This window comes from Oncorhynchus tshawytscha, unplaced genomic scaffold, assembly GCF_018296145.1.
Source record: "Oncorhynchus tshawytscha isolate Ot180627B unplaced genomic scaffold, Otsh_v2.0 Un_contig_3682_pilon_pilon, whole genome shotgun sequence".
Taxonomy (NCBI): Eukaryota; Metazoa; Chordata; class Actinopteri; order Salmoniformes; family Salmonidae; genus Oncorhynchus; species Oncorhynchus tshawytscha.
The window spans coordinates 82501-185977 of NW_024609475.1; the positions used below are offsets into that span (position 1 = coordinate 82501).

At 47.6% G+C, this 103477-nt stretch overlaps 3 protein-coding genes across 7 annotated transcripts; 1 reads left to right on the forward strand and 2 right to left on the reverse strand.

Annotated features, from left to right (window-relative positions):
• Positions 1-8992: 8992 nt before the first annotated feature.
• On the reverse strand, positions 8993-14775 carry LOC112237772 (potassium voltage-gated channel subfamily S member 2-like). 2 transcript variants are annotated; one of them, XR_006082231.1, is made up of 3 exons: positions 13979-14775; positions 10674-13051; positions 8993-10541 (listed from the first exon to the last, which is right to left on the reverse strand). XR_006082231.1 is itself a non-coding variant. In XM_024406377.2 (2 exons), the coding sequence occupies exon 2, from the start codon at positions 13009-13011 to the stop codon at positions 11572-11574; it is 1440 nt and encodes a 479-aa protein (XP_024262145.1). In that variant the 5' UTR covers positions 13012-13051; positions 13979-14775; the 3' UTR covers positions 8993-11571. The 2 variants fall into 2 exon arrangements, 1 of the variants encoding a protein (XP_024262145.1); XM_024406377.2 differs by having other exon boundaries at positions 8993-13051.
• An 11777-nt stretch (positions 14776-26552) lies between these two features.
• Positions 26553-73235, forward strand: LOC112241099 (NIPA-like protein 2). 4 transcript variants are annotated; one of them, XM_042315472.1, is made up of 11 exons: positions 26554-26878; positions 50241-50309; positions 51429-51600; positions 57095-57154; positions 57894-58015; positions 60422-60518; positions 60618-60753; positions 61851-61939; positions 67832-67895; positions 68981-69078; positions 72022-72419. In XM_042315472.1, exons 1-11 carry the CDS (start codon positions 26777-26779, stop codon positions 72066-72068), a joined length of 1056 nt encoding a protein of 351 aa, XP_042171406.1. In that variant the 5' UTR covers positions 26554-26776; the 3' UTR covers positions 72069-72419. The 4 variants fall into 4 exon arrangements, 3 of the variants coding, with proteins under 3 accessions (XP_042171406.1, XP_042171405.1, XP_042171407.1); XM_042315471.1 differs by lacking the exon at positions 72022-72419 and adding an exon at positions 72672-73235 and having other exon boundaries at positions 26558-26878; XM_042315473.1 differs by lacking the exons at positions 26554-26878; positions 72022-72419 and adding exons at positions 27126-27332; positions 72672-73235.
• A 3663-nt stretch (positions 73236-76898) lies between these two features.
• On the reverse strand, positions 76899-81407 carry LOC121844944 (ribonucleases P/MRP protein subunit POP1-like). The gene is made up of 3 exons (XM_042315474.1): positions 81186-81407; positions 77478-78294; positions 76899-77317 (listed from the first exon to the last, which is right to left on the reverse strand). The coding sequence occupies exons 1-2, from the start codon at positions 81230-81232 to the stop codon at positions 77541-77543; spliced, it is 801 nt and encodes a 266-aa protein (XP_042171408.1). The 5' UTR covers positions 81233-81407; the 3' UTR covers positions 76899-77317; positions 77478-77540.
• Between the last annotated feature and the right edge of the window lie 22070 nt (positions 81408-103477).

Consider the following 103477-nt stretch of genomic DNA (forward strand, 5'->3'; position numbering starts at 1 on the left):
CTTGGCCTATAGAGTCTCTTCTTCTGCCTTTGGTCCTTTATAAGGCCTATAGAGTCTCTTCTCCTGCCTTGGCCTATAGAGTCTCTCCTCCTGCCTTGGCCTATAGAGTCTCTTCTTCTGCCTGGACGTGAATGTGATGTGGGGTCAACTGACTGATGTGTGGAATTGTGTTTAACACCATGAAACCTCTTCTGCTGTCGAAACTGGAAGACAAGTGTTGATTATAGAAATGTAGCATCTCTCTCTCTCTTTCTCTCTGTCTCTCTCTGTCTGTCTGCCCGTCTGTCTGTCTCTCTGTCTCTCTCTCTGTCTCTCTCGCTCTCTCTCTCTCTCTCTCTCTCTCTCACTCTCTCTCACTCTCTCTGTCTGTATGCCTCTCTCTCTCTCTCTCTCGATTTGATTTGATTTTGACACACACACCGAAAACACTAAACAGCCTGGAGACGAAACAATGACAATGATGCTGCAAGCTTGAATAGTCTCATCGTTAGCTACACTGTCATTTTAGGGCCATAAATACAAGACTCAGGAACATTTGGTACAATGTCTGCCTGCCTTATTACCTTACTGCCTTACTGCCTTATTACCTTACTGCCTCACTGCCTTACTGCCTTATTACCTTACTGCCTTACTGCCTTATTACCTTACTGCCTTACTGCCTTATTACCTTACTGCCTTATTACCTTACTGCCTTGCTGCCTTATTACCTTACTGCCTTACTGCCTTACTGCCTTATTGCCTTACTGCCTTATTACCTTACTGCCTTACTGCCTTATTACCTTACTGCCTTATTACCTTACTGCCTTACTGCATCATTACCTTACTACCTTATTGCCTTACTGCCTTAATGCCTTACTGCCTTACTGCCTTGTTACCTTACTGCCTTAAGGCCTTACTGCCTTAATGCCTTACTGCCTTAATGCCTTACTGTCTTACTGCCTTACTGCCTTACTTCCTTACTGCCTTAATGCCTTACTGCCTTACTGTCTTATTACCTTACTGCCTTAAGGCCTTACTGCCTTAATGCCTTACTGCCTTAATGCCTTACTGCCTTACTGCCTTATTGCCTTAATGCCTTAACGCCTTACTGCCTTCTGCCTCATTTCCTTACTGCCTTACTGCATCATTACCTTACTGGCTTACTGTGTTAATGCCTTACTGCCTCATTACCTTACTGCCTTACCGCCTTAATGCCTTACCACCTTATTGCCTTATTGCCTTACTGCCTTAATGCCTTACTGCCTTATTGCCTTATCGCCTTACTGCCTTACTGCCTTATTGCCTTACTGCCTTAATGCCTTAATGCCTTAATGCCTTATTGCCTTATTGCCGTAATGTCTTACCGCCTTACTGCCTTATTGCCTTACTGCCATAATGCCTTAATGCGTTACTGCCTTATTACCTTACTGCTTTACTGCCTTAATAGCTTACTGCCTTATACCTTACTGCCTTATTACATTAATGCCTTACTGCCTTATTGCCCTAATGCCGTAATGCCTTACTCCCTTATTACCTTACTGCCTTATTGCCCTATTACCTTACTGCCTTATTACCTTACTGCCTTATACCTTACTGCCTCATTACCTTACTGCCTTATTACCTTACTGCCTTATTACCTTACTGCCTCATTACCTTACTGCCTTATTACCTTACTGCCGTATTACCTTCCTGCCTTATTACCTTACTGCCTTATTACCTTACTGCCTCATTACCTTACTGCCTTATTACCTTACTGCCTTAATACCTTACTGTCTCATTAACTTACTGCCTTATTACCTTACTGCCTTATTACCTTACTGCCTTATTACCTTATTACCTTATTGCCTTATTGCCGTAATGCCTTACTCCCTTATTACCTTAATGCCTTACTGCCCTAATACCTTACTGCCTTAATACCTTACTGCCTTATTACCTTACTGCCTTATTATTTTTCTGCCTTATTGCCCTATTACCTTACTGGCTTATTACCTTACTGCCTTACTACCTTATTACCTTACTGCCTTATTACCTTAATGCCTTACTGCCTTATTACCTTACTGCCTCACTGCCTTACTGCCTTACTACCTTATTACCTTATTACCTTACTGCCTTATTACCTTACTGCCTTATTACCTTACTGCCTCTTTACCTTACTGCCTTACTGCCTCAATACCTTACTGCCTTATTACCTTACTGCCTTACTGCCTTATTACCTTACTACCTCATTACCTTACTGCCTTACTGCCTCATTACCTTACTGCCTTATTACCTTACTGCCTTATTACCTTACTGCCTCTTTACCTTACTGCCTTACTGCCTCAATACCTTACTGCCTTATTACCTTACTGCCTTACTGCCTTATTACCTTACTACCTCATTACCTTACTGCCTTACTGCCTCAATACCTTACTGCCTTATTACCTTACTGCCTTACTGCCTTATTACCTTACTGCCTTACTGCCTTATTACCTTACTGCCTTATTACCTTAACTCCTTACTGCCTTATTACCTTACTGCCAAACTGGGTAATAAGTGCTATCATATGTAGAGGAAACCAATATTTCCTTCAAACAATCCCTGTATGATTATGAGGAGCCACTCATTGTTATATAGCGTCTCCTCTAGTTCTAATCCTCCTGCTACGTGGTTGTTGTTGTTGTTCTGGGAAACAGTCATTTATCAGAACTACCTCTCCTAATGACTTCTCTAACCATCTGTTGTGCCGTGCTGCACGCCAGAGAAACAAACCACACGCTCTCATCCATCTACTCAGACTGTTGCTAATGATACAGGTGCTGGGAGACAGGGAATGCAGGGAGGGAGGGAGACAGGGAACACAGGTAGGGAGGTAGAGAGACAAGGAACACAGGGAGGGAGGTAGGGAGACAGGAGACAGGGAACGCAGGGAGGGAGGTAGGGAGACAGGGAACACAGGGAGGGAGGTAGGGAGGCAGGGAACACAGGGAACGCAGGGAGGGAGGTAAGGAGACAGGGAGGGAGGTAGGGAGACAGGAGACAGGGAACACAGGGAGGGAGGTAGGGAGACAGGGAACACAGGGAGGGAGGGAGGGAGACAGGGAGGGAGGTAGGGAGACAGGAGACAGGGAACACAGGGAGGGAGGTAGGGAGACAGGGAACACAGGGTGGGAGGGAGGGAGGTAGGGAGACAGGGAACACAGGGAGGGAGGTAGGGAGGGAGGGAGGTAGGGAGACAGGAGACAGGGAACACAGGGAGGGAGGTAGGGAGACAGGGAACACAGGGAGACAGGAGGTAGGGAGACAGGGAACACAGGGAGACAGGAGGTAGGGAGACAGGAGGTAGGGATACAGGAGGGAGGGAGGAATTGAGGGAGGGAGTAGAAGACAGGAGGGAGGAAGGGAGACAGGGAGGGAGATGGTGAGACAGGGACCATTCCTTCGACCTCATGGCTTGGTTTTTACTCTGACATGCACTGTCAACTGTGGGACCTTATATAGACAGGTGTGTGCCTTTCCAAATCATGTCCAATCGATTGAATTTACCACAGGTGGACTCCAATCAAGTTGTAGAAACATCTCGAGGAGGATCAATGGAAACAGGATGCACCTGAGCTCAATTTCGAGTTTCATAGCAAAGGGTCTGAATACTTATGTAAATAAGGTCATTCTGGGTTTGTTTTATTTTTAAATGTGCTAAAATGTCTAAAAACCTGTTTTTTCTTCAGAATCTTTTTGTATTGTGATGTCATTATGGTGTATTGTGATGACATTATGGTGTATTGTGATGTCATTATGGTGTATTGTGATGTCATTATGGTGTATTGTGATGTCATTATGGTGTATTGTGATGTCATTATGGTGTATTGTGTGTAGATTAATAAGAAAAAACCTATTTAATCCATTTTAGAATAAGGCTGTAATGTAACAAAATGTGGAATAAGTCAAGGGGTCTGAATACTTTCCGAATGTACTGTAAGCTGTCCCCTCTCCCTGGAGAATGTACTGTAAGCTGTCCCCTCTCCCTGGAGAATGTACTGTAAGCTGTCCCCTCTCCCTGGAGAATGTACTGTAAGCTGTCCCCTCTCCCTGGAGAATGTACTGTAAGCTGTCCCCTCTCCCTGGAGAATGTACTGTAAGCTGTCCCCTCTCCCTGGAGTGTGTACTGTAAGCTGTCCCCTCTTCCTGGAGTGTGTACTGTAAGCTGTCCCCTCTCCCTGGAGAATGTACTGTAAGCTGTCCCCTCTCCCTGGAGAACACACTGTAAGCTGTCCCCTCTCCCTGGAGAATGTACTGTAAGCTGTCCCCTCTCCCTGGAGAACACACTGTAAGCTGTCCCCTCTCCCTGGAGAATGTACTGTAAGCTGTCCCCTCTCCCTGGAGAACACACTGTAAGCTGTCCCCTCTCCCTGGGGAATGTGCTGAAAGCTGTCCCCTCTCCCTGGGGAATGTGCTGTAAGCTGTCCCCTCTCACTGGGGAATGTACTGTAAGCTGTCCCCTCTCCCTGGAGTGTGTACTGTAAGTTGTCCCCTCTCCCTGGAGTGTGTATTTTAAGCTGTCCCCTCTTCCTGGAGTGTGTACTGTAAGCTGTCCCCTCTCCCTGGAGTGTGTACTGTAAGCTGTCCCCTCTCCCTGGAGAATGTGTACTGAAAGCTGTCCCCTCTTCCTGGATGTACTGTAAGCTGTCCCTCTCCCTGGAGTACTGTGTACTGTAAGCTGTCCCCTCTCCCTGGAGAATGTACTGTAAGCTGTCCCCTCTCCCTGGAGAATGTGCTGAAAGCTGTCCCCTCTCCCTGGGGAATGTACTGTAAGCTGTCCCCTCTCCCTGGGGAATGTACTGTAAGCTGTCCCCTCTCCCTGGAGAATGTGTTGTAAGCTGTACTGTAAGCCCTCTCCCTGGGGAATGTACTGTAAGCTGTCCCCTCTCCCTGGAGAATGTACTGTAAGCTGTCCCCTCTCCCTGGAGAATGTACTGAAAGCTGTCCCCTCTTCCTGGAGAATGTACTTAAAGCTGTCCCCTCTTCCTGGAGTGTGTACTGTAAGCTGTCCCCTCTCCCTGGAGTGTGTACTGTAAGATGTCCCCTCTCCTTGGAGTGTGTACTGTAAGATGTCCCCTCTCCCTGGAGTGTGTACTTGCACACTCCCCCTGATGTATTTCATTCCTTGTCCACGGTATTTGCAATTCCCTCCCTGGCACCCTAGGACTTTATGTGCGAAGCCAGCAACTATACAATACTTTATATGCTAATAATATATGCTAATATAGACAGATATTTTTATTTATTCAAACTGTACTGTCTAATGTGTTTTGGGGCATTTATCATGCCTGTTCATGCTTATTATGTGTACCCTAGAATCATATTATTCAATATTTTCACTCAGATATAGAAGGTGTGAATATATTAATGTTTTAAACATTCATGTGGAAGTTGTGATGAAATGTGTGCCTTAAAGTGTGTTCTCTAGTGTTGTTTATTGTGTATTTAATAGAAAGCTGTGCCTGAAATTAGACACATGGTATGAAGCAGATAGTCTAAGAGGATGGACAGAGGGCTTCACAGAGCTAAAATTATTTTGAATCTCAGGGGATCCTTGACTAATGGTTTTTAATCTTCCCAAGTTCTTCAGGTAATATGGTAAAAGAAAAAATGTCACCAACTGTCACCTTGATCAATTGTTGTTTTCTGAGGTAATGTTTAGAAACCCTGTTGTATTCTGAGGTAATGTTTAGAAACCCTGTTGTTTTCTGAGGTTTAGAAACCCTGTTGTTTTCTGAGGTTTAGAAACCCTGTTGTTTTCTGTTGGTATTGTTGGTTTCTGGGGTCATGTTTAGAAACCCTGTTGTTTTCTGAGGTAATGTTTAGAAACCCCTGATGTTTTCTGAGGTAATGTTTAGAACCCCTGTTGTTTTCTGAGGTAATGTTTAGAAACCCTGTTGTTTTCTGAGGTAATGTTTAGAAACCCTGTTGTTTTCTGAGGTAATGTTTAGAAACCCTGATGTTTTCTGAGGTAATGTTTAGAACCCCTGTTGTTTTCTGAGGTAATGTTTAGAAACCCTGTTGTTTTCTGAGGTAATGTTTAGAAACCCTGTTGTATTCTGTTTGTTTTCTGAGGTAATGTTTAGAAACCCTGTTGTATTCTGTTTGTTTTCTAAGGTAATGTTTAGAAACCCTGTTGTATTCTGTTTGTTTTCTAAGGTAATGTTTAGAACCCCTGTTGTTTTCTGTTTGTATTGTTGTTTTCTGAGGTAATGTTTAGAGCCCCTGTTGTTTTCTGAGGTAATGTTTAGAAACCCTGTTGTTTTCTGTTTGTATTGTTGTTTTCTGAGGTAATGTTTAGAAACCCTGTTGTTTTCTGAGGTAATGTTTAGAAACCCTGTTGTTTTCTGAGGTAATGTTTAGAAACCCTGTTGTTTTCTGTTTGTATTGTTGTATTCTGAGGTAATGTTTAGAAACCCTGTTGTATTCTGTTTGTTTTCTGAGGTAATGTTTAGAAACCCTGTTGTTTTCTGAGGTAATGTTTAGAAACCCTGTTGTTTTCTGAGGTAATGTTTAGAAACCCTGTTGTTTTCTGAGGTAATGTTTAGAAACCCTGTTGTTTTCTGAGGTAATGTTTAGAAACCCTGTTGTATTCTGTTTGTTCTGTAGCATCTATTCCCTGAAGTCAGTAAACAACATAAACTAATTCAATTGGCTGAAGACAGGGATGGTACTTTGCAGGGAATTATCGTGCGATCACTCTCCCTGCAATCAACCAATCAGCATCCAGGATCCAAACAACCCGTTTTCTAATTCTTGTCATCTTCCAGGAGCTTCCAGGAAAGCCTTGTGTGGAATAAGAGCTCTGGGCGTCTGTGGTAAGGAAGCAGAGTTTCTTATGGACCTGTTTCTATCCAGATCTTGTGTAGTTCGTCTTAAGGGAATTAGTGATGGCCACTGTAGATAGTCAAATCAAAGAGGAACACTTTAAAAAAAAAAAGTTATATTGTCAGGATTCAGTGTCTTTGTTTTGTCTTCTGTCAAACACGATGAGTGATATTTCTGCTCAGGCAAATCCACTGGTCAGACTGTGTTGCTGTGGAAACGGATATGACAAGTGAGCACGAGCTAGACATATTTACAGCAGCAAGCTCAGTGAACGTCATGTGGCTTGGAGTACGCATAGCCTTCATTACAAAATTCACCCGTTTTCAGGAGCTTTTCCAGTAGCTACGTTCTCTGAAACAAAGCTGTCTGAGAGAAGAGAAAGAAGTCGACACTGAAACCTTGAATTCTGATGGGAAGAGTCCCCGTGATATGAAATGATCGCCCCTCTGTAAACTCCTCCTGTATACTGTGCTGTAAGGTGTGGATATCTGACAGCAACGAGCATCGGTCGCGTCACCGTGATCCATTGAAGAGGATTGTTTTGATAGCTGATAGTTTATTGAGGCTATGAGTCACGTGTGTCAGCTGCCCTGTGATGTGGAAACAACAGAAAAACAACATCAGTGGAACTCAATGGATTATGATGGCTGGTTACCATGGCGCCTTCCCAAATGGCACCCTATTCCCGTTGTAGTGCACTACTTTTGACTAGGGTGCCATAGGGAATAGGGCGCCAGAGCCCATAGGGTTCTGATCAAAAGTAGTGCACTATAAAGGGAATAGGTTGCCATTTGGGACTCATGATGTGTCTGAAAGGAAGAAGTAGCACTACTACAAAGAATGACAGATGAACGATGAGGAGTTCCTATAGGCTGATACACTGACCGGACAGAATATTAGGAACACCTGCTCTTTCCATGATAGGCTGACCAGGTCAATGAGGAGTTCCTATAGGCTGATACACTGACTGGACAGATCATTAGGAACACCTATTCTTTCCATGATAGGCTGACCAGGTCAATGAGGAGTTCCTATAGGCCGATACACTGACTGGACAGAATATTAGGAACACCTGCTCTTTCCATGACAGGCTGACCAGGTGAATCCAAGTGAAAGCTGCGATCCCTGATTGATGTCACTTGTTAAATCCACTTCACTCAGTGTAGATGAAGGGGAGGAGACGGGTTAAAGAAGGATTTTTAAGCCTTGAGACATGGATTGTGTACGTGTCATTCAGAGGGTGACTGGGCAAGTGTCCAGTGGTAGTAGGTGCCAGGCGCACCGGTTTGAGTTGGTCAAGAACTGTAACGCTGCTGGGTTTTTCACGCTCAACAGTTTCCTGTGTGTATCCAGAATGGTCCACCACCCAAAGGACATCCAGCCAACTTGACACAACTGTGGGAAGCATTGGAGTCAACAGGGACCAGCATCGCTGTGGAACGCTTTCTACACCTTGTAGACTCCATGCCCCGACGAATGGAGGCTGTTCTGAGGGCAAAAGGGGATACAACTCAATATGAGGAAGGTGTTCTTAATGTTAAAAAAAAAAAAAAAAAAAATGAATTCAATATTTCTATCTAAAAGAGAATCCTCTCTCACTTTGGTCTTGAATGAAACGGATATTTTTGGGTCATTGCTGTGGAACAAAACCACTTACTGTTTCTTTATTATGGGATTCTAGACATCTGAGGTATCAATATGTATTGATCTTTAATATGGATTCTAGACATCTGAGGTATCAATATGTATTGATCTTTAATATGGGATTCTAGACATCTGAAGGCATCAATATGTATTGATCTTTAATATGGGTTTCGAGACATCTGAGGTATCAATATGTATTGATCTTTAATATGGGATTTGAGACATCTGAGGTATCAACATGTATTGATCTTTAATATGGGATTCGAGACATCTGAGGTATCAATATGTATTGATCTTTAATATGGGATTCTAGACATCTGAGGTATCAATATGTATTGATCTTTAATATGGGATTCTAGACATCTGAGGTATCAATATGTATTGATCTTTAATATGGGATTCTAGACATCTGAGGTATCAATATGTATTGATCTTTGATATGGGATTCTAGACATCTGAGGTATCAATATGTATTGATCTTTAATATGGGATTCTAGACATCTGGTATCAATATGTATTGATCTTTAATATGGGATTCTAGACATCTGAGGTATCAATATGTATTGATCTTTAATATGGGATTCTAGACATCTGAGGTATCAATATGTATTGATCTTTAATATGGGATTCTAGACATCTGAGGTATCAATATGTATTGATCTTTAATATGGGATTCTAGACATCTGAAGGCATCAATATGTATTGATCTTTAATATGGGATTCGAGACATCTGAGGTATCAATATGTATTGATCTTTAATATGGGTTTCGAGACATCTGAGGTATCAATATGTATTGATCTTTAATATGGGATTTGAGACATCTGAGGTATCAATATGTATTGATCTTTAATATGGGATTCGAGACATCTGAGGTATCAATATGTATTGATCTTTAATATGGGATTCTAGACATCTGAGGTATCAATATGTATTGATCTTTAATATGGGATTCTAGACATCTGAGGTATCAATATGTATTGATCTTTAATATGGGATTCTAGACATCTGAGGTATCAATATGTATTGATCTTTAATATGGGATTCTAGACATCTGAGGTATCAATATGTATTGATCTTTAATATGGGATTCTAGACATCTGAAGGCATCAATATGTATTGATCTTTAATATGGGATTCGAGACATCTGAGGTATCAATATGTATTGATCTTTAATATGGGTTTCGAGACATCTGAGGTATCAATATGTATTGATCTTTAATATGGGATTTGAGACATCTGAGGTATCAATATGTATTGATCTTTAATATGGGATTCGAGACATCTGAGGTATCAATATGTATTGATCTTTAATATGGGATTCTAGACATCTGAGGTATCAATATGTATTGATCTTTAATATGGGATTCTAGACATCTGAGGTATCAATATGTATTGATCTTTAATATGGGATTCTAGACATCTGAGGTATCAATATGTATTGATCTTTAATATGGGATTCTAGACATCTGAAGGCATCAATATGTATTGATCTTTAATATGGGATTCTAGACATCTGAGGTATCAATATGTATTGATCTTTAATATGGGTTTCGAGACATCTGAGGTATCAATATGTATTGATCTTTAATATGGGATTTGAGACATCTGAGGTATCAACATGTATTGATCTTTAATATGGGATTCGAGACATCTGAGGTATCAATATGTATTGATCTTGTATTGATCATCTCATTGCAGTACAACAGTTACACATCAACAGTACCTCATAACAGGAGAACATGAGAAAAGCTCTACTTTGGACAAAATCACAATGACTAAACTTTAGAGGACACTTAGTGACTAGTGATGAAGTCCATATGACCTAGGGTTGACCCCTAGTGATGAAGTCCATGACCTAGGGTTGACCCCTAGTGATGAACCCCATGTCCTAGGGTTGACCCCTAGTGACTAGTGATGAAGTCCATGACCTAGGGTTGACCCCTAGTGATGAAGTCCATGTCCTAGGGTTGACCCCTAGTGATGAACCCCATGTCCTAGGGTTGACCCCTAGTGACTAGTGATGAAGTCCATGTCCTAAGGTTGATCCCTAGTGACTAGTGATGAAGTCCATGACCTAGGGTTGACCCCTAGTGATGAACCCCATGTCCTAGGGTTGACCCCTAGTGATGAACCCCATGTCCTAGGGTTGACCCCTAGTGATGAACCCCATGTCCTAGGGTTGACCCCTAGTGATGAACCCCATGACCTAGGGTTGACCCCTAGTGATGAACCCCATGTCCTAGGGTTGACCCCTAGTGACTAGTGATGAACCCCATGACCTAGGGTTGACCCCTAGTGATGAACCCCATGTCCTAGGGTTGACCCCTAGTGATGAACCCCATGGTCTAGGCTTGACCCCTAGTGATGAACCCCATGTCCTAGGGTTGACCCCTAGTGATGAAGCCCATGTCCTAGGGTTGACCCCTAGTGATGAACCCCATGGCCTAGGGTTGACCCCTAGTGATGAAGTCCATGACCTAGAGTTGACCCCTAGTGATGAACCCCATGGTCTAGGGTTGACCCCTAGTGATGAACCCCATGTCCTAGGGTTGTGACTTGTCCTGCACTGTGTCTTTTATTGAAGACTTTTTAATGGCCGTCGTAATGAATAGACCCCAACACACACCACAGCAGTAGATTATGTTGTCAGACTATCGGCTCCTCTTCTGTCTGATGATGAACCACACTGTTAAAACACTTGAGGTGAATGAAAATGTGGAAGAGGAATCATTGGGAGAATCTCCATTGTTTTTCTTTGATTCCTTGTGTCCTCTCTCCTCGAAAAGCCTTCTCAAAAACCCATTGGATTAGAAAGGTCAGAGGGGAAGGACCTCTGGCCTTCTCATCCAATAGAATTTGAGAAGAATGTAAAGGAGAGAGAGAGGATTCGATGAGATTCTCCCAATAGAAAGGTTGTGATGTTGGTTGGCCCGCCCACGCCCTCGCCTGTCAGTCAAACTAAACTTCAGCTTCCCGTGTAGCTCTATTCAACAACAAGAGCTACACAGAAACAGCACTACCTCTTGCACCATGTTTCTCTTCTCCTTCAGTCACGTCCTTCCTTATAAGGCCAGCAGGGGGGGCAGTCTGTTGATCCACAGATCTTAATGTATTGACATCTCGTTCAGACTGTGTTCACTGGGCAAGCTCCGGTTGATATTGGACAGACTGGCCATGAGAGATTTCACCTTGTGTGCATAGTAGTTCCTCAGATTGACAGAGGGAAGGTTTTCTTTGATCTCCTGGTCGAAGTCACAGCTGCGCATAGCGATCTCTAACTGTTTCTGTTTCTTGTAGAAGAGGGAAAACTTGTTGAATATGAGTGTGATGGGAAGCACAACCACCAGGATACCTGCCAGGATACAGGCCGAGGCCGTCATCTTGCCGGCTATAGACACCGGGACCACGTCTCCGTACCCCACCGTGGTCATGCTCACCGTGGCCCACCACCAGCATGCTGGGACGGTAGAGAAGTCCTCGCTGTCCTTCTCCACGGTGTAGGCCATGACAGAGAAGAAAGACACGCCCACCGCCAGGTAGAGCAGGAGCAACCCCACCTCCTTGTAGCTGTTTCTCAGCGTGGCGCCCAGAGAGCGCAGCCCCGTGGAGTGACGAGCCAGCTTCAGGATACGGAAGATCCTCATCAGCCGTAGCACCTGTGCCACGCGCCCCAGATTGGCCAGCGCCGGGCTGCTCTCGGCCACCAGGTCGATGACGAGCGTCAGGTAGAACGGTAATATCGACACGAGGTCTATTAAGTTCAACGGATGCTTGAAGAAATGGATAAGATCTGGGGCGACTGTGAACCGGGCCACCAGCTCCAAGGTGAACCAGCCGATACCAAACCGCTCCACCGTTTCAAACCTGGGGTCCTCGTGAGGCGTCCCCTCCCTGTCCACCAGGGTAAACTCAGCCATACTGTTCATGCACATGGTGGTTATGGAACCCAACACGACCAGGATAGAGAGGATACTGATGACTCGGCTGGCGACGGAGTACCCCGGGTTATCCAGGATCAACCAGATCCGCCTCCGGACGCTCCCCAGCGGCTGCTTACCGAACTTAGTGGCGTCGTTATAGAACTCTAGAATCTCGTCGAACGATGACGTGGTGCTGCCCTCGTCGCTCCGGCAGTCGTCCCAGTCCTCCCCGCGGTGAGGATCCATCTTCCGGCAGTGGTAGGCGCCCCTGCAACACGAGTCGATGAAGAATTCATTGATGCCCCAGTACTCGATCTCCTGACTGAAGGAGAAGATGCACAACTCTGCCATGACGTGGAGCTTCCCGGTGTTGTAGAAATTCAACACGTAAGGGAAGAGAGCCGGGTTCCTATCGAAATAAAACTCATTTTCCGTGTCGTCGTAGTCGTCGCAGAGTTCTAGTATCGACTCTTTTGATTGGCACTGTAGCAGCCGAGCCAGACGGGTCTCCGGGAAGCGAGACAGAGTGTTGGAGAACAGCCTCTTCTTGAACCCTCCCACATTGATGCGCACGGTGTGATCCTCATAGGCTGCTGTCAGCTCCTCCAGGCTCTGACCCGTCATGTCTGGCGAGGGGTGAAGGGACTGGGGAGTGGAGAAGTACCTGCACACAGAGAGAGAGAGAGAGAGAGAGAGAGAGAGAGAGAGAGAGAGAGAGAGAGAGAGAGAGAGAGAGAGAGAGAGAGACACAGAGAGAAGAGAGAGAGAGAGAGAGAGAGAGAGAGAGAGACACAGAGAGAGAGACAGAGAGAGAGAGAGAGAGACAGAGAGAGAGAGAGAGAGAGACAGAGACAGAGAGAGAGACAGAGAGAAGAGAGAGAGAGAGACACAGAGAGAGAGAGAGACAGAGAGAGAGAGAGACAGAGAGAGAATGAGAGAGAGAGAGACAGAGAGAGAGAGAGAGAGACACAGAGAGAGAGACAGAGACAGAGAGAGAGACACAGAGAGAATGAGAGAGAGAGAGACACAGAGAGAGAATGAGAGAGAGAGAGACAGAGAGAGAGAGAGAGAGAGAGAGAGAGAGAGAGAGAGAGAGAGAGAGAGAGAGAGACAGAGAGAGAGAGAGAGAGAGAGAGAGAGACAGAGAGAGAGAGAGAGAGAGAGAGAGAGAGCGAGACAGAGAGAGAGAGAGAGAGAGAGAGAGCAGTTTGAATCCTCTCATTTCTAAGAGAGAGAAAACATGGACAGTCAGACATCATAACGGGTTCCTCAATCTATTCCCTTCAGGGGGGGGGGGTTGCTTTATCACATGACACAACAGGTAAATTATACAGTGTCTCTAACACACACTCTGGTCGTTTAGTAACATGTTGCGTCTTTCACATTACAACATCACAACATCACGTTGCATTTCCCTCAAAATCTCACGCCGCGCGCGCTACAATAAAGAAAAATAACTCGAGTCAAACAGTTGTTATTTTTTAATCTTGGCTAGGCTACCTCTATGCATTACATAATACACCAATCAATGCATGTAATACTGTTGCATTATAACGGTACAATATACTACAAAACATCACATATTCCTTACTTTATTCAACGCCCTTTTCCCGAGTCTCCTACACAACGCGTCTGCATATCAGCTCCTACGAGGGCATTGTGCTTCACGGAGCTGCTGAGCAACTTGGATAGACGTAGATAGATGCCTCCTCTCTGTGCCTCCTCCAGCTAGCGTGGAAGACTGAACCAATGCTCTCTCTCTCTCTGTCTGTCTGTCTGTCTTTCGGTCATGCGTTACTGCCCAGGTTAGATAGAGGGGTTTCAACGGAGCCGTCAGCGCGGAACAAGGTTGTCTCTCTCTTCTCCAGACATAAAACGTGTCCGCCCCACAGACAGACTCCCCCATAGACTATTTACACCGTTAAATCATGAGCGCTCGCGCCATACATCTTCATCTCCCGTTGTAACTAACACGCTCCAGATGCTTCCGTTTCCGTAGTGAGGGAATTCCTCGGATGAATCTCCATTGTGACGTCTAGTAGCGGTTAGACCTCAGCTGTGTTGCCGTGCAGTAGCAACCACTTTCTGTAAACTACCGTTCCGCCCTCGCCTTCCCGAGCCAATTCAACACCTCCCTCTTCTCGGAGAAAGGTTCAGAAAGGACCGACTCCTTTACTCTGCTCTCCGCGAGGGAGGAGAAGTCACGAATCATTAAAAGCGTGTGCGCCCGAGCGTTATACAGAGGCCGTCATCTTCAGATGAGGTAACCGTTCACCGTTAACCGGTAGAGAGCTCTCCAGCTGAGCCTTTAGTGAAGACGGATGAGACGTGTAAAGGTTAGGATTGATTCGTGAGGCAGAAAACGTGGGTTTGTTTTTAACTAATCCGTTGTCAAATCAATTGAATGATTAGATATCATGTACTCTGACTGGTTAGAATTTCAGTGTGTCTGAATGATGGATTACTGTTATACGCAGGAATAGGATTATATGAAATCAAAACTACAGTATATATATATATATATATATATATATATATATATATATATATACTGTAGTTTTGATTTCATATATATATATAGATTTCATATATATATATAATCTCCATGGAGGAATGGTTCCTGGGTAAGTGGATGGATCACTTCCAGACGGTGGGGTTAGGATCATATGTATCTACATCCTGAGAGAGAAAACATCCAGTGACTTCCCTCTGGCTCCTCTGAGACATGACGGGTTATCTTGTGCACCAATGGGGACAGGGGATTTAAAAGTCCGATGTCACACCAAGCATACTTCACCCAGCACATCCATATGAACAGTCACAGACCCTTCTAGATGACCTTATTTAACAGTCAGTACAAAATAAAACAGTAATGTCCAAAACATTGTGTGTGCGCTTTGTGTGACCATTGAGTTGGAAATATGTCTTAGCAGAGACACATCTCTTACCTCTTTTCTTGTCTCTCGTCTTGTCTTGTCTCCTGTCTCCTCCCCTCCTGTCCCCTCCTCTCCCCCCTGTCCTCTCCCCTCCTCTGGTCTGCCAGTAGTGCCCTATATATAGGGAATAGGGCCATGGTCTGCAGTAGTGCAGGGAATAGGGCCACTGTCTGCAATAGTGCAGAGAACACATCTCTAGTGCCCTTTTTCTATAGGGAATAGGGCCATGGTCTGCCAGTAGTGCCCTATATATAGGGAATAGGGCCATGGTCTGCCAGTAGTGCCCTATATATAGGGAATAGGGCCACCTGTAGGGAATAGGGCCCGGTCTGCCAGTAGTGCCCTATATAGGGAATAGGGCCACGGTCTGCAGTAGTGCCCTATATATAGGGAATAGGGCCATGGTCTGCAGTAGTGCCCTATATAGGGAATAGGGCCATGGTCTGCAGTAGTGCCCCAGTAGTGCCCTATAGGGAATAGGGCCATGGTCTGCCAGTAGTGCCCTATATATAGGGAATAGGGCCATGGTCTGCCAGTAGTGCCCTATATATATAGGGAATAGGGCCATGGTCTGCCAGTAGTGCCCCTATATAGGGAATAGGGCCACGGTCTGCAATAGTGCCCTATATATAGGGAATAGGGCCATGGTCTGCCAGTAGTGCCCTATATATAGGGAATAGGGCCATGGTCTGCCAGTAGTGCCCTATATATAGGGAATAGGGCCACAGTCTGCAATAGTGCCCTATATATAGGGAATAGGGCCACGGTCTCAGTAGTGCCCTATATATAGGGAATAGGGCCACGGTCTGCAGTAGTGCCCTATATATAGGGAATAGGGCCATGGTCTGCAGTAGTCTATATAGGGAATAGGGCCATGGTCTGCAGTAGTGCCCTATATATAGGGAATAGGGCCATGGTCTGCAGTAGTGCCCTATATATAGGGAATAGGGCCATGGTCTGCCAGTAGTGCCCTATATATAGGGAATAGGGCCATGGTCTGCCAGTAGTGCCCTATATATAGGGAATAGGGCCATGGTCTGCCAGTAGTGCCCTATATATAGGGAATAGGGCCACGGTCTGCAGTAGTGCCCTATATATAGGGAATAGGGCCATGGTCTGCAGTAGTGCCCCATGGTCTCTAGAGCCCTATATATAGGGAATAGGGCCCGGTCTGCAATAGTGCCCTATATATAGGGAATAGGGCCATCGGTCTGCAATAGTGCCCTATATATAGGGAATAGGGCCATGGTCTGCAGTAGTGCCCTATATAGGGAATAGGGCCATGGTCTGCAGTAGTGCCCTATATAGGGAATAGGGCCACAGTCTGCAATAGTGCCCTATACATAGGGAATAGGGCCACGGTCTACAATAGTGCCCATATAGGGAATAGGGCCATGGTCTGCAGTAGTGCCCTATATAGGGAATAGGGCCATGGTCTGCAGTAGTGCCCTATATAGGGAATAGGGCCATGGTCTGCAGTAGTGCCCTATATATAGGGAATAGGGCCGTGGTCTGCAGTAGTGCCCTATATATAGGGAATAGGGCCGTGGTCTGCCAGTAGTGCTCTATAGGGAATAGGGCCACGGTCTGCAATAGTGCCCTATATATAAGGAATAGGGCCATGGTCTGCAGTAGTGCCCTATATATAGAGAATAGGGCCACGGTCTGCAATAGTGCCCTATATATAGGGAATAGGGCCACGGTCTGCAGTAGTGCCCTATATAGGGAATAGGGTCATGGTCTGCACTAGTGCCCTATATAGGGAATAGTATAGGGAATAGGGCCCTGGTCTGCAGTAGTGTACTATATAGCGAATAGGGCTCTGGTCTGCAGTAGTACTATATAGGGAATAGGGGGTCTGCAGTAGTGTACTTATAGGGAATAGGGGGGTTATCCTAGGGTGCCATTTTGGATGCAACTAAGGTCCCATCCCTCCTTAAGTAAATCTCCAGAAGCCTAGTTAAAATGATTTAAGGGGTGTTGAGATGGTGGAGACGTTGAAGAAAGATTTCAGAATGGGGGATTTGTGGGGGGGGTTATCCTCAGTGTGGAGCTCCATCCATCATGCTGTGTCTTTAAGGGTCCTCCTCAGCTGGGGGGTTATCCTCAGTGTGGAGCTCCATCCATCATGCTGTGTCTTTAAGGGTCCTCCTCAGCTGGGGGGGGTATCCTCAGTGTGGAGCTCCATCCATCATGCTGTGTCTTTAAGGGTCCTCCTCAGCTGGGGGGTGGGGGGGGTTATCCTCAGTGTGGAGCTCCATCCATCATGCTGTGTCTTTAAGGGTCCTCTTCAGCTGGGGGGGGGGTATCCTCAGTGTGGAGCTCCATCCATCATGCTGTGTCTTTAAGGGTCCTCCTCAGCTGGGGGGTTATCCTCAGTGTGGAGCTCCATCCATCATGCTGTGTCTTTAAGGGTCCTCCTCAGCTGGGGGGTTATCCTCAGTGTGCAGCTCCATCCATCATGCTGTGTCTTTAAGGGTCCTCTTCAGCTGGGGGGGGTATCCTCAGAGTGGAGCTCCATCCATCATGCTGTGTCTTTAAGGGTCCTTCCCTTATTGGAAGTCCCCCTCCTTAACTTGGCTCTTTATATTCTACAATCATATGGTCCTGGCTGGGAGGAGGTTCATTTGTGAGGCTTCAGATGAGTTTCACCTCGTAACCTGTCAGCTGTACAAAGAGATTGAGGGGAAAAATGGAGAAAGAGAGGGGGAGAGATAGAGAGCGGTGTGAGGGGGTGTCTGCAGTGTGTTAAGGAGTTTTGATGTGGACCTCATCCACTGACTGCTGTTCTCCATCTGCAGTTCCCCGGAATATTTTACCCTCCCTGTCCATCTCTCTCTCTCTCCTCCCTGTCCATCTCTCTACCTCTCTCTCTCTCAACCTCTCTCTCCTCCCTGTCCATCTCTCTCTCTCTCCTCCCTGTCCATCTCTCTCTCTCTCCTTCCCTGCCCATCTCTCTCTCTCTCTACCTCTCTCTCTCCTCCCTGTCCATCTCTCTCTCTCTACCTCTCAAAAATCAAAATCAAATCAAATTTTATTTGTCACATACACATGGTTAGCAGATGTTAATGCGAGTGTAGCGAAATGCTTGTGCTTCTAGTTCCGACAATGCAGTAATAACCAACAAGTAATCTAACTAACAATTCCAAAACTACTGTCTTATACACAGTGTAAGGGGGATAAAGAATATGTACATAAGGATATATGAATGAGTGATGGTACAGAGCAGCATAGGCAAGATACAGTAGATGGTATCGAGTACAGTATATACATATGAGATGAGTATGTAAACAAAGTGGCATAGTTAAAGTGGCTAGTGATACATGTATTACATAAGGATGCAGTCGATGATATAGAGTACAGTATATACGTATGCATATGAGATGAATAATGTAGGGTAAGTAACATTATATAGGGTAGCATTGTTTAAAGTGGCTAGTGATATATTTACATCATTTCCCATCAATTCCCATTATTAAAGTGGCTGGAGTTGAGTCAGTGTCAGTGTCAGTGTGTTGGCAGCAGCCACTCAATGTTAGTGGTGGCTGTTTAACAGTCTGATGGCCTTGAGATAGAAGCTGTTTTTCAGTCTCTCGGTCCCAGCTTTGATGCACCTGTACTGACCTCGCCTTCTGGATGATAGCGGGGTGAACAGGCAGTGGCTCGGGTGGTTGATGTCCTTGATGATCTTTATGGCCTTCCTGTAACATCGGGTGGTGTAGGTGTCCTGGAGGGCAGGTAGTTTGCCCCGGTGATGCGTTGTGCAGACCTCACTACCCTCTGGAGAGCCTTACGGTTGTGGGTGGAGCAGTTGCCGTACCAGGCGGTGATGCAGCCCGCCAGGATGCTCTCGATTGTGCATCTGTAGAAGTTTGTGAGTGCTTTTGGTGACAAGCCGAATTTCTTCAACCTCCTGAGGTTGAAGAGGCGCTGCTGCGCCTTCTTCACGATGCTGTCTGTGTGAGTGGACCAATTCAGTGTGTCTGTGATGTGTATGCCGAGTAACTTAAAACTTGCTACCCTCTCCACTACTGTTCCATCGATGTGGATAGGGGGGTGTTCCATCTGCTGTTTCCTGAAGTCCACAATCATCTCCTTAGTTTTGTTGACGTTGAGTGTGAGGTTATTTTTCTGACACCACACTCCGAGGGCCCTCACCTCCTCCCTGTAGGCCGTCTTGTCGTTGTTGGTAATCAAGCCTACCACTGTTGTGTCGTCCGCAAACTTGATGATTGAGTTGGAGGCGTGCGTGGCCACGCAGTCGTGGGTGAACAGGGAGTACAGGAGAGGGCTCAGAACGCACCCTTGTGGGGCCCCAGTGTTGAGGATCAGCGGGGAGGAGATATTGTTGCCTACCCTCACCACCTGGGGGCGGCCCGTCAGGAAGTCCAGTACCCAGTTGCACAGGGCGGGGTCGAGACCCAGGGTCTCGAGCTTGATGACGAGCTTGGAGGGTACTATGGTGTTGAATGCCGAGCTGTAGTCGATGAACAGCATTCTCACATAGGTATCCTCTTGTCTGTTGGACCTATTTGAGGCGTCTGTAAGCGGTAAAATTGGAGTGGGTCTAGGGTGTCAGGTAGGGTGGAGGTGATATGGTCCTTGACTAGTCTCTCAAAGCACTTCATGATGACGGGGACCTGATGACCTCTCTCTCTCCTCCCTGTCCATCTCTCTCCTCCCTGTCCATCTCTCTACCTCTCTCTCTCTCCTCCCTGTCCATCTCTCTCTCTCTCTACCTCTCTCTCTCCTCCCTGTCCATCTCTCTCTCTCTCTCTCCTCCCTGTCCATCTCTCTCTCCTTCCCCATCTATCTCTCCTCCCTGTCCATCTCTCTCTCCACCTCTCTCTCCTCCCTGTCCATCTCTCTCGCTCTACCTCTCTCTCCTCCCTGTCCATCTCTCTCTCTACCTCTCTTTCTCTCCTCCCTGTCCATCCATCTCTCTCCACCTCTCTCTCCTCCCTGTCCATTCATCTCTCTCTCTACCTCTCTCTCTCTCCTTCCCTGCCCATCTCTCTCTCACTACCTCTCTCTCCTCCCTGTCCATCTCTCTTCTCTCCCTGTCCACCTCCCTGTCCATCTCTCTCCTCCCTGTCCATCTCTCTCTCCCTGTCCATCTCTCTCTCTCCTCCCCCATATGTCTCCTACCCCCTCTCTCTCCTTCCCCATCTATCTTTCCTCCCCATCTCAATCTACCTCTCTCTCCCATCCATCTATCTCTCCTCCCCCTCTCTCTCCTCCCCCCATCTCCCTGTCCTCCCTCTCAGAATAGACCCAGATTAATTGCTGAAGGTCAACAATACACTGACCTCATCTGTGAGCGCAGCTGTCAGATGGCCATTCCAGAACCACTCACATCACAAGGTTCAGATTTAACCCCCAAGACATTGTGGGAGGAATTTTAACTACAGTCAGATTAGGCTGTTAAGGGCCCTGTGGATGATATATGTTGTCAATAAAGTTTTCCATATGTTGTATTCTGAACTGCTGCCAATAGCTCACATCATCATAACCTGAGGCCAGGGATAGAGCTGGGGAGGTGGGGGTGGGGGGCTAGAGCTGGGGAGTGGTGGGGGGTTGGAGCTGGGGAGTGGTGGGGGTGGGGGGCTAGAGCTGGGGAGTGGTGGGGGGGTGGGGGGACTGGAGCTGGGGAGGTGGGGGTGGGGGGCCAGAGCTGGGGAGTGGTGGGGGTGGGGGGACCGGGGGTTGGAGCTGGGGGGTTGGGACTTGGGGGTTGTGGGGGGTTGGGACTGGGTGGGGGGGGTTGGAGGGGGGGTTGAGACTGAACATATGTCTGTGAAATAAAAAGCTGCTCTATGATTCCTTCTCCTCTCCTTCACAGGTAGATAATCACCCCACATTATACCTGATGGTAATGGAGGCTGTCTGAGTGTAATGCAAACTACAAACTGGACACACACATACCAGTCTGGTCTCATAGACTAGACGTAGCATAGTCAACGTAAATCCGGGACACTGAAATTGCTATGACATGTTATGTTTAGTATGGTTACCTAAGACAGAAGGTTACTTAAGGCAAAAACAAAAGTATGGGGGTTGGTCGGGTAGTATAACGCGAACATCTAGGATCCAAACGTTGCGTGTTCAAATCTCACCACGGGCAACTTTACCATTTTAGATCATTAGCTACTTTGCAACTAAGCATGTTAGCTAACCCTTCCCCTAACCCTAGACTTAAAATTTTAACCTAACTCCTAACCGTAGCCTAGCTAACATTAGCCACATAGCTAACATTTGTGTTAGACACCTAGTTAACGTTAGCAAACAACAAATATTAATTCGTAACATATCATACGTTTTGCAAATGCGTAACATATCATACTAAATGGGTGACAGACATCCACAAATGAATACGTACCATACAAAACATATCATACTAATTATGTCATGGAATTACGTTTACTATGTTACGTCTACCCCTGAGTGCAGGTTGCTAAAGGACTGTATTCTATAGGACTGTATTCTATATGACTGTATTCTAAAGGACTGTATTCTATAGGACTGTATTCTATAGTGCTGTATTCTATATGACTGTATTCTATATGACTGTATTCTATATGACTGTATTCTAAAGGACTGTATTCTATAGTGCTGTATTCTATATGACTGTATTCTATATGACTGTATTCTATAGGACTGTATTCTAATGGACTGTATTCTATATGACTGTATTCTATAGGGCTGTATTCTATAGGACTGTATTCTATATGACTGTATTCTATAGGACTGTATTCTAAAGGACTGTATTCTATAGGACTGTATTCTATACTGACTGTATTCTATATGACTGTATTCTATAGGACTGTATTCTATAGGACTGTATTCTATATGACTGTATTCTATATGACTGTATTCTATAGGACTGTATTCTAAAGGACTGTATTCTATATGACTGTATTCTATAGGACTGTATTCTATATGACTGTATTCTATAGGACTGTATTCTAAAGGACTGTATTCTATAGGACTGTATTCTATAGGGCTGTATTCTATATGACTGTATTCTATAGGACTGTATTCTATAGGACTGTATTCTATATGACTGTATTCTATATGACTGTATTCTAAAGGACTGTATTCTATAGTGCTGTATTCTATAGGACTGTATTCTATAGGACTGTATTCTAAAGGACTGTATTCTATAGGGCTGTATTCTATATGACTGTATTCTATATGACTGTATTCTATATGACTGTATTCTAATGGGCTGTATTCTATATGACTGTATTCTATAGGACTGTATTCTATAGGACTGTATTCTATATAGGACTGTGACTGTATTCTATATGACTGTATTCTATATGACTGTATTCTATATGACTGTATTCTATATGACTGTATTCTATATGACTGTATTCTATAGGACTGTATTCTATATGACTGTATTCTATATGGACTGTATTCTATATGACTGTATTCTATAGGACTGACTGTATTCTATAGGACTGTATTCTAAAGGACTGTATTCTATAGGACTGTATTCTATAGGACTGTATTCTATAGGACTGTATTCTATAGGACTGTATTCTATATGACTGTATTCTATATGACTGTATTCTATAGGACTGTATTCTAAAGGACTGTATTCTATATGACTGTATTCTATATGACTGTATTCTATATGACTGTATTCTAAAGGACTGTATTCTATAGGGCTGTATTCTATATGACTGTATTCTATATGACTGTATTCTATATGACTGTATTCTATAGGACTGTATTCTATATGACTGTATTCTATATGGACTGTATTCTATATGACTGTATTCTAATGGGCTGTATTCTATAGTGCTGTATTCTATATGACTGTATTCTAATGGGCTGTATTCTATATGACTGTATTCTAATGGGCTGTATTCTATATGACTGTATTCTATATGACTGTATTCTATATGACTGTATTCTATAGTGCTGTATTCTATATGACTGTATTCTATATGACTGTATTCTATATGACTGTATTCTATATGACTGTATTCTATATGACTGTATTCTATATGACTGTATTCTATATGACTGTATTCTATATGACTGTATTCTAATGGGCTGTATTCTATATGACTGTATTCTAATGGGCTGTATTCTATAGTGCTGTATTCTATATGACTGTATTCTAATGGGCTGTATTCTATATGACTGTATTCTAATGGGCTGTATTCTATAGGACTGTATTCTAAGGACTGTATTCTATAGGACTGTGTTCTATATGACTGTATTCTATATGACTGTATTCTATAGGACTGTGTTCTATATGACTGTATTCTATAGGACTGTATTCTATATGACTGTGTTCTATATGACTGTATTCTATAGGGCTGTATTCTATATGACTATATTCTGCCTATAGGAGACAGATCTACTTATAGTTATGTATTCATATTTCTACTCATCTAAGGTTTTCTCCAGCTGGTTTCTTCAGCCTGGTATTGGTCAGTCAGAGGCCATTCCCTCTGATGTTGCTCAGTATATCCCCAGTATGAGATGGCCGTGGGAATGCTGGGTTTCATTTACTGTTGCTGAGCTCTGTAGCATCCACTCAGTGTTTCCAGTGGAGATGTAATAATCTGATTCCAGAACAGCCTTCCTGAAAGGTTATCTATCATCATTAGTCCTTATTACCACATCATCGTAGTGCGATAAAACCTAACCCCGGCTCTCCACTTATTTAAAACATTACCCTGGATCTCATTTATTTAAAACATTACCCTGGATCTCATTTATTTAAAACATTACCCTGGAACTCATTTATTTGGAACTCATTTATTTAAAACATTACCCTGGCTCTCCATTTATTTAAAACATTACCCTGGATCTCATTTATTTAAAACATTACCCTGTCTCTCCACTTATTTAAAACATTACCCCGGCTCTCCACTTATTTAAAACATTACCCTGTCTCTCCACTTATTTAAAACATTACATTACCTATTTAAAACATTCTCATTTATTTGAAACATTACCCCGGCTCTCCACTTATTTAAAACATTACCCTGGATCTCACTTATTTAAAACATTACCCTGGAACTCATTTATTTAAAACATTACCCTGGAACTCATTTATTTAAAACATTACCCTGGATCTCATTTATTTAAAACATTACCCCGGCTCTCCACTTATTTAAAACATTACCCTGGAACTCATTTATTTAAAACATTACCCCGGCACTCCACTTATTGAAAACATTACCCTGGAACTCATTTATTTAAAACATTACCCTGGATCTCATTTATTTAAAACATTACCCTGGAACTAATTTATTTAAAACATTACCCTGGATCTCATTTATTTAAAACATTACCCCGGCTCTCCAGTTATTTAAAACATTACCCCGGCTCTCCACTTATTTAAAACATTACTCTGGATCTCATTTATTTAAAATATTACCCTGGATCTCATTTATTTAAAACATTACCCCGGCTCTCCACTTATTTAAAACATTACCCTGGATCTCATTTATTTAAAACATTACCCTGGAACTCCATTTATTTAAAACATTACCCTGGATCTCATTTATTTAAAACATTACCCTGGCTCTCCATTTATTTAAAACATTACCCTGGCTCTCCATTTATTTAAAACATTACCCTGGATCTCATTTATTTAAAAAAACAGTTATTTTACCCTGGATCTCACTTATTTAAAACATTACCCCGGCTCTCCAGTTATTTAAAACATTACCCCGGCTCTCCACTTATTTAAAACATTACCCTGTCTCTCCAGTTATTTAAAACATTACCCTTTAGTAGTATCAGGTCAAGACTATACACACTCTATACTGGTGTAGTAGTATCAGACTATACACACTCCATACAGGTGTAGTAGTACAACAGACAGGACAACAGACAGGACACCATACAGGCCAACAGACGGTACAACAGACAGGACACCATACAGGCCAACAGACGGTACAACAGACAGGACAACACACAGTATTGTCAGCACAACAGACAGTATTGTCAGTACAACAGGCAGGACAACAGACAGTATTGTCAGTACAACAGGCAGGACAACAGACAGTATTGTCAGTACAACAGACAGTATTGTCAGTACAACAGGCAGGACAACAGACAGTATTGTCAGTACAACAGACAGCACAACAGACAGGACAACAGACAGTATTGCCAGCACAACATACATGACAACAGACGGTACAACAGACAGGACAACCGACAGTATTGTCAGTACAACAGACATGACAACAGACAGTATTGTCAGTACAACACACAGTATTGTCAGCACAACACAAGTATTGTCAGGACAACACACAGTATTGTCAGGACAACAGGCAGGTCAACAGACAGTATTGTCAGATCAACAGGCAGGACAACAGATAGTATTGTCAGCACAACACACAGTATTGTCAGGACAACAGGCAGGACAACAGACAGTATTGTCAAATCAACAGGCAGGACAACAGACAGTATTGTCAGATCAACAGGCAGGACAACAGACAGTATTGTCAAATCAACAGGCAGGACAACAGACAGTATTGTCAAATCAACAGGCAGGACAACAGACAGTATTGTCAGCACAACACACAGTATTGTGAGGACAACAGACAGTATTGTCAGATCAACAGACAGTATTGTCAGTACAACAGACAGGACAACAGTGCAGAATAGAGGAGTCCTCTGGCCTTTGATCATGGGTACAAGTGACACTTGAATTCTTAACAGATATTATTTGGGTCTATACTGCTATAGATTGTGTCATTCATTCTTGACAGATATTATTTGGGTCTATACTGCTATAGATTGTGTCATTCATTCTTAACAGATATTATTTGGGTCTATACTGCTTTAGATTATGTCATTCATTCTTGACAGATATTATTTGGGTCTATACCACTATAGATTATGTTCACGTTTCTCTAATTGTCCGCCAGATGGCGACTGCTATGATGTTCAATAGCAATCAGTGGCATAATGGCGGATTATGTTGATTTGGTTTATTTATTAATTAAATGATTAATTAATTAATTAAATAAACTTGAAGCATAACTCGCTAAAACATTCCTTAGATGTCAATCTTATTATATTGTAACGATCCTCGCTATATGAGCCACGTTACAATTCCCATCAAGTGGGAAGTCCGCCTTTCACGCCAAAATCCAGTGTTTGCTTCCCGTTCGCCACAATATTATATTATTATTATATTCTAAAAGATTAGATGACATGTATTCTGTGTACAAGTGACAACTGTCTGCCACTGGTCACATCCGGGGAAGTCTGTGCTCTCCAGCTGCATCCCCGCCTCGTTAATTCGTACTGACGTGGTGACGAGCAGACTGACCCTTCTGCCGGTTGACCGGGCAGGAAAGACTCAAACTCACGGGATGTCAAGACTGGAACCGGACAAACATGTGAAAAGGGGAATCTTGAGTTGCGATGAAGTAGCCTAGTTGGAAGGAAAGGCTACGATAGAGGAAAAGATGGCGAACAACTCAACTTTAGACAGCGTGTTTTCTAACAGAACAGGACAGAATTCATCTCGACCGTCTCCGTTCACTGAAATCCGGGAGAATCCGCTGAAGGTAGGCAACTAGTAACTCACTGACTCTTAAAAGTCCGCACAATCCTTGTTCGGCAGGGAAACTTTATTTCTTATTAGTTGAAACAAACATTATTTTGTATTATTATTCGAGATTAAACATTTATCGATTTTTTTTTAAGGGGAAAGATTTATTTTTATTTTTAGGAATTGTCCTAATATTTTCAATATTATTATTATTATTATTATTTCCATGTCCGCTCTGGGACCGGATATGCCCTTGTCTGGGACAAACGATCCCAATTCCGAACTCTCAAAAAAAGTTGACCAATTCTAAAAACGGTCAATAATTAATATTAACTGGGAAATGATCTTGTGAAGTTTCTTGCAATTCCCTCTCTGTGACATTGAAGAATATTTCTCTCAGAACTGTGATTTCCTTACAAAACATGTGTTTAGAGATTTGGACATTAACGTCGGAGTCCTAAATGAATCAGGTGAGCGACACCATAAGGACCTTCATGTTCTCTACTTCTATTTAAACAACCAATATTCAAGTCACCATGATCACAACCATAAACTATCAACTCCATCTACCTGATAGATTAAGATATGATTTTTGGTTCAAATATGTTTATTTTCATTAGGTTTTAGTCATAAATCAACGGAGAAAAAAACTCAAATGTAACTTTGTATACCACTTGAATGGGGGGGAAAAAAAACGTTTTGTTTTTATTGAGGATTTTCTTATTCATAATTTTTCATATTTGTACAAATGTTTGCATTTTAACTTTTAATTTCTATTGGTAAAAAAAACATGTCAGACTACCTGTTAACTCCAGTGGCTTGTCAACTCCATCGCTGATGGCTAACCCTCTTAAAGATGCGTTATTTTTCTGTCATTTATATTCTGGAAAAATATCTGAATCACTGTTCTGCAACGTGCTTAAACTCTTTTAGTGTTGTCTGTACTAAACCTAAGGGATACTGTTTGCTTTATAAATGTGGTTTTATGTTGTAAATCTAGAAAAACATGACAAAAATGCTAACTTGAAATAATCCCTGGAGCATTTATATAGTGCAATAAAACAAAACAAAAAGAGGTTTAGAGATTTGTATTAGTTCATTTAAAATGACCCATGAGCACCAAAGTGAAGTTGATAGAAGCATATTTAAATTGGGGGTCAAATGAAAGCTAGCAGTCTAATATTTTAGAGAAATTAAGGCATAGATAAATATTTCAACCATTTTCTATCCTAAAAATTCAGAAATAAAGCAAAGGCTTTGATTTCTAGACCAACTGATGGAAATGGGTCTTAGGAAACATCTACTATACAGGGTACATCATCAAAACACAGTCATGTTGAAGTCTCCTGCCTTAGGAAACATCTACTATACAGGGTACATCATCAAAACAGTCATGTTGAAGTCTCCTGCCTTAGGAAACATCTACTATACAGGGTACATCAAAACAGTCATGTTGAAGTCTCCTGCCTTAGGAAACATCTACTATACAGGGTACATCAAAACAGTCATGTTGAAGACTCCTGCCTTAGGAAACATCTACTATACAGGGTACATCAAAACAGTCATGTTGAAGACTCCTGCCTTAGGAAACATCTACTATACAGGGTACATCAAAACAGTCATGTTGAAGTCTCCTGCCTTAGGAAACATCTACTATACAGGGTACATCAAAACAGTCAAAGACAGAAACATCTCATGTTGAAGACTCCTGCCTTAGGAAACATCTACTATACAGGGTACATCATCAAAACAGTCATGTTGAAGTCTCCTGCCTCAGGAAACATCTACTATACAGGGTACATCATCAAAACAGTCATGTTGAAGACTCCTGCCTTAGGAAACATCTACTATACAGGGTACATCATCAAAACAGTCATGTTGAAGACTCCTGCCTCAGGAAACATCTACTATACAGGGTACATCAAAACAGTCATGTTGAAGACTCCTGACAATTAAAATCAATACTTAGACATTTTTTTTGCCCCCTGTAAGTTTAAGAAACATTGCCTTGCAGCTTGAAACTCCGTTACCAAACTCCGTTACCGTTACCCCCCCCCCCACATCTTTAAGATATTTACTAATTTCTTTAGAAGGAGGGAGGGAGGGAGGATAATGAAAGTTCACAGAAGTAATAAGTAAAAGTAGACCTAATCAATTATTTATTGAAAAATTTGGATACTGAGGGAGATTTTACAGAAATTCTGTTACCAAACTTCTTCCAGTAAAAAGTGTTTTTGTAAAATGTTCAATATAAATGGTTAAAAGTAGTCCTTGTGTATGTATGGTTGGACTTTTTAAATCAGTGGTTTTTGTTTGGTAAAGAATCTGAGTGTCAGCGCAATTCCGTTGCCGTGGAATTACATATTTGAATAATCTAATGTTTTAATTAATTTTTAATTAATTAATCAATCAAGGTCTTTAAACACATGTAGAAATGAAGAGTCTTTTTATGGTGTGTGTGACAGAGTTGACATAAATCCATTTAGTTGTCTTTTTATGGTGCGTGTGACAGAGTTGACATAAATCCATTTAGTTGTCTTTTATGGTGTGTGTGACAGAGTTGACATAAATCCATTTAGTTGCCTTTTATGGTGTGTGACAGAGTTGACATAAATCCATTTAGTTGTCTTTTTATGGTGTGTGTGACAGAGTTGACATAAATCCATTTAGTTGCCTTTTTATGGTGTGTGACAGAGTTGACAATCCATTTAGTTGTCTTTTTATGGTGTGTGACAGAGTTGACATAAATCCATTTAGTTGTCTTTTTATGGTGCGTGTGACAGAGTTGACATAAATCCATTTAGTTGCCTTGTTATGGTGTGTGTGACAGAGTTGACATAAATCCATTTAGTTGTCTTTTTATGGTGTGTGTGACAGAGTTGACATAAATCCATTTAGTTGTCTTTTTATGGTGTGTGACAGAGTTGACATAAATCCATTTAGTTGCCTTTTTATGGTGCGTGTGACAGAGTTGACATAAATCCATTTAGTTGTCTTTTTATGGTGCGTGTGACAGAGTTGACATAAATCCATTTAGTTGCCTTGTTATGAAAACATGTAAGAATGAGGTTGTTTATTTTAAATGTTGAGAGAGAGATACTTTGTCTATCAAAATATATATTTCGAATGTTAATTTTAAGAAAAATATTTGTGAAAAATCCAAAATGTATATTTTCACTTTTTTTTTTTTTCAAGAATCCCTGATTTAGATAATAAGGCTTTTGGGTTGTGCATTTATTCTTCTTGTTTTCTCAACAAGCTGTGGTTGAATTCTCAGCACGCATGACAAATCCAAACATTGCATTTCATCAAAGTGATTAGTGATGACATATAATTGCTCACAGATGAAGGTTTTTATTTTTGCCAAACCCTCATTACTAAGGTAATGCTAGTAATACTATAGTATCCCTTCACAGTGTCAGGGTAATCTGTCACTAAAGTAAAATGATTTGTGTCAGGGTAAAAATCTGTCAAGTGTTCTGGTCCTTGTCAGGGTAGTAATCTGTCACTATTGTAGTGTTCTGGTCCTTCACAGTGTCAGGGTAGTAATCTGTCACTATTTGTGTTATGGTCCCTTCACAGTGTCAGGGTAGTAATCTTCACTATAGTAGTGTTCTGGTCCTTCACAGTGTCAGGGTAGTAATCTGTCACTATAGTAGTGTTATGGTCCCTTCACAGTGTCAGGGTAGTAATCTGTCACTATTGTAGTGTTCTGGTCCTTCACAGTGTCAGGGTAGTAATCTGTCACTATAGTAGTGTTCTGGTCCCTTCACAGTGTCAGGGTAGTAATCTGTCACTATCTGTCCTTCACAGTGTCAGGGTAGTAATCTGTCACTATTGTAGTGTTCTGGTCCTTCACAGTGTCAGGGTAGTAATCTGTCACTATAGTAGTGTTCTGGTCCTTCACAGTGTCAGGGTAGTAATCTGTCACTATAGTAGTGTTATGGTCCCTTCACAGTGTCAGGGTAGTAATCTGTCACTATAGTAGTGTTCTGGTCCTTCACAGTGTCAGGGTAGTAATCTGTCACTATAGTAGTGTTATGGTCCTTCACAGTGTCAGGGTAGTAATCTGTCACTATAGTAGTGTTCTGGTCCTTCACAGTGTCAGGGTAGTAATCTGTCACTATAGTAGTGTTCTGGTCCTTCACAGTGTCAGGGTAGTAATCTGTCACTATAGTAGTGTTCTGGTCCTTCACAGTGTCAGGGTAGTAATCTGTCACTATAGTAGTGTTATGGTCCTTCACAGTGTCAGGGTAGTAATCTGTCACTATAGTAGTGTTATGGTCCTTCACAGTGTCAGGGTAGTAATCTGTCACTATTGTAGTGTTCTGGTTCTTCACAGTGTCAGGGTAGTAATCTGTCACTATTGTAGTGTTATGGTCCCTTCACAGTGTCAGGGTAGTAATCTGTCACTATTGTAGTGTTATGGTCCCTTCACAGTGTCAGGGTAGTAATCTGTCACTATAGTAGTGTTCTGGTCCTTCACAGTGTCAGGGTAGTAATCTGTCACTATTGTAGTGTTCTGGTCCTTCACAGTGTCAGGGTAGTAATCTGTCACTATTGTAGTGTTCTGGTCCTTCACAGTGTCAGGGTAGTAATCTGTCACTATAGTAGTGTTCTGGTCCTTCACAGTGTCAGGGTAGTAATCTGTCACTATTGTAGTGTTCTGGTCCTTCACAGTGTCAGGGTAGTAATCTGTCACTATAGTAGTGTTATGGTCCTTCACAGTGTCAGGGTAGTAATCTGTCACTATAGTAGTGTTCTGGTCCTTCACAGTGTCAGGTAGTAATCTGTCACTATAGTAGTGTTATGGTCCTTCACAGTGTCAGGGTAGTAATCTGTCACTATAGTAGTGTTCTGGTCCTTCACAGTGTCAGGCTAGTAATCTGTCACTAAAGTAGTGTTCTGGTCCTTCACAGTGTCAGGCTAGTAATCTGTCACTAAAGTAGTGTTATGATCCTTCACAGCATCAGGCTAGTAATCTGTCACTATAGTAGTGTTCTGGTCCTTCACAGTGTCAGGGTAGTAATCTGTCACTATTGTAGTGTTCTGGTTCTTCACAGTGTCAGGGTAGTAATCTGTCACTATTGTAGTGTTATGGTCCCTTCACAGTGTCAGGGTAGTAATCTGTCACTATTGTAGTGTTATGGTCCCTTCACAGTGTCAGGGTAGTAATCTGTCACTATAGTAGTGTTCTGGTCCTTCACAGTGTCAGGGTAGTAATCTGTCACTATTGTAGTGTTCTGGTCCTTCACAGTGTCAGGGTAGTAATCTGTTTACTATAGTAGTGTTCTGGTCCCTTCACAGTGTCAGGGTAGTAATCTGTCACTATAGTAGTGTTATGGTACTTCACAGTGTCAGGGTAGTAATCTGTCACTATAGTAGTGTTATGGTCCTTCACAGTGTCAGGGTAGTAATCTGTCACTATAGTAGTGTTCTGGTCCTTCACAGTGTCAGGGTAGTAATCAGTCACTATAGTAGTGTTATGGTCCTTCACAGTGTCAGGGTAGTAATCTGTCACTATAGTAGTGTTATGGTCCTTCACAGTGTCAGGGTAGTAATCTGTCACTATAGTAGTGTTATGGTCCTTCACAGTGTCAGGTAGTAATCTGTCACTATAGTAGTGTTATGGTCCTTCACAGTGTCAGGGTAGTAATCTGTCACTATTGTAGTGTTATGGTCCTTCACAGTGTCAGGGTAGTAATCTGTCACTATAGTAGTGTTATGGTCCTTCACAGTGTCAGGGTAGTAATCTGTCACTATAGTAGTGTTATGATCCTTCACAGTGTCAGGGTAGTAATCTGTCACTATAGTAGTGTTATGGTCCTTCACAGTGTCAGGGTAGTAATCTGTCACTATTGTAGTGTTATGGTCCTTCACAGTGTCAGGGTAGTAATCTGTCACTATAGTAGTGTTATGGTCCTTCACAGTGTCAGGGTAGTAATCTGTCACTATAGTAGTGTTATGGTCCTTCACAGTGTCAGGGTAGTAATCTGTCACTATAGTAGTGTTATGGTCCTTCACAGTGTCAGGGTAGTAATCTGTCACTATAGTAGTGTTATGGTCCTTCACAGTGTCAGGGTAGTAATCTGTCACTATAGTAGTGTTATGGTCCTTCACAGTGTCAGGGTAGTAATCTGTCACTATAGTAGTGTTATGGTCCTTCACAGCATCAGGGAAAAGGTTTTCACCCCTTGGCCACATTCCTCCCAAGTGTTTTGTGTCTAGTGCAGGAAGTTCAAGTTCATGGCCAGTGAGATCATGTCAGTAGCTAGCTAGCTACTTCCTGGTCATTTACAGTATCTTGGAAGCCAACACACAGTTTGTTTTAGTAATTGGTGCTTTGTGTGGTTTTCTCTGTTGGACCGTGAGGAGTTCTCTAAGCCGCTGTGGTACCTGTTCTCAAGGCTGAGGTTGGAATAAATGAATCGCTATATTGACATGGTTTCTAGTCGTCTTGGAAACCCTAAGTTAAAATGTTGCATATCATTCTATGTTACATGCCTCTGTCCACGAGAGGATATTTCTACAGGTTCCCTCTGAAACCATGTATAGCCTACAGAGTACATGATGGCCTCTTGTCCTCCTATCTCCTCTGCACACAGATACACTTCCTCCTCTGCACACAGATACACTTCCTCCTCTGCACTCAGATACATTTCCTTCTCTGCACACAGATACACTTCCTCCTCTGCACACAGATATACTTCCTCCTCTGCACACAGATACACTTTCTCCTCCTCCTCTGCATCTGTCCCACAGACATTCTGTCAGCCATGTTGTCAGGGGGCCTCCTCTGGTGAATTCTGTCACAGATGTCAGGACTGGGCAGAGATGAGGACTTCAGCCACGTTGTCAGGGGACCTCTGCACACAGGGTGAACTTCCTCCTCTGCACACAGATGATATTCTGTCAGCCACGTTGTCAGGGGGACCTGGGCAGAGATGAGGACTGAGGTGAATTCTGTCAGCCACCTCAGGGGGACCTGGGCAGAGATGAGGACTGAGGTGAATTCTGTCAGCCACGTTGTCAGGGGGACCTGGGCAGAGATGAGGACTGAGGTGAATTCTGTCAGCCACGTTGTCAGGGGACCTGGGCAGAGATGAGGACTGGGGTGAATTCTGTCAGCCACGTTGTCAGGGGGACCTGGGCAGAGATGAGGACTGAGGTGAATTCTGTCAGCCACGTTGTCAGGGGGACCTGGGCAGAGATGAGGACTGAGGTGAATTCTGTCAGCCACGTTGTCAGGGGGACCTGGGCAGAGATGAGGACTGGGGTGAATTCTGTCAGCCACGTTGTCAGGGGACCTGGGCAGAGATGAGGACTGAGGTGAATTCTGTCAGCCACGTTGTCAGGGGACCTGGGCAGAGATGAGGACTGAGGTGAATTCTGTCAGCCACGTTGTCAGGGGGACCTGGGCAGAGATGAGGACTGAGGTGAATTCTGTCAGCCACGTTGTCAGGGGGACCTGGGCAGAGATGAGGACTGAGGTGAATTCTGTCAGCCATGTTGTCAGGGGGGCCTGGGCAGAGATTTTTTATTTATTTTATTTCACCTTTATTTAACCAGGTAGGCAAGTTGAGAACAAGTTCTCATTTACAATTGCGACCTGGCCAAGATAAAGCAAAGCAGTTCGACAGATACAACGACACAGAGTTACACATGGAGTAAAACAAACATACAGTCAATAATACAGTATAAACAAGTCTATATACGATGTGAGCAAATGAGGTGAGAAGGGAGGTAAAGGCAAAAAAGGCCATGGTGGCAAAGTAAATACAATATAGCAAGTAAAACACTGGAATGGTAGTTTTGCAATGGAAGAATGTGCAAAGTAGAAATAAAAATAATGGGGTGCAAAGGAGCAAAATAAATAAATTAAATACAGTAGGGAAAGAGGTAGTTGTTTGGGCTAAATTATAGGTGGGCTATGTGCAGTAATCTGTGAGCTGCTCTGACAGTTGGTGCTTAAAGCTACTGAGGGAGATAAGTGTTTCCAGTTTCAGAGATTTTTGTAGTTCGTTCCAGTCATTTGCAGCAGAGAACTGGAAGGAGAGGCGGCCAAAGAAAGAATTGGTTTTGGGGGTGACTAGAGAGATATACCTGCTGGAGCGTGTGCTACAGGTGGGAGATGCTATGGTGACCAGCGAGCTGAGATGAGGACTGAGGTGAATTCTGTCAACCACGTTGTCAGGGGGCCTGGGCAGAGATGAGGACTGAGGTGAATTCTGTCAACCACGTTGTCAGGGGGCCTGGGCAGAGATGAGGACTGAGGTGAATTCTGTCAACCACGTTGTCAGGGGGCCTGGGCAGAGATGAGGACTGAGTTGAATTCTGTCAACCACGTTGTCAGGGGGGCCTGGGCAGAGATGAGGACTGAGGTGAATTCTGTCAACCACGTTGTCAGGGGGGCCTGGGCAGAGATGAGGTGTGAGGCATATACTGTAGAAATAGGAGAAGAGACTGTTCTGCAGGAGAATGGGTTTACTGTACTATAAGGGTTGAACAGCTGGCAGCTCTGAGATAACTCAATACCCCAGCCTGCTCTCTCCCTTCCCTCCTCCCCTCCCAGGTCAGAGGCCATGGATCAGCCCATCTCTTTACCCCTTCATCCATCCCCAGCCCGTCACAGTTCTCCATTGTCACGTAGCACAAAGAAACACGCTGTCCGCCCCCCTGGACACAGAGAGAGAGAGACAGTGGGGGAGGAGAACATCAGTCTCATTCTGTTTCGTCACCTCTTCAGACCCGGTCAGACCCAGAGAGAGAGTTCTGTTCTGTCACCTCTTCAGACCCAGAGAGAGAGAGAGTTCTGTTCTGTCACCTCTTCAGACCCAGAGAGAGAGAGAGTTCTGTTCTGTCACCTCTTCAGACCCAGAGAGAGAGAGAGAGAGTTCTGTTCTGTCACCTCTTCAGACCCAGAGAGAGAGAGAGTTCTGTTCTGTCACCTCCTCAGACCCAGAGAGAGAGAGAGTTCTGTTCTGTCACCTCCTCAGACCCAGAGAGAGAGAGTTCTGTTCTGTCACCTCCTCAGACCCAGAGAGAGAGAGAGTTCTGTTCTGTCACCTCCTCAGACCCAGAGAGAGAGAGTTCTGTTCTGTCACCTCTTCAGACCCGGTCAGACCCAGAGAGAGAGTTCTGTTCTGTCACCTCTTCAGACCCGGTCAGACCCAGAGAGAGAGTTCTGTTCTGTCACCTCTTCAGACCCAGACCCAGAGAGAGAGTTCTGTTCTGTCACCTCTTCAGACCCAGAGAGAGAGTTCTGTTCTGTTCTTCTTCAGACCCGGTCAGACCCAGAGAGAGGAGTTCTGTTCTGTCACCCCTCAGACCCAGGGTAGAGAGAGTTCTGTTCTGTTAGGCCCTATCAGACCCTGGGGTAGAATGAGGCCCTATAGAGAACACTCTGGGGAGTTCTGTTCTGTCACCTATCAGAGAACACTCTGGGGTAGAATGTTAGGCCCTATAGAGAACACTCTGGGGTAGAATGTTAGGCCCTATAGAGAACACTCTGGGGTAGAATGTTAGCCCTATAGAGAACACTCTGGGGTAGAATGTTCTGGCCCTATAGAGAACACTCTGGGGTAGAATGTTAGGCCCTATAGCGAACACTCTGGGGTAGAATGTTCTGGGCTACAATGTTAGGGACAGAGTTAGAACACTCTGGGCTAGAATGTTAGGCCCTATAGAGAACACTCTGGGGTAGAATGTTAGGCCCTATAGAGAACACTGGGGTAGAATGTTAGGCCCTATAGAGAACACTCTGGGGTAGAATGTTAGGCCCTATAGAGAACACTCTGGGGTAGAATGTTAGGCCCTATAGAGAACACTCTGGGGTAGAATGTTCTGGCCCTATAGAGAACACTCTGGGGTAGAATGTTCTGGCCCTATAGAGAACACTCTGGGGTAGAATGTTAGGCCCTATAGAGAACACTCTGGGGTAGAATGTTAGGCCCTATAGAGAACACTCTGGGGTAGAATGTTAGGCCCTATAGAGAACACTCTGGGGTAGAATGTTAGGCCCTATAGAGAACACTCTGGGGTAGAATGTTAGGCCCTATAGAGAACACTCTGGGGTAGAATGTTAGGCCCTATAGAGAACACTCTGGGGTAGACTGTTAGGCCCTATAGAGAACACTCTGGGGTAGAATGTTAGGCCCTATAGAGAACACTCTCGGGTAGAATGTTAGGCCCTATAGAGAACACTCTGGGGTAGAATGTTAGGCCCTATAGAGAACACTCTGGGGTAGAATGTTAGGCCCTATAGAGAACACTCTGGGGTAGAATGTTAGGCCCTATAGAGAACACTCTGGGGTAGAATGTTAGGCCCTATAGAGAACACTCTGGGGTAGAATGTTAGGCCCTATAGAGAACACTGGGCTAGAATGTTCTGGGCTACAATGTTAGGGACAGAGTTAGAACACACTGGGTAGAATGTTAGGGACAGAGTTAGAACACACTGGGTAGAATGTTAGGGACAGAGTTAGAACGCTCTGGGGTATAATGTTAGGGACAGAGTTAGAACGCTCTGGGGTAGAATGTTAGGGACAGAGTTAGAACACCCTGGGGTAGAATGTTAGGGACTGAGTTAGAACACTCTGGGGTAGAATGTTAGGGACAGAGTTAGAACACTCTGGGGTAGAATGTTAGGGACAGAGTTAGAACACTCTGGGGTAGAATGTTAGGGACAGAGTTAGAACGCTCTGGGGTAGAATGTTAGGGACAGAGTTAGAAGCTCTGGGGTAGAATGTTAGGGACAGAGTTAGAACACTCTGGGGTAGAATGTTAGGGACAGAGTTAGTCACACTCTGGGGTAGAATGTTAGGGACAGAGTTAGAACGCTCTGGGGTAGAATGTTAGGGAGAGTTGCTCCTGGGGTAGAATGTTAGGGACAGAGTTCTGCTCTGGGGTAGAATGTTAGGGACAGAGTTAGAACGCTCTGGGGTAGAATGTTAGGGACAGAGTTAGAACGCTCTGGGGTAGAATGTTAGGGACAGAGTTAGAACGCTCTGGGGTAGAATGTTAGGGACAGAGTTAGAACACACTGGGGTAGAATGTTAGGGACAGAGTTAGAACACTCTGGGGTAGAATGTTAGGGACAGAGTTAGAACACACTGGGGACCCAGAATGTTAGGGACAGAGTTAGTTCTGTCGCTCTGGGGTAGAATGTTAGGGACAGAGTTAGAGTTCTGGGGTAGAATGTTAGGGAGAGAGTTAGAACACTCTGGGGTAGAATGTTAGGGACAGAGTTAGAACACACTTAGAATGTTAGGGACAGAGTTAGAACTGCTCTGGGGTAGAATGTTAGGGACAGAGTTAGAACGCTCTGGGGTAGAATGTTAGGGACAGAGTTAGAACGCTCTGGGGTAGAATGTTAGGGACAGAGTTAGAACACTCTGGGGTAGAATGTTAGGGACAGAGTTAGAACACTCTGGGGTAGAATGTTAGGGACAGAGAGAACACTCTGGGGTAGAATGTTAGGGACTAGTAGAGAACACTCTGGGGTAGAATGTTAGGGACAGAGTTAGAACACTCTGGGGTAGAATGTTAGGGACAGAGTTAGAACACACTGGGGTAGAATGTTAGGGACAGAGTTAGAACACTCTGGGGTAGAATGTTAGGGACAGAGTTAGAACACACTGGGGTAGAATGTTAGGGACAGAGTTAGAACACTGGGGTAGAATGTTAGGGCCCAGAGTTAGAACACACTGGGGTAGAATGTTAGGGACAGAGTTAGAACACTCTGGGGTAGAATGTTAGGGACAGAGTTAGAACACTCTGGGGTAGAATGTTAGGGACAGAGTTAGAACGCTCTGGGGTAGAATGTTAGGGACAGAGTTAGAACACTCTGGGGTAGAATGTTAGGGACAGAGTTAGAACACTCTGGGGTAGAATGTTAGGGACAGAGTTAGAACACACTGGGGTAGAATGTTAGGGACAGAGTTAGAACACTCTGGGGTAGAATGTTAGGGACAGAGTTAGAACGCTCTGGGGTAGAATGTTAGGGACAGAGTTAGAACGCTCTGGGGTAGAATGTTAGGGACAGAGTTAGAACGCTCTGGGGTAGAATGTTAGGGACAGAGTTAGAACGCTCTGGGGTAGAATGTTAGGGACAGAGTTAGAACACTCAGGAATGAAGGTGGAACTTCTTGGGAGTCTTTGAAACAACTACAGACTCTGTCTGAATGGAAAACAAAATCATGATTGTTATGTGCTGTTACATGTAATCTGTTGGTAAAATATTGACCTCATTATGCAGGTTACAAGTATCAGATGACCTCCTCCTGTACAGGACATACAGTACACCACAGTCCATGGATTAGCAGATTATAGTAGATCTCTGTGTGTTGTTGGATACAAATGTTTGTCTTAGTAGTGGAACGTCTTCCAACTGGGCAGTCTACTGTAAGAAGCACCCTGACCAGAATGGACCTGCCAGGCCAATTAGGTCATGTTTGCCAAGTAGGACACTCCCTCGTGTGCCAGCCTGCTTGTGGCCTTTGTTGTGTTTGCCCTTCCTGCTACAAGGAAGCCAGACCTCTGTTCCCTCTGAGTGAATGGGCTGATGAATACTACTGTGCAATTCCATGTAAAAGGACCCATGAGAACCAACATGTGAAGTTCATAGAAACGTGTTAAGTTGGGTGTCAAATGAAAGCTAGGAGTCTATATTTTTTAAACATTTTTTTAAAACAAATTAAGGCATATATATATTCAACCTAAAAGATGGGAAAGGGGTCAACATAAAAGTCTCCTAAAATATTTTTAGAAATACATTTAAAACAAAATAATATTGAAGTAACTGCCAACAAAAATCTACATATTTTAAACTGAACAAAAATATAAACAAACAACAATTTCAAAAGATTTGACTGATTTTACCGTTCAAATAAAGAAATCAGTCAATTGAAATAAATTTATCTGTTGGTCACAGATCCCTTAAATAAAGGTCTGGTGGATCAGAAAACCAGTCAGTATCTGATGTGGATCAGAAAACCAGTCAGTATCTGGTGTGGATCAGAAACCAGTCCGTATCTGGTGTGGATCAGAACACCAGTCAGTATCTGGTGTGGATCAGAAAACCAGTCAGTATCTGGTGTGGATCAGAAACCAGTCAGTATCTGGTGTGGATCAGAAAACCAGTCAGTATCTGGTGTGATCAGAAAACCAGTCAGTATCTGTTGTGATCAGAAACCAGTCAGTATCTGGTGTGGATCAGAAAACCAGTCAGTATCTGGTGTGGATCAGAAAACCAGTCAGTGTCTGGTGTGGATCAGAAAACCAGTCAGTGTCTGGTGTGGATCAGAAAACCAGTCAGTGTCTGGTGTGGATCAGAAAACCAGTCAGTGTCTGGTGTGGATCAGAAAACCAGTCAGTGTCTGGTGTGGATCAGAAAACCAGTCAGTGTCTGGTGTGGATCAGAAAACCAGTCAGTGTCTGGTGTGGATCAGAAAACCAGTCAGTGTCTGGTGTGGATCAGAAAACCAGTCAGTGTCTGGTGTGGATCAGAAAACCAGTCAGTGTCTGGTGTGGATCAGAAAACCAGTCAGTGTCTGGTGTGGATCAGAAAACCAGTCAGTGTCTGGTGTGGATCAGAAAACCAGTCAGTGTCTGGTGTGGATCAGAAAACCAGTCAGTGTCTGGTGTGGATCAGAAAACCAGTCAGTGTCTGGTGTCACCACCATTTACCTCATGCAGCTTGACACATCTCCTTCACATAGAGTTGATCAGGCTGTTGATTGTGGCCTGTGGAATGTTGTCCCCACTTCTCTTCAATGGGGTGACATGTCTAGTGAGAATGCAGGCCATGGAAGAACTGGGAAAAAATGTCGGCTTCCAGGAAGTGTACAGATCCTTGCGACATGGGGCCGTGCATTATCATGCTGAAACATGAGGTGATGGCAGCGGATGAATGGCACGACAATGGGGCCCGGGATCTCGTCACGGTATCTCTGTGCTTTCAAATGACCATAGATAAAATACAGTTGTTAGTTGTCTGTAGTTTATGCCTGGCCATACCATAACTCCACAATGGGGCACTCTGTTCACAATGTTGACATCAGTAAACCGCTCGACCACATAACGCCATACATCCGGTTTGCGGTTGTGAGGCCGGTTGACATTGGAGATGGTTTATGGGATTAACAGGGATGTAAACAAATTGTTTCACAATTTCAGAGACATTTTTTGGGATCTTTTATTTCAGCATTTTTTATATTTTTGTTCAGTATCGTTTTGGAGAAATGATTTGCCTCCTGTACGTTTAAGAAACTTTGCTTTATGCCTTGTAATTCCATTACCAGAAACCCTTTGAGATATGTTCTAATTTCTCTGCCTCATGAAGAGGGAGGATCATGAATGTTCACAGAACTAACAAGTAAAGGTAAAGCTATCAATTAGTTTGTGCTTTTACTGATCTCAAACTTGTTTATTAATTAATGAGAGATTTAAAACTTGTAATTCTGTTGCGAATCGGTAACACAATTTCCTGAAAATCAGTAACGGAATTACTGCAATTGAATTGGGAAATGATAGCAGTCACAAACCACAGTTGGGTCTCCTGATACTGTCCTCCCTTTCACTGGCGTACTCCGCCCATGGAAGGAATCGGGCCCACTCTCCCTGCCGGTCCTGGAAGTGACTCCTCGGGAACCTCCCCAGCTCCTGGTTCATCCTCTCCACCTGCCTGTTGGACTGAGGCCGGTACCCAGAAGTGAGGTTGACCCCGAGCTTCTCCATAAAGGCTTTCCACACCCGTAATGTGAATTGGGGGCCATGGTCAGAGACGATGTCCTCCGGAAGGCCATAACGGGAAGGAGTTTCCCTGCTGGAGCGTTCCGTGAGGATTTGTTTTGATCAGGAGTTGACGTAGCGACTAACGTGCTGCGCCAAGGTAGGCCACCAATACTTCTCAGAGATCGATTGGGTAGTGCGAGAAATACCTGACTGTCCAGTGATGACAGCTGTCTGCGCCCAGGTCAGCAGATGATCCCTAATCCCCGTGGGAACGTAGATGCCTTCAGGAGGACAGTTAGTGGGTCTCCAGAGACTGGCGAATGTCCACATCTACGTCCCAGACCACAGAGGCTACAACTCGAGAGGAAGGGATTACAGGTGCATGGGCAGGACCCTCTCCCGAATCGTAGAGACGTGACAAGGCATTGGCTTTGGTGGGGTTTTTTAACCTGGGAGAATCTTGTGAAGTAAAGGGCCCACCTTGCTTGGCGCTGATTCAGCCTCCTTTTCTGTCCGTATGTACTCCAGGTTCCGATGGTCGGTGAGGATGACAAATGGGTCCTTGGCGCCCTCCAGCCAGTCTCCACCCCTAATGCCAATTTCACCACCAGGAGCTCTCGATCACCGACGTCGTAATTCCTCTCTGCGGGGGATAGTTTCTTAGAGTAATATGCACACGGATGCAATTTCTGTGGATGACCTTGTCGTTGAGACAGAACTGCCCCCACGCCCACCTCTGAAGCGTCCACCACAAAAGGTATTGTGGGATCTGGATGTTTGAGCAATGGGGGCGGAGGGTGAAACGTCCCATTAGTAGACTGAAGGCCTCGTCGGCTGCTAGACTCTGGACCAACCTACGGGGACCACCCTTAAGGAGAAGGGTGAGAGGAGCGGGGATGGAGCTCAAATACCTGATGAAATGGCTGTAGAAGTTGGCAAAACCCCAAAAAACGTTGTAACCCCTTTTATGGTGGTTGGGACTGGCCATGATCTGACTGCATTTACCTTCTTGACATCCATCTTCACTCCTTACGGGCTGATTTGGTAGCCTGGGAAGGAGCCTCCTGATGAAACTGGCACTTCTCAGCCTTGACAAACAGGTGGTTAGCCGGGAGCTTCAAGTGTTTTGTCCAAATGCTGGTGGAGCATTCAACTAATAAAAGAATGTACGACCTGACCAGAGAGGTCCAGGAACTGAAGAACAGTTTGCAGTTCTCCCAGGGTCAGCTCGATGAGTTTAAACAAGAGAACGGGCAAGTTGAATGCAGTCTGTAAGTCTGTGAGAGAGGACATCGGTTCGGTGTGTGAATCCATGATAACGATGATGGAGAAATCAGATTATCTTGAGGGACAATCAAGGTGGAACAACCATGGATGTGGACGGAATTGCAGAATCTCCACGAGACCTGGACGGAGTCTGAGGACAAAGTGAGGGAAATGATTTTGGAGATGGACATCAGGAAAATTGAGGTGGACCACGCCCACAGGACTGGAAAACCCACCACCGGCCAAGGTGAGATGCCCAGGCCGATAGTAGTCAAGTTCCTCAGGTTCAAGGACAAAGTAGCTGTTCTGGAAAGCGCCAAGAACTTAAGAGGAACGTATATCTTCCTCAGCGAGGACTATCCTGAAGCTATCTGCCAGAATAGGAAATCATTTTTCCCAGCCATGAAAGCTGCCAGAGCACGTAGGGACATTGCTTACATTCGCTACGACAGGCTCATTGGCCACCCTCCCTACGGCGGGCTCGTTGGCCACCCTCCCTACGGCGGGCTCGTTGGCCACCCTCCCCACGTTGGCCACCCTCCCCACGGCGGGCTCGTTGGCCACCCTCCCCACGGCGGGCTCGTTGGCCACCCTCCCCACGGCGGGCTCGTTGGCCACCCTCCCCACGGCGGGCTCGTTGGCCACCCTCCCCACGGCGGGCTCGTTGGCCACCCTCCCCACGGCGGGCTCGTTGGCCACCCTCCCCACGGCGGGCTCGTTGGCCACCCTCCCCACGGCGGGCTCGTTGGCCACCCTCCCCACGGCGGGCTCGTTGGCCACCCTCCCCACGGCGGGCTCGTTGGCCACCCTCCCCACGGCGGGCTCGTTGGCCACCCTCCCCACGGCGGGCTCGTTGGCCACCCTCCCCACGGCGGGCCGTTGGCCACCCTCCCCACGGCGGGCTCGTTGGCCACCCTCCCCACGGCGGGCTCGTTGGCCACCCTCCCCACGGCGGGCTCGTTGGCCACCCTCCCCACGGCGGGCTCGTTGGCCACCCTCCCCACGGCGGGCTCGTTGGCCACCCTCCCCACGACTGGCTCGTTGGCCACCCTCCCCACGACGGGCTCGTTGGCCACCCTCCCCACGACGGGCTCGTTGGCCACCCTCCCCACGACGGGCTCGTTGGCCACCCTCCCCACGACGGGCTCGTTGGCCACCCTCCCCACGACGGGCTCGTTGGCCACCCTCCCTACGCCCGGCTCGTTGGCCACCCTCCCCACGGCGGGCTCGTTGGCCACCCTCCCCACCCGGGCTCGTTGGCCACCCTCCCCACGACGGGCTCGTTGGCCACCCTCCCCACGACGGGCTCGTTGGCCACCCTCCCCACGACGGGCTCGTTGGCCACCCTCCCCACGACGGGCTCGTTGGCCACCCTCCCCACGACGGGCTCGTTGGCCACCCTCCCCACGGCGGGCTCGTTGGCCACCCTCCCCACGGCGGGCTCGTTGGCCACCCTCCCCACGGCGGGCTCGTTGGCCACCCTCCCCACGACGGGCTCGTTGGCCACCCTCCCCACGCCCGGCTCGTTGGCCACCCTCCCCACGGCCGGGCTCGTTGGCCACCCTCCCCACGACGGGCTCGTTGGCCACCCTCCCCACGACGGGCTCGTTGGCCACCCTCCCCACGACTGGCTCGTTGGCCACCCTCCCACGACGGGCTCGTTGGCCACCCTCCCCACGACGGGCTCGTTGGCCACCCTCCCCACGACGGGCTCGTTGGCCACCCTCCCCACGACGGGCTCGTTGGCCACCCTCCCCACGACGGGCTCGTTGGCCACCCTCCCCACGACGGGCTCGTTGGCCACCCTCCCCACGCCCGGCTCGTTGGCCACCCTCCCCACGCCCGGCTCGTTGGCCACCCTCCCCACGTTGGCCACCCTCCCCACGGCGGGCTCGTTGGCCACCCTCCCCACGACGGGCTCGTTGGCCACCCTCCCCACGACGGGCTCGTTGGCCACCCTCCCCACGACTGGCTCGTTGGCCACCCTCCCCCCACGACGGGCTCGTTGGCCACCCTCCCCACGACGGGCTCGTTGGCCACCCTCCCCACCGGGCTCGTTTGCCACCCTCCCCACACGGGCTCGTTGGCCACCCTCCCTACGCCCGGCTCGTTGGCCACCCTCCCCCACGTTGGCCACCCTCCCTACGCCCGGCTCGTTGGCCACCCTCCCCACGCCGGGCTCGTTGGCCACCCTCCCCACGCCCGGGCTCGTTGGCCACCCTCCCCACGACGGCTCGTTGGCCACCCTCCCCACGCCCGGCTCGTTGGCCACCCTCCCCACGACGGGCTCGTTGGCCACCCTCCCCACGACGGGCTCGTTGGCCACCCTCCCCACGACGGGCTCGTTGGCCACCCTCCCCACGACGGGCTCGTTGGCCACCCTCCCCACGACGGGCTCGTTGGCCACCCTCCCACGACGGGCTCGTTGGCCACCCTCCCCACGACGGGCTCGTTGGCCACCCTCCCACGACGGGCTCGTTGGCCACCCTCCCCACGACGGGCTCGTTGGCCACCCTCCCCACGACGGGCTCGTTGGCCACCCTCCCCACGACGGGCTCGTTGGCCACCCTCCCCACGACGGGCTCGTTGGCCACCCTCCCCACGACGGGCTCGTTGGCCACCCTCCCCATACGGGCTCGTTGGCCACCCTCCCCACGACGGGCTCTGGCCACCCTCCCCACGCCCGGCCGTTGGCCACCCTCCCTACGCCCGGCTCGTTGGCCACCCTCCCTACGCCCGGCTCGTTGGCCACCCTCCCTACGCCCGGCTCGTTGGCCACCCTCCCACGCCCGGCTCGTTGGCCACCCTCCCCCCGGGCTCGTTGGCCACCCTCCCCACGACGGGCTCTGGCCACCCTCCCTACGCCCGGCTAGTACGACGGGCTCGTTGGCCACCCTCCCCACGCCCGGGCTCGTTGGCCACCCTCCCCACGCCCGGCTCGTTGCCACCCTCCCCACGCCCGGCTCGTTGGCCACCCTCCCCACGACGGGCTCGTTGGCCACCCTCCCTACGCCCGGCTCGTTGGCCACCCTCCCCACGCCCGGCTCGTTGGCCACCCTCCCCACGACGGGCTCGTTGGCCACCCTCCCCACGCCCGGCTCGTTGGCCACCCTCCCTACGCCCGGCTCGTTGGACGCCCGGCTCTTGGCCTTCCTAACATCAAATAACATTGGCCACCCTCCCCATTAGCCATTTCTTAGCCACCCTCCCCACGCCCGGCTAGATAGTTCGTTGGCCACCCTCCCCATCGTTGGATACCCTCCCTACGCCCGGCTCGTTGGCCACCCTCCCTACGCCCGGCTCGTTGGATATAACCTCCCCATAGACGGGCTCGAATGGCCACCCTCGACGGGCTCGTTGGCCACCCTCCCCACGACGGGACAGGCCACCCTCCCTACGCCCGGCTGTTGGTACCCTCCCCAGACGGGCCATATTCCCTACGTAATGCTTTGGACCCTCTAATGTCAAGTGTTGGCCATTGATGTGTTGTGGTCCCCACGACGGGCAGGTTGGCCACCCTTCGTTGGCCACCCTCCCCACGGGGATGGCCTACGGGCTCGTTGGCCACCCTCCCCAACGGGCTCGTTGGCCACCCTCCCCACGACGGGCTCGTTGGCCACCCTCCCCACGACGGGCTCGTTGGCCACCCTCCCCACGACGGGCTCGTTGGCCACCCTCCCCACGACGGGCTCGTTGGCCACCCTCCCCACGACGGGCTCGTTGGCCACCCTCCCCACGACGGGCTCGTTGGCCACCCTCCCCACGACGGGCTCGTTGGCCACCCTCCCCACGACGGGCTCGTTGGCCACCCTCCCCACGACGGGCTCGTTGGCCACCCTCCCCACACGGGTCGTTGGCCACCCTCTAAATAATGTGGAACGACGGGCTCGTTGATAGTGTTACGCCCGGCTGATGTAAACGCCCAGTTGGCCACCCTCCCTACGCCCGGCTGTTGGCCACCCTCCCCACAGGGGACCTGGAATACGGGCTCGTTGGCCACCCTCCCTACGCCCGGCTTTGGCCACCCTCCCCAACGGGCTCGCTGGCCACCCTCCCCACGCCCAACGTTGGCCACCCTCCCCAAGCTGGCCACCCTCCCCACGCCCGGCTCGTTGGCCACCCTCCCCACGACGGGCTCGTTGGCCACCCTCCCTACGCCCGGCTCGTTGGCCACCCTCCCCACGCCCGGCTCGTTGGCCACCCTCCCCACGACGGGCTCGTTGGCCACCCTCCCCACGCCCGGCTCGTTGGCCACCCTCCCCACGCCCGGCTCGTTGGCCACCCTCCCTACGCCCGGCTCGTTGGCCACCCTCCCCACGAAACGGGCTCGTTGGCCACCCTTCGGGCTCGTTGGCCACCCACCCTCCCCACTCGTTGGCCACCCTCCCCACGCCCGGCTCGTTGGCCTGTAACGCCAGTGGCTGTTGGCCACCCTGGTTCAGGCTTATGCCACCCTCCCTCCCAAAAGCCTGTAAGGGATGAGAGAGCCAAGCCTATGGGTCCGTGCTTCAAACACACACACCAATTGATTTAATGGACAGCTGAATGTATATATTTCTCTCTTCTTTGTCTGCTCTTTTCCATGTTATGTCTATCTGTGATCAGCTACCCAGGAAAAGTGCTGAACATCGTAATATGGGCTATCTGTAGCTTTACAAATAAGGTTCATGAACTCTAACTTCCTAACATCAAATAACATTAATACATTAGCCATTTCTTAGACTCACTTAGATAGTTAATTTGATGATACATACAAGGATATAACATCTATAAAGAGACAGGAATGCTTATGGGGGAGGTGTTGCTGTATAATTCAGAGCCATATTCCCTGTAATGCTTAGAGAAGATCTAATGTCAAGTGTTATTGATGTGTTGTGGTTGCAGGTTATGTGGCAGATCTAAAGCCTTTTATTGTGGGGTGTTTCTGTAGGTCAAGTGCTAACAGTCAGTATCTAAATAATGTGTGAAATGCTTGATAGTGCTGATGTAAACAGAGGTCTACTTTCTCAGGGGACCTGAATATTGAAATTCAACAGGAAGCTTCTCACTGTAACCAGTGTCTGTAATCTGGTTCAAATGATTAATAAACAGGAAACTGACCTGTCAGAACTGTTCAGGCTCCATGAACAAGATCATCCACATGTATTGAAACATGACTGTATAGAACTTTGTTAAGCTGCTACCCATTGGATGCAGGGATCAATGAGGAAGGACAAAGTTCCAAACTGGGCCTAAAATGTATAAGAGACTACAAGATTTAGCTGTGACTCTTGGTAGATCAATGCACTTGGAATTTAGATGCTTCTTCAAATGATTGATAAACATGAAACTGACTTCAGAACTGTTAAGGCTCTGTGGATCGATGAGGAGATGAGGAAACTGACTGTTAGAACTGTTAGAACTGTTAAGGCTCCGTGGATCGATGAGGAGATGAGGAAACTGTATTGGTTGAAAGAGACGGGACAAAAGGAAGTGGCTAACAAGTCTGTCTGACTTACTGCAAAATGAGAAATGTAACTAAACTATATTATGAAGCCGAGATCAATGATATAAAGAATGATGGCAAAAAAGCAAAATTTGAGGACTTTAAAATGAAATTATGGGCAGAAAGACGCATTCAACTCCATCTTTTATCGAAGTTCCATATTGCCTAAATAGAATAGGGATAAGTTCATCATACCCATTCTGGATTACCCAGAAGTCCACGGTTCCATACTTGCATGAATAAAAACAATTTAAAAAATCTTTCCATGTAATAAATTAATTGTGTGAAAAACAAATGAATTGTGTGAAAAACAAATGAATTGTGTGAAAAACAAATGAATTGTGTGTGCTAATGTGTCTCAGGGACTAGTTCAGCAGGAGGTAGTTATCACTCACAGCGGGGACTAGTTCAGCAGGAGGTAGTTATCACTCACAGCGGGGACTAGTTCAGCAGGAGGTAGTTATCACTCACAGCGGGGACTAGTTCAGCAGGAGGTGGTTATCACTCACAGCGGGGACTAGTTCAGCAGGAGGTAGTTATCACTCACAGCGGGGACTAGTTCAGCAGGAGGTAGTTATCACTCACAGCGGGGACTAGTTCAGCAGGAGGTGGTTATCACTCACAGCGGGGACTAGTTCAGCAGGAGGTGGTTATCACTCACAGCGGGGACTAGTTCAGCAGGAGGTGGTTATCACTCACAGCGGGGACTAGTTCAGCAGGAGGTAGTTATCACTCACAGCGGGGACTAGTTCAGCAGGAGGTAGTTATCACTCACAGCGGGGACTAGTTCAGCAGGAGGTAGTTATCACTCACAGCGGGGACTAGTTCAGCAGGAGGTAGTTATCACTCACAGCGGGGACTAGTTCAGCAGGAGGTAGTTATCACTCACAGCGGGGACTAGTTCAGCAGGAGGTGGTTATCACTCACAGCGGGGACTAGTTCAGCAGGAGGTAGTTATCACTCACAGCTACGATCGAACGGGGCCTTCCCTCCCCTCTTCCACTGAAACAGTGAAACCACTTTTTGAAAATCTATTGTATCCACCTGTTCGTCCGTCATCTTGAGATTACATTTCATGAACGTCTTGACTTTTCCCTCCGTTGACTGATAGTTTTCATTTCCATTCTCCTTCATGACAATATTATTCTCCTTTATTCTCCTTCATAACAATATTATTCTCCTTTATTCTCCTTCATGACAATATTATTCTCCTTTATTCTCCTTCATAACAATATTATTCTTCATTCTTCTATACTTTAGATCAAGTCATTCAGCTTTCATTGTTTTATCATCGTACCGTAGCTTCTCTGTGGTGTCTTAGGGAGTCCACGGTAGTTTGTTTTATAATCGTACCGTAGCCTCTCTGTGGTGTCTTAATAAGGGAGTCCACGGTAGTTTGTTTTATCATCGTACCGTAGCCTCTCTGTGGTGTCTTTAAGGGAGTCCACGGTAGTTTGTTTTATCATCGTACCGTAGCCTCTCTGTGGTGTCTTAATAAGGGAGTCCACGGTAGTTTGTTTTATCATCGTACCGTAGCCTCTCTGTGGTGTCTTAGGGAGTCCACGGTAGTTTGTTTTATCATCGTACCGTAGCCTCTCTGTGGTGTCTTAATAAGGGAGTCCACGGTAGTTTGTTTTATCATCGTACCGTAGCCTCTCTGTGGTGTCTTTAAGGGAGTCCACGGTAGTTTTCAATGCCTCATTTTCCTCTCTTCCATCACTCGTCCAGTGGCGTTCTCTATGGGATGAGGTCACTCGTCCAGTGGCGTTCTCTATGGGATGAGGTCACTCGTCCAGTGGCGTTCTCTATGGGATGAGGTCACTCGTCCAGTGGCGTTCTCCACGGGACGATACTCAGAGGTTTCCTTCTGATCTGTTTTGCTGTTGTTTTTCAGACGTATCTCCTGGGAATCATCATTTCAATATGTGGGAACTTCCTCATCAGCATTTCTCTGAATATACAGGTAAGGGCCTGTTTGTTTTAGGAGGCCGTGTACAGTACTATGAGATACAACACTAGCAACACTAGTGTTTTAGGCTGTGTACAGTACTATGAGATACAACACTAGTGTTTTAGGAGGCCGTGTACAGTACTATGAGATACAACACTAGTGTTTTAGGCTGTGTACAGTACTATGAGATACAACACTAGTGTTTTAGGCTGTGTACAGTACTATGAGATACAACACTAGTGTTTTAGGCTGTGTACAGTACTATGAGATACAACACTAGTGTTTTAGGCTGTGTACAGTACTATGAGATACAACACTAGTGTTTTAGGAGGCCGTGTACAGTACTATGAGATACAACACTAGTGTTTTAGGCTGTGTACAGTACTATGAGATACAACACTAGTGTTTTAGGCTGTGTACAGTACTATGAGATACAACACTAGTGTTTTAGGCTGTGTACAGTACTATGAGACAACACTAACAACACTAGTGTTTTAGGCTGTGTACAGTACTATGAGATACAACACTAACAACACTAGTGTTTTAGGCTGTGTACAGTACTATGAGATACAACACTAACAACACTAGTGTTTTAGGCTGTGTACAGTACTATGAGATACAACACTAGTGTTTTAGGCTGTGTACAGTACTATGAGATACAACACTAACAACACTAGTGTTTTAGGCTGTGTACAGTACTATGAGATACAACACTAGTGTTTTAGGAGGCCGTGTACAGTACTATGAGATACAACACTAGTGTTTTAGGGGCCGTGTACAGTACTATGAGATACAACACTAGTGTTTTAGGAGGCCGTGTACAGTACTATGAGATACAACACTAGTGTTTTAGGAGGCCGTGTACAGTACTATGAGATACAACACTAGTGTTTTAGGAGGCCGTGTACAGTACTATGAGATACAACACTAGTGTTTTAGGAGGCCGTGTACAGTACTATGAGATACAACACTAGTGTTTTAGGAGGCTGTGTACAGTACTATGAGATACAACACTAGTGTTTCCTGATGTTATGTCAGCTACTGTATTATTTGTGTATTTTCCCAATGCTCCTCTGAACATGTGAATGAAGTGCTGTTCTTTGACTCTGTGCCCTGTCCTCTCGCTGTCAGAAATACGCCCACATGCGCCAGTCCCAGCTCGGCGACTCCAGGCCCTACTACACGTCAGTGCTGTGGTGGAGTGGCGTGGGTCTGATGGGACTAGGGGAGCTGGGGAACTTCGCAGCCTACGGCTTCGCCCCGGCCTCCCTCATCGCACCACTGGGCTGTGTTTCAGTCATAGGTAAAGACGCAGACCTTTCTTTAGTATTATTGTTTATTTATCTAGATTTTATGGACAATTTTATATAATTTCTTGCATTAAGCATCAACATGAAACCCCTCTTATAATTGCCACTTTCCTGGTAGAATTTACTGGTATAAGGACAGGTCTAGGATCAGCTTATCCTCCCCAATCCTGACCCTAGACCTGTATAAGGACAGGTCTAGGATCAGCTTATCCTGACCTTAAACCATCAGAAGGGGAAAAACACAAAACTGACCTCGGATCATGATACAGCGTCTAGAGAGCCGCCCTAATATACCTCCAGGTGACACATCCCATTTTAGCCAATCGGGTGGCTTGCTGGTTCAGTAATCCACCAATCCCTGTGAAGCCATTCTCTACCCCGGCAGGTGCAGCTGTCACATGTTCAGTGTAAACATTCTAATGGCAGGTTAAATATTGACCTTCAGGAGCAGGATCTCCTTTATCCTAGCCTGGTCTCAGATCTGTCTGGCCAACTCTTAAGGTTGGCAGCATAAACAGACCTGGGACCAGGCTAGGGCAATATGGCCAAGATATCGTATCACAGTATTTTTCTACTTTTTTGAGAGTATTTTGGACTATGAAACTTCTACATGTGGTTTATGAGTAGTGAGTGATCCCAGGGTGCTTTAGGAGTAGTGAGTGATCCCAGGGTGCTTTAGGAGTAGTGAGTGATCCCAGGGTGCTTTAGGAGTAGTGAGTGATCCCAGGGTGCTTTAGGAGTAGTGAGTGATCCCAGGGTGCTTTAGGAGTAGTGAGTGATCCCAGGGTGCTTTAGGAGTAGTGAGTGATCCCAGGGTGCTTTAGGAGTAGTGAGTCATCCCAGGGTGCTTTAGGAGTAGTGAGTCATCCCAGGGTGCTTTAGGAGTAGTGAGTCATCCCAGGGTGCTTTAGGAGTAGTGAGTCATCCCAGGGTGCTTTAGGAGTAGTGAGTCATCCCAGGGTGCTTTAGGAGTAGTGAGTCATCCCAGGGTGCTTTAGGAGTAGTGAGTCATCCCAGGGTGCTTTAGGAGTAGTGAGTCATCCCAGGGTGCTTTAGGAGTAGTGAGTCATCCCAGGGTGCTTTAGGAGTAGTGAGTCATCCCAGGGTGCTTTAGGTGAGTCATCCCAGGGTGTAGGAGTAGTGAGTCATCCCAGGGTGCTTTAGGAGTAGTGAGTCATCCCAGGGTGCTTTAGGAGTAGGGTGTGAGTAGAGTCATCCCAGGGTGCTTTAGGAGTAGTGAGTCATCCCAGGGTGCTTTAGGAGTAGTGAGTCATCCCAGGGTGCTTTAGGAGTAGTGAGTCATCCCAGGGTGCTTTAGGAGTCATAGGGTGCTTTAGGAGTAGTGAGTCATCCCAGGGTGCTTTAGGAGTAGTGAGTCATCCCAGGGTGCTTTTAGTGAGTCATCCCAGGGTGCTTTAGGAGTAGTGAGTCATCCCAGGGTGCTTTAGGAGTAGTGAGTCATCCCAGGGTGCTTTAGGAGTAGTGAGTCATCCCAGGGTGCTTTAGGAGTAGTGAGTCATCCCAGGGTGCTTAGGAGTAGTGAGTCATCCCAGGGTGCTTTAGGAGAGTGAGTCATCCCAGGGTGCTTTAGGAGTAGTGAGTCATCCCAGGGTGCTTTATGAGTAGTGAGTCATCCCAGGGTGCTTTAGTGAGTAGTGAGTGAGTCATCCCAGGGTGCTTTAGGAGTAGTCATCCCAGGGTGCTTTAGGAGTAGTGAGTCATCCCAGGGTGCTTTAGGAGTAGTGAGTAGTCATCCCAGGGTGCTTTAGGAGTAGTGAGTAGTCATCCCAGGGTGCTTTAGTAGTGGAGTCATCCCAGGGTGCTTTGAGTAGTGTCATCCCAGGGTGCTTTAGGAGTAGTGAGTAGTGATCCCAGGGTGCTTTAGGAGTAGTGAGTAGTGATCCCAGGGTGCTTTAGGAGTAGTGAGTAGTGATCCCAGGGTGCTTTAGGAGTAGTGAGTAGTGATCCCAGGGTGCTTTAGGAGTAGTGAGTAGTGATCCCAGGGTGCTTTAGGAGTAGTGAGTAGTGATCCCAGGGTGCTTTAGGAGTAGCGTAGTGATCCCAGGGTGCTTTAGGAGTAGCGAGTGCAGGGTGATCCCTAGGGTGCTTTGGTGAGTAGTGAGTGATCCCTAGGGTGCTTTATGAGTAGTGAGTGATCCCAGGGTGCTCTATGAGTAGTGAGTGATCCCAGGGAGCTTTATGAGTTGTGAGGAGTGATCACAGGGTGCTCTATGAGTAGTGAGTGATCCCAGGGAGCTTTATGAGTAGTGAGTGATCCCAGGGAGCTTTATGAGTAGTGAGGAGTGATCCCAGGGTGCTTTATGAGTAGTGAGGAGTGATCCCAGGGTCACTGGGGGCTGTGGTATTAGAATGGAGGCTGTGGTATTAGAATGGAGGCTGTGGTATTAGAATGGAGGCTGTGGTATTAGAATGGAGGCTGTGGTATTAGAATGGAGGCTGTGGTATTAGAATGGAGGCTGTAATATTACTACCACTGTTACTATTACTACTACCACTACTACTGCTACTACACTACTACTGCTATTACTACTATTATTACTATTATTACTACTACTACTACCACTACTACTGCTACTACTACTATTATTACTTCTACACTACTACTGCTACTACTACTACGATTATTACTACTGCTACTACTACTATTATTACTACACTACTACTGCTGCCATATATGATTTACTAAATATTAATATTATTATTAGTATATCTAACCAAGGACAGACAGAGGAAGAGACTGTAGGAATCTGCGACACGAGAGCTTCTCTTGCGAGACTCCTGAATCTGGCTTCATAAGGAGTTGCTATGGTTACAGGAGATGGATCTAGCCTGTCCCAAAGGTAGAGGGAAACCTTAACCGTGAGATGAGCTCTCTGTATGGGATGTTATCAGCCACCTGGTGGTCAGGATCAATCAACCAGTCAACATCTCCTATTTGATCAGTAAATCAACGTCAATGAGTCAATAGTTATGGTTTCATTGTGTGACATACTTCACATGTAATGTGTTGATATGAGCTCTGGCACACATCAACAATGTCAGTCTATAGATAAGATTGTAATGGTGGCTTTGAGTCTATTGGGTTCACCTTCTTTCACCTTGCTTTGAGACCCATTGGGTTTACCTTCTTTCACCTTGCTTTGAGACCCATTGGGTTCACCTTCTTTCACCTTGCTTTGAGACTATTGGGTTCACCTTCTTTCACCTTGCTTTGAGACCATTGGGTTCACCTTCTTTCACCTTGCTTTGAGACTATTGGGTTCACCTTCTTTCACCTTGCTTTGAGACCATTGGGTTCACCTTCTTTCACCTTGCTTTGAGACCCATTGGGTTCACCTTCTTTCACCTTGCTTTGAGACCCATTGGGTTCTTTCACCTTCTTTCACCTTGCTTTGAGACCATTGGGTTCACCTTCTTTCACCTTGCTTTGAGACCCATTGGGTTCACCTTCTTTCACCTCACCTTGCTTTGAGACCCATTGGGTTCACCTTCTTTCACCTTGCCCATTTCTTTCACCTTGCTTTGAGACCCATTGGGTTCACCTTCTTTCACCTTGCTTTGAGACCCATTGGGTTCACCTTCTTTCACCTTGCTTTGAGACCCAATTGGTTCACCTTCTTTCACCTTGCTTTGAGACCCAATTGGTTAACCTTCTTTCACCTTGCTTTGAGACCCATTGGGTTCACCTTCTTTCACCTTGCTTTGAGACCCATTGGGTTCACCTTCTTTCACCTTGCTTTGAGACCCATTGGGTTCACCTTCTTTCACCTTGCTTTGAGACCCATTGGGTTCACCTTCCTCTGAGTTCCTGGGAGTTAGAATGAGAGTGACAGTATTACTGTGATCATTATTAAATCTAACAAAGGACAGACAGAGGAAGAGACTCTGTAGGAATCTGCAACACGAGAGATTCTCTCAGCCTCTCTGATTATTAGCGACAAGACTCCTATACATGTGAGACTGTAGGTGTGTGGACCAGGTATGATAGATGGATATTCCTATACTGCAGGTCACATGGTGTCCAGGTGACTGAATCTATGAAGGTAGACACCACACGTGGCATTATTATGTAAAGAAAATGGGAGATGTAAAATGGCAGTCTTTCTCGTCTTTCAGCCAGCGCAGTCATCTCTGTGGTGTTCCTTAATGTCAGTCATCTCTGTGGTGTGCCTTAATGTCAGTCATCTCTGTGGTGTGCCTTAATGTCAGTCATCTCTGTGGTGTGCCTTAATGTCAGTCATCTCTGTGGTGTGCCTTAATGTCAGTCATCTCTGTGGTGTTCCTTAATGTCAGTCATCTCTGTGGTGTTCCTTAATGTCAGTCATCTCTGTGGTGTTCCTTAATGTCAGTCATCTCTGTGGTGTTCCTTAATGTCTGTCATCTCTGTGGTGTTCCTTAATGTCAGTCATCTCTGTGGTGTTCCTTAATGTCTGTCATCTCTGTGGTGTTCCTTAATGTCAGTCATCTCTGTGGTGTTCCTTAATGTCAGTCATCTCTGTGGTGTTCCTTAATGTCTGTCATCTCTGTGGTGTTCCTTAATGTCTGTCATCTCTGTGGTGTTCCTTAATGTCTGTCATCTCTGTGGTGTTCCTTAATGTCTGTCATCTCTGTGGTGTTCCTTAATGTCTGTCATCTCTGTGGTGTTCCTTAATGTCTGTCATCTCTGTGGTGTTCCTTAATGTCTGTCATCTCTGTGGTGTTCCTTAATGTCTGTCATCTCTGTGGTGTTCCTTAATGTCTGTCATCTCTGTGGTGTTCCTTAATGTCTGTCATCTCTGTGGTGTTCCTTAATGTCTGCCATCTCTGTGGTGTTCCTTAATGTCTGCCATCTCTGTGGTGTTCCTTAATGTCTGCCATCTCTTTCAGTCATCTCTGTGGTGTTCCTTAATGTCTGTCATCTCTGTGGTGTGCCTTAATGTCTGCCATCTATGTGGTGTGCCTTAATGTCTGCCATCTATGTGGTGTGCCTTAATGTCTGCCATCTCTGTGGTGTTCCTTAATGTCAGTCATCTCTTTCAGCCAGTGCGGTCATCTCTGTGGTGTTCCTTAATGTCAGTCATCTCTGTGGTGTTCAGTCATCTTAATGTCTGTCATCTCTGTGGTGTTCCTTAATGTCAGTCATCTCTGTGGTGTTCCTTAATGTCAGTCATCTCTGTGGTGTTCCTTAATGTCAGTCATCTCTGTGGTGTTCCTTAATGTCAGTCATCTCTGTGGTGTGCCTTAATGTCAGTCATCTCTGTGGTGTGCCTTAATGTCAGTCATCTCTGTGGTGTGCCTTAATGTCAGTCATCTCTGTGGTGTGCCTTAATGTCAGTCATCTCTGTGGTGTGCCTTAATGTCAGTCATCTCTGTGGTGTTCCTTAATGTCAGTCATCTCTGTGGTGTTCCTTAATGTCAGTCATCTCTGTGGTGTGCCTTAATGTCAGTCATCTCTGTGGTGTTCCTTAATGTATGTCATCTCTTCAGCCAGTGCGGTCATCTCTGTGGTGTTCCTTAAAGAGACGCTACGAGCCTCTGATGTTGTTGGTAAGTTTGTACACACACACACAGCGCTAATCAAACCCCTCAGGACATAATCATTGTGGCTTTGATTTTATTTTTTATTTAACTAGGCAAGTCAGATAAGAACAAATCCTTATTTTCAATCTTGTAACCGTTCGGTTACTAGTCCAACTCTCTAACCACCAAGAGTGTTCAGATTTAGGTATGAGTTCCCACGTTACAAAACATTATGTCTGGTTGACGTCGAGGAGGAGAGAGGAGCTGGCTAGTGACTCTTATGTAAATATTGTGTGTGTAGTTAGAGATGGAAATGAAACATTAACTCAGAAGCTCAGTACTGATGAAACAGATCAGTTACTCCGTGTCATAGTACTGATGAAACAGATCAGTTACTCCGTGTCATAGTACTGACTAAACAGATCAGTTACTCCGTGTCATAGTACTGATTAAACTGATCAGTTACGCTGTCATAGTACTGATTAAACAGATCAGTTACTCCGTGTCATAGTACTGATTAAACTGATCAGTTACTCCGTGTCATAGTACTGATTAAACTGATCAGTTACTCCGTGTCATAGTACTGATTAAACTGATCAGTTACTCCGTGTCATAGCTCAGTACTGATTAAACTGATCAGTTACTCCGTGTCATAGTACTGATTAAACTGATCAGTTACTCCGTGTCATATGATACTCAGGTGAATAGGATGGTCTAATACTCAGTACTGATTAAACAGATGTGTGAATCTCTTCCTGACCTACAGGTGGTGCACTAGCAGTGGTGGGAACCTATCTCCTGGTCACCTTTGCCCCCCACACCTCCACCCACATCACCGCCCACCTGGTCCAGAGATACGCTGTCAGCTGGCAGTTCCTGATTTACCTGGTATGTACCCTAACTCACTCCTCGTATGTACCCCTGGTATGTGCCCTAACCTGCACCTGGTATGTGCCCTAACCTGCACCTGGTATGTACCCTAACCCGCACCTGGTATGTACCCTAACCCGCACCTGGTATGTACCCTAACCCGCACCCTGGTATGTACCCCTGGTATGTACCGCCCACCTAACCCACACCTGGTATGTACCCTGGTATGTGCCCTAACCCACACCTGGTATGTACCCTAACCTGCACCTGGTATGTGCCCTAACCCACACCTGGTATGCACCACTGGTATGTGTAACCTGGTAGTACCCTAACCCACACCTGGTATGTACCCCTAACCTGCACCTGGTATGTACCCTTACCCACACCTGGTATGTACCCCTGGTATGTACCCTAACCCACACCTGGTATGTACTCCCCTAACCCACACCTGGTATGTACTCCTGGTATGTACCCTAACCTCACCTGGTATGTACTAACCCACACCTGGTATGTACCCTAACCCACACCTGGTATGTACTCCTGGTATGTACCCTAACCCACACCTGGTATGTAACCCACACCTGGTATGTACTCCTGGTATGTACCCTAACCCACACCTGGTATGTACTAACCCACACCTGGTATGTACTCCCCTGACATGGTTTTAGAGGACCTACTCTAAAGCCATCCAGATGATCAGGTGGTCGCCCAGCCAGACAGCGCCCAGTGGAGTTAATGCTGCCTGTCTGTCTTGTATATCAGGTCACACCCATATTCATCACATCCTGCTCCAGAATCTGTCTTATTTACTGAGCGAGACCTCAATGTACTTAGACTGGAACAGGAGGGAGAGAGAGGGAAGGAGGGAGGGCGGGAGGGAGGGCAGGAAGGAGAGGGAGGGAGAGGAGAGGAGGGAAGGGGAGAGGGCAAAGGGGAGAGGGAGGGCGGGCGGGCGGGAAGGAGAGAGGAGGGAAGGGAGGGCGGGGCGGGCGGGAAGGAGACAGGAGGGAAGGGGAGAGGGAGGGGCGGGCGGGCGGGAAGGAGAGAGGAGGGAAGGGGATAGGAGGGCGGGCGGGCGGGAAGGAGAGAGGAGGGAAGGGGAGAGGGAGGGCGGGAAGGAGGGAGGGAGGGAGGGCCCTATATAGAAGGAGGGAGGGAGGGAGGGCGGGAAGAGGGAGGGAGGGAGGGGCGGGAAGGAGGGAGGGAGGGAGGGCGGGAAGGAGGGAGGGAGGGAGGGCGGGAAGGAGGAAGGTGACAAATGTGTTGTGTCAGACTACAGCCATGGAACGGGAGACTATTTTAACATGTTAGTCGCTGACAGTCCTGACGGATGATGTTTATAGCTGAGTCCCAAATGGCACCCTATATAGAGTACTATAGAGTACTATTCTCTATATAGAGTACTATTCCCTATATAGAGTATATAGGGAATAGTTTAATAGTACTCTATATAGAGGGAATAGTTCTCTATATAGGAATAGTATTCTCTATATAGGGAATAGTACTCTATATAGGGAATAGTTTAATAGTAGAGTAAACTATTCCCTATATAGAGTACTATTAAACTATTCCCTGTATAGAGTACTATTGAAAACACACACAGGATGCTGGAGTACTTATTGATCTCTCAAGGATGACTCTGTTTTGGTTCATTCTCATTCAAACAAGTTATTTAAATTGTGCTTTTCTCTATAAGCCATGTGCTCGCTGCTGTTACTGCGATCAGATACCCGTGCTGCTGGCTGAGGACTCTGTTACTGCGATCAGATACCCGTGCTGCTGGCTGAGGACTCTGTTACTGCGATCAGATACCCGGGCTGCTGGCTGAGGACTCTGTTACTGCGATCAGATACCCGTGCTGCTGGCTGAGGACTCTGTTACTGCGATCAGATACCCGTGCTGCTGGCTGAGGACTCTGTGACTGAGGACTCTGTTACTGCGATCAGATACCCATGCTGCTAGCTGAGGACTCTGTTACTGCGATCAGAAACCCGTGCTGCTGGCTGAGGACTCTGTGACTGAGGACTCTGTTACTGCGATCAGATACCCGTGCTGCTGGCTGAGGACTCTGTTACTGCGATCAGATACCCGTGCTGCTGGCTGAGGACTCTGTTACTGCGATCAGATACCCGTGCTGCTGGCTGAGGACTCTGTTACTGCGATCAGATACCCGTGCTGCTGGCTGAGGACTCTGTTACTGCGATCAGATACCCGTGCTGCTGGCTGAGGACTCTGTTACTGATACCGATCAGATACCCGTGCTGCTGGCTGAGGACTCTGTTACTGCGATCAGATATCCGGGCTGTGTCAATCACTGTGAAGCTTTGAGATGGACTATGGAAACCAGTTCAGTATTATTAATGTTAATGTTTTTTTTATCTCCTTCCCCTCTCCTTCCCTCTCTCTCCTTCTCTCTCTCTCCAGTTTCTAGAGGTCGTAGTGTTTTCTATCCTGCTCTATTTGTACAAGAGGAGGAATATCAAGCATATAACCATAGTGATGCTGCTGGTGGCTCTGCTGGGTAAGAACTCTGACAGACTCTATGGGGGATCATGGTTATCACGTTTCAGAATGGGATGAGTTACTCCAGGAAATAGTCACGTTGTCCCTGTTGTTTTAGCCTCCCTGACGGTGATCTCGGTCAAAGCTGTGTCTGGGATGATCACGGAGTCCATAAAGGGAGATCTCCAGCTCACCTACCCCATCTTCTACGTCATGGTGGTGGTCATGGTGGCCTCCTGTGCCTTCCAGATAAAGTAAGTCCAATGTGTCTCCACTTCCCCTGACAGCAGATTCAATTTCTACAGAGTATTGAAGAAAATGTGAAGGGTAAAAATGTATTGGACATTGTGACCTTGTCAGAGCAGAACTGTGATGGGATGATGCTCCGGTAGTATGATGGATGAATCCACCGTGTGATGGGATGATGCTCCGGTAGTATGATGGATGAATCCACCGTGTGATGGGATGAAGCTCCAGTGTTATGATGGATGAATCCACCGTGTGATGGGATGATGCTCCGGTAGTATGATGGATGAATCCACCGTGTGATGGATGATGCTCCGGTAGTATGATGGATGAATCCACCGTGTGATGGGATGATGCTCCGGTAGTATGATGGATGAATCCACTGTGTGATGGGATGATGCTCCGGTAGTATGGTGGATGAATCCACGGTATTATGATGGATGAATCCACTGTGTGATGGGATGATGCTCCGGTAGTATGATGGATGAATCCACTGTGTGATGGGATGAAGCTCCGGTAGTATGATGGATGAATCCACCGTGTGATGGGATGATGCTCCAGTGTTATGATGGATGAATCCACCGTGTGATGGATGATGCTCCGGTAGTATGATGGATGAATCCACCGTGTTATGGGATGAATCCACTGTAGTATGATGGATGAATCCACTGTGTGATGGGATGATGCTCCGGTAGTATGGTGGATGAATCCACGGTATTATGATGGATGAATCCACTGTGTGATGGGATGATGCTCCGGTAGTATGATGGATGAATCCACTGTGTGATGGGATGATGCTCCGGTAGTATGATGGATGAATCCACGGTATTATGATGGATGAACCCACTGTGTGATGGGATGAATCCACTGTGTGATGGGATGATGCTCCAGTAGTATGGTGGATGAATCCACTGTGTGATGGGATGATGCTCCGGTAGTATGGTGGATGAATCCACTGTGTGATGGGATGATGCTCCAGTAGTATGATGGATGAATCCACTGTGTGATGGATGAAGCTCCGGTGGTTTGATGGATGAGTCCACCGTGTGGGTCATATCATTCACATGGCCCTCAGAGGCCTCTCTTTAACCTTCGCTGTTCTCAGGTTCCTTAATCAAGCCATGAAGATGTTTGACGCCACGGAGGTCGTCCCCATCAACTTTGTGTTCTTCACTGCCAGTGCCATTACCGCAGGTACGTTGTTCAACCAGAACTCAGCTAATTGGCCAGTGCCATTACCGCAGGTACGTTGTTCAACCAGAACTCAGCTAATTGGCCAGTGCCATTCCCGCAGGTACGTTGTTCAACCAGAACTCTGAGCAGCACTGTCACCGGGAGTTTAATATTCTATATAGATTATGTATCTCTTCATCATTTCATCGTCCATTTACAGAATTGGCCTAAGCCAGTGTTACCTAGTGTTAATCTGCCAGTGTTAATCTGCCAGTGTTAATATGCCATTTACAGCTAATTGGCCAGTGTTACCTAGCGTTAATCTGCCAGTGTTACCTATAGTGTTAATCTGCCAGTGTTACCTATAGTGTTAATCTGCCAGTGTTACCTATAGTGTTAATCTGCCAGTGTTACCTATAGTGTTAATCTGCCAGTGTTACCTATAGTGTTAATCTGCCAGTGTTACCTATAGTGTTAATCTGCCAGTGTTACCTAGTGTTAATCTGCCAGTGTTACCTATAGTGTTAATCTGCCATTTACAGCTAATTGGCCAGTGTTACCTAGCGTTAATCTGCCAGTGTTACCTAGTGTTAATCTGCCATTTACAGCTAATTGGCCAGTGTTACCTAGCGTTAATCTGCCAGTGTTACCTAGTGTTAATATGCCATTTACAGCTAATTGGCCAGTGTTACCTAGTGTTAATCTGCCAGTGTTACCTAGTGTTAATCTGCCAGTGTTACCTAGCGTTAATATGCCATTTACAGCTAATTGGCCAGTGTTACCTAGTGTTAATCTGCCATTTACAGCTAATTGGCCAGTGTTACCTAGCGTTAATCTGCCAGTGTTACCTAGTGTTAATCTGCCATTTACAGCTAATTGGCCAGTGTTACCTAGTGTTAATCTGCCATTTACAGCTAATTGGCCAGTGTTACCTAGCGTTAATCTGCCAGTGTTACCTAGTGTTAATCTGCCATTTACAGCTAATTGGCCAGTGTTACCTAGCGTTAATCTGCCAGTGTTACCTAGTGTTAATCTGCCATTTACAGCTAATTGGCCAGTGTTACCTAGCGTTAATCTGCCAGTGTTACCTAGTGTTAATCTGCCATTTACAGCTAATTGGCCAGTGTTACCTAGTGTTAATCTGCCATTTACTGCTAATTGGCCAGTGTTACCTAGCGTTAATCTGCCAGTGTTACCTAGTGTTAATCTGCCATTTACAGCTAATTGGCCAGTGTTACCTAGTGTTAATCTGCCAGTGTTACCTAGTGTTAATCTGCCAGTGTTACCTAGTGTTAATCTGCCAGTGTTAATCTGCCAGTGTTAATATGCCATTTACAGCTAATTGGCCAGTGTTACCTAGCGTTAATCTGCCATTTACAGCTAATCTGCCAGTGTTACCTAGTGCTAATCTGCCAGTGTTACCTAGTGTTAATCTGCCATTTACAGCTAATTGACCAGTGTTACCTAGTGTTAATCTGCCATTTACTGCTAATTGGCCAGTGTTACCTAGCGTTAATCTGCCAGTGTTACCTAGTGTTAATCTGCCATTTACAGCTAATTGGCCAGTGTTACCTAGTGTTAATCTGCCAGTGTTACCTAGTGTTAATCTGGCATTTACAGCTAATTGGCCAGTGTTACCTAGTGTTAATCTGCCAGTGTTACCTAGTGTTAATCTGCCAGTGTTACCTAGTGTTAATCTGCCATTTACAGCTAATTGGCCAGTGTTAATCTGCCAGTGTTACCTAGTGTTAATCTGCCAGTGTTACCTAGTGTTAATCTGCCATTTACAGCTAATTGGCCAGTGTTACCTAGCGTTAATCTGCCAGTGTTACCTAGTGTTAATCTGCCATTTACAGCTAATTGGCCAGTGTTAATCTGCCAGTGTTACCTAGTGTTAATCTGCCAGTGTTACCTAGTGTTTCATTAACAACCTAACTCTGGCTGGATTCCAATAGGAATTACACGCCAGCATCATGTGACTTGTAAACCAGGAGTTTCCTAAGGCCTCATGATATATTTAATGTAGGAGTTGTGTTAGGATTAAACTAAGGCTTTATGATATATTTAATGTAGGAGTTGTGTTAGGATTAAACTAAGGCCTCATGATATATTTAATGTAGGTGTTCTGTTAGGATTAAACTAAGGCTTTATGATATATTTAATGTAATTGTCCCAAAGAGTTAATTTAATTCCAATTATATTCTACGCCGAGGAACTCACTTGACGTCCACAGGACTTAAAATGAACAAGTTCAACAACCAACTCTACAATTCACTCGAAAAGGAAATGATATTGGAGGTGTGGCTTAGTGGGGGCTTTCAATGGAAATGGCCAACTACTCCCGACCAGAGCCTTATGGGGCCCTTGTTAAAAGTAGTGTACTATATAGGGAATAGGGTGCCATTTGGGACACCCAAGGAGATCCCTGAGCTTGGCATTATTCCATTGTTCTCATCTATCAACAGACACCAGCATTGACTGTTGTCACCCATCCATCTCTCAGCAAGATGTATAATAATACCTATTAAAACAGGAGTCCTCAGATTTCCTCTGTGACGATTCCAGCTCATATTTCCCTCTGTGACGATTCCAGCTCAGATTTCCCTGTGTGACTGTTCCAGCTCAGATTTCCCTCTGTGACGGTTCCAGCTCAGATTTCCCTCTGTGACGGTTCCAGCTCAGATTTCCCTCTGTGACTGTTCCAGCTCAGATTTCCCTCTGTGACGGTTCCAGCTCAGATTTCCCTCTGACGATTCCAGCTCAGATTTCCCTCTGTGACGATTCCAGCTCAGATTTCCCTCTGTGACGATTCCAGCTCAGATTTCCCTCTGTGACGATTCCAGCTCAGATTTCCCTCTGTGACGATTCCAGCTCAGATTTCCCTCTGTGACGATTCCAGCTCAGATTTCCCTCTGTGACGGTTCCAGCTCAGATTTCCCTCTGACGATTCCAGCTCAGATTTCCCTCTGTGACGATTCCAGCTCAGATTTCCCTCTGTGACGATTCCAGCTCAGATTTCCCTCTGTGACGATTTCCCTCTGTGACGATTCCAGCTCAGATTTCCCTCTGTGACGATTCCAGCTCAGATTTACCTCTGTGACGATTCTAGTTGAGATGAGCTCTGTTGGAAAAAATAAAATGCATGTTTTGTTCCCTATAGCTCTGCTGGGATAACATCAGAAGTCTATGGGTAACACCCTCAGTGTTGGTGGCTTACTGATCAACTAGGGAACCATTTCTTTGTCTGCTTTTTCCTTTCCCACTGTCTCTGCCCCTCTCCCCCCTCTCCCCCTCTCACTGTCTCTGCCCCTCTCACTGTCTCTGCCCCTCTCACTGTCTCTGCCCCTCTCTCCCCATCTCCCTCTCACTGTCTCTCTCCCCCTCTCCATCCCTCTCTCACTGTCTCTGCCCCTCTCTCCTCCCTCTCTCCCCATCTCCCTCTCACTGTCTCTGCCCCTCTCCTCCTCTCTCCCTCTCACTGTCTCTGCCCCTCTCCTCCCTCTCTCCCCATCTCCCTCTCACTGTCTCTGCCCCTCTCCCCTCCCTCTCTCCCTCTCACTGTCTCTGCCCCTCTCCTCCCTCTCTCCCCATCTCCCCATCTCACTGTCTCTGCCCCTCTCCTCCCTCTCTCCCCATCTCCCTCTCACTGTCTCTGCCCATCTCTCTCCCCATCTCCCTCTCACTGTCTCTGCCCCTCTCCATCCCTCTCTCACTGTCTCTGCCCCTCTCCTCCCTCTCTCCCCATCTCCCTCTCACTGTCTCTGCCCCTCTCCATCCCTCTCTCCCCATCTCCCTCTCACTGTCTCTGCCCCTCTCCATCCCTCTCTCCCCATCTCCCTCTCACTGTCTCTGCCCCTCTCCATCCCTCTCTCCCCATCTCCCTCTCACTGTCTCTGCCCCTCTCTCCCCATCTCCCTCTCACTGTCTCTGCCCCTCTCCATCTCCTCTCTCCCCATCTCCCTCTCACTGTCTCTGCCCCTCTCCATCCCTCTCTCCCCATCTCCCTCTCACTGTCTCTGCCCCTCTCCATCCCTCTCTCCCCCATCTCCCTCTCACTGTCTCTGCCCCTCTCCATCCCTCTCTCCCCATCTCCCTCACTGTCTCTGCCCCTCCTTTCTGTCTCACTCCATCCCTCCTCTCCATCCCCATCTCCCTCTCACTGTCTCTGCCCCTCTCTCCCCATCTCCCTCTCACTGTCTCTGTCTCTGCCCCTCTCCATATCTCACTGTCTCTGCCCCTCTCCATCCCTCTCTCCCCATCTGCCTCTCACTGTCTCTGCCCCTCCTTTCTGTCTCACTCCATCCCTCCTCTCCAGCCCCATCTCCCTCTCACTGTCTCTGCCCCTCTCTCCCCATCTCCCTCTCACTGTCTCTGCCCCTCCTTTGTCTCTCTCCATCCCTCTTTCTCCCTGGGTTCTCTAGAATCACTGCCATCTCTTTTTAAAAGGTCCAACAGAGTCACTCAGTCTTGCGGCCTCCTGAGTGGCACAGCGTCACTACAGCCTGGGGTTCGATCCCAGGCTGTTTAACAACTGGCCGTGACCGGGAGTCCCATGGGGCGGCACACAATTGGCCCAGCGTCGTTAGGGGAGGGTTTGGCCGGGAGGGGCTTTACTTGGCTCATGGCGCTCTAGCGACTCCTTGTGGCGGGCCGGGTGCCTGCAGGCTGACCTCAGTCGAACAGTGTTACCACCGACACAGCTGGTGCAGCTGGCTTCCGGGTTAGCGGGCAGGTGTTGTGAAGTGTGGTTTGGCGGGTCATGTTTCAGAGGACATGTGACTCGACCTTCGCCTCACGAACCCGTTGGGGATGCAGCGATGAGACAAGAAATTGGAGGTAAAATAATCACTCGGCCTGGCTCGCATCTCCGGAGGACTTCTTTTTGTTGTTCTGTGACTCTGCCAGGCTAACTCCGCGCAACTCCACTGAAAACCTAAAAGAGCATCCCAAATGGCACCCTATTCCCTAGATAGTACACTACTTTCTATGGGCCCTGGTCAAAAGTAGGGCACTAAATAAAGACACGGATGGCATTTGGGGACGCCAAATGTTTTCATGGTCTGGTGCTCCATACTAATTAGAGTTTATCCTCCAGATATGGACAGCTGTCTGCCTCTGCCTCCCTCTCTGCCTCTCTCTCTCTGCCTCCCTGTCCCTCTGCCTCTCTCTCCCTCTGCCCCTCTCTCTGCCTCCCTCTGCCTCTCCCTCCCTCTGCCTCCCTGTCCCTCTGCCTCTCTCTCTCTCTGCCTGCCTCTCTCTCCCTCTGCCTCTCTGCATCTCTCTCTCTGCCTCTCTCTCTCTGCCTCTCTCTCTGCCTCTCTCTCTGCCTCTCTCTCCCTCTGCATCTCTGCCTCTCTCTCCCTCTGCATCTCTGCCTCTCTCTCCCTCTGCCTCTCTGCATCTCTCTCCCTCTGCATCTCTCCCTCTCTGCCTCTCTCTCTCTTTCCCCCTTCTCTGCATCTCTCTCTCCCTCTGCCCTCTCTCCCTCTGCAGCTCTCTCTCTCTCCTCTCTCTCCCTCTGCATCTCTCCCTCTCTCTCCCTCTGCAGCTCTCTCTCTCCCTCTCTCCCTCTGCATCTCTCCCTCTGCCTCTCTCCCTCTCTCTCCCTCTGCATCTCTCTCTCTGCCTCTCTCTCTGCAGCTCTCTCTCTGCCTCTCTCTCTCCCTCTCTCTCTCTCTCTCTCTCTCTCCCCCTCTCTCTCCCTCTGCATCTCTCTCTCTCTCTCTCCCTCTGCCTCTCTCTCCCTCTGCATCCCTCCTCTGCCTCTCTCTGCATCTCTCCTTCTGCATCCCTCCCTCTGCCTCCCTCTGCATCTCTCTCTCCCTCTGCCTCTCTCCCTCTGCCTCTCTGCATCTCTCCCTCTGCCTCTCTGATGTTGTTTTGGCTTGGTGTTAAACTACTTTTCTTTTGCAGGAATAGTATTTTACCAGGAATTCCAGGGCTTGGCTTTGCTCAATATTTTAATGTTTCTCTTTGGGTAAGTAGTATGCAAAACCCCATGAGTACTGTCTTTTTAAGAATACGGGCCTTGACATTCCACCTGAATACGGGCCTTGACATTCCACCTGAATACGGGCCGTGACGTTCAGAGTAGGGGCCGTGACGTTCAGAGTAGGGGCCGGGACGTTCAGAGTAGGGGCCGTGACTTTCAGAGTAGGGGCTGTGGATACTCTTCAGTCCCTGTATCTGGTTACTCTTAGTGGAGTTTAGTACACCGTCCCAGTGAACTCTTAGTGGAGTTTAGTACACCGTCCCAGTGAACTCTTAGTGGAGTTTAGTACACCGTCCCAGTGGAGTTTAGTACACCGTCCCAGTGGAGCTTAGTACACCGTCCCAGTGAACTCTTAGTGGAGTTTAGTACACCGTCCCAGTGAACTCTTAGTGGAGTTTAGTACACCGTCCCAGTGGAGTTTAGTACACCGTCCCAGTGAACTCTTAGTGGAGTTTAGTACACCGTCCCAATGAACTCTTAGTGGAGTTTAGTACACCGTCCCAATGAACTCTTAGTGGAGTTTAGTACACCGTCCCAATGAACTCTTAGTGGAGTTTAGTACACCGTCCCAATGAACTCTTAGTGGAGTTTAGTACACCGTCCCAATGAACTCTTAGTGGAGTTTAGTACACCGTCCCAGTGAACTCTTAGTGGAGTTTAGTACACCGTCCCAGTGGAGTTTAGTACACCGTCCCAGTGAACTCTTAGTGGAGTTTAGTACACCGTCCCAGTGGAGTTTAGTACACCGTCCCAGTGGAGTTTAGTACACCGTCCCAGTGAACTCTTAGTGGAGTTTAGTACACCGTCCCAGTGGAGTTTAGTACACCGTCCCAGTGGAGTTTAGTACACCGTCCCAGTGAACTCTTAGTGGAGTTTAGTACACCGTCCCAGTGGAGTTTAGTACACCGTCCCAGTGAACTCTTAGTGGAGTTTAGTACACCGTCCCAGTGAACTCCAGAGACCGTATCACTCTGAGGGTTCAGATGACTCCAAAATTGTAAACACTGTGATTTCAACTCCATGATTTTAGAGTGATATTTGAACATAACCTTCTCTCTGAACTCTTCCAGCTGCCTGCTCTCATTCATTGGAGTCTTCCTGATAGCCAGAGACAGACCCAAGATCAAGACTGAAAACATAACCTTCATAGCCATGGGGAAAATACCAGGTAACTATATACTTCTACAACAAATAGAAATGGATGGGAGCATTTGAAACATCTTGATTTAATATCCAAGACGAGATTTCTACAAGGAAACACAAATCAACCTTTTTTTGCCTAAACAAGTTGCATTTGAAGCAGGTAATTCTCTGTGATATTTTAACATGGTATTCCTGGTATGGCTCCAGCTAACCACACGTAGCAGGGGTACCAGAAACACCTGAAACTAAATCCCCCGGTCCAACAGTACCCATTTGTATTGTAACCCTGGACAAGCACACCTGATTCAACTTGTCCACTAATCATCAAGTCCTCAATTAGTTGAAGTGTTTGGCAAGGGTTACAACGAAACTGTTGGGGGGTACTGGAGGACCGGAGTTGGGCTGTTGGGGGGTACTGGAGGACCGGAGTTGGGCTGTTGGGGGGTACTGCAGGACCGGAGTTGGGGGGTTGGGGGTACTGGAGGACCGGGGTACTGGGCTGTTGGGGGTACTGGAGGACCGGAGTTGGGCTGTTGGGCTGTTGGGGGTACTGGAGGACCGGAGTTGGGGTTGGGGGTACTGGAGGACCGGAGTTGGGCTGTTGGGGGTACTGGAGGACCGGAGTTGGGGTTGGGGGTACTGGAGGACCGGAGTTGGGCTGTTGGGGGTACTGGAGGACCGGGTGGGCTGGGGGTACTGGAGGACCGGAGTTGGGCTGTTGGGGGTACTGGAGGACCGGGTTGGGGGTACTGGAGGACCGGAGTTGGGCTGTTGGGGGTACTGGAGGACCGGAGTTGGGCTGTTGGGGGTACTGGAGGACCGGAGTTGGGCTGTTGGGGGTACTGGAGGACCGGAGTTGGGCTGTTGGGGGGGACTGGAGGACCGGAGTTGGGCTGTTGGGGGTACTGGAGGACTGGAGTTGGGCTGTTGGGGGGGGGTACTGGAGGACCGGAGTTGGGCTGTTGGGGGTACTGGAGGACCGGAGTTGGGCTGTTGGGGGACCGGAGTTGGGCTGGAGGACCGGGGTTGGGCTGTTGGGGGGTACTGGAGGACCGGAGTTGGGCTGTTGGGGGTACTGGAGGACTAGGGTTGGGTTGGGGGTACTGGAGGACCGGAGTTGGGCTGTTGGGGGATACTGGAGGACCGCTTGGGAGTTGGGCTGTTGGGGGTACTGGAGGACCGGAGTTGGGCTGTTGGGGGGGGTACTGGAGGACTAGGGTTGGGTTGGGGGTACTGGAGGACCGGAGTTGGGCTGTTGGGGGGGGGGATACTGGAGGACCGGGGTTGGGCTGTTGGGGGTACTGGAGGACCGGAGTTGGGCTGTTGGGGGGTACTGGAGGGGATACTGGAGGACTAGGACCGGGTTGGGCTGTTGGGGGTACTGGAGGACCGGAGTTGGGCTGTTGGGGGTACTGGAGGACCGGAGTTGGGCTGTTGGGGGTACTGGAGGACCGGAGTTGGGCTGTTGGGGGTACTGGAGGACCGGAGTTGGGCTGTTGGGGGTACTGGAGGACCGGAGTTGGGGGCTGTTGGGGGTACTGGAGGACCGGGGTTGGGAGGTTGGGCTGGAGGACCGGGTTGGGCTGTTGGGGGTACTGGAGGACCGGAGTTGGGCTGTTGGTACTGGAGGGTACTGGAGGACCGGGTTGGGCTGTTGGGGGTACTGGAGGACCGGGAGTTGGGCTGTTGGAGGACCGGAGGGGGTACTGGAGGACCGGAGTTGGGCTGTTGGGGGTACTGGAGGACCGGAGTTGGGCTGTTGGGGGTAGTGGAGGACCGGGGTTGGGCTGTTGGGGGTACTGGAGGACCGGAGTTGGGCTGTTGGGCTGTTGGGGGTACTGGAGGACTAGGGTTGGGCTGTTGGGGGTACTGGAGGACTAGGGTTGGGCTGTTGGGGGTACTGGAGGACTGGGGTTGGGCTGTTGGAGGACCGGGGGGGTACTGGAGGACTAGGGTTGGGCTGTTGGGGGTACTGGAGGACCGGGGTTGAGCTGTTGGGGGGGGTACTGGAGGACTAGGGTTGGGCTGTTGGGGGTACTGGAGGATTGGGTTGGGCTGTTGGGGGTACTGGAGGACCGGGGTGGGCTGGGAGGTTCTGGAGGACCGGGGTTGGGCTGTTGGGGGTACTGGAGGACCGGAGTTGGGCTGTTGGGGGGTACTGGAGGACCGGAGTTGGGCTGTTGGGGGGGGTACTGGAGGACCGAGGGTTGGGCTGTTGGGGGTACTGGAGGACCGGGGTTGGGCTGTTGGGGGTACTGGATGACCGGAGTTGGGCTGTTGGGGGTAGTGGAGGACCGGGGTTGGGCTGTTGGTTGGGGGTATTGGAGGACCTGTTGGGGGTTGAGCTGTTGGGGGTACTGGAGGACTAGGGTTGGGCTGTTGGGGGTACTGGAGGACTAGGGTTGGGCTGTTGGGGGTATTGGAGGACTGGGGTTGGGCTGTTGGGGGTACTGGAGGACTAGGGTTGGGCTGTTGGGGGTACTGGAGGACCGGGGTTGAGCTGTTGGGGGGTACTGGAGGACTAGGGTTGGGCTGTTGGGGGTACTGGAGGATTGGGTTGGGCTGTTGGGGGTACTGGAGGACTAGGGTTGGGCTGTTGGGGGTACTGGAGGACTAGGGTTGGGCTGTTACCCTACAGTAAACCTGTTCAGGGGGTACTGGAGGACTAGGGTTGGGCTGTTGGGAGGTACTGGAGGACGTGGTTGGACCAGGGGTGCTTAGTGTCTTACCCTACAGTAAACCTGTTCAGACATCCCTCAATAGCCAGGAAGGTGCTTAGTGTCTTACCCTACAGTAAACCTGTTCAGACATCTCTCAATAGCCAGAGGTGCTTAGTGTCTTACCCTAGCAGTAAACCTGTTCAGACATCTCTCAATAGCCAGGAGGTGCTTAGTGTCTTACCCTACAGTAAACCTGTTCAGACATCTCTCAATAGCCAGAAGGTGAGGTTAATGTGCATTATCCCCAGCAGCAGAACAACGTGGTGAATGTGCATTATCCCCAGCAACAGAATAACATGGTGAATGTGCATTATCCCCAGCAACAGAATAACGCGGTGAATGTGCATTATCCCCAGCAGCAGAATAACGCGGTGAATGTGCATTATCCCCAGCAACAGAATAACGTGGTGAATGTGCATTATCCCCAGCAGCAGAACAACGTGGTGAATGTGCATTATCCCCAGCAGCAGAATAACGTGGTGAATGTGCATTATCCCCAGCAGCAGAATAACGTGGTGAATGTGCATTATCCCCAGCAGCAGAACAACGTGGTGAATGTGCATTATCCCCAGCAGCAGAACAACGTGGTGAATGTGCATTATCCCCAGCAGCAGAATAACATGGTGAATGTGCATTATCCCCAGCAGCAGAACAACATGGTGAATGTGCATTATCCCCAGCAGCAGAATAACATGGTGAATGTGCATTATCCCCAGCAGCAGAACACCATGGTGAATGTGCATTATCCCCAGCAGCAGAACAACATGGTGAATGTGCATTATCCCCAGCAGCAGAATAACGTGGTGAATGTGCATTATCCCCAGCAGCAGAATAACATGGTGAATGTAGACCAGCAGCAGAATAACTGAATGATCTATATGTCTTGTCTCTACTACAGGGAGAAAATGTAAAGACAAGGTCCAGCCGGAGGCTAAAAGCAACGCGTACGGATCTCTGGCAGCTAAACTCATGTGTAACAAACCTGGCCCACAGGACGACTCCTAATATCAGCCACACCTGTCTGTCTGTGTACAGAGACTACCTGTGTCAACACTACACATCTCTCTCCTGGGTTGCCAGACTGACTGACTACAGGGACAAAGTGAGAGCACGGTCTCCATTAGCAAAAAAATTCCCCAGATTTTCCAGAAATCCTAGTATCTTGTAACTCACTCCTGATTCCAGGAGACTTGCCAGAAGCAGGATTTCTGGGAAAACCTGGACATCTTTGGGAAAGTTACAATTGAACTCTGAACTCTGTTGCATACAGATACTGAGGAGAAGTCTCAGGATCGAACCCAAATGCACTACAGACACATAAAACGTCATTTAATTCTCAAGGAGGCTGTCTGGAGGAACCACCTGATATTCTCTGTTAATACGAAAGCAACTGTTGGATTGAGTTTCTGATGAGATGGTTTCAATCATTGATTTGTTAATAAACTGGAATGTGATATTTAAAGTGTTTCTCGAGCTCCCGGCTGGCAAAGGAGGTGCACCAGCGCACTCTACTGGTCGTAACAAGAATTACTATTTAAATGTGAGCTTTTTTAAACGTCTGGTTAAGCTAATAAACATGGACCAGGCTTCGGGAAGGATGGCCTCAGGACTACAGACATTTTAATATGACAACTACAGCTTCACCCTTTTTCAAATCAAAACGTCATTTTCTGAATTGCATTGCAAAGAGCAGTGTAATAGTTTAACTGACAGGTATGGCTGAGCCAACGTCTTCAACTCACCTCAGGGAACCCTCACCTCCATTTTGAATCATATCTTTAGTGACAATGGACTTAAGCAAAGGTATATCGGTAAGAAAAACACTCATTTTATTTTGACTTAAAAGTAAAAATGATCTGTCAATGTTAGACAATTTATCTTGGTAATAAAAAAATGAAAACATTTTAAACTCATTTTGAGAGTAGAAAGCCAGCTCAGTTTTATTAGTCGTATGTACGAGATATATCGTCCACAATGCTTACTGCAGGCTCCTACTTCACAACAATAATAGAGACAAATAGGAGCATGACGTAAATGTCTCGGTAGAATAGGAAACTTTCTAGAATCAGTAGAATACAGGAAGGCACAATATAATAGTCTAGTAACAGCAGGTGTGATGTGTGGCTCAGTTGGTAGAGCAGGGCACTTGCCTTGCCGTGGTTGTGGGTTCTATTCCCAACGGGGGACCAGTACGACACTGAATGCTCTCTGCTAAATGACTTAAATGTGAATGTAGACACTGAGGGTACGGAACACCTTCCTAATATTGAGTTGCACCCTCTTGACGTCGGGGCGTGGACTCTAGGTGTCGACAGCGTTCCACGAGGATGCTGGCCCATGTTGACTCCAATTACTTCCCACAGTTGGGAAATGGCCAAGACTAGTGCCTTTGAATGGGGTAGGAGCGCCTGTTTGAATGTGTCAAGAAGTGCAACGGTGCTGGGTTTTCCCGCTCAACAGTTTCCCAATGGACCATTGGGAAACTGTTCAAAGGCACTAGTCTTGGCCTTCAGACACAATCCATGTCTCAAGGCTTAAATCCTTTAATCTGTCTCCTCCCCTTCATCTACACTGATTGAAGTGGATTTAACATGACATCAATAAGTAAGACAGGTTGGTTATCAGGCCTGCAAACTTGATGATGGGAGTTGATGTGGTGCAAAGCCATGCAGTCGTTGGTGAACAGAGAGTACAGCAGATGACTGAAGACACACCCCTGGGGCCTCTGATGCTAATCCTCACAGCCTGCGGTCGGCCCGTCAGGAAGTCCAATTCCTGTTCCCTCTTCTAGAATATTATCTCAACAGTATTACAGAGTTCCTGTTCCTCTTCTAGAATATTATCTCAACAGTATTGCAGAGTTCCTGTTCCTCTTCCAGAATATTATCTCAACAGTATTGGAATTCCTGTTTCTATTCTAGAATAGTATCTCAACAGTATTACAGAGTTCCTGCACTTAAATATAAACAGCACCCAAAGTGAGTACCTCTGCCTCCAGAACAGCCTGAATTCTTCGGGGCATGGGCACGTTGCTCAATTGGTATCAAGGGCCCTAACGTGTGCCAGGAAAACATTCCCCACACCGTTACACCACCAGCCTGTACCGTTGACACCAGACAGGATGTGGCCATGGACTCATGCTGCTTACGCCAAACCCTGACATCAGCAGGACGCAACAGGAACCAGGATTGGTCGGACCAGGCACTGCTTTTCCACTCCTCAGTTGTCCAGTGTTGATGATCACGTGCCCACTGGGAGCCTCTTGTTGTTTTTATCTGATAGGAACCCGGTGTGGTCGTCTGCTGCAACAGCTCATCCGTGACAAGGACCTACGAGTTGTGCATTCCCAAGATGCATATCTGCACACCACTGTTGTACTGCGCCGTTATTTGCCTGTTAGCTTGCACGATTCTTGCCGTTCTCCTTGGACCTCTCATCACCGAGCTGTTGTCACCCACAGGACTGCTGACCTCTCATCAATGAGCTGTTGTCACCCACAGGACTGCCACCCTCTCATCAATGAGCTGTTGTCACCCACAGGACTGCCACCCTCTCATCAATGAGCTGTTGTCACCCACAGGACTGCCGACCTCTCATCGAGCTGTTGTCAGGACCTCATCAATGAGCTGGTCACCCACAGGACTGACCTCTCATCAATGAGCTGTTGTCACCCACAGGACTGCCGACCTCTCATCAATGAGCTGTTGTCACCCACAGGACTGTTGTGCCAACCTCTCATCAATGAGCTGTTTCACCCACAGGACTGCCGACCTCTCATCAATGAGCTGTTGTCACCCACAGGACTCTCATCAATGAGCTGTTTTCACCCACAGGACTGACCTGACCTCTCATCAATGAGCTGTTGTCACCCACAGGACTGCTGACCTCTCATTAATGAGCTGTTGTCACCCACAGGACTGCCGACCTCTCATCAATGAGCTGTTGTCACCCACAGGACTGCCGCTGACTGGAGCTGTTTTCACCCACAGGACTGCCACCCTTCATTAATGAGCTGTTTTCACCCACAGGACTGCCGCTGACTGGATGTTGTTTGTTTGTCGTACCGTTCTCGGTAAACCCCAGACACTGTCATGCGTGAATAGCCCAGGAGGCCGGCTGGCCGGCGATCACAGCGCGCTCAAAATCGCTTAGGTCACTCGGTTTGCTCAATCGAACAGTAACTGAATGGCCGGTCTGCTTTTTATAGCAGGCCACGCCCATGTGACTCACTGTCTGTAGGAGCGAACCATTTTTGTGAACGGGGGGGTGAACCTAAAATTAATTGTCAATAATAATAATACATTTTATTTGGTAGTTTCCTTTCAGGACATCGTACATAAAGTATATTTCATTTAGGCCTATGTAATGAATTTTAAATTATGCTTGAATATTTAAAAATGGGGGAAAAATATTAAATGTATAAAATTATAGCAAATCAGCTCATCAATTTCAAAATAAGGGGTGTGTTCTGGCACATGTCACTTACTGCTACCATGTGCAGGCTGCTACACACCATTAGCTGCTCTCACTAGCACCATGTGCATCGCTGTTACTGCTAGACAACCATGTGCAGTAAACAGTAGGCTGCAGGCTAGGCTACACACCATTAGCTAGCTCTCACTAGACAACTACCATGTGCAGTAAACAGTAGCTATCGCTGTGCAGGCTCCCAGCAGTTAGCACACTGTTAGGCAAGACAACTACCATGTGCAGTAAACAGTAGCTATCGCTGTGCAGGCTAGGTTACACACCTGTTAGCTCTCAAGACAACTACCATGTGCAGTAAACAGTAGCTATCGCTGTGCAGGCTAGGCTACACACCACTGCTAGCTCTCAAGACAACTACCATGCAGTAAACAGTAAACGCTGTGCAGGCTAGGCTACACACTGTTAGCTAGACAACTACCATGTGCAGTAAACAGTAGCTGTGCAGGCTAGGCTACACACCTAGCTAGCTCTCAAGACAACTACCATGTGCAGTAAACAGTAGCTATCGCTGTGCAGGCAGTAACACCATTAGCTAGCTCTCACTAGACAACTACCATGTGCTGTGCAGGCAGGCCAGGCTACACTATACAGTAACTAACACAGTGTTTGACAGGGAATAGGCTTTAGGTAACTCAGATTGGAGTAGAGGGATTTTTATTGTCAACCACTTCAACTACAGCTCTCAAATCCAAACAAAGATGGGAATCAGGCAAACCAAAGAATGACTGGTGTCTTCTCTACAGAACCAGTACACACCCAGTGACAATCTGAAGGCAGTCCCTTCCGTGAAAACAATATTGAACATTTTTTTTTTTTTTTTTTTTTGACTCATTTCAACTCAAATGAAAAACTCCCAGAAAACCTTACAGGGAATTATTATCAATAAAAAGTTATTCCACTCAAACAATGTGGGTAATGTTGTGTGTGCATGCCAGGCATTTAATATCTAGTACCCCTAACAGGGGTCGGGGTGAAGGGACTCGCACTAGGCACAGTGTTTTATTTCATATCTAGTACCCCTAACAGAAGCGGCACTGTTGTGATGTGGGATTGAACCTGCAGTACTCCTCAGACGTGGGATTGAACCCGCAGTACTCCTCAGACCTCTGTTGACCTTAGTGACGTGGGATTGAACCCGCAGTACTCCTCAGACCTCTATGTTGATCTTAGTGACGTGGGATTGAACCCGCAGTACTCCTCAGACGTGGGATTGAACCTGCAGTACTCCTCAGACCTCTATGTTGATCTTAGCGATGTGGGATTGAACCTACAGTACTCCTCAGACCTCTATGTTGATCTTAGCGAAACGGTATTGCAGTGATCCGGGGTTCCGTAGCAGCACCAGTCCTCTCTGGCCATCAGGCTGTCTGAGCAGGGTGTGTAGGAGACCAGTAAGGCTGAGGAGCCCCAGAGCCTCTCCACAGCCAGCCGACAGGGAGAAGTCCCCCTGGGTCACCCAGCCCAGAGTCACCCTGGAGCAGTGGGAGGTGACGCTGGGAAGGGGCTCCGGCCAGAGACCCAGAGTCAGGGCTGAGGTACAGGGGTTGGTGAGGCTGGAGGAGGAGCTAGGATCAGGGTTGACACTAGCGACTGAGGTATAGGGGTTGGTGAGGCTGGAGGAGGAGCTAGGATCAGGACCAGGGTTGACACCAGGGACTGAGGCAGGGTCAGACTGCTTGGCGGAGGAAGAGGAGGTTCCAGGTTTGTTGTGGTCCTTCTTGCGTGGCCGTTTGACGCGGCTCTTGAAGTGGTCAGTGTGTAGCGGCTCCTGGGGCCCTGTGCAGCCCGGCTCCTTACGTACCAGCTGGAGGTCCTCTGCGGTGGGGACACACACCAGGGCGTGCTGCTCCGGTTGGCCCTTGGTGACGAGGGAGAGACGGATCCACACCAGGCTGCTGCCACCGTGTGCTGAGAGGAGAGACGCTGCAACGTTACGGTTGAGTTGTGGTGTTGATCCGAGGTTACGTGCCCTCTGACATTTAGAGGATGTGGGGCGACACCAAGCGGACAGCTGCCTTAGAGACTTCCTATTCCTGTTGAACACAGAGACAACCAATTAGGGTTCAGTGTTTAAGCTGCGGAAACCAATCGTGGCTCAGGGTTTATAAAATACGGCCACTACTTCTAGGAAAACCATTTTGTATCCTCAGTGGACCAACAAAGTGGTCTTACAAGGTATGAACTGTTGTGTTTTCTTTAAACCGCCCAGTGATTCCCAGCACCACAAAAAAAAATGGATTCAGCCAAAACGCAGTAAAAACACAATCTGAGCTCATGAAGTCAGCCATTACTCTATAAACTGCTGATTTTAGGAGGATAATCTCTCTGATGTAGGGTAGTCATTTGGGTCTGAATGTTCCCATCATGAAAAGGTATGCTGGGGGGGTGTGTTTATGTTCTCATCGTGAAAGGTATGCTGGGAGGGGTTATGTTCTCATCGTGAAAGGTATGCTGGGAGGGGTTATGTTCTCATCGTGAAAGGTATGCTGGGTAGGGGTTATGTTCTCATCGTGAAAGGTATGCTGGGAGGGGTTATGTTCTCATCGTGAAAGGTATGCTGGGTAGGGGTTATGTTCTCATCGTGAAAGGTATGCTGGGGAGGGGTTATGTTCTCATCATGAAAGGTATGCTGGGGAGGGGTTATCATGAAAGGTATGCTGGGGAGGGGTTATCATGAAAGGTATGCTGGGGAGGGGTTATCATGAAAGGTATGCTGGGGAGGGGTTATCATGAAAGGTATGCTGGGGAGGGGTTATCATGAAAGGTATGCTGGGGAGGGGTTATCATGAAAGGTATGCTGGGGAGGGGTTATCATGAAAGGTATGCTGGGGAGGGGTTATCATGAAGGTATGCTGGGGAGGGGTTATCATGAAAGGTATGCTGGGGAGGGGTTATCATGAAAGGTATGCTGGGAGGGGTTATCATGAAAGGTATGCTGGGAGGGGTTATCATGAAAGGTATGCTGGGAGGGTTATCATGAAAGGTATGCTGGGGAGGGGTTATCATGAAAGGTATGCTGGGAGGGGTTATCATGAAAGGTATGCTGGGAGGGGTTATCATGAAAGGTATGCTGGGAGGGGTTATGCATCAGAGCTGTCAGACACTACGCTACACTGTGGGGGAAAAGGTGTCATTATTAAAACAATAGGGGTTTCATAAAATGTGAAACATTATGAATGAATACTATAAGTTATGCAGAGGAGAGGATGAAACTAATATTAGAGGTAATGAAAAACACTTTCTAGTGAAATTCAGGACTCTATTCAGTCTGCGGCTGAAGCTCGACAGATTCAGGACTCTATTCAGTCTACGGCTGAAGCGCTACAGATTCAGGACTCTATTCAGTCTACGGCTGAAGCGCTACAGATTCAGGACTCTATTCAGTCTAAGGCTGAAGCGCTACAGATTCAGGACTCTATTCAGTCTAAGGCTGAAGCGCTACAGATTCAGGACTCTTCAGGTTAAGGCTGAAGCGCTACAGATTCCGGACTCTATTCAGTCTAAGGCTGAAGCGCTACAGATTCCGCTAGAATAGAAATTGAAAGATAATTTCCCATTGAGCCGACATATGCCACGTTTACCGTGAATGCAGTCTCCACTTCCGCTGTAACATCGCCTTTAAATGTCAAATTGCGCCGTAACATCGCCTTTAAATGTCAAATCGCGCCGTAACATCGCCTTAAAATATCAAATCTCGCTGTAACATCGCCTTTAAATGTCAAATCGCGCCGTAACATCGCCTTTAAATGTCAAATCGCGCCGTAACATCGCCTTTAAATGTCAAATCGCGCCGTAACATCGCCTTTAAATGTCAAATCGCGCCGTAACATCGCCTTTAAATGTCAAATCGCGCCGTAACATCGCCTTTAAATGTCAAATCGCGCCGTAACATCGCCTTTAAATGTCAAATCGCGCCGTAATGCTAAACTACCGTGATACGGACTGAAGAGGCCTAACAGGATATAAGGAGGACGTTTGACTGAGGAACTTTCCTGAACAAAACATATCATTGCAGGAGGACCAATAAGTACCAGTCCTTTGTGAAAACATGGGCTAAGCAGGATACTATAAGCTAGTTGAGATAAGTCTTCTAGACAGGTTAGCTGACAACGTCACTTCAATGAGGCAAGGCCGTGTGTTGTAATGATTCTGGTTGGTCCGACAGCTAGTTATCTTGTTCTTGATAACATGAGGTGTTTTGACTGATGTCAAATATTATTTTATTTGACCTTTATTTAACTAGGCAAGTCAGTTAAGAACAAATTCTTATTTACAAAGACAACCTAGGAACAGTGGGTTAACTGCCTGTTCAGGGGCAGAACGTCAGATTTGTACCATGTCAGCTCGGGGGTTTGAACTTGCAACCTTCCGGGTACTAGTCCAACGCTCTAACCACTAGGCTACCCTGCCGCCTCTACACTCTAACCACTAGGCTACCCTGCCCCCTCTACACTCTAACCACTAGGCTACCCTGCCGCCTCTACACTCTAACCACTAGGCTACCCTGCCCCCTCTACACTCTAACCACTAGGCTACCCTGCCCCCTCTACACTCTAACCACTAGGCTACCCTGCCCCCTCTACACTCTAACCACTAGGCTACCCTGCCCCCTCTACACTCTAACCACTAGGCTACCCTGCCGCCTCGACACTCTAACCACTACCCTGCCCCCTCTACACTCTAACCACTAGGCTACCCTGCCCCCTCTACACTAACCACTAGGCTACCCTGCCCCCTCTACACTAACCACTAGGCTACCCTGCCCCCTCTACACTCTAACCACTACCCTGCCTCATAACTGTTCTAAATCACTGCACCAAGCGGATCCTTCTTCCTACCACGGGGTCCATTATATCCAGATAATGTACACAGCTCAGTGTTTATCCCTCACATATATACAGTATCATCCAGAAGTGGCATCTACCTCAAGACTGTGAAGTTACTCTGTGGTGGTGTCACTTCCTGTTCCATTGGTACGACTGCCTCCTCCCCTCCCCCTCCTCCTCCTTCCTCCTTCACGATCAGCTCCCACTCCTCGACCAGCTGTTGCCAGGGACAACGGAACGGAGCCAGGCAGCCATGTTTGATGTAATTGGTCCGTTTGGCTGGTGGGCGCCTATACAGAGGTCAAGGGGTCATGCTCTAGTCAAACTGTTTCAGGGCACGAGGGGGAGCCCAGTCGTTTATGTAACAATGATATATAACCCAGTCATTAGCCTCCACTTGATGAAATGAGCTCAGTTGAAATATTAAACTCTCGCCGGTAATCTGACTTGAATCTTAACAGTGTTAAACACAGATCCTGTATCAATATGTTGGTTTGAGAGCCATTATATACAGTATGAAACATCCAGAATACCAGTGAGTTAGACTTCATCAAACACTACCAGACACCCCCTTTTACCTGGAGTTACAGGTCACACCGACCATCTCCTCAACACACCTGGAGTTACATCAGGTGATACCAACCCTCTCCTCAACACACCTGGAGTTACATCAGGTGATACCAACCCTCTCCTCAACACACCTGGAGTTACATCAGGTGATACCAACCCACCTGGAGTTACATCAGGTGATACAAACACACCTGGAGTTACATCAGGTGATACCAACACACCTGGAGTTACATCAGGTGATACCAACCCTCTCCTCAACACACCTGGAGTTACATCAGGTGATACCAACACACCTGGAGTTACATTAGGTGATACCAACCCTCTCCTCAACACACCTGGAGTTACATCAGGTGATACCCCCACCTGGAGTTACATCAGGTGATACCAACCCACCTGGAGTTACATCAGGTGATACCAACCCTCTCCTCAACACACCTGGAGTTACATCAGGTGATACCAACCCTCTCCTCAACACACCTGGAGTTACATCAGGTGATACCAACACACCTGGAGTTACATCAGGTGATACCAACCCTCTCCTCAACACACCTGGAGTTACATCAGGTGATACCAACACACCTGGAGTTACATCAGGTGATACCAACCCTCTCCTCAACACACCTGGAGTTACATCAGGTGATACCAACCCTCTCCTCAACACACCTGGAGTTACATCAGGTGATACCAACCCTCTCCTCAACACACCTGGAGTTACATCAGGTGATACCAACACACCTGGAGTTACATCAGGTGATACCAACCCTCTCCTCAACACACCTGGAGTTACATCAGGTGATACCAACCCTCTCCTCAACACACCTGGAGTTACATCAGGTGATACCAACCCTCTCCTCAACACACCTGGAGTTACATCAGGTGATACCAACACACCTGGAGTTACATCAGGTGATACCAACCCTCTCCTCAACACACCTGGAGTTACATCAGGTGATACCAACCCTCCCTCAACACACCTGGAGTTACATCAGGTGATACCAACCCCTCTCCTCAACACACCTGGAGTTACATCAGGTGATACCAACCCTCTCCTCAACACACCTGGAGTTACATCAGGTGATACCAACACACCTGGAGTTACATCAGGTGATACCAACCCTCTGGAGTTACATCAGGTGATACCAACCCTCTCCTCAACACACCTGGAGTTACATCAGGTGATACCAACACACCTGGAGTTACATCAGGTGATACCAACCCTCTCCTCAACACACCTGGAGTTACATCAGGTGATACCAACCCTCTCCTCAACACACCTGGAGTTACATCAGGTGATACCAACCCTCTCCTCAACACACCTGGAGTTACATCAGGTGATACCAACACACCTGGAGTTACATCAGGTGATACCAACCCTCTCCTCAACACACCTGGAGTTACATCAGGTGATACCAACCCTCTCCTCAACACACCTGGAGTTACATCAGGTGATACCAACACACCTGGAGTTACATCAGGTGATACCAACCCCACCTGGAGTTACATCAGGTGATACCAACCCTCTCCTCAACACACCTGGAGTTACATCAGGTGATACCAACCCTCTCCTCAACACACCTGGAGTTACATCAGGTGATACCAACCCTCTCCTCAACACACCTGGAGTTACATCAGGTGATACCAACACACCTGGAGTTACATCAGGTGATACCATCCCTCTCCTCAACACACCTGGAGTTACATCAGGTGATACCAACCCTCTCCTCAACACACCTGGAGTTACATCAGGTGATACCAACCCTCTCCTCAACACACCTGGAGTTACATCAGGTGATACCAACACACCTGGAGTTACATCAGGTGATACCAACACACCTGGAGTTACATCAGGTGATACCAACTCTCTCCTCAACACACCTGGAGTTACATCAGGTGATACCAACCCTCTCCTCAACACACCTGGAGTTACATCAGGTGATACCAACCCCTCTCCTCAACACACCTGGAGTTACATCAGGTGATACAAACACACCTGGAGTTACATCAGGTGATACCAACCCACCTGGAGTTACATCAGGTGATACCAACCCTCTCCTCAACACACCTGGAGTTACATCAGGTGATACCAACCCCCTCTCCTCAACACACCTGGAGTTACATCAGGTGATACCAACACACCTGGAGTTACATCAGGTGATACCAACCCTCTCCTCAACACACCTGGAGTTACATCAGGTGATACCAACCCCCTCTCCTCAACACACCTGGAGTTACATCAGGTGATACCAACCCACCTGGAGTTACATCAGGTGATACCAACCCTCTCCTCAACACACCTGGAGTTACATCAGGTGATACCAACCCTCTCCTCAACACACCTGGAGTTACATCAGGTGATACCAACACACCTGGAGTTACATCAGGTGATACCAACCCTCTCCTCAACACACCTGGAGTTACATCAGGTGATACCAACCCTCTCCTCAACACACCTGGAGTTACATCAGGTGATACCAACCCTCTCCTCAACACACCTGGAGTTACATCAGGTGATACCAACACACCTGGAGTTACATCAGGTGATACCAAACCTCTCCTCAACACACCTGGAGTTACATCAGGTGATACCAACCCTCTCCTCAACACACCTGGAGTTACATCAGGTGATACCAACCCTCTCCTCAACACACCTGGAGTTACATCAGGTGATACCAACACACCTGGAGTTACATCAGGTGATACCAACACACCTGGAGTTACATCAGGTGATACCAACCCACCTGGAGTTACATCAGGTGATACCAACCCTCTCCTCAACACACCTGGAGTTACATCAGGTGATACCAACCCTCTCCTCAACACACCTGGAGTTACATCAGGTGATACCAACCCTCTCCTCAACACACCTGGAGTTACATCAGGTGATACCAACACACCTGGAGTTACATCAGGTGATACCATCCCTCTCCTCAACACACCTGGAGTTACATCAGGTGATACCAACCCTCTCCTCAACACACCTGGAGTTACATCAGGTGATACCAACCCTCTCCTCAACACACCTGGAGTTACATCAGGTGATACCAACACACCTGGAGTTACATCAGGTGATACCAACACACCTGGAGTTACATCAGGTGATACCAACTCTCTCCTCAACACACCTGGAGTTACATCAGGTGATACCAACCCTCTCCTCAACACACCTGGAGTTACATCAGGTGATACCAACCCCTCTCCTCAACACACCTGGAGTTACATCAGGTGATACAAACACCTGGAGTTACATCAGGTGATACCAACCCACCTGGAGTTACATCAGGTGATACCAACCCTCTCCTCAACACACCTGGAGTTACATCAGGTGATACCAACCCTCTCCTCAACACACCTGGAGTTACATCAGGTGATACCAACACACCTGGAGTTACATCAGGTGATACCAAACCTCTCCTCAACACACCTGGAGTTACATCAGGTGATACCAACCCTCTCCTCAACACACCTGGAGTTACATCAGGTGATACCAACACACCTGGAGTTACATCAGGTGATACCAACCCACCTGGAGTTACATCAGGTGATACCAACCCTCTCCTCAACACACCTGGAGTTACATCAGGTGATACCAACCCTCTCCTCAACACACCTGGAGTTACATCAGGTGATACCAAACACACCTGGAGTTACATCAGGTGATACCAACACACCTGGAGTTACATCAGGTGATACCAACCCTCTCCTCAACACACCTGGAGTTACATCAGGTGATACCAACACACCTGGAGTTACATCAGGTGATACCAACCCTCTCCTCAACACACCTGGAGTTACATCAGGTGATACCAACACACCTGGAGTTACATCAGGTGATACCAACCCTCTCCTCAACACACCTGGAGTTACATCAGGTGATACCAACCCTCTCCTCAACACACCTGGAGTTACATCAGGTGATACCAACCCACCTGGAGTTACATCAGGTGATACCAACCCTCTCCTCAACACACCTGGAGTTACATCAGGTGATACCAACCCTCTCCTCAACACACCTGGAGTTACATCAGGTGATACCAACACACCTGGAGTTACATCAGGTGATACCAACCCTCTCCTCAACACACCTGGAGTTACATCAGGTGATACCAACCCTCTCCTCAACACACCTGGAGTTACATCAGGTGATACCAACCCTCTCCTCAACACACCTGGAGTTACATCAGGTGATACCAACACACCTGGAGTTACATCAGGTGATACCAACCCTCTCCTCAACACACCTGGAGTTACATCAGGTGATACCAACCCCTCTCCTCAACACACCTGGAGTTACATCAGGTGATACCAACCCTCTCCTCAACACACCTGGAGTTACATCAGGTGATACCAACCCACCTGGAGTTACATCAGGTGATACCAACCCACCTGGAGTTACATCAGGTGATACCAACCCTCTCCTCAACACACCTGGAGTTACATCAGGTGATACCAACCCTCTCCTCAACACACCTGGAGTTACATCAGGTGATACCAACCCTCTCCTCAACACACCTGGAGTTACATCAGGTGATACCAACACACCTGGAGTTACATCAGGTGATACCAACCCTCTCCTCAACACACCTGGAGTTACATCAGGTGATACCAACCCTCTCCTCAACACACCTGGAGTTACATCAGGTGATACAAACACACCTGGAGTTACATCAGGTGATACCAACCCACCTGGAGTTACATCAGGTGATACCAACCCACCTGGAGTTACATCAGGTGATACCAACCCACCTGGAGTTACATCAGGTGATACCAACCCTCTCCTCAACACACCTGGAGTTACATCAGGTGATACCAACACACCTGGAGTTACATCAGGTGATACCAACCCTCTCCTCAACACACCTGGAGTTACATCAGGTGATACCAACCCTCTCCTCAACACACCTGGAGTTACATCAGGTGATACCAACCCTCTCCTCAACACACCTGGAGTTACATCAGGTGATACCAACCCTCTCCTCAACACACCTGGAGTTACATCAGGTGATACCAACACACCTGGAGTTACATCAGGTGATACCAACCCTCTCCTCAACACACCTGGAGTTACATCAGGTGATACCAACCCTCTCCTCAACACACCTGGAGTTACATCAGGTGATACCAACCCTCTCCTCAACACACCTGGAGTTACATCAGGTGATACCAACCCTCTCCTCAACACACCTGGAGTTACATCAGGTGATACCAACCCTCTCCTCAACACACCTGGAGTTACATCAGGTGATACCAACACACCTGGAGTTACATCAGGTGATACCAACCCTCTCCTCAACACACCTGGAGTTACATCAGGTGATACCAACACACCTGGAGTTACATCAGGTGATACCAACCCTCTCCTCAACACACCTGGAGTTACATCAGGTGATACCAACCCTCTCCTCAACACACCTGGAGTTACATCAGGTGATACAAACACACCTGGAGTTACATCAGGTGATACCAACCACCTGGAGTTACATCAGGTGATACCAACCCACCTGGAGTTACATCAGGTGATACCAACCCTCTCCTCAACACACCTGGAGTTACATCAGGTGATACCAACCCTCTCCTCAACACACCTGGAGTTACATCAGGTGATACCAACCCTCTCCTCAACACACCTGGAGTTACATCAGGTGATACCAACCCTCTCCTCAACACACCTGGAGTTACATCAGGTGATACCAACCCTCTCCTCAACACACCTGGAGTTACATCATGATACCAACCCACCTGGAGTTACATCAGGTGATACCAACCCTCTCCTCAACACACCTGGAGTTACATCAGGTGATACCAACCCTCTCCTCAACACACCTGGAGTTACATCAGGTGATACCAACACACCTGGAGTTACATCAGGTGATACCAACCCTCTCCTCAACACACCTGGAGTTACATCAGGTGATACCAACCCTCTCCTCAACACACCTGGAGTTACATCAGGTGATACCAACCCTCTCCTCAACACACCTGGAGTTACATCAGGTGATACCAACACACCTGGAGTTACATCAGGTGATACCAACCCTCTCCTCAACACACCTGGAGTTACATCAGGTGATACCAACCCTCTCCTCAACACACCTGGAGTTACATCAGGTGATACCAACCCTCTCCTCAACACACCTGGAGTTACATCAGGTGATACCAACCCACCTGGAGTTACATCAGGTGATACCAACCACCTGGAGTTACATCAGGTGATACCAACCCTCTCCTCAACACACCTGGAGTTACATCAGGTGATACCAACCCTCTCCTCAACACACCTGGAGTTACATCAGGTGATACCAACCCTCTCCTCAACACACCTGGAGTTACATCAGGTGATACCAACACACCTGGAGTTACATCAGGTGATACCAACCCTCTCCTCAACACACCTGGAGTTACATCAGGTGATACCAACCCTCTCCTCAACACACCTGGAGTTACATCAGGTGATACAAACACACCTGGAGTTACATCAGGTGATACCAACCCACCTGGAGTTACATCAGGTGATACCAACCCACCTGGAGTTACATCAGGTGATACCAACCCTCTCCTCAACACACCTGGAGTTACATCAGGTGATACCAACACACCTGGAGTTACATCAGGTGATACCAACCCTCTCCTCAACACACCTGGAGTTACATCAGGTGATACCAACCCTCTCCTCAACACACCTGGAGTTACATCAGGTGATACCAACCCTCTCCTCAACACACCTGGAGTTACATCAGGTGATACCAACCCTCTCCTCAACACACCTGGAGTTACATCAGGTGATACCAACACACCTGGAGTTACATCAGGTGATACCAACCCCTCTCCTCAACACACCTGGAGTTACATCAGGTGATACCAACCCTCTCCTCAACACACCTGGAGTTACATCAGGTGATACCAACCCTCTCCTCAACACACCTGGAGTTACATCAGGTGATACCAACCCTCTCCTCAACACACCTGGAGTTACATCAGGTGATACCAACACACCTGGAGTTACATCAGGTGATACCAACCCTCTCCTCAACACACCTGGAGTTACATCAGGTGATACCAACACACCTGGAGTTACATCAGGTGATACCAACCCCTCTCCTCAACACACCTGGAGTTACATCAGGTGATACCAACCCTCTCCTCAACACACCTGGAGTTACATCAGGTGATACAAACACACCTGGAGTTACATCAGGTGATACCAACCCACCTGGAGTTACATCAGGTGATACCAACCACCTGGAGTTACATCAGGTGATACCAACCCTCTCCTCAACACACCTGGAGTTACATCAGGTGATACCAACCCTCTCCTCAACACACCTGGAGTTACATCAGGTGATACCAACCCTCTCCTCAACACACCTGGAGTTACATCAGGTGATACCAACACACCTGGAGTTACATCAGGTGATACCAACACACCTGGAGTTACATCAGGTGATACCAACTCTCTCCTCAACACACCTGGAGTTACATCAGGTGATACCAACCCTCTCCTCAACACACCTGGAGTTACATCAGGTGATACCAACCCTCTCCTCAACACACCTGGAGTTACATCAGGTGATACAAACACACCTGGAGTTACATCAGGTGATACCAACCCACCTGGAGTTACATCAGGTGATACCAACCCTCTCCTCAACACACCTGGAGTTACATCAGGTGATACCAACCCTCTCCTCAACACACCTGGAGTTACATCAGGTGATACCAACACACCTGGAGTTACATCAGGTGATACCAACCCTCTCCTCAACACACCTGGAGTTACATCAGGTGATACCAACCCTCTCCTCAACACACCTGGAGTTACATCAGGTGATACCAACCCACCTGGAGTTACATCAGGTGATACCAACCCTCTCCTCAACACACCTGGAGTTACATCAGGTGATACCAGCCCCCTCTCCTCAACACACCTGGAGTTACATCAGGTGATACCAACACACCTGGAGTTACATCAGGTGATACCAACCCTCTCCTCAACACACCTGGAGTTACATCAGGTGATACCAACCCTCTCCTCAACACACCTGGAGTTACATCAGGTGATACCAACCCTCTCCTCAACACACCTGGAGTTACATCAGGTGATACCAACACACCTGGAGTTACATCAGGTGATACCAACCCTCTCCTCAACACACCTGGAGTTACATCAGGTGATACCAACCCTCTCCTCAACACACCTGGAGTTACATCAGGTGATACCAACCCTCTCCTCAACACACCTGGAGTTACATCAGGTGATACCAACACACCTGGAGTTACATCAGGTGATACCAACCTCTCCTCAACACACCTGGAGTTACATCAGGTGATACCAACCCTCTCCTCAACACACCTGGAGTTACATCAGGTGATACCAACCCTCTCCTCAACACACCTGGAGTTACATCAGGTGATACCAACCCTCTCCTCAACACACCTGGAGTTACATCAGGTGATACCAACCACCTGGAGTTACATCAGGTGATACCAACCCACCTGGAGTTACATCAGGTGATACCAACCCTCTCCTCAACACACCTGGAGTTACATCAGGTGATACCAACCCTCTCCTCAACACACCTGGAGTTACATCAGGTGATACCAACCCTCTCCTCAACACACCTGGAGTTACATCAGGTGATACCAACACACCTGGAGTTACATCAGGTGATACCATCCCTCTCCTCAACACACCTGGAGTTACATCAGGTGATACCAACCCTCTCCTCAACACACCTGGAGTTACATCAGGTGATACCAACCCTCTCCTCAACACACCTGGAGTTACATCAGGTGATACCAACACACCTGGAGTTACATCAGGTGATACCAACACACCTGGAGTTACATCAGGTGATACCAACCCTCTCCTCAACACACCTGGAGTTACATCAGGTGATACCAACCCTCTCCTCAACACACCTGGAGTTACATCAGGTGATACCAACCCTCTCCTCAACACACCTGGAGTTACATCAGGTGATACAAACACACCTGGAGTTACATCAGGTGATACCAACTCCACCTGGAGTTACATCAGGTGATACCAACCCTCTCCTCAACACACCTGGAGTTACATCAGGTGATACCAACCCTCTCCTCAACACACCTGGAGTTACATCAGGTGATACCAACACACCTGGAGTTACATCAGGTGATACCAACCCTCTCCTCAACACACCTGGAGTTACATCAGGTGATACCAACACACCTGGAGTTACATCAGGTGATACCAACCCTCTCCTCAACACACCTGGAGTTACATCAGGTGATACCAACCCTCTCCTCAACACACCTGGAGTTACATCAGGTGATACCAACCCTCTCCTCAACACACCTGGAGTTACATCAGGTGATACCAACACACCTGGAGTTACATCAGGTGATACCAACCCTCTCCTCAACACACCTGGAGTTACATCAGGTGATACCAACCCTCTCCTCAACACACCTGGAGTTACATCAGGTGATACCAACCCTCTCCTCAACAAACCTGGAGTTACATCAGGTGATACCAACACACCTGGAGTTACATCAGGTGATACCAACCCTCTCCTCAACACACCTGGAGTTACATCAGGTGATACCAACCCCCCCTCAACACACCTGGAGTTACATCAGGTGATACCAACCCTCTCCTCAACACACCTGGAGTTACATCAGGTGATACCAACCCTCTCCTCAACACACCTGGAGTTACATCAGGTGATACCAACACACCTGGAGTTACATCAGGTGATACCAACCCTCTGGAGTTACATCAGGTGATACCAACCCTCTCCTCAACACACCTGGAGTTACATCAGGTGATACCAACACACCTGGAGTTACATCAGGTGATACCATCCCTCTCCTCAACACACCTGGAGTTACATCAGGTGATACCAACCCTCTCCTCAACACACCTGGAGTTACATCAGGTGATACCAACCCTCTCCTCAACACACCTGGAGTTACATCAGGTGATACCAACACACCTGGAGTTACATCAGGTGATACCAACACACCTGGAGTTACATCAGGTGATACCAACTCTCTCCTCAACACACCTGGAGTTACATCAGGTGATACCAACCCTCTCCTCAACACACCTGGAGTTACATCAGGTGATACCAACCCTCTCCTCAACACACCTGGAGTTACATCAGGTGATACAAACACACCTGGAGTTACATCAGGTGATACCAACCCACCTGGAGTTACATCAGGTGATACCAACCCTCTCCTCAACACACCTGGAGTTACATCAGGTGATACCAACCCTCTCCTCAACACACCTGGAGTTACATCAGGTGATACCAACACACCTGGAGTTACATCAGGTGATACCAACCCTCTCCTCAACACACCTGGAGTTACATCAGGTGATACCAACAACACACCTGGAGTTACATCAGGTGATACCAACCCTCTCCTCAACACACCTGGAGTTACATCAGGTGATACCAACCCCTCAACACACCTCCTCAACACACCTGGAGTTACATCAGGTGATACCAACCCTCTCCTCAACACACCTGGAGTTACATCAGGTGATACCAACACACCTGGAGTTACATCAGGTGATACCAACCCTCTCCTCAACACACCTGGAGTTACATCAGGTGATACCAACCCTCTCCTCAACACACCTGGAGTTACATCAGGTGATACCAACCCTCTCCTCAACACACCTGGAGTTACATCAGGTGATACCAACACACCTGGAGTTACATCAGGTGATACCAACCCTCTCCTCAACACACCTGGAGTTACATCAGGTGATACCAACCCTCTCCTCAACACACCTGGAGTTACATCAGGTGATACCAACCCTCTCCTCAACACACCTGGAGTTACATCAGGTGATACCACCCACCTGGAGTTACATCAGGTGATACCAACCCACCTGGAGTTACATCAGGTGATACCAACCCTCTCCTCAACACACCTGGAGTTACATCAGGTGATACCAACCCTCTCCTCAACACACCTGGAGTTACATCAGGTGATACCAACCCCTCTCCTCAACACACCTGGAGTTACATCAGGTGATACCAACACACCTGGAGTTACATCAGGTGATACCAACCCTCTCCTCAACACACCTGGAGTTACATCAGGTGATACCAACCCTCTCCTCAACACACCTGGAGTTACATCAGGTGATACAAACACACCTGGAGTTACATCAGGTGATACCAACCCACCTGGAGTTACATCAGGTGATACCAACCCACCTGGAGTTACATCAGGTGATACCAACCCTCTCCTCAACACACCTGGAGTTACATCAGGTGATACCAACACACCTGGAGTTACATCAGGTGATACCAACCCTCTCCTCAACACACCTGGAGTTACATCAGGTGATACCAACCCTCTCCTCAACACACCTGGAGTTACATCAGGTGATACCAACCCTCTCCTCAACACACCTGGAGTTACATCAGGTGATACCAACACACCTGGAGTTACATCAGGTGATACCAACCCTCTCCTCAACACACCTGGAGTTACATCAGGTGATACCAACCTCTCCTCAACACACCTGGAGTTACATCAGGTGATACCAACCCTCTCCTCAACACACCTGGAGTTACATCAGGTGATACCAACCCTCTCCTCAACACACCTGGAGTTACATCAGGTGATACCAACACACCTGGAGTTACATCAGGTGATACCAACCCTCTCCTCAACACACCTGGAGTTACATCAGGTGATACCAACACACCTGGAGTTACATCAGGTGATACCAACCCTCTCCTCAACACACCTGGAGTTACATCAGGTGATACCAACCCTCTCCTCAACACACCTGGAGTTACATCAGGTGATACCAACCCTCTCCTCAACACACCTGGAGTTACATCAGGTGATACCAACACACCTGGAGTTACATCAGGTGATACCAACCCTCTCCTCAACACACCTGGAGTTACATCAGGTGATACCAACCCTCTCCTCAACACACCTGGAGTTACATCAGGTGATACCAACCCTCTCCTCAACACACCTGGAGTTACATCAGGTGATACCAACACACCTGGAGTTACATCAGGTGATACCAACCCTCTCCTCAACACACCTGGAGTTACATCAGGTGATACCAACCCTCCCCTCAACACACCTGGAGTTACATCAGGTGATACCAACCCTCTCCTCAACACACCTGGAGTTACATCAGGTGATACCAACCCTCTCCTCAACACACCTGGAGTTACATCAGGTGATACCAACACACCTGGAGTTACATCAGGTGATACCAACCCTCTCCTCCCTCTGGAGTTACATCAGGTGATACCAACCCTCTCCTCAACACACCTGGAGTTACATCAGGTGATACCAACACACCTGGAGTTACATCAGGTGATACCATCCCTCTCCTCAACACACCTGGAGTTACATCAGGTGATACCAACCCTCTCCTCAACACACCTGGAGTTACATCAGGTGATACCAACCCTCTCCTCAACACACCTGGAGTTACATCAGGTGATACCAACACACCTGGAGTTACATCAGGTGATACCAACACACCTGGAGTTACATCAGGTGATACCAACTCTCTCCTCAACACACCTGGAGTTACATCAGGTGATACCAACCCTCTCCTCAACACACCTGGAGTTACATCAGGTGATACCAACCCTCTCCTCAACACACCTGGAGTTACATCAGGTGATACCAAACACACCTGGAGTTACATCAGGTGATACCAACCCACCTGGAGTTACATCAGGTGATACCAACCCTCTCCTCAACACACCTGGAGTTACATCAGGTGATACCAACCCTCTCCTCAACACACCTGGAGTTACATCAGGTGATACCAACACACCTGGAGTTACATCAGGTGATACCAACCCTCTCCTCAACACACCTGGAGTTACATCAGGTGATACCAACACACCTGGAGTTACATCAGGTGATACCAACCCTCTCCTCAACACACCTGGAGTTACATCAGGTGATACCAACCCTCTCCTCAACACACCTGGAGTTACATCAGGTGATACCAACCCTCTCCTCAACACACCTGGAGTTACATCAGGTGATACCAACACACCTGGAGTTACATCAGGTGATACCAACCCTCTCCTCAACACACCTGGAGTTACATCAGGTGATACCAACCCTCTCCTCAACACACCTGGAGTTACATCAGGTGATACCAACCCTCTCCTCAACACACCTGGAGTTACATCAGGTGATACCAACACACCTGGAGTTACATCAGGTGATACCAACCCTCTCCTCAACACACCTGGAGTTACATCAGGTGATACCAACCCCCTCTCCTCAACACACCTGGAGTTACATCAGGTGATACCAACCCTCTCCTCAACACACCTGGAGTTACATCAGGTGATACCAACACACCTGGAGTTACATCAGGTGATACCAACCCACCTGGAGTTACATCAGGTGATACCAACCCTCTCCTCAACACACCTGGAGTTACATCAGGTGATACCAACCCTCTCCTCAACACACCTGGAGTTACATCAGGTGATACCAACCCTCTCCTCAACACACCTGGAGTTACATCAGGTGATACCAACACACCTGGAGTTACATCAGGTGATACCAACCCTCTCCTCAACACACCTGGAGTTACATCAGGTGATACCAACCCTCTCCTCAACACACCTGGAGTTACATCAGGTGATACAAACACACCTGGAGTTACATCAGGTGATACCACCCACCTGGAGTTACATCAGGTGATACCAACCCACCTGGAGTTACATCAGGTGATACCAACCCTCCTCAACACACCTGGAGTTACATCAGGTGATACCAACACACCTGGAGTTACATCAGGTGATACCAACCCTCTCCTCAACACACCTGGAGTTACATCAGGTGATACCAACCCTCTCCTCAACACACCTGGAGTTACATCAGGTGATACCAACCCTCTCCTCAACACACCTGGAGTTACATCAGGTGATACCAACACACCTGGAGTTACATCAGGTGATACCAACCCTCTCCTCAACACACCTGGAGTTACATCAGGTGATACCAACCCCTCCTCAACACACCTGGAGTTACATCAGGTGATACCAACCCTCTCCTCAACACACCTGGAGTTACATCAGGTGATACCAACCCTCTCCTCAACACACCTGGAGTTACATCAGGTGATACCAACACACCTGGAGTTACATCAGGTGATACCAACCCTCTCCTCAACACACCTGGAGTTACATCAGGTGATACCAACACACCTGGAGTTACATCAGGTGATACCAACCCTCTCCTCAACACACCTGGAGTTACATCAGGTGATACCAACCCTCTCCTCAACACACCTGGAGTTACATCAGGTGATACAAACACCTGGAGTTACATCTCTCCTCAACACACCTGGAGTTACATCAGGTGATACCAACCCTCTCCTCAACACACCTGGAGTTACATCAGGTGATACCAACCCTCTCCTCAACACACCTGGAGTTACATCAGGTGATACCAACCCTCTCCTCAACACACCTGGAGTTACATCAGGTGATACCAACCCTCTCCTCAACACACCTGGAGTTACATCAGGTGATACCAACACACCTGGAGTTACATCAGGTGATACCAACACACCTGGAGTTACATCAGGTGATACCAACCTCTCCTCAACACACCTGGAGTTACATCAGGTGATACCAACCCTCTCCTCAACACACCTGGAGTTACATCAGGTGATACCAACCCTCTCCTCAACACACCTGGAGTTACATCAGGTGATACAAACACACCTGGAGTTACATCAGGTGATACCAACCCTCTCCTCAACACACCTGGAGTTACATCAGGTGATACTGACCCTCTCCTCAACACACCTGGAGTTACATCAGGTGATACCAACACACCTGGAGTTACATCAGGTGATACCAACCCTCTCCTCAACACACCTGGAGTTACATCAGGTGATACCAACCCTCTCCTCAACACACCTGGAGTTACATCAGGTGATACCAACCACCTGGAGTTACATCAGGTGATACCAACCCTCTCCTCAACACACCTGGAGTTACATCAGGTGATACCAACCCTCTCCTCAACACACCTGGAGTTACATCAGGTGATACCAACACACCTGGAGTTACATCAGGTGATACCAACTCAACACACCTGGAGTTACATCAGGTGATACCAACCCTCTCCTCAACACACCTGGAGTTACATCAGGTGATACCAACCCTCTCCTCAACACACCTGGAGTTACATCAGGTGATACCAACACACCTGGAGTTACATCAGGTGATACCAAACCTCTCCTCAACACACCTGGAGTTACATCTCCTCAACACACCTGGAGTTACATCAGGTGATACCAACCCTCTCCTCAACACACCTGGAGTTACATCAGGTGATACCAACCCTCTCCTCAACACACCTGGAGTTACATCAGGTGATACCAACCCTCTCCTCAACACACCTGGAGTTACATCAGGTGATACCAACACACCTGGAGTTACATCAGGTGATACCACCCACCTGGAGTTACATCAGGTGATACCAACCCTCTCCTCAACACACCTGGAGTTACATCAGGTGATACCAACCCTCTCCTCAACACACCTGGAGTTACATCAGGTGATACCAACCCTCTCCTCCACACCTGGAGTTACACACAACACACCTGGAGTTACATCAGGTGATACCATCCCTCTCCTCAACACACCTGGAGTTACATCAGGTGATACCAACCCTCTCCTCAACACACCTGGAGTTACATCAGGTGATACCAACCCTCTCCTCAACACACCTGGAGTTACATCAGGTGATACCAACACACCTGGAGTTACATCAGGTGATACCAACACACCTGGAGTTACATCAGGTGATACCAACTCTCCTCAACACACCTGGAGTTACATCAGGTGATACCAACCCTCTCCTCAACACACCTGGAGTTACATCAGGTGATACAAACACACCTGGAGTTACATCAGGTGATACCAACCACCTGGAGTTACATCAGGTGATACCAACCCTCTCCTCAACACACCTGGAGTTACATCAGGTGATACCAACCCTCTCCTCAACACACCTGGAGTTACATCAGGTGATACCAACACACCTGGAGTTACATCAGGTGATACCAACCCTCTCCTCAACACACCTGGAGTTACATCAGGTGATACCAACCCTCTCCTCAACACACCTGGAGTTACATCAGGTGATACCAACCCACCTGGAGTTACATCAGGTGATACCAACCCTCTCCTCAACACACCTGGAGTTACATCAGGTGATACCAACCCTCTCCTCAACACACCTGGAGTTACATCAGGTGATACCAACCCTCTCCTCAACACACCTGGAGTTACATCAGGTGATACCAACACACCTGGAGTTACATCAGGTGATACCAAACCTCTCCTCAACACACCTGGAGTTACATCAGGTGATACCAACCCTCTCCTCAACACACCTGGAGTTACATCAGGTGATACCAACACACCTGGAGTTACATCAGGTGATACCAACCCACCTGGAGTTACATCAGGTGATACCAACCCTCTCCTCAACACACCTGGAGTTACATCAGGTGATACCAACCCTCTCCTCAACACACCTGGAGTTACATCAGGTGATACAAACACACCTGGAGTTACATCAGGTGATACCACCTCTCCTCAACCACCTGGAGTTACATCAGGTGATACCAACCCTCTCCTCAACACACCTGGAGTTACATCAGGTGATACCAACCCTCTCCTCAACACACCTGGAGTTATATCAGGTGATACCAACACACCTGGAGTTACATCAGGTGATACCAACCCTCTCCTCAACACACCTGGAGTTACATCAGGTGATACCAACACACCTGGAGTTACATCAGGTGATACCAACCTCTCCTCAACACACCTGGAGTTACATCAGGTGATACCAACCCTCTCCTCAACACACCTGGAGTTACATCAGGTGATACCAACCCACCTGGAGTTACATCAGGTGATACCAACCCTCTCCTCAACACACCTGGAGTTACATCAGGTGATACCAACCCTCTCCTCAACACACCTGGAGTTACATCAGGTGATACCAACACACCTGGAGTTACATCAGGTGATACCAACCCTCTCCTCAACACACCTGGAGTTACATCAGGTGATACCAACCCTCTCCTCAACACACCTGGAGTTACATCAGGTGATACCAACCCTCTCCTCAACACACCTGGAGTTACATCAGGTGATACCAACACACCTGGAGTTACATCAGGTGATACCAACCCTCTCCTCAACACACCTGGAGTTACATCAGGTGATACCAACCCTCTCCTCAACACACCTGGAGTTACATCAGGTGATACCAACCCTCTCCTCAACACACCTGGAGTTACATCAGGTGATACCAACCCACCTGGAGTTACATCAGGTGATACCAACCCACCTGGAGTTACATCAGGTGATACCAACCCTCTCCTCAACACACCTGGAGTTACATCAGGTGATACCAACCCTCTCCTCAACACACCTGGAGTTACATCAGGTGATACCAACACACCTGGAGTTACATCAGGTGATACCAACCCTCTCCTCAACACACCTGGAGTTACATCAGGTGATACCAACACACCTGGAGTTACATCAGGTGATACCAACCCTCTCCTCAACACACCTGGAGTTACATCAGGTGATACCAACCCTCTCCTCAACACACCTGGAGTTACATCAGGTGATACAAACACACCTGGAGTTACATCAGGTGATACCAACCCACCTGGAGTTACATCAGGTGATACCAACCCACCTGGAGTTACATCAGGTGATACCAACCCTCTCCTCAACACACCTGGAGTTACATCAGGTGATACCAACACACCTGGAGTTACATCAGGTGATACCAACCCTCTCCTCAACACACCTGGAGTTACATCAGGTGATACCAACCCTCTCCTCAACACACCTGGAGTTACATCAGGTGATACCAACCCTCTCCTCAACACACCTGGAGTTACATCAGGTGATACCAACACACCTGGAGTTACATCAGGTGATACCAAACCTCTCCTCAACACACCTGGAGTTACATCTCCTCAACACACCTGGAGTTACATCAGGTGATACCAACCCCTCTCCTCAACACACCTGGAGTTACATCAGGTGATACCAACCCTCTCCTCAACACACCTGGAGTTACATCAGGTGATACCAACCCTCTCCTCAACACACCTGGAGTTACATCAGGTGATACCAACACACCTGGAGTTACATCAGGTGATACCAACCCCCTGGAGTTACACACCAGGTGAGGTACCAACCCTCTCCTCAACACACCTGGAGTTACATCAGGTGATACCAACCCTCTCCTCAACACACCTGGAGTTACATCAGGTGATACCAACCCTCTCCTCAACACACCTGGAGTTACATCAGGTGATACCAACACACCTGGAGTTACATCAGGTGATACCATCCCTCTCCTCAACACACCTGGAGTTACATCAGGTGATACCAACCCTCTCCTCAACACACCTGGAGTTACATCAGGTGATACCAACCCTCTCCTCAACACACCTGGAGTTACATCAGGTGATACCAACACACCTGGAGTTACATCAGGTGATACCAACACACCTGGAGTTACATCAGGTGATACCACCCTCTCCTCAACACACCTGGAGTTACATCAGGTGATACCAACCCTCTCCTCAACACACCTGGAGTTACATCAGGTGATACAAACACACCTGGAGTTACATCAGGTGATACCAACCCTCTCCTCAACACACCTGGAGTTACATCAGGTGATACCAACCCTCACCAAAACACACCTGGAGTTACATCAGGTGATACTGACCCTCTCCTCAACACACCTGGAGTTACGTCAGGTGATACCAACACACCTGGAGTTACATCAGGTGATACCAACCCTCTCCTCAACACACCTGGAGTTACATCAGGTGATACCAACCCTCTTCTCAACACACCTAGAGTTACATCAGGTGATACCAACACACCTGGAGTTACATCAGGTGATACCAACCCTCTCCTCAACACACCTGGAGTTACATCAGGTGATACCAACCCTCTCCTCAACACACCTGGAGTTACATCAGGTGATACCAACCCTCTCCTCAACACACCTGGAGTTACATCAGGTGATACCAACACACCTGGAGTTACATCAGGTGATACCAACCCTCTCCTCAACACACCTGGAGTTACATCAGGTGATACCAACCCTCTCCTCAACACACCTGGAGTTACATCAGGTGATACCAACACACCTGGAGTTACATCAGGTGATACCAACACACCTGGAGTTACATCAGGTGATACCACCCTCTCCTCAACACACCTGGAGTTACATCAGGTGATACCAACCCTCTCCTCAACACACCTGGAGTTACATCAGGTGATACAAACACACCTGGAGTTACATCAGGTGATACCAACACACCTGGAGTTACATCAGGTGATACCAACCCTCTCCTCAACACACCTGGAGTTACATCAGGTGATACCAACCCCTCTCCTCAACACACCTGGAGTTATATCAGGTGATACCAACACACCTGGAGTTACATCAGGTGATACCAACCCTCTCCTCAACACACCTGGAGTTACATCAGGTGATACCAACACACCTGGAGTTACATCAGGTGAACCCTCTCCTCAACACACCTGGAGTTACATCAGGTGATACCAACCCTCTCCTCAACACACCTGGAGTTACATCAGGTGATACCAACCCACCTGGAGTTACATCAGGTGATACCAACCCTCTCCTCAACACACCTGGAGTTACATCAGGTGATACCAACCCTCTCCTCAACACACCTGGAGTTACATCAGGTGATACCAACACACCTGGAGTTACATCAGGTGATACCAACCCTCTCCTCAACACACCTGGAGTTACATCAGGTGATACCAACCCTCTCCTCAACACACCTGGAGTTACATCAGGTGATACCAACCCTCTCCTCAACACACCTGGAGTTACATCAGGTGATACCAACACACCTGGAGTTACATCAGGTGATACCAACCCTCTCCTCAACACACCTGGAGTTACATCAGGTGATACCAACCCTCTCCTCAACACACCTGGAGTTACATCAGGTGATACCAACCCTCTCCTCAACACACCTGGAGTTACATCAGGTGATACCAACCCACCTGGAGTTACATCAGGTGATACCAACCCACCTGGAGTTACATCAGGTGATACCAACCCTCTCCTCAACACACCTGGAGTTACATCAGGTGATACCAACCCTCTCCTCAACACACCTGGAGTTACATCAGGTGATACCAACACACCTGGAGTTACATCAGGTGATACCAACCCTCTCCTCAACACACCTGGAGTTACATCAGGTGATACCAACACACCTGGAGTTACATCAGGTGATACCAACCCTCTCCTCAACACACCTGGAGTTACATCAGGTGATACCAACCCTCTCCTCAACACACCTGGAGTTACATCAGGTGATACAAACACACCTGGAGTTACATCAGGTGATACCAACCCACCTGGAGTTACATCAGGTGATACCAACCCACCTGGAGTTACATCAGGTGATACCAACCCCTCTCCTCAACACACCTGGAGTTACATCAGGTGATACCAACACACCTGGAGTTACATCAGGTGATACCAACCCTCTCCTCAACACACCTGGAGTTACATCAGGTGATACCAACCCTCTCCTCAACACACCTGGAGTTACATCAGGTGATACCAACCCTCTCCTCAACACACCTGGAGTTACATCAGGTGATACCAACCCTCTCCTCAACACACCTGGAGTTACATCAGGTGATACCAACACACCTGGAGTTACATCAGGTGATACCAACCCTCTCCTCAACACACCTGGAGTTACATCAGGTGATACCAACCCTCCCCTCAACACACCTGGAGTTACATCAGGTGATACCAACCCTCTCCTCAACACACCTGGAGTTACATCAGGTGATACCAACCCTCTCCTCAACACACCTGGAGTTACATCAGGTGATACCAACACACCTGGAGTTACATCAGGTGATACCAACCCCTCTCCTCAACACACCTGGAGTTACATCAGGTGATACCAACCCTCTCCTCAACACACCTGGAGTTACATCAGGTGATACAAACACACCTGGAGTTACATCAGGTGATACCATCCCCTCTCCCCACCTGGAGTTACATCAGGTGATACCAACCCACCTGGAGTTACATCAGGTGATACCAACCCTCTCCTCAACACACCTGGAGTTACATCAGGTGATACCAACACACCTGGAGTTACATCAGGTGATACCAAACCTCTCCTCAACACACCTGGAGTTACATCAGGTGATACCAACCCTCACCTCAACACACCTGGAGTTACATCAGGTGATACCAACCTCTCCTCAACACACCTGGAGTTACATCAGGTGATACCAACACACCTGGAGTTACATCAGGTGATACCAACCCTCTCCTCAACACACCTGGAGTTACATCAGGTGATACCAACCCTCTCCTCAACACACCTGGAGTTACATCAGGTGATACAAACACACCTGGAGTTACATCAGGTGAGTTACATCATACCAACCCTCTCCTCCACCTGGAGTTACATCAGGTGATACCAACCCTCTCCTCAACACACCTGGAGTTACATCAGGTGATACCAACACACCTGGAGTTACATCAGGTGATACCAACCCTCTCCTCAACACACCTAGAGTTACATCAGGTGATACCAACCATCTCCTCAACACACCTGGAGTTACATCAGGTGATACCAACCCTCTCCTCAACACACCTGGAGTTACATCAGGTGATACCAACCCTCTCCTCAACAACACACCTGGAGTTACATCAGGTGATACCAACA

What these genes read in the sequence shown, in the direction of transcription:
- LOC112237772 (XM_024406377.2), bottom strand. Translation starts at nt 13,011, where the DNA reads ATGACGGGTCAGAGCCTGGAGGAGCTGACAGCAGCCTATGAGGATCAC.
- LOC112241099 (XM_042315471.1), top strand. Translation starts at nt 26,777, where the DNA reads ATGGCGAACAACTCAACTTTAGACAGCGTGTTTTCTAACAGAACAGGA. An exon ending in TCCGGGAGAATCCGCTGAAG is followed by an intron (nt 26,879 to 50,240) that starts GTAGGCAACTAG and finishes GTTGTTTTTCAG; the next exon opens with ACGTATCTCCTGGGAATCAT. An exon ending in TGCCAGTGCCATTACCGCAG is followed by an intron (nt 61,940 to 67,831) that starts GTACGTTGTTCA and finishes TTTCTTTTGCAG; the next exon opens with GAATAGTATTTTACCAGGAA.
- LOC121844944 (XM_042315474.1), bottom strand. Translation starts at nt 81,232, where the DNA reads ATGGAACAGGAAGTGACACCACCACAGAGTAACTTCACAGTCTTGAG. An exon ending in AGTAACTTCACAGTCTTGAG is followed by an intron (nt 78,295 to 81,185) that starts GTAGATGCCACT and finishes TGTGTTCAACAG; the next exon opens with GAATAGGAAGTCTCTAAGGC.